This window comes from Nyctereutes procyonoides, unplaced genomic scaffold, assembly GCF_905146905.1.
Source record: "Nyctereutes procyonoides isolate TBG_1078 unplaced genomic scaffold, NYPRO_anot_genome, whole genome shotgun sequence".
NCBI classification, from domain to species: domain Eukaryota; kingdom Metazoa; phylum Chordata; class Mammalia; order Carnivora; family Canidae; genus Nyctereutes; species Nyctereutes procyonoides.
In genome coordinates, this window is record NW_026575052.1 from 45,301,735 (window position 1) to 45,445,913 (window position 144,179).

The 144,179-nt window shown below is 40.6% G+C and overlaps 1 protein-coding gene across 6 annotated transcripts; it reads left to right on the forward strand.

Annotated features, from left to right (window-relative positions):
• The first annotated feature begins 14,248 nt into the window (after window positions 1–14,248).
• Window positions 14,249–81,968, forward strand: PRELID2 (PRELI domain containing 2). 6 transcript variants are annotated; one of them, XM_055332750.1, is made up of 9 exons: window positions 14,250–14,432; window positions 18,019–18,157; window positions 19,444–19,532; window positions 26,683–26,740; window positions 29,071–29,144; window positions 30,665–30,825; window positions 47,948–48,053; window positions 73,666–73,735; window positions 77,728–81,968. In XM_055332750.1, exons 4-8 carry the CDS (start codon window positions 26,695–26,697, stop codon window positions 73,723–73,725), a joined length of 447 nt encoding a protein of 148 aa, XP_055188725.1. In that variant the 5' UTR covers window positions 14,250–14,432; window positions 18,019–18,157; window positions 19,444–19,532; window positions 26,683–26,694; the 3' UTR covers window positions 73,726–73,735; window positions 77,728–81,968. The 6 variants fall into 6 exon arrangements, with proteins under 6 accessions (XP_055188724.1, XP_055188725.1, XP_055188726.1 ...); XM_055332751.1 differs by having other exon boundaries at window positions 19,447–19,532; XM_055332752.1 differs by having other exon boundaries at window positions 18,019–18,088.
• Window positions 81,969–144,179: the final 62,211 nt, after the last annotated feature.

Genomic DNA, 144,179 nt, shown 5'->3' on the forward strand with positions numbered 1-144,179 from the left:
GCCTGTTCTCTTGCCCATCCCTGGCAATGGAGATCAGTCCTAGAGTAATAAGGTCCACTTCTGGAACTGGGAGTGGGATGAAAACTTGATGGAAAACGGAGTTCTATTTTGAAGATAGAAGAGTAGAATGAATGAGGAGGAAACAATCAACAATTCCCAGTCCCCCCTTTGAAGGGAGAACCATATCTTACTTCTCTTTATGTTCTAATATGAGAACATAAATACTAGTACTAGTTGAGAGAATGAATGAATAGACTTAGCAAAAGAATTATTTATTTGCCTTACATAAGCCTCCAAAGTTGTAGAAATACTTAACCCCAGAACTAGAATAACCAATTTTTCTCATTTAATTGCCTTCTCTCTTAACAACATGACCATGAACTCCAGCTATTCTCAGAGGAGTTCCAGAGGAGCAGTCTGGATTAGCCCTTTCTTTTGGAGTCCCCTCATTGATTAATTATGAACTATGATATTCATCATTCATTCTCAGGTCATGAGGCTTCTTTTGGCTGGTTGGTAACATTATATCCTGTTAGATGAGTCAATCTTTTAAGATTTGTGCCCAGAGAAATTAGCATTTAAGCTTCCTCTAAATTCCAGCTCTGAGGTTCAGGAAGCAGCTGTTGATGGACTAATTAGTATCTTAGGAGGACTAAGAACTATCTCCCCATCTTTCAACAGTTGTTTAATCATTTGTCCTAGGAAGAGTCTGAGGGCATTAGTGAAATGTTATTTTATGCAGAAACTGCAGGTTGGCCTCTCCTACTGGTCACCATATGTAACACAATTGTAATAACTATAGTAAAAAACCAAGTCTGTTGTGCCTGGTCATATGTACGATAATGTTAGGATTTATGTGAATTTGTTACATCCTGGGAATTAACTCTTTAACTTGCACTCTCTGCAGCTGTTTTATCTCATCTCTAAGGAGTGTCCATGTCTTAGGGGTAGACTTGGGGCGACCAGGTATACACAACCACTGCATAACATCATCCACAATAGTCGTTTAAGCTATTGGGCAGCTAAAATCAGGAACCCCTTTATTTACTCTGAGACACCACTACCATACTAATTAGAAATGTTCTGATTAGTGAGATCAGACTGCTCTGTGAGCAAAGATGGGCGGCACTTGCTTGATGGCTTAGGTTAATCTTGATGTAACCGTTTTAGGAAAAGAATATTCTTTTCCATTGAGGAAAGAATTATTCAAAGTCCTTACATGAATCATCTATTTCCAGGGGTAATTGCTTCAATATCTATGTTTACCTCTCGGATTTTATTTCCTCACGCTTTCATAAGCCACCGTACCCTTTTGAGATCAGATGCGTTCAGGGTGGTGTGGCCCTAGGCACCAATACCTCTTTTGGTTGGCTTATTCATTCTTTGGAAACATCACTGCCTTTAATGTGGACACTCTTGTGTGTTCTGCCTTCATTTCATTCTTCAGTGACTTTGCATCTTTTAGTTTATACCTTTGCAGACAAAAATTTAGGGGGGGTTGGATTTTTACTCCCTTTGACATGAGATCATAGTGGTAATTGACATGGTAGTACTGCTCCACCAATTTCCCCTCTTCAGAGTTTTTCCCTCCCACCCCCAACCCAAAGCTGTGCTCCTTACTGGAAATTGTCCTCCACAACAAGGAAATTGGCTTTCCCAGCCCCCTTACCTCAGTGGAGGGCCACCCAACTCCAGAGCTTCCTATAGGATTGGCTGAGGCCTCAGTTGGAACCAGATTTTGGAGCACTGCCTTTTTCACTTCAGATGCATCCCCAATCTTCTTGTATTTAAGTTCTTGCCTCAAAGTGTGTTTCCAAGGAACCCAGTCTAAGCCAAATGCCACTTCTTCAAATTGTTGCAAGATTGATTGTATAAAACCCTTTGGGAAGCAATCCCTTTGGAGTGAGGAATGGATTTAGTATTTGAGAGCTGTCATTATTCTGTGTGGTATGCCATTGACTGACGCTGTTCGCATTTCTTTCTGATCAATCAGATCGTACTTTGAGAAAAATAATGTAATAACTAGCTCAAGGCAAAGTGACATAGTGTTAGGTTTGTTATTTGTCCCTCAACTTCTTCCTTTGCCTTGCCTGGGGTGCTTCCTGGTTGCCTCCTTCTCCACAACTTCTCTTCTCCCTGCTTCCTCTCATTAAAACAAAATTCAGTCAAGTAAATCTGAAGATGTAATTGGCTTTATTAAGTGATTCATGAATCAGACGACATCTCATCTAGCAAGCAAAGGGAAAGTCTGAGGAATTGTACAAAATAGAAGGGTTTTATAGGAAGGAAGGTGAGGTAAGGAAGTTATAACAAACAAACAAACAAACAAACATTGTTCCAGGACAGAAGAAGAGTAGTAGCTGGCCTTTCTTTCTTCTTTCTTTTTTTTTACCCGTTAACAATAAGGGTTTATTTTACATTTTTTTAAAATTATTTTTTATTTTTTAATTGAAATCCAATTAATTAACATATAGTATATTATTAGTTGCAAAGGTAAAGTTCCGTGATTCATCAGTCTTCTATAACAGCCAGTGCCCATTTCATCAGATGCCCTCCTTAATGCTCATCACCCAGTTTCCCCATCCCCCCACCCTCTCCCTTTCAGCGACCCTCAGTTTGTTTCCTATGATTAAGTCTCATATGGTTTATCTCACTCTCTGATTTCATCTTATTTTACCCTCCCTTCCTCTATGATCCTGTGTTTTGTTTCCTAAATTGCACATGAGTGAGATCATATGATAATTATCTTTTTGATTGACTTATTTCGCTTAGCATAATACCCTCTAGTTCCATCGGTCATTGCAAATGGCAAGACTTCACTTTTCTGATGACTGAATAATATTCCATTGTGTGTGTGTGTGTATATATACACACACACACACAATGGAATATTATATATATATATATATATATATATATATATATATATATATATATGGTCATTTGGGCTCTTTCCACAGTTTGACTATTGTGGACATTGCTGCTACAAACATTGGGGTGCAGTTGCCCTTTCGGATTATTACATTAGTATCTTTGGGGTAGGTCCTTAGTAGTACAATTGCGGACTTGTAGGGTAGCTCTATTATCAACTTTTTGAAGAACCTCCACACTGTTTTCCAGAGTGGCTGCACCAGTTTGCATTCCCACCAGTGGTGTAAGAAGGTTCCCCTTTCTCCACATCCTCACCAACATCTGTCATTTCCTGACTTGTTAATTTTAGCCATTCTGATGGGTGTGGGGTGGCATATCATTGTGGTTTTGATTTGTATTTCCCTAATGCCAGTGAGGTTGAGCATTTTTTCATGTGTCTATTGGCCCTTTGTATGTCTTCACAGTTAGTCTTACTATGTAAATCACCTTATCTTCCTTTGGGGCTAGCAGAGGGCCCATGTGATGGATTACCTCACTGTGCTTCTCAGAAAGTTTCTGACTGACCCTTTAAAATTTACATTTTGGGGGGAAGTTGAAAGGCAATCAGGTTAGGTATTGAGCCTTGGTTTGGTGACTTGGCTTAAGCGATGCCATTTTTGGCTTGTGTTTTTTCTTTTTATAACCCTCTACCCATTCCAATCCTTCTGTACCTTACTGTGCACACCTCCTTCTTCCTCTGGAAAATTTGCAGGAAGGGAAAAGATTTGGTAAACTTATTCACACTGAGGTATATAATATGTTACCCCTTAGCTGTCTAAGTTTTACTTCATTTGAAATTCTTTCTGGGTACCTTTGGTTTTATTATTATCATTCTCTGTATTATGACTATAACTGTCCTTGGTAATTTCCGGTCTTTAGTCTGGTGAGAGATCAGTCTTTCAAAGTTGGTCTTCCCAGACAGGAAATATCTTAAATAGACTCTTTTGAAATTCATGCCATTAATTGCTACTGCTATTACAAAGAAGATTTCCCCTTTTGTACTAACATCGTAAGGTGAATTGCCCTTAAAGGATGCAATTTTGCCAAACAAACAAAATGAACAAAATTCATATTGGATTTCTAAACAATGAAGAGGAAAAGAGTCAAAATAGAGAATCGAAATTATAAATGTGTTAGGCAGCTCACCTTTCAGAGGTATCAGGAGCTGGGTTGATTTGGAGATGGAAAAAGACATGAGAGTGAAGAGTTTCATTTTTCTTTCCCTTTCTTGTTTTCTTTCTCTTTCTCTTTTTCTCTTTTTCTTTTTCTTTTTCCCTCTTCTCTTTTTCTTTCTGATTTTCCTTTCCTTTCCTTTCTTTTCCTTCCCTTTTCATTCCTTTTCTTTCTTTTCTTTTCTTTTTCTTCTGACACATGAACTCATAATGGCTAAATTTGTCTTCCACATCAGATTAGTCAGAAGTCTGTGTTGAAAGTGATAGAAAGCTCAACTCAAATTAGTTTAGGCACAAAAGGAGATTGACTGGAAGGATCTTAGAAAAGCTCAGAAAATTCAAGAAGAAGCTGCAGGAACCAGGTATCTGGTGGTGCTCCCAGGCCAGAACTGGAGGTCTGGTGCCACCAGCCTTTGTCTTCATCTTTCACCTCTGCTTGTATTGTGTCTCGTGCTGTGGGGTGACGTATGTCCTCCAGAAGATGTCCAAGTCCTGACCTCCTAGGACCTGGGAATGTGACCTCATTTGGAAAGAGTATTTTAGCAGATGATTAAATTGAGATGATGTATTAGTTCATTAGGGTTGCCATAACAAAGTACCACAGGCTGGGTGGTGTACACAACCAAATTTATTTCCAAATCATTCTGGTGGCTAGAAGTCTAAGATCAAGGTGTTGACAGGGTTGAAATGGTCCTTCAAAATGATCCTCTCTTTTTACCTAGGAACGACCCTTCTAGGACTCTATTTTTAAAAAAGCAATAAAATAAAATATGGTGATAAAAATTTGCCTACAAGGATTTTTGTGAACAGTAGTTAAAAAATAATATAAAAAACATAATTTAGGGGATCCCTGGGTGGCTCAGCGGTTTGGTGCCTGCCTTCGGCCCAGGGTGTGATCCTGGAGTCCAGGGATTGAGTTCCACATCCAGCTCCCTGAGTGGAGCCTGCTTCTCCCTCTGTGTGTCTCTGCCTCTCTCACTTTCTCTCTCTGTGTCTCTCATGAATAAATAAATAAAATCTTTAAAAAAATGTAATTTAAAATGATGGTTCATTCATACCATGGAATATGACTATCATTAAAATCATATTTTTGAAGCTAATGCTCTCAGTTTGTTAGAAAACATGACAAAGGATACATACTACATCTCCCAAGGTTAAAAAAAAAGGGAGAAAGTGTGTGTTTTCTGAGGCCTCTCTGTTTGGCTTATAGACAGGTGATTTTTCCCTCTGTTTTTGCATGGTCTTCCCTCTGTTCAGGTCTATGTCCTCATCCCCTCTTTTTTTTTAAGATTTTATTTATTTTTCATATTTATTTTTTCATTTATTTATTATTTTCAAATTTATTTATTTATTTATTTATTTATTTATTTATTTATTTATTTATTTATTTCTCTGTCTCATGAGAGACAGAGAGGGGTTAGGACATAGACAGAGGGAGAAGCAGGCTCCATGCAGGGAGCCTGACATGGGACTCGATCCCTGGACCCAGGATCACACCCTGAGCTGAAGGCAGACACTGAACTGCTGAGCTACCCAGGTGTCCCATCATCTCCTCTTCTTATAGGGACCCTAGTCATACTGGATGAAGGCCCACCCGTTTGACCTCATTTTACCTTGGTTAATCTCTTTAAACGCTTTATCTTCAAATATAATCACATTCTGAAATATGGGGGTTAGGGGTTAACATATAAATTTTGAGGGGGGGGATCCCTGGGTGGCTCAGCGGTTTAGCGCCTGCTTTTGGCTCAGGGCGCGATCCTGGAGACCCGGGATCGAATCCCACATCGGGCTCCCTGCATGGAGCCTGCTTCTCCCTCTGCCTGTGTCTCTGCCTCTCTCTCTCTCTCTCTCTCTCTCTCTCTCTCTCTCACATCTCTCTCTGTGTGACTATCATGAATAAATAAATAAAATCTTTAAAAAATATATAAAAAAATAAATTTTGAGGGGGGCATAATTCAGCTCCTAACAGATGAGGTCATTAGGGTGGGTCTTAATCCAGTGATTGGTATCCTTACACCAGTTTGCACCCAGAGGAAACAGATGAGCATAGAGTGTGGATGATGTGAAAACACGGGCAGTACACCATCTACAAGCAAAGGAATGCAGGAGGCTGTCAGAAGCCAGGAGAGAGGTCTGGAGCAGATACCCCCTCAGCCCTCAGAAAGAACCAACTCTGCCTACACCTTGATTTCAGGCTTCCAGCCTCCGGAACCAGGAGACAATAAATTTCTGTGTAAGTTTCCTAGTGCACTTTGTTTGGGCAGCCCTGGGAAGCGAGTCTATATTTCTCTATTTCCTATTACAGCCTGGTGTGCTTTCTCCATGGTGGTGTTCTGTATGGCCTTGTAACATCCTTGGCTCCTCTGTCACACTCTACTTCGCTGTCTTTCAGCATGCTTTGCCATCTCTACCTTAACAAATGATCTAGAATCTAACCATGGCTCCCTTAGCACCTCCATGATCACTTGTCACCTCTTATCCACATTATTGCACTGGCCTCCTAATTGATTCCTTTCTTCCCTTGCCTCCCTAAGGTCACTTCTCCACCATTACCAGCCAGAATGGTTCTGTGAAAACAGAGTTCTGATCATGTCTCTGCCCAGTTCAAAGTTCTCAATATCTCATAACAGAGATAAAGCTAATGTCTTCGTGGGGGCCTAGAAGACTCTGTGTGACCTAGATTCTTATTGCTTTTCTGACCTTATCTCCCAGGACTCTGCTCCAGCTGCACTGGCCTCCTCCCATTTCTCAAACACACCAGGCAAAGAATTGCTGTCTCAGGGCCTTGTAGCTGGCCACTCCCTCTGCCTGGAATGATGGTTCCCCAAACATGAGCATGACTTGCTCCCTCTCTTCTTAAACTCTTCTTCTTAAATGTCAGTTTTATCAGGAAGGCCTTCCCCTCTGTGCCACCACCACTTATCATCCTTCTTCCCTACTTCATTTTTTTTTCTGTTTGGTATCCATTCTTGTGTAATAGTAGATGTTTTAGATATTTCTCTCACTAGTCACTGGAATGTGATAGACCTTCTAAGTCCTCTGTAGCCCACGGGATGGTATAATGACCTAGGAGGAGCTCCTTGCCATAAAATATTTCCTTTCTGGCTGAATAAAGTTCTTAAATTTCTTAAAACTGTCTGATCACTCTCATCTTTAACTGAGGGATGAAAAGTCTGGCTCAGTGATGCCACAGGGGTTACTCACCTTGATCCTGTGAACTTGTTCTGAGATTTTGCCTTGTTCTCCCAACAAATTCATTCTTGGTACCCTGGTTATAGTAACTATATCCATGTTGCCTGCCCTGAAATGTTGGGGAGCTATATGGAAATTTACAAATAGTCTTGGCCCTCTTGGTCACTTTGTTGAGGTGCAGGTGCAGGAAAGAACTTGCTCAAGGTCATATTCTCTGTTAAGTATATTCATGAATTTATTCAACATATACTATGTGCCAGACATTTTGCTGAGTGCTTGTGAGATAATAGAAAATTTTGGTCTCTGCTTCCTCTCCCCCTCTACCCGATCTCTACTCTCCCCTTCACTCCTTTCCAGTCATAGAGTTTCTAAAACCCTTGAAGTATCAATAAATAGCAATAAATAAATAAAAGCATCTTTTGTTCTAATATTTGAGTTTTGACCTGGGCTCCTGAGCTTTTGAAATTTCCTGGGTAATAGGAGTGTCTTTTGTTCTAATGAAGTGACTCTGGGGGGCTCCTGCATGAATGTTGGTCGCAAGAAAGACCAAGCCATGATTAAAAGCTTGGAATGTTCAGCCCCATACTCCATTCTCCAGAGAGTGGAGAAGGCCTAGAAATGGGTTAATGATCAATCACATATATATTATTTCTCCATAAAAACCTCAAAAGTATGGGTTTGGGAGAGCTTCCAGGTTGGTGAATACATGTAGCTGTAGAGAGTGGTATACCTGGAGGGGGCCTGGAAATTCTATATTCTTTCCCACCTACTTACCTTGTCCTATGCATCTCTCCCATCTGCACATTCATCTGTATGCTTTATCATATCTTCTTATAATAAACTGGTAAACAGTAGGTAAATGGTTTCCCTGAGTTCTGTGAGCTGCTCTAGCAAGTAAATCAAACTGAGGAGGAGGTCATGGGAACATTTGATTTATAGCCCATCAGTCAGAAGCACAGGTAGCAATCTGGACTTATGATTGGTACCTGAAGTGGTGTGGGAGGGGGCAGTTTTGTAGGACTGAGCCCTTAATATATGAGATCCGGCACTATCTCTAGATAGTTAGTATCAGAATTAAGTTAAATTAGAGGACACCCAGCTGGTTCACAGAATTGCGTGGTGTGGGGAAAACCCCCACAGCTGGTGTCAAAAGTATTTTAAGTGTGGTAGCAGCAATAGAATAAAGGAGGCACCCAGGAGGAGGACTGGGGGTTTCCTCCTCAGCACTGGGTAGGGAAGAGTGAATAGCACGCAATTCTTTCCAGTCTGGAAACTCTGGTAGTTCAGTGGGGGGAGTTTCCATAAACAAACAACCATAAGACTGGGTAAAAAAGATCACTGATGGAGAGATGGTCAGGATAGTCAGAAGAGGGTAGTAAACCAGCCTGAAGAGGGTGAGAAAAGCGAAGAGGGGAGAGAGTGAGAGAGAGGGCCAGGGCTATAGCCCCTGTCCACTTCAGCCTCATGGCCATTATAAAGAACCAGTCATCCATCCATTCCCTCACCCATCCATTCCCTCAAAGCCAGTCATCCATCCATTCCCTCAAAGTATTGGGTTTCTACTATGTTCAAGCCACTGTGTCTTGCCTTCAAGATACAAAGATGAGTGTGGTATCTTAAAGACCAAACGAGGAACTTGTGTGAATTTTGCTCGTTTCCAAACTCGAGTTCCTGACTAGTTAACCTACACAGTTTCGAAGCAATGGGAATTGTTTCTAGTACTTTCTCTCTTCCTTGAGGACATAGCAAGTAAGACTACTGTTGTGCAAACTGGCTGGGATTTTGAGCCACATGATTCTTTGGCAGTAGCTTCCCTTGTCAAGCCTGGCACACGTTTCCACCTTCAGAGTACCCCAATGTCCTTGGAGTAGGCAGGTGGCCTATGTTCTTACAGCCAACCAGCCCAGCTAAAGCCAACAGATTCTGGGTCCTTTAATCTTTCAGGACACAACCTTTTGCTGGCCTTTTGTGGGCAGCTAATCTGGAGTTGGCAAGTAGCTGCCCAAGGATACATTCTAGAAGAAAGTAGTTGTCAGAGTAGTGCGGGGGTGCAGGACCCAATGTGGCAGAGGTCTTCTGTTTCACACCCAGTCTCCAGCTGCTCTCTGGTAGCAGAGGTAGGTAAGGGTCACCATCAACTCCGCAAATGAGTTATCTCTCCTTTGTGGGTCTCTGTGGTCCCCCAGGGAGACTGCTGCTTGTTTGTTTTTCTGTAAGGAGGGGTGGTAATATAGTAGAGTTGCTTTGTACATATAGTCAAAGGCTTTGACATCTAACCCTCCATTTCTCTCCTTATAAGTATTTCAAAGAAGCGCTGCTTTTAGGTTTAGTAAGGTGAGGATTGAGAATTAACTGGTGAATTTAGCAATTTCGTCATTGGTGACCTTGACAATAGCAGTTTCAGTGAACTGGCAGAGGCCCAAATTGATTGGAATAGGTTCAAGAGATTATAGGCAACTCCTGAGGAGCAAAAATGGAACAGAGGATAAGAGTAGAGCTGGAAAATGGTATGGGGTTAAGAGTGGAATTTTTTTAAGATGGAAGAAATCACAGTGTACATGTGTGTCCTGGTTGGAATGATCCGCAAGAGCCAAAACTGATGATAGAATAAAGGGGAACTATGGATAAAGAGATGTCCTTGAACAAGAAAGAGGGCAAGGAAATTTTCAGTGATGCAGTATAGCTCTATAGGGCAGGAAAAAGTTTTCCTTGACCTTTCCTCTTAGGGTCCCTGGCAGGGTCTGAAAAATTCAACTGACAAAGCCAGATTAATCGGAGAGAAGTATAGACATTTACTTACTCAAAGTTTTATGGAACATGGATGGGCTCCTTCATACGGAAATAAGGACTTGAAGAAATGGCTGTACCTGAAGGTTTTTATACAAGGTGTGATGAAGAGCGGGCAGTAATGTAGAAATATAATAGGACAAAGAGTTTAAGGTAAGTGTAATACTGGGAAACTTGGCAAGGCCTGTTTGTTTGGATTCTTCTGGGAAACAATCTCATCCTGGAGTTAAGGATGCTACTTTCTTTCTGGTATACAGAGAACACTTCTCAGAAGAAGGTCTTATGACCTGCTTCAGGCAAGAAGGAGAGGGGAAGGTCAGAGAACTTCCTGCTTCTGCTATTTTCTTAAACTCCTTCAGCTTAAAATATTCAAAATGCCATGCTGTCATATTTTGGACTGCTGTGTTCTGAACCCTGTTAGCTGGTTGTTGAACAGACAATATTAAATTATATAAATTTGCAGTTAAGTAAACTATATTTAAGAAGGTAATAGGTATTCAAAACTCATCCCTTCTTAATTGTATTACTACATTTGCCATTAACTGTGTTCTATTTTTTTTTAAAGATTTACTTATTTATTTTAGAGAAAGAGATTGCGAACAATTTGGGAGAGGGGCAGAGGAGAGACTCTTCAAACAGACTCCCCAGTGACTGCAGAGCCCTATGCAGGGCTTGATCTCATGACCCATGAGATCATGACCTGAACCAAAACCAAGAGTCACTTGCTTAACCAACTGCATCACCCAGGTGGCCCTGTGTTCCTTTAAAGAATTTTTTTGAGTCTACTTGATCCACAGAGATACATTAGTTTCATGTGTACAACATCTTGATTCAACTTTTTCATATGTTATGCTACGCTCCTCACAAGTGTAGCTATCCTCTGCCACCATACATCACTGTTACAATATCATTGACTATATTCCCTGTGCTGTATCTTTTATTACTGTGACTTATTCATTCTGTAACTGGAAGCCCATTATCTCCCATTCCTCATCATCCATTTTGCCCATCCAAGCACACCCCTTTGCTCTGGCAACTATCAGTTGGTTCTCTGTATTTATAGGTCGACTTCTGCTTTTTTTTAATTCATATATATTTTTTTACATTCCACATATGAGTGAAATCATATGGTATTTGTCTTTCTCAGTCTGACCTACTTCACTTAGCATTGTACTCTCTAGTTCCATCCATGTTGTCTCAAATGCCACAATCTCATCTTCTTTTATGGCTGTGGAATATTCCATTATATATATGTTGCAGGATTTCTTTTCCTTCAGTGCCCGTGGTTCTTGGTCATGCCACTTCGAAGAATGAAGAGGTAGACCAGACAAAGAGTGGTGGCAGCAAAGTAAAGTTTATTGAGTGAAAGTACAATGCTCTCTAAGAGGGAGGGGACCCAAGAGGGTTGCAAGTTTGATGTTTAAATCTATGGGATTTTATGGGCTCTATAATGTGGGCTGTTTTAATATGATTAACCCTCCATGCACCTGTCACCCAATCAGGTTTCTGTCCACATTCTCATCTACCAATCAGGTAGTTGTTCATGTGGGAAAGGGTGGAGGGCTCCTTCCAGGGTGGTGTCTTGTAGCCTCTCCCATTGGAGAGGGTGGTGGCCCCACCACTTCCATGAATCATGTTGGACAGCGGCAGGCAGGCCACCAGATCAAGCTCTTTGTTTAAATACCATGTTGGCTGGGGTGCCTGGGGGGCTCAGTGGGTTAAGCGTCTCCCTTTAGCTCCGGTCATGATCCTGGGGTCCTGGGATGGAGCCCTGCATTGGGGTTCCCGCTTTCATCCCCCCTCAAATAAATAAATAAAATCTTTAAAAAACATTTTATTTATTTATTCATGAGAGACACACAGAGAGAGGAACAGACATAGGCAGAGGGAGAAGCAGTCTCCATGCAGGGAGCCCGACGCGGGACTCGATCCTGGGTCTCCAGGATCACACCCTGGTCTAAAGGCGGTGCCAAACTGCTGAGCCACCTGGGCTGCCCAAATAAATAAAATCTTAAAAGAAAAAAATCCCACTAGGTGTTGAGCTGGCCCCCAGGCCTGGGTTAGGACACCCAAGGCCATTCCCTTCCTGTCTGTCACAGACAAGTTGTTAAGTCCTCCCAGTAGGAAGACTTAAATCTGGGGCATTTAGTAAAGCCTAGAATAATAATATGGGGCCTTTTTCCTTCTAAGGGTAGCTTCCTCTTAGGATGGGGGCCCCTTGTTCCTGCTTGCTTTTCTTCAGGCTATCCTTCGTTATATATGTATGTATATATATGTGTGTGTGTGTGCGTGCATGTGTGTATACACACAGTATCTTCCTTACCCATTTGTCTATTGAACACTTAGGTTGCTTCCATATATTGGTTATTATAAATAATGCTGCAATAAACATAGGGGTGCATATATCTTTTTGAGTTAGTGTTTTCATTTTCTTTGGGTAAATAATAGTGGAGTGATTGAATCTTAGGGTAGTTCTATTTTTAACTTTTTGAGGACCCTCCATACTGTTTTCCACAGTGGCCATAGCAATTTACACTCCCACCAACAGTGTATGTACCATACTGTTTTACTGTATTTTGTAGTATATTTGGAAATCTAGAATTTGTGATACCTCCAGTTTTGTTCTTTGTTCTGCATTGGCTCCGTTAGCTATGTCCTAGCTGTTATGTCTACTACATGTGGATGGTGGAAATGCCACACAGTGGTGCATGCCTGCGCTTGTCTTCCCAACTCCACATTTAGCGACATCACTTTGGTAGTTTGAAATTGGCCACAGTGGGAGTATTTATGCAACAGAAACTGCAACCACTAGACATCCGGACCTTGTTTTGATTGTTTTTTTAAAAGGAGAGCTGTTTGTTAACCATTTGCGAGCCCACTGCTGGATTCAGTGGACCAGTGGAGGGACTGGCCTTAAATTAAGCGCTGACAGTTCACTCACAGGAACAGGACAGAGGGCAGAGCATTTGGAGAAGTGGGTAGACAGACATGGTAGAGATAGGTTTCCTATTTAAGTAAGTGAAAAAGGAAGCAAGGTAGTCACCTGAGAATAAGGCTGGGAAGGAAGCGTTGAGGGTTTGAGGTAAGATGGCTATGGGACAGTGAATTACAGACATGTAGTTTGTGGGGTTTTTGGTTGTTGTTTGTTTTTGTTTTTTGTCCAGTGCCATTAAAAGGCCCGCTGAAGTTAGTGGTTATGAATTTAAAAGGAGGCCTGTTACAATGGGCGTATATTTGTCTCCAGTCTCTTGCAGTGGTGGGAGTGAAGCACGGAGTAAGGAAGAGCTGGATTTATCCTGGCCTATGGTTTTGCAGCACCAGTATGATTTTGTGTGTCTGTAGCAATCGAGATCATAAAATTATAAAGGTTAAAGTCACCACCTCAGTCACCTTCCTCATTCATCCCAGCTAAAATCGGGCCCCACGCCCATAACTTTATAACCTGTTAGCCTGTTTGTTTCCCTACTTTGTTTATTGGATGTCCAACCACCGGGCTCACCCCTGTACCTGGCCGCAAGGACCATGCGTTATTTACTACTGAGTGTGCAGTGCCTGCCGCAGTGCTTGGCCCAGAGCAGATGCTCAGTGAGCAATGTGTTGAATGACTTATTGAATACACGGATTCCCGTGCTCCTCCTTGCAAAATTCGTACGGTCCAGGGAAAAGTACCCACATTCCCCTTTTCTCCCTGGCCCCGTGGTATTTCCACTTTGAGGAGCACAGAAACTTCCTTCACACGGCCGGCTACGCTAAGCCATGGCTCTTTACTTCCTGAACACTCCCAGCGCCTGTGGGCAATTTTTACTGCACTCGAGAGGCAGCTTCAAGCCTTTGAGACAGCTGCCCGGGTCGTGTGGGTCACGCAGTTGCCGACCTTCGTCACCCGGGCTCCGCAACGCGGAGGAGGGTTCTGTTACAACTCAGGTTGCAGGCCGGGTGGTTTCGGTGCTTAGGATCGGTCGTCCGAGGGCCGCCGAGCCCGGGCTTAGGCCGGGCGACCACGGAGAAGCACCGCCGCCGAGGTCCGGCTGCGGCGGCGGCCCCGCCCCCTGCCCCCGCGGGCCCCGCCCCCTGCCCCGCGGGCCCCGCCCCTGCCCCGCGGCCCGCCCCCGCCTCCACTCCGCGGGCCTGGCTGGCCTGGCCGGGCCGGGCGGGGGCGGGGCCGGGCGCCTGTCCGCGCCGCCGGGAGGACAATAAAGTTTCCGAAGTTTGAAAAGGGAGGGAAAACAACCCCCCACCCCCGTTTGGCGGGTGTGGACGCTGCGGCCCGGGCACAGCCCGGCGCCCGGCGCGACGATGGGGGTCACGGTGGACGTGCACCAGGTGTACAAGTACCCCTTCGAGCAGGTGGTCGCCAGCTTCCTCCGCAAGGTACCCGCCGGCCCCGCGCGGCCCCGAACCCCGCCCCCCGGCCCCCCGGCCCCGGGCCCCGACCCCCCCCGCCCCCGGCCCACTCCCCCCCATCCCCTCCCTCCGCCCCCGGCTCCCCCAAGGAGCCCGCGCCCAGTCGCTAGCGCTGCGGGCTCCGCGTCGGGATGTGCGGGAGGGGGGCGGGGCGGGCGGGGCGGGCGGATTTCCTCGAAGGCGGCCCAGGCCTCCCCGGGACGCGGTGCGGGGAAGGGCCCGTGCGCAGCACCACGTTCACACGCTGCCGCGCGGTCGCCGGCAATGTTCAGCTCCGGAGCTGGCTGGGGATGCTCCTGACTCGTCGATCTTGCTAGCACCTCGTGGACCCCCGCTCCCCCCGCCCGTGAAACCAGTGGGAGCCGCGGAAGCCGCCGCCCCTTGCCGTGCTACCTGCCACCTCGCTACTTTCTCTTTTATGAAAGGCTGTGGGACTTGGGGCAGGTGGCTTACCCCCTCTGTGCCCCAGTTTTGTGATGTGTGAAATGGGGGAAATGATGGTGCTAACGCAAAGGTTGGTTGTGAGGAATCCAGTGAGATCATTCGTGTGAGGTGCTGTTGTGCTGATGTTAGGCCTCCGAAACGTTCCTACAGTAGTTGGTGCTGCCACAACCGCACCCTAGGCCCAGCGTTCCGTGGCCCTCCCGACCCCAGGGCGCCGGCTAGGCCTGTGCTCCTGGTAGTAGAACAGGAAGTCTGAGACCTGGAGACTCCTGGACTGTACTGCCTCTGCCTTTAGGTACTTCATTTGGTCAAGGGTCGTCTCTTCAGGCCTCGGTTTCTGCATCTAAGATAAGAGTATTGTATCAGATGCTTTTTCAAAGCTGGTTCCCCTTCAGCTTTGACGTTTTTAAGCAGGATTTTCCAGGATTGTAGTGTTGCCTTGGGCAGCAGCCCCCACGCCATACACTCCATATGCAAAACAGAGATGCTGGGAGAGGAAGTTAATTTTTTAAATAAGACCTGACCTCCATTAGAGGAGGTGATGCAGTTGAGGACTTAGGTCACAAGGAGTGATTTAGGACGCTGGTTAACATGGTGTCACCAGAGAGGCCCCCCCCCCTTTTTTTTCTCAGGAGAATGTCAACTTGCTGATACTGTTCATGGACCTTCAGTAACTAGAATAGTGCCCACCATCTAGTAGATGCTCAGTAAAACATCTGGCAAATGATGAGTGAATAAACCAATGAAAGCATGAATTGTGATTCTGCTGGAGTCTTTGCCTTAGGCCAGACCTCTGGGCCCAGATGAGAAACAGTCAGCACTCCATTTTTTATTAGGATTGGCAGTCTGGAGTGTGGATTCTCTAATGCCACTGTTCCCTTGGAATGCCATTCTGGATTGCCCTTATCAAGAGCTGGGTGCTATTGCCCAACAGAAAGACCCTCTTCTCATGAAGCTGACGGTCTCTAGTGGGTGAGACTGATGTTAATATAGGAACAACTAATGAACGCACACTTCCCATTGATGACGTGTATTTACACAGAAAATTCATATTGCTGGGACCAAATAGAGCAGGGAAGGTCTGCTGACGTCCTGCCATGGTAGCCATTAAGAAAGGCTTTCTCAAAAAAGTGGCCTTTGTGAGATGATGGCTGAAGTGTGAATAGGAATTTCTTAGGGAGGAACCGAGGGGGAGGAACTGCTTTTGTACATTATCATGTTTATGCCTTCCAACAGGTGCAGGAAGGAATTAGGACCGATTTCCATTTCACTGCCTAGAGAAACTGAGGCTCAGAGAAGTTGAAGCAACTTTTCCAAGTTCCTGCAGTCAGCATTTGGGAGAGCCAGGATTTCAGCACATCTGAATCCAAAGTCTAAACTCCTAGTCCCCAGGCAGTGCTGCCTGCCACATTATAGGCCCTCAGAGGATTATTGAGGGGAAAAAAATGTTCCAGCATCATCTTTGCTTTGCTCTGTGTCCAGTCTCAGTTTTTTTTTCCTCTAGTGTCTAAGAGTTTATTCATCTTGGTGGACCTGTTTGCCTCATGTAAGGGCATAGTGTAGATGTGTGGTAATGTGAGAAAATCCAGTGTTTCAGTTTTCTGTTGCTATGTAACAAATCACCCCTGTGATTTAGCTGATTAAAGCAATCAGCTAAGACTTGGGAGGCTCAGGCCTCTGTGGGTTAACTGGGTTCAGCTGGGTGGTTTTTGTGTGCCATGTGTTATAGCTGAGGTCACTTATATAGCTGCGTGCAGTAACAATGTCTAAGAATTATTATAAAATACTTGGCAAAGTGCCTGGTATGTAGTAAGTACGATATTTTGGAAGGCAGGGCTAGGGAAAGAACATTTTCAGAAAAGGCTTGGCAATGGGACAATGTGAACAGTATGGATGACACTACACATCCAATTTTTTTTTTTTTTAATTCACAAAGCAATGCCTCAGAGGGACTATGTGAGTCAATAAATTATGAGATGTCAGTGAATCCACTTGCTTTGAGAATTTTCACCTTCCATTACTTAAAGCCCTGCATTGGAAGTCAGTAGATCTGGATGCCACTCATTGTGCTTTCCTCATTAAAAAGTAGTCTGTGCCCTTGTGCAAATTAGAAAGGGGCCTCATCTAGGTGGTTGACTCCACAAGCTTACAGTATATGGGGCTATTGGAAAGGAAACTGGGCTGTTCATGCAAATTAGCAAGAGGGTTGTTAGCCAATCAGGCCCTTGGGCCAAGCCATGGAAATGAAGGCTGAGCAAGAATTCCAGGCAAGGCCTCATCAGGACATAATGTTCCAGTGCAGGGGAGGCAGGCCAGAGTCTGCAGTCTGGAGTCTGGCTCCCCAAGGAGAGGTCTGGGAGGGTTTGAAGGAGGCTTAAGCTGAAAAGGGATGACATCTAAACACGTAGGCTTGGGGATTTTTTGGTGCTTGCACACTTAAAGATCACTGCTTCCTGCTTCTTGAATTGCATGTCTAATTTGGCCTGTTAAATCTCACACCTGGACGTGGTTTTTAGTATTATAATGAAGGGAAAAGCCGGTGAAAGGTCATCAATGGGGCCCATCTTGGCTCAAATTGATCCAGTTTTCACAGCTGAGCAACCCTCTTAGGTGCTGTAGGGTTAGCACAGTGTCTGAAGTGGATCAGATCGTTTGAAAACTGGGGGGTGGGGGAGTTTGTTTGGAGCTTGTGGCTCTGACATCTGGCCTTAGTTTCTGATGGCAAGCAGCACCTGCTGGAAGGACTTGAAAACTGGGTTATTGTGATTTGTTAGCCTGGGTGTGGGGACCAAAGTCCCATCCCCGCTCTGTCTCAGCACTCCTTCCGCTACGTGGTTGTAGCCATGTGTCCCCAGGTCTGCTTGACTGGAAGACCTTATGCAGTGAGCAACAACCATAACTGTGTATGACAACCCTACTGTCTTAATTTTGTATCTGTGAAATAATAGCACCGTGTACCTCACCTGTCTCCCCGGATTGTTGTGAGGATCAAATGTGTAATAGTTTGACAAGCATAAGCTTTTTTGTAAGTGTAAGGTAGTAAGAACGATCTTTGTGGCTAAATATACTTTTATTTTTCTCTTAGTCTTTATGTATTTTTTTTTCAAAGGAAGGCACTTGGCAGAAGGGACAATCATTTGAGGATCTCTGGGAAGCATTTAATCTGATTTTGCACAATGGTATGTTTGAAGCTGCTTCGCACTGAGGATGTTCTATTTTAAATAGCGTCTACTGATCTCCGCCTTTTGGTATGTTAGGACTTGCCTTCCAAGTTATTATATACTACTATTTTTAAAACCTGAGGAATGTTTGCTCTTCTTACACCTGCCTGTTGGATACCACAGGCAAAATATTAGCTACATGCTTTCAAAGCTAAGTGGCACCTTGAAAACAAACACCACAGAACTCTTTGTTCATGGAATATAGTGTTTCTCAATGAACCCTTCATGGAGGAATGCTCTGAAACCCAAAATGGCTTATTCATCAGATGTTAAACTGTAGTTTCCATGCACTATATTGTGAGTGCACCTGACAGTGCATTTAGGTTTCTTTCTTTGTGTGACTCGTAGCTTTCCAGTTCTTAACACAGCTGTTTCCTTCCTTTTACTTCAAACCACCTACAAAGAGCACACAAAGTTGCATGGATGAAGGTAGCAGTCTAGAAGCTCCCTCGGGCTCTAGAAACTCAAGCTCACGTGGATCTGTTTACTGGGCTTGCATTCATGAGCTAGATTCAAACACTGCTCCAGTTTTGTCTACCTAAAACTGAAAAGTCATGAAAACGGAACCCAGAGGGCCATTGTGTTGACTGGATGTCTGTTTCTTCTCAAATGAGGCCAGAGAAATTAAGAGCTTTTCAGTGTTACTACAGAGTTGTTCAGATTGATTTTCTTTCTGTGCCATAGGCAAGAGTCATTGTGAATAAAATGTAAGCTTCATGGGCAGAGATCTTTGATTTGTTCCTGATGCATCCCAAGCACCCAAAGAGATCCTGGAGCATAGTAGGTGCTCAGCAAATCCTTACAGCGTGAATGAATGAAATATACTGCTCTGGAGTATAGCCCTGTGTAATTTCAGATTGAAGTTCGTGTGGGGTGCAGTTGTATGTCCTTACTTGTACTATAGTAAAATGGACAGATTAAAATAATTTCTTTGCTTCAACACAGTGGCCTCGGGTTTCTATTTATTCTACCAGGAGCCTGATGTACCGAACAAAATGGTTGGAGTGTTGACCCTTAAACTCATAAAGGCGATTTATGAATGGCTATTTCCATTTAGAGTAGCAAGTTGATTGGGTAATTAATAATGTTTCTGTTTCTGATCCTCTCTTTTTTTTTTTTCCCCTTGCGAATCTGCCCCTTATTTGTGGAGAACATCTCTTACTGAAAAGCTCCTGCATATGGGGGTGAACCCATATTTCCCAAATAAATGATCTGACAAATGATAATAGGGCTAGTTTAACATAATGGTTATTTATCTTTTTCCTTACACTGTAATAGTCTTTCTTTTATCTTCCTATCTTCAATCCTACTAGAAGATTAGGTTCGACATGAAGCAGAATGGTGCAAGCGGGAAGAGCACGGGCTCTGACATCAGACGGGGGGCCGGAGCGCTTCTAGCTGTGTGAGTTTGGGCAAGTCAGTTCTTTTTCTATGCCTTAGGCTCCTCATCTGCAGAGTAATATAGTAGTGACTGTCTTCTGGAATTGTTGGGGGGAAATTAAGTGGATAACCCACAGAATTGCATGTCGGCACACAGTAGGTGCTTTAAAGTACTTGTTAAAAATCTTGAGAGTCATCCTAACAATAATAATTTCTCACATTTATTTTATGAACCTGAAAATAAAAAGCTGAGAGAAGTAGTCTGCACACATCTTTACCAACTTGGAGTAATAAACAGAAGAAAGAGCATGAATAACGGTGCACATTTGAATTATGACTTATTTTTTAAATGTCATTTAAATGATGTTAAAGGGTACTTGGACACTTATCTAATGGTGGTTGTGGCTTAATCAGTTTATGAAAGGTAGGGCCAGTTTTTTTTTAAATATATATATATTTTAATTTATTCATAAAAGATACACAGAGGCAGAGGGAGAAGCAGGTTCCCTGCAGGGAGCCTGATGCGGGACTCAATCCCAGGACTCTGGGATCACACCCTAATCCAAAGGCAGACGCTCAATCACTGAGCCACCCAGGCATCCTGGTAGGGCAAGGTTTTTAACTACCAAAGTACTAACAGGAAAATTTTCATAAGTCTACTAATGGACATTTGTAATAAGTCTGTTTATCATTTTGCTCCTGGAAGAAGGAAGAGGTAAATAAAACATGGCCCAGCCTTCAGGGAGCTCACTGTCAAGGGGACAGAGGGAAATATGTTAATTTTTATGATAAATGCTTTCTCAGGGGCATGTTATAGACATAGAGTGTGGGGCAAGGTTCATATTTTTTTTTTTTATAAGGTTTTAAGTAATCTCTACCCCATGGTGGAGCTCAAATTCACGACCATGAGATCTAGAGTCACTTGCTTCAATGACTCAGCCAGGCACCCCATATTTTAATTACAAATATATGAGAGCTTTTAGAGTATTTAGAAAGGGTTTATTGCCTTCTTAAAAAAGTAAATATTCTTTCTAGTACTCCTCCTTCTCTGACGCGATGCCTTCCCTAATGCTAGTAGAGAGGGATGTGTCAGGAGCTCTTGTCACACAGACTCTGAATTGGTAAAGCATGAGCGTGTGGAGTTTTACTATTCTGGAAAAAAATGTCTTCTAATAATTTTTAGATTTATAAATTAAGTATATTTGGTTTGCAGGAGGATACTAGGAGTATACTTAATGCTACACCACAGTAAATTGCAAGATAAAAGCTGAAGTTCTGAAACTAAGTCTTTAAAAATGTTGATTTCATTCTTCAGAGGCAAAAAACCGCTACTATTTATTGAGAATTTGCAAGGTGCTAAGGTGTTAAGGTGTTACACTTTACATAAAATTATTCCTTTTAATTTCTATAATAGCTCTTTGAGAGGAGTTTTTTTCCCCTATAATTTTATAGATGAAGAAACTAAGGCAGGCTGAAATTGAAATAATTGAGGGGCACCTGGGTGGCTCAGTTGCTGAGATTCTGCCTTTGGCTCAGATCGTGATCCTGGGGTCCTGGAATTGAGTCCTACACCAGGCTTTCCACAGGGACCCTGCTTCTCCCTCTGTGTCTCTCTGTGTCTCTCATAAATAAATAAATAAAAAATTTAAAAATAAAATAATTTGCCGAAGACTCCCACAGATGGACTTCAGACTGAGGGCTCTGGGATTCTAAAACTCATTCTGTTTTCAGCACTCTTTATTGTCATTTTCATTTTGTTTTTCAGTTCTTAACTTTCAGAAATGCAGTTGACCCTAAACAGCATGACATTTGTGTCCTTTTGACCCCCTGAAGACTTAACAATGAGTAGCCTGCTATTGGCTGAAGCCTTGCTGATGACATGAATAGTTGATTAACACATATCTTATATATATTGTGTAATGTATTTTGATGGTAGGAAAGCTAGAGGGAAAAATATTAAGAAAATCATAAGGAAGAGAAAATGCATTACAATACTGTACTGTATTGGAAAAAAATCCACATGGAAGAGGACCCACGCAGTTCAAACCTATGTTGTTCAAGGGTCAACAGTAATCTGACTTATAAAATCTTGCAAAACAGACAAAGAATTCGAGAATATCCTTTACCCAACTTTCCTGAACCACTGTATAATTTTAAAAACCAGGGAATTAGCATTGATACAATGCGAATTTGTCATTGGCCTTATTCAAATTTGGCAGTAGTCCACTAATACCATTTTTCTAGTCTAGGAGTCAGTCCAGGATCCCACACTGCATTTAGTTGTCATGTCTTTTTGTCTTTGTCTCTTCCAATGTGGGACAGTTCCTTTCTCCTTTTTTTTTTTTTTTGGTCTTTCTGGACCACGGTACTTTTGAAGGGAACTGGTCAGTTATTCTGTAGACTTTGTGTCTTTAAATGCATTTGGTTTATGCTCGCATTTAACATTGAGCTTGTAGGTTTTCCTTTGTGTCATAATTATGACAGGAGCTGCCTCCTTTAAAAAACATTATGTCATTGCCAATTATTAGGACTTTTTTTTTTTTTAAGATTTTATTTATTTATTCATGAGAGACACAGGCAGAGGGAGAAGCAGGCTTCCTGTTGGAAGCCTGACGTGGGATTCCATCCTAGGACCCCGGGATTACGCCCTAAACCGAAGGCAGATGCTCAACCACTGAGCCACCTAGGGGCCCCTATTAGTACATTTTTGAATGAATAAGGGTGATGTGACATTGTTGGCCTTGTCCCAGCCAGAAGGGCTTTGAATATCCTCTGATGGTCCACCTCCCTGGCTTCATAGATGCAGCATCATCTGTATGTCTTGGCTCCTTGTCCTTTGTTCTTTCTACTTCATCCTCCTACTGGTCTGAAAGGCTAGGGAACAAGTATTCAAAATTTATTGACTTATATATGTTTTGTCCTGGGTCATTGAAATTTTGATTAATCGAGGATTCATTTGATCTTGGTATAAAATCAACTTTGCTTTCCTCTAAGGTATGCTATTGCATGTAGCTCATAAATTTGGCACAATCCATAGTGATTTCTTGGTGTAGCTAAGGCCACATCTCTTTTCAGCAGCTCCACCCATGCACATGCATGTTTAAAAATAGCCTGAGGAACAAAGATTCTCGTAGTGCTTATAAAACAGAAATATTAACTTACAGATTTATTTTAGGTCCTTTGGCCTTTGTAGGACTAATTGTACAGATTTGTCAGCTCAGGTGCTTCCTTGTGCGCTCTTTGATAATGCCATTTGGAAGTTGGTAAACACGGGCTCCTTTGGAAGCCATTGACTCTTTTTTGGGGGATGGGTATTATAAAAGGCAGACATTGACTTCTGAGCTTTTGACAAGTTGATATTTTAAAAACTCTTCACTCTTAAGAGTAGGCCTTGTGAAAGCTTGATACCTTTCCCTTGTAAATAAGGAAGGTAACTATCTTCATAAAGCTCCTCCCACAAATATATTGACTATTATTTCTGTAATTAGATGGACTCAATTTCTTGGCCTCTCACTTGTCCTAGCTCTCTGTTTGTCTTAATGTATATTTTCCTTTTTATCTGGTATTTTGTAATTTGGGGCCTCTTACCTTTCGTTTATTTCTTTAGGTCTCTTTTAATATGTAAAATGTAAATGAAAGCAGGGTAACGTCATCATTGTAGAGGAGTCTACATTTTACCCTTGTTAGATATTTGCAACAGATTTATATCTTGGGGAACGAAAAATGAGTTCATTTATACATTCTGTAAGGAAGTAAAATAATCAGTAAGTTCAAAATGAAGTCGAATATACCTTGGAAAATCCCGCAAGTCCCTCAGAATATATGGCACACGTTGTGAATATACATGGCTCTATGTAGTGATTCTTATGCTGCTACAGTTTGTGATTCACTGAGCCAGGTCCAGGGACAGCAAGCATTTTGACAGATAATCTGGGTATTTAGACCACTTTGTTTCTGTGAGAGTTCCTAGTGTGGAGGGGGATTGAAAATCTGTGTGACCCTGCTTGTGTGCAGTCTTGACACCATTTCTGTTTTTAGCTTAGCGCAGACACCTTATCTTAATAGTTAGTAGTTAATAGGTTTACTCCTTTAGTGGAGTACTAAATGAGAGTACTAAATGCATGTGAGGGCCTCTAATACCTGGTGCAGGAGATCAGTGGATATAAGTCTTTGATGGTCTGATCCTGACCTAGCTTGGTCTTTCCATTGTCACACTATGTTTGAAAAGGTGTCCAGAGAAACCTGTCCACTGCTTCTTGTCTTCTCAGATCCACATTCCTGGTGATCACCCTCCCTGAGAGCCTTCCCTCTCTCAATCCCTCATTTTCTGACTTTAGAAAAAGGTTTCTGAATTAAATCATGAATATTGAAGTTACCACAAGATGGCATCAGATCATTTCAAGTAATATCAGGTAGGGGGAGCCTCTGCACAATAAATCTTTAATTTAAAAAATTAGAATGTATGCCTTTCATGTCATGTTATTTAGCTATTATAAACAGACCTCTTATTTCTTTTCTCATTCTCATGTGGAAACATGAGGCTTGTGTCTATTCAACTCCCAAAAGTAGTTGGGTAGGAAAATGATTTGAATCATGCAGATGATTTGACTATAGTGAATGGTTCAGGATCTCTTGTGTTGAGCTAAAACCTTCATTTTTCTTATTATTTACAAGCATTGGCTAGTCGGAGACCCTTAGGTATTTTACAGTGATCCCTCTCCACAATTTCCCGTCTCCCTATTATCCTTTAGTCGGACTTATTTTCTCCTGACATGTTTATTTTTTTGTTTGTTTCCCCAACTAACATGTAAACTCTGTAAGAGGCTACAGTTTGGTTCGTCTCATTACTATATCCTCAGTGCCTTGAACAGTGCCTGGCATGGTAGGTACTCAAAACCTCTTAAGCGAAGAATGAATACAAAAGTTTCAGTATTGTTTCAATCAATGCCCTTTGGCTTAATAAGCAAATCTTAAAATTATGTAAAAGTGTGAAGTTTCTGAGTTTATATTCTTCAGGAATTTCACTGATAACTTAGTGAAGTAATCAGAACTTGAAAGCTTTTATCACTATCCTTCTCTGGTGATTACATTTCAGATCTCTTCCATAATTTAGTTCAGTAATCTAACTACAACTTACAGTATATTTGTAATATTCAGTCAGGAAATATTGATGAATATGAAATGAGCAACCTAAGACTAGTAAAGGAAATAGTTCATTTTACCATAGAATGAAAGTTTTTATTCTCTCTCTCTCTCTCTCTCTCTCTCACACACACACACACACACACACACACACACGCACACTTCGGGGGATCTGTGTGAGGCTGGGAAATCTTCCTTGCTTCTATTGAGGCCCCTTGCCAAGTAGCAGAGTAGCTAAACCTGGCCCTCCCTAGCGGACATTATCTGAAGGGTAAACTTCAAGAAAGCAGTCATCATAATTTTGAGCATTTTTTTTTCTGGAGCAAAAATGAATGAATGAATGAATGAACGAATACCTGAAAATCCATTTTGTGATTAGTTCTCAAGATTGCAATCGCCAGAATGGAAGTGTGAATGACAGAGTTTCTGGCCTGGGGCATGATGAAGTGTCAAGACTTCTTGAGGACTGACCATCTGTGCTCTCTTCACAGATGGGTCCCCAAGCACAGTGAATTTTATTTTCCAGATCAACCCCTGAGGTCAGCGAGGTTCATCTTCCTAATCATTCGTTCAGCAAAAATTAACTGAGTGCTTACTATGTGCCACCCACTGTGCTATGGTAGAGATATGGGAGTCACTGAAATAGATCATATTCCTATTCTAACAGAACCTGTGCTCTAATCCAGTGTCCTTTGGGGCCCTAGATATTTTTAATATGTGTGAAAGTAGTGGACCCTTTTCTCTGAAGATCAACTGGTTAGCCAACCTCTCTCTCACATACGCACACACACATGCATGCATACTGGTAGCTGAGCTGGGGGAGACCCACACTCCCTGAATCGCATTTACCACTTCCTTGGGTTCCAAAGACTTGAAGCTCAAGTTCACCAAGTGGAGAGTCCCTCCTCTCCTGCTCCTTAGCCTGTTGACTGCTTTTACTCCCCCTTAACACTTCCTGATGTCTTGGACAAGACTTTCCTGTCATTTTCTTCTCAGGTTTGGTCACATGATGTAGCAGTGTAAACTTCTGGACAAAGAGCCCAAGGGGTGCTCAGCAGGCTTGGATCAGGAGCCTCCTTGTCCTATGGCTTTCAGGAAGTCACTTCCATGCAAGAGAAAGGATTGGATTTGAGTAATTCTGAGGTGATTTAAGGGTAGGTTAGGTAGACAGGCTTAGAATGCAATAGAAAACATCTATGGGTAAGTTACAGTCTCAGTGGTCTTTAGCTGGGTGATTTTGCACAAATTACTTAGCTTATCTGGGCCTTGTTTTTCCCGTGTGAAACAGAAAAAGTAGCATATACCTCATGGTATTAATTTGAGAATTAAACTGAAATAACATATGTAAACTGCCTAAGACAAAAATGGTAGCTTTTTTTCAGCCTTGTTCTATCCAAATCGTCTTTCAGGGGAATTAGTAGATAAACGATTTATTGAGCACCTGGAGTAGACTGCTTCTGTAATTGTTCTCCTGTGATGCCAACCCAGCTGCCAGGAGATGGTATACAATCATAGCGAAAGGTTCACTTTGTTTTAGGCCTGGTTTAATTTCACGGCTCTGCCACTGACTAGCTGGGTGATCCTAGACTCTGTGATCTTTATTCAGTTTCCATTTCTGACAGATGAGACAATGATAACACGTGACCCAGTCACAGCAGAGAGGCTGTTTGGGGAGTTAAACAGGAGTGTGTAAGTAAATAAAGCATGTAGCACAGTGTGTGGCATAAAGGACACTCTTCATTTATGTAAGGCTGGTTCCAAAATTAACCTAGTTTAACCTCACCCTCCCTCCTCTGGCCAGGGTTAGGTTGGATCTCAAGAAGGTTTTCCCTGGATTTATACAGGTCCAGTTGATGATAGCTTCCTGCTTATCTAGGCCTAAGTAGTAAAGTGAAGAGCCTTGATTAAAAACTGGCCTTAGAGGTTGCTTGGAAAATATGTACTGTTCCTGCAAATTACTCTGGTTTCTGGGAAATAATTCACTTTGGTAAAAGATGAATGGTAATTCTTCTTTATGTGTTTTCATTTAGTATCCCAACCCCATGGATAAAAATGTCATCTCTGTAAAAATTGTGGAGGAGAAAAGAGGTAAGTTCTCTAAATATACCTCACTTCAGTGATGATCATTAAGTGATACTGATTTTTGTACAGGTGTTTGTGTGTGTAATCTGTTCCTTTTTTTAAAAAAAAGATTTTATTTATTTATTCGTGAGAGACACAGAGAGAGGCAGCGACACAGGCAGAGGGAGAAGCAGGCTCCCTGTAGGGAGCCCGATGTGGGACTCGATTCCAGGACCCCGGGGTCACGACCTGAGCCGGAGGCAGATGCTCAACCACTGAGCCACTCAGGTGCCCCTGGCCTGTTACTTTCTAGACAGGCATATGAACAGGTGTATTTCTGTATTTGAAGTAAGAAAAGAGTACCCAGCATTTACAGCAGCAGAGGGCTTGCTTAATATGGTCATGTTGTTCTCTCAATTAATAACTGATGATAAGAGTAACAGCTAACATTTCTGAGCAGTTAATAGGTGCTAGGCATTCTCATTCTTATTAACTCATTTAATTCAGACTAATGTATGGTTTGTGTATTATTGTTATTACTCCCATTTAATGTTTGAAGAAACCAAGAAACAGAGAGGTTAAATAAATTGCCCAAGATCACATGGCTGTGTCCTTATAATATATTCATATATTATTTTATAGATGGCAAAATAGTTGTGATTAGTAGCATGTCTATAAAATGCGACCATAAAGTAATTTGATTATGGAATCGTAACTGTACTTGATATTATGGTTCCATATTGACCAGAGCAGAGGCTGACAAACTATACTTGTCCTGTTTGATGTTGTGAATAAAATTTTATTGGCATACAACCATGCCCCCTTGTTTATATATTATCTATGGCTTCTTCCTTGCAACAATAGTGGAGTTGAGTTGTTGTGACAAAACTGTATGGCCCATAGGACCTAAAATATGTACCATATGGCCTTTACAGGAAATGTTTACTCATTCCTGAACTAGAATATAGGAGTCCTCCCTGCTCACTGTCATTTGTGTCTCACTGGTTACATTTTCACTGGTCTTGCTTGGACTTGAGAACTGGGCCTTCTTGCAGGAGCTCTAGTGATGCACAGAATCAGTGTATGAACCTTTGGAGACATGCAAACCCACTTTTGACATGCTCTTCAGCCTCCTGAGAAAACATATGAGTGCCACTGTTCATTATGTGATTATAAAGTCTTGTCTGTCCTTGGTGAACACAAAACTGTCTTTTGCTTGTGAGGGTCTTTTCTTCATGCCCATAATTCTATAAAATATATTTTAAAAAACATTTTTTTTTCATGTATTTGCTCTCTGTGGGAGAAATGTGTTATTTGACATCAGAGAAATCTTGTTTTAAGCCCTGATTTTGTTACTACCTGCATGACCTGACTTCTTGAAGGCTCAGGTTTTTCATTTATTAAATGGGAAAATAAGAATAATCCTGCTCTAGGTTGTTGTGAAGATCACATGAACAATGTGCACATTCCACAGTGGTGTAGAAACATTAATTATGATTTCTGCCATTGGTAGGGGCATCTTTCTCTGTAGGAGTGGCTAATCCATTTTAAGTATGTGTGCCACAAACATTGGATGGGATGGCTAAAGAATGCCTGTGAGCAAGGAGATGAACCCGCTTCTACCCTGTCAGTGGCTTCTGGGCAGTCTGGGTGTTTGTACCAACATTCAATGCTACTCTAGCCAGAGCTTTGAGAAGCCCTATAGGAGCTTGGCTGAGTCACAGCAATTTACAGGGCAAAAGATAAAACTTGAAAGGCTTTTTTTTTTTTTTTCCTCTGAACTGACCTCCCTTTTTCTTAATTCTTATTTATTTATATGTATATCATGGATGCTATTCTGGAAACTTTGTTCCAAAACAGAGTAGTGCCAGTCACAGGGAATCTGCTTCCCTTTAAGTAAAGAGTGTGACTAGTATAATTCATTATAGATTAAAATTTTGTAGCCAGAAGCCTGTGCTTGAAAAAATGGTTGGTGCAGAAAGTAGCAGAATCAGATTCTCCAGTTTTTTGTTAAAACGTTCTGTTTGTTGGAATTGAGCAGAAGGCTCACTGGCTCTTGTCATTGGGGTATCGACATTGATAGACCAGAGGAGTGAACGGTTTGTGATTCTCTGTCCTTGACGTTAGACAATGCAATGCTAGGAGCTGTCTTACCCTTATTCCTTGATCACAGATGAGTGTATTTGGAATGATTTGGCCCAGAAAAGTGGTCAGGGACATGGAGTTGTGAGTCAAACATTTTTCTCTAGGAATTCTACAAACAGAAAATTGACATCAATGTGAAAAGTTTTATTGACATGAGGACAAGAATACATTTCCTTAAAATTTTTTTGAGTGTAAAAATTTTCTGTTTCTAGATGTGTCAACAGGGATCATCTATAGAAAGAGGATTGCAGTCTGTCAGAATGTGGTTCCAGAAATTTTAAGGAAGGTAAATTCATTTTAAAATTTAATCAGATTTTGTGTAACATGGGGTGATTTTCACGTTGTCCTGGAAAGAGAGCATTTTCTGATGTGCAGGAGTATTAGAATTTTCCCATTTGTACCTCGTGGGAGGTACTCTGATATCTAATCTCAGTTTTGGCAGATGCCACCAGAGATAGTTTTTTTTCCATCTATTTCTGCTTCTCTTTTGTGGAAGGAAGGCTCTTAGTGGACATGGAGATGGCCTATAATTATTGTAAAGATACGTTGGACATTTTGTGTGAAGTGACCAGCTTTCCTCATCTGTCCATGGTTAGATATGACTCTTAGATAAGAATGATGAGAAGTGGGCAGATGGTAAATATTTAGTCTCATCTTCAGCAAGGAAGATAAAAACTTCAGTTTTTATTTCATTGTCAGAGAGTATAGTTATTTCAGGGAGTATAATGTTCTAGTGCTCTCTGTAATTCCTTTTGTGTGTGTTTCTGTAAAGTAATGGTGGTGATGATGAAATCTTCATGATAGCAAATTGTTTTCTCTCTTTGAAATTCTTAAGCATTCTGGTGGTTGTTGGAAAAGGTAAGTGGGAATTTTTAAAAACATTTCTTGAATCATAAAGGGATTATTGACAAGAGTCCTTTTAGAATCATTAGGAAATAAGAGGAGAGCATTTTGATGTGCACTTCTTAGTGATGTCTCAGATGGTTGTTTCAACTCGGAAGTGATTCTTTTTGTGATGGAGAAGCCAATTAGTTTGCAGATTTTACTGCTGTGCTGTTTGCAGGACAAGCGGTGGCTTCTATCACTTCCTGTTCATGCATGAAGACTGTGTCACATTCTTTGGAGGAAAGAAAGCTGATATGACAATGAAAAAGAACCTTATTTTATTTTCCACATGGTAAACTGTGTTACACTGTGTGCAGCAAATTATCACTGGCTTTTTCCACAGGGTGTGTACCCTGCCTTTGCCCTATATACACGCTTTGAATCTATTATTTAAAAAGGTGTTCAACTTTGTCTTGTATCTCAATTCTTAAATAATTTAAAGACACCTCTGACTTGTACCATGCTGCCTTTGTAGTTTCCCATGTCTCCTCCACCTTGGAAAACATACATTTTGAGGTATTGGACAGAGTTTACAATGAAGAAAATATTTTATCTGATATTGTCCTGCATGCGAGCCCATAAGTGGGCCCAATTAGAATACATCAATTTAAGAAGGCCATAACCAGCCCTAGAGGAGACATGAAGGAGGTTGGTAATTTGCTTAGTGTTTAGCAGTTAGGAAAATCAGGCCAGGGACTGTACAGCCTGCATAAATCCTGGGCCATTTGCATGTCCTCAGCAGCATTTAGGAAGGTCATAGTGTGTTTGATTATCAAGGACTCACAGCCATTGGTGAGCCATCATTGATATATCAGCATCACTTGTCCTCTTAATTATCCAAGACTAAAAGCAATTCTGGACTCAGTATTAATGTAGCTTGTCTTCCTAAATTGAGAAAGCCGTCCGCTCTCTGTTGGACAGGTGAGCATTTTAAAGGTACCTAGTATCCAGTTGGAAGAAGAATCATGGCTCAATCCTCAGGAAAGAAACATGGCTATACGGAGTCACTGCCTTACATGGACACAATATGCATCCATGAAGGAAGAGTCTGTCTTCCGGGAAAGTATGGAAAATCCAAATTGGTAAGATCACCTGTGTGTGTGTGTGTGTGTGTGTGTGTGTGTGTGTGTAGGTTGGGTGCAGGGATGCACAAATGACTGCATATATTAAAAAAGCTGTGATTCCATACTCATAACCTCTGTTTACAACTCACATAAGGTATGCATTATTAATTATTATTATTTTTTTTTAGAGAGTGCATGTATGGGCAAGTGAGGGGAGGGGCAGAGGGCAAGAAAGAGAATCTCAAGCAGGTTCTATGCCTGGTGCATGGGCTCGATCTCATGACCCTGAGATCATGACCTGAGCTAAAATCAAGAATTGGACGCTTAACCAACTGAGCCACCCAGGTGTCCCGCATTAGTAATTTTTAATCCTACATGTAGTTAATGAATAGATTTCCCTTTGGGGGAAAAATAACAGAGCTTGACTCTGTCCAGTCCTGGTGCCTCTTTGTCCTCTCCAGAGGCAGTGAGTGTGCTGAGGATTCTTCCAGACCTTCTAGAGATACTCTTACGTATTTACATGTGTACTCATAGAGCCTGTATAGCAAGGTTTTATATATATGTTTTTACATATATGCTTTCATTCTGTATCAGTCATTGTGCACTTAGGTTTTTTGCTTAATAGAACTTTATCCGTTTTGTTTATATAAAACCTAGCTTATTCCTTTGTACTGTTGCATAGTAGTCAATCCTATGATTATACTACATCTGTTTAGTTTTTTTTTTTTTTTTTTTAGATTTTACTTATTTATTTGATAGAGTGCACGTGCACAAGTTGGGGGAGGGACAGAGGGAGAAGCAGAGTCCTCATGAGCAGGGAGCCCAATGCGATGCAAGGCTTGATCACAGGACCCTGGGATCATCATGATGGGAGCCGAAGACAGATGCTTAACTGACTGAGCCCCTGTGTAGCCTTTTTTTTTTTTTTTTTTTGCTAAAGGTTCGGATGGTTTTCAGTTTATTACAAACAGTAGTATAGTGTTTGTGAAGCATGTGATCCTCACATATACTATATGAGAATGTTTCTCTAAAGGAGTTTTATTTTTTAAAAAATTTTAAAATATTTTATTTATTTATTTATGAGAGACACAGAGAAGCAGAGACACAGGCAGAGGGAGAAGCAGACTCCATGCAGGGATCCCCATGTGGGACTTGATCCCTGGACCTTGGGATCACGCCCTGAGCCAGTGGCAGACGTTTAACCGCTGAGCCACCCTGTTGTATGTATTATTACATACAACAAAGTTTATTCTTAGTGTACAGTTCTATGAGTTTTGGCTTAGTTGTGTAAACACTGTCACTATCAAGCTTTAGAACATTAAAGGAAGATTTTAAAAAGCTATATGCCAAGGTTATTTAATGAGAAAGAATATCCTTTTAATAAATGGTGGATATCTACAAACAAAAGAATGAAGTTGGACCTCTACCTCATACGGAATAAAAAATTAATTAAAAATGGGAGCAGTTCATATTAACATACTTAAAATTTTCTGCCAATGTAATGGGTGAGAAATGATGATTCCTTCTGAGATAGGCTTAAAAACAAAAGCAAAATATAACAAGCGCCAAGTGTTAGTAGTGATTATTGCTGTGAGCTCTAATTTCAGAGGATAATGTACTGTTTTTTGTTTCTCTGTATAATTTGAATTTTTTATTCACTTGTCATTTTAATGGAAATAGTAAGACTCTCAAGCTCAAATAACTAAAACCCCCAAATTTAAAATCCATTCTGGAGCCCCATCACTTGTACAAATCATGACTGCTCCCCACAATTGGGTCTTGAAGTGGCAATTCCCAGATGCTCCAGCAGCACACTGAAGGAGTGTGAAAGCCACGTCTTACTAGCCTCTGAGGCTGGTTTGCCTGGAACCACCTACTAGTGGCTTTTCCTTAGCCTCTCCCGTGGCAGGAGCTTCACACAGGACACGGGTGTTTGGCATTAAGTATTGAGACTATGGCCAGAGAATAGGGGAATCTTTTGTTTTTTGGGTTTTTTTTGTACATAGAAGTAGTAAAAGGACAGAATTGTCTGTATAAAATCTGATTTTTTGTGAAACACAAAAGTCTTTCATATGCGTGGTTTTAGCCTCAGTTTTCTCAGAGATCCTGGCTATTGGCTAGTCTGAACTGGACCTTCACCAGTGAAATGTTAAGTGATAATTGGCCCTGAGAATCCAAGGAAAATATCCTTCAGGACCTTTTTCCTTTGTGTCATTTTTAGAAGATTATTTTTCCAATATTCTGATTCTGGAAAATACGGTACATATGTCTTGTATTATATATATTAAACACATATTATAATCTTAAGCAGTTCTGGCGGGGGAACCCCAGTTTTCATTACCTAGCAATAGTGTCTATTCACATAATTTTCTTAGTTCATTCCTAATTGGTATTTAGATTGTTTTTGCATTTTTTTGCTATTACAAGTAACACTGTAATGAAATCCCTATTATTATGTATTTCTGTAGTTCTTCAATAACCTTTTAAGGTAGATTTCTGGGTCAAAGGTTATGTGTATTTTATAGTTTGATTTTATTAGATTGTTCTTTAAAAAGGTTTGGCCAATTATATTTTTTCTTTCTTTTTTTTTTTTAAGATTTTATTCATTCATGGGGGGGGGGGCAGAGGGAGAAGCAGGCTCCATGCAGGGAGCCCCATGTGGAACTTGATCCCAGGACTCCAGGATCACGCCCTGAGCCAAAGGCAGGTGCTCAACCGCTGACCACCCAGGTGTCCCATACTTTGTTTGTTTCTTTGATTTGTTATGTTTCTCCCAAACATTCTTTTAGATTTTTGACACAACAGGCCAATATTTATTGACACCTACTGTATCAAGGTCAAAGCTAGATCCTTCCCCTGCAGAGTTTTTTGTTTTGTTTTCAAAGATTTTATTTATTTATTCATGAGAGATGTATAGAAAGAGGCAGAGATATAGGCAGAGGGAGAAACAGGTTCCCTGTGGGAAGCCCGATGCAGGACTCGATCCCAGGACCCCGGGATCACAACCTGAGCTAGAGGCAGATGCTCAACCACTGAGCCACCCAGGCACCCCTAGGCAGACATTCTAAATGAGTGGGTAATCGTGGGGGAACATCAAGGAAAGGACATTATTTCTTTCCCCTCCTTTGCCAGGGAATATGAGGATGATGACTACCTATACACCCAGAAGATGAAATATGGACTGATTATTTTTTTTTTTTTAAAGAGAAAAAGCTGTCACAGCTGTTGAATCTAAAATTAGACTCTCAAGCTGTGCTCTGGTTAGCAGGTGTGGGTATGTGTTGGGAAAGCAGATGTCATTCTGTCCCTATGCATGGCCTGTTGGCTCAACTCAGAGATGGACTCTGAAAGAGTTCCCTTCGAATCAGACTAAGCCTTGATCTGTGCTTTTTTACGTGGATCCAGTTTTGGCTTCCTGCTGATGTTTCTGTACTTGTTATGGCACCTTCTTGGGCAAGAGCTACATTGTAAGTTCAAGTTCCGTCAAGCGCACCAGCTCTGGGGCTGTAAGCTCCTCGGTTGGACAGTCATGGTTTTCTTGCTTGCCAACATCTTACATTCCAAGATAAATTTATTAATTTCTTACTATTTTGTGTTTGGTCCTATTTTTAAAAATGTATTTATTTGTTAGTTTCTGGTTCTTTTCCTTAAAATGGATTTTTACTGTACTGTGTGGGCATGCAATTGATACAAATTTGATTTGGCTTTCGTGATGGTTATTTACTTTAAGCAATTCAAAAAAGATAATCATCTTGTAAAAGTATTTTCATGGGCTTTTTTCTCTCACCACACCTGTATGGGTTTTGTGGTCGGCAGTAACTACTCTGTTATCTTAAAGCAAGGTTTTATTTATTACTGTTAGTGGAGACCTTAGTGCAGACTCACTGTTCATGCTGTTGCCCAGCTGGCTTTCTTTGGCTTTAGGTTAACAGGATCATTCCCCGATGCTCAGTGGTGAGATTCTTAGTGGCCTGTGTCTTTACCCATCCCTGTGGAACAGCTCTTCCTTATTCATCAATGCTTATAAACCTTATTTCTGAGATTTAAAATGTGCAGCCTAGTAGAGTGTGGGCTAATAATGTTGGATATAGTGACCTAACATTTATAGAATATCAAATTCCTTCGGAAATGTAGGAAAAGAAACAGAAAAGCCAAAATCAAACCTTACACCCATATTAAATTAACGGGTTGAACAACCGTTTTTAGTTCAATAAATATTCATTATAATTGAAGTTACATGTATGAATATTTTTGATCCTAATAAGATGTACATTTTTTATTATTTTTCAATTTCTGGATTAAAACATCCCAAGTCTTGACTATTCATCTGGTGAATCACAAATAGTAAAAATTGCATGTTTTAAGGGGCTGATGGTTGGGCATTTTTTTTTTTTTTTTGAGTGTGTGTCCATGTTTTCCTTGTTTTGAAACCTTTATCCCTCTAGTAGCAAATTTGACAGTTTGGTGACTTCCATGTGTTGGGCACTAGCCTTTTTGGTTGACCTTCACATTTGCTTTCACTGAAATATTAGAATATTCTGGCTGTGTTAACTTTACTCAGGAATTACTTCTGAGCCCTATTCCTGACAGTAAAGGGCTTAAAAGGTGTATTATCAACTAGCCCAGATAAATTCCAAGGTATTCATCCCCAAACACGACACCCTGTTACTTATGTTGATCTTAATTTCCAGGGCACCAGTGGGGTAGTTAGACAATTAGCAGAATGCATTCCTGATTATAGGAAACTGAGCAACAATGCCTTTTCTGTGTAAATATGACATTTCGCCAGGAGTCTTATTTTTGACTCAATAAGATGACCCTCAAAAAGATATTCATAAAAAAGATATTCATTTGCTTTTTATGTTTGTGTTCATATAATCAGTGTCTGTTTTCCTATCCTCCTGTATCCTCAGGATGTAGCACAGTGCTCAGATGCCTGCAGAGGATGCTCTGTGCTATTTGTTGACTGAATGGCAGTTTGTGCTTCTTACAGGTGAAATGGGGATAAGGGAAGTGAAAAGGAATGGAATTAACAGGAGGGGCAAGTGCAAACTGGGAAAGTCCCAGATGATTTGGTAGGAACTTCAACATTGAGGAAATCTTGAAATCACCAGTAATACGGAGACCTTGTTTCTGGTTTTTGCTGCTTGGTTACTTACATACAGTTGGACTCTGAGAAAAGACACAAAGCTGGCCTGAACTCCCTCATAAAGTAGTGTGAAGATTTAATAAGATAATAGGTGGGAATGCTCTGTACTTGGAGAGTATAAGGCACCAGACATGTGGAAGCTGTTGTTGGAACTAATAGTGAATAAATGCTGTTTTCAAAGGGAGGTGGCTCTTTAAAGGTACTAACTTTGAAAAGTGGAGTAAGCTGTTTTATTGAAAATAGCAGTGATAATTGAACTGGAAACAAGGATGTTTAGCTAGGGGAGCATTCTGTGTCATTTGCAAGGAAGGACTTGTGAAATACCTTAGGTAATGCCTGTTGACTTTGTGTTTTCATCCTTCTTGCCCTTTGGTTTGGGTTGTGTATTAGTGTAGGATTCAGGGCGATGGTTAAACATGTAGATTCCTTGTGTTGGCTCTAGTTTTATAGGCCTGGGCTGGCTCTTGATAATCAACGTTTCTTAAGATCTTAAGGTGAATCTGTTGTGCACACAGATTTGGGAGCCGGATACCTAGCCGGATACCTAGTCCATATCCTGTGGTCCCAGTGGTGCACAAACATGCTGCTGGCACCTCTTTGGAACTCCATTTTTTGCAAAATTCCCATTAATCTTATAAAGCATCACCAGTTGATAATCTGGTTCTTCAGCAAATAGTAAACACTTTTTGTCAGAAACACCCTCCTGAAAACTTTAACAATTCAGTTGAGGGCCCTCTTGATTTTATGTAGGAAAGGAATTTTCAGTGGAAGTGAAGGAGGAAGAAGGGAGACTTGAGTGGTCTGATATGTGTCAAAATTCTGTTGTCGCTGCTTTTATGGAACAGAGATGCTGGTTAAATTTTCTTTTCTTTTTTTTTTTTAATTTTGTGTTAGCTTCTTACGTATCTGTAGGAAGTAAATACGTTGTGTATTAAAAATTATGATATTTTATCACCATGCATTGATATGCAGAGCAATCTAAAGATGATAAGACAACAGAGCAGGAATCTGATGCCCATTTACCTAGTCTAAGGATCTGCCTTCTACAGCAGGTTGAGAATTGACACCTGGGTGCTTGGTTGTCATCTTTCCAATCAAGGATACTATTGGTAGCTCAGTAGAGATGGAAAATAAAAAATCCAAGGGGAGTTCAGTTTCCTGGTCTGCACTTAGAGCTTCCTTTTGAGACATTTCCTGTACTTGTAGGTGGAGGCAGCTCCATTTCATATATGTCTGACCTCAAGAGGGTTGGAGGATTGAGAGAAATTGAGGTGGTAATTTCGAGCTTGTTCTTGATTCTCTGCTCTGCTCTGAGATGACTCAACAGCCCTTTGACCGAAGATGGGAAAACCCTGCCCTTACGTAGGTCTAGTTTGGACAAGTCTTAACTCCAATACCCTTTGTTATCATATGCTAAAATAATCTTTCCTCTTTTTTTTTGTCAAGTATTGCATATGCATCATAGGACAGTTACAATATACATAAACCCAGAGTATGTTCATGCCCTCTTCAGGTATTTTGTGTTCTTTCTAGTCAGTGGCCCCGTAGGGAACCAATATTCTGATCTCCATCCTTATAGATTAATATTACCTACAGTTGATCTTTGTGTGGAATGGAATCAGTGTATGTGCCCAGCTGTATCAGTTTTCTTTTGCTAAATATTGTGTCTGGGAGCCTCATCCTATCCGTACTACTTGTTCCAATGCTGTGTAGCATTTCATCCTAGGAGCATACTGCACTTGCTACAATATATTTAATCATTCTGCAGAAAAATCATTTTTATAAACATGGAATCATACTGTACATGATGTCCTGACTTTTACATTAATTTAACATTACATTTGGGACTGTCTTTCCTTATTAAATGTGTCATTTAAAAATGATTTTCTATGGCTGTTTAGATGTATTCGTTGGATAAAAATTATTCTAGTGTGTTTTATTAAATGTCCGTATTGGGCATTTGCATTATTTCTCATTATCTGCTCTTCTAAATAATGGTGTGATGAATATCTTTATAGGCTATTCTAAGCCCTCAACTAAGATTATTTGCTTAGGACACATTTTTAGAAGTAGATATATGAGTCTAAGGGTTTGCATGTGTTTGAGGCTTTTATTAGGTTAGGTATAGCTAAACTGAAGCACGCATTTCAACGCATCTCAGAAAACTCCCCAGGGCATGAGAGTTGGCAATGTTGTATAGATCTCCATTAGAAAGTGGGATCAGAAACAGCTACAGAATTTGCAGGACCCAGTGCAAAATGAAAATATAGAGCCCCTTGTTCAGAGTGGTTGAGAATTTCAGAAACAGTGACATCAGATCATTTAATCAAGTGTGTAGCCCTTCTGAGAGCAGAGTCCTATACAGCTGTGCAGCAGCATACGTGGCATGTCCTTGAAGCCAGCACCAAATGGGGTGTGTGGGACGGGAGGCTGATATCCCAAGGCAAGACTCTGAGTGGACCAGTTCACAAACTTGTAGATTTTGAGACTTTGCCCACCATTCAGGATGCCAATAAGTTTGCACTGAATAGACATTTTTTTCTAGGTCATAGGATTCAGGTAAGGGATATGGGACCTGAGGTTAACTGTGTGGATTTATTTATTTATTTTTAAAATAAATTTATTTTTTTATTGGTGTTCAATTTGTCAACATACAGAATAACACCCAGTGCTCATCCCGTCAAGTGCCTACCTCAGTGCCCGCCACCCAGTCACCCCCACCCCCCGCCCACCTCCCTACTGTGTGGATTTAAATAGTAGCCTTGCCACTTATTTTTGTGAGGCCTTAGCAAATTTGCCTCATTGAACCTGTTTTTTTTTAATCGGTAAAATGGCATTAATATTACCTCGTAAGACTGTTGTGAGAATTAACTGAAATAGTGTATACAACGGACTTAATACTTTACCACAGTAGGCTATTAACAAGTGTTATCTGGGGTACCTGGGTGGCTCAGTGGGTTAAGCATCCGACTCTTAATCTTAGCTCAGGTCTTAATCTCAGGGTCCTGAATTCAAGTCTTGCTTTGGGCTCCACACTGGGTGTGGAGCCTACTTAAAACAAGTTTTATCTATTATAATTGATTATCAGTTCTTAAATACCATGTTTTAAGAGACTAAGCCGCCTTTCCCTATAATATATACCTGTGCTAGGCTGTTTGGCTCCTGAGATTCTACTACCACTTGATAATTCCTTAGCATTGGGATATTCCCTGCTGCAGCTCACTATTAATAATTTAGGGCTATTGTTAACAACCCATTCCTGGGACTTGTTAGAGCAGAGCAACTCAGAAGGGGAGGGCCTCAGGAGCGAGGGCTAGAGAGGCCAGAGGAGTGTTTGGTTTCACATGGCTATCGTGCAGAGCCTGTGAGTGTGATGTGTGATAGCAAGGTGAGGAGGATGCTGGTAAGATGGGAGGGCTCTGGAGTTCCAAGGGCTTTGAATGCCAGAACAGGTAGGGAGGGTTTCATTGCCTCCCTAAGTGGTTTAGGATGATCGAATGTCACCTGGAATTTAATGAGGTATAAAGGTTCGGGAGTTGATCAGAGTTAGATTTGTGCTATGAGCGTTTAACTTCTCAGATACAGTGTTTGTGTAAATGGGAATCCTAATGGTGGTGTAATAAATAGCATTATTATTAGTAGTAGTAATTGTAGTAGGTTAGTATTATCAACTAACATTTATTGAATGTTTACCCATATTACCTTGAGTGCTTTACACATATTACCTTATTCGCCTTTGGAACAACCATGTAATAGGTATTATTAATCCCATTTTACTGAGGTGTCTGAACCTCACACAGCATTAGGTACTTGCCTATGTTGGTAGATCTCCATTCTGTGTTAGGAGTTGTGAATCCAAGGAATCTGACTCCATAAACTACACCCTTAATCTATGTTCTCTTTCTCTCTCCCTTTGTGTGTGTGTGTGTGTGTGTGTGTGTGTAGGCTGAAGACTGTCTAGTACTTATTGGGAACTCTGTAAATTGAGTTGGTTCTCTGAGAAAGCACTGTGACATAAATGGGTTTGTAAGATGGGGTAGGAGAGACCACATATTCTGGCTTGGTAGAGTTCACATATGAGCCAAGCAGTCTGCAGCGCTGTCAGACCTAAGGAGCACGAGAGGCCGTCCTTGTGCGTGGTTACAGGGGAATGGCAGGAGCACCATGATTAGAACTGAGATGTCATCATAACAGGAATATCTGTGGAAACTTTTTTCCCCCTCAAAGACACTTTAATTAAATTCCCATCATGAAAACAATTAGGCAAGATTTGCCATACCTAACCAGTCAATAATGCAAGGACAGGATCTCATTAAGAGCTTTTGCTTTCCCGGAAACTGCCGTTTTGAGGATTCAGAGCTAGTGGCTGCGTGCTCTGGGAATTAATTTATCCATGTTTCCTCTGAACTTTTTTATTTTCCCAAATCCAGAAGGAAACACGTTTTTCAATGATCTAAAAGTAGGAGACTGATTGGATAAGCTGGCATTCACTTTCACAAAGGGGTTCCTAGGTTTGAGGTGAACTTTGTCATGATTCCATTGCGTTCTGTGTTGAATTATGCCTGCCTGTGGGCAGAGCAGTAGATGTGACTCTGATACAGGCACAACCAGTGAATGAGGCTCCTCTTCCAACATTATTTTCCAGACGCTGTTGGTGCCTCATCTTTGAGCCAGGTGAAGGCTGCCCCCTACTGACGTTATTAGCAGGGGGAATTTTTTTTTTTTTTTTTTTTTTTTTTAGCAGGGAGAAATCTTGAGATATTTAGTTCAATTGTTCTGACAAATGTATTGAGATGTATTATAAATTCTCTCATTCTTTTGCTTCCTTCTCTACCCTCTCCCTTCTCTCCATCCTTTTTTTCCTAATACATTATTGATTTTTCTACCATGTGCTGCCATTTTCCTACCACGTTGCATTTGGCACTGAAGCTATAAAACAACAACAAAACCCTACAAGTAAAACCATTTAGGAAAAACATTTGATGTCATCTACTAAAGGTGAAACCTCACATGTCCTGTGACCCAGACATTCAACTTTTTGATATTTTAGAGACACTTGGGGACCTATGTATGTGGATGCATTGTAATATGTTCATCTTCAGTAGAATGGATAAATAATTTGGGGTATTTTCTTTTTTTTTTAAGATTTTATTTATTTATTCATGAGAGTCACAGAGAGAGAGGCAGAGACATAGGCTTCCCCCTCTGCCTATGCCTCTGCCTCTCTCTAGAAGCAGGCTCCTCGCAGGGAACCCGATGCGGGACTCAATCCCAGGACCCTGGGATCACTCCCTGAGCCAAAGGCAGATGCTCAACCGCTGAGCCACCCAGACGTCCCAGCTTGGGGTATTTTCAAACAACGGAACCCTGTCCGCCAACGAAAACGAACGGACAATAGCTACATGTAGTGATACGGATGGATCTCAACCGAGCATGCAGGGTATATTCTCTGCGACTTTGTAAGCAGTCCATGACAAGATCAGCATGTGTTTTGGAAGCTGACTTTGGGCAGCGTGGATTATAGAGAGTGCCCGCTGGAGAACAGGAGCCCACTGAGAGGCAGTTGTGGTTCTGGAAAGAGAAAATTGCTAAGCTAACTCCAGGCAGTGGCAGGGAAGAGTGACATGGCCTTTGAGGGGGCATTAGAAGTAAAATAAACACTATCTTCTGACTGATGGAATGTTTGGTTTGATTAGAAAGGGAATAATTACGGAACATGTTGCTGAGGTCTCCGGTATCATAGACTAGGAGGGTGGCTGTGTCATTAGTTGACATAGGAGCAGGACTGAGGTTTTGAAGCAGTCAATGATGAATCTACATCCACCAAACTATATGACTCTGGGCAAATTATTTAACTTCTTTTTGCCACAGGTTCCTCTGTGTGTAAAAGAGGGAAAATGTTTTAAGAGTAACAACCTCAGAAGATAACACCATGTCTGATACATTATACAATGTTACTGTAGAGTTTTTGAAGAGTAAAAGTGACCCTGGGTATATAACCTCATAAATGTGATGCAGTCCTTCCTTTAGGCTTTGCAGAGATAAAAGATACATGTAGGAAAACTTGAATCATTTCTATGTCTCTTGAGTGAAACATCAAACACTTGGTTACATAGGGTAGGAAAAGGAAAGCCAAGATGTGATTTAATGAGACTTTAAGTAAATGATAAGTCAGAAGTTAGCATGTACCTTTGCTGAGAATGGTTTTTGGGAGTGCAGAGCCTTTTAAAGAATACCTTTATTTATATAGAAATGATCCTTGGAAAAGATTCATGGAAACTAATGAGAATGAAGATACAACCATTCAAAATCTTTGGGATGCAGCAAAAGCAGTCCTAAGGGGGAAATACATCGCAATACAAGCATCCATTCAAAAACTGGAAAGAACACAAATACAAAAGCTAACCTTACACATACAGGAGCTAGAGAAAAAACAGCAAATAGATCCTACAGCCAGGAGAAGAAGAGAGTTAATAAAGATTCGAGCAGAACTCAACGATATCCAGACCAGAAGAACTGTGGAACAGGTCAACAGAACCAGGAGCTGGTTCTTTGAAAGAATTAATAAGATAGATAAACCATTAGCCAGCCTTATTAAAAAGAAGAGAGAGAAGACTCAAATTAATAAAATCATGAATGAGAAAGGAGAGATCACTACCAACACCAAGGAAATACAAACGATTTTAAAAACATATTATGAACAGCTATACGCCAATAAATTAGGCAATCTAGAAGAAATGGACGCATTCCTGGAAAGCCACCAACTACCAAAACTGGAACAGGAAGAAATAGAAAACCTGAACAGGCCAATAACCAGGGAGGAAATTGAAGCAGTCATCAAAAACCTCCCAAGACACAAAAGTCCAGGGCCAGATGGCTTCCCAGGGGAATTCTATCAAACATTTAAAGAAGAAACCATACCTATTCTACTAAAGCTGTTTGGAAAGATAGAAAGAGATGGAGTACTTCCAAATTCGTTCTATGAGGCCAGCATCACCTTAATTCCAAAACCAGACAAAGACCCCACCAAAAAGGAGAATTACAGACCAATATCCCTGATGAACATGGATGCAAAAATTCTCAACAGGATACTAGCCAATCGGATCCAACAATACATTAAGAAGATTATTCACCATGACCAAGTAGGATTTATCCCCGGGACACAAGGCTGGTTCAACACTTGTAAAACAATCAGTGTGATTCATCATATCAACAAGAGAAAAACCAAGAACCATATGATCCTCTCATTAGATGCAGAGAAAGCATTTGACAAAATACAGCATCCATTCCTGATCAAAACTCTTCAGAGTGTAGGGATAGAGGGAACATTCCTCGACATCTTAAAAGCCATCTACGAAAAGCCCACAGCAAATATCATTCTCAATGGGGAAGCACTGGGAGCCTTTCCCCTAAGGTCAGGAAAAAGACAGGGATGTCCACTCTCACCACTGCTATTCAACATAGTACTGGAAGTCCTAGCCTCAGCAATCAGACAACAAAAAGACATTAAAGGCATTCAAATTGGCAAAGAAGAAGTCAAACTCTCCCTCTTTGCCGATGACATGATACTCTACATAGAAAACCCAAAAGCCTCCATCCCAAGATTGCTAGAACTCATACAGCAATTTGGTAGCATGGCGGGATACAAAATCAATGCCCAGAAATCAATGGCATTTCTATACACTAACAATGAGACTGAAGAAAGAGAAATTAAGGAGTCAATCCCATTTACAATTGCACCCAAAAGCATAAGATACCTAGGAATAAACCTAACCAAAGAGGTAAAGGATCTATACCCTAAAAACTATAGAACACTTCTGAAAGAAATTGAGGAAGACACAAAGAGATGGAAAAATATTCCATGCTCATGGATTGGCAGAATTAATATTGTGAAAATGTCAATGTTACCCAGGGCAATTTACACGTTTAATGCAATCCCTATCAAAATACCATGGGCTTTCTTCAGAGAGAACAAATTATTTTAAGATTTGTGTGGAATCAGAAAAGACCCCGAATAGCCAGGGGAATTTTAAAAAAGAAAACCATATCTGGGGGCATCACAATGCCAGATTTCAGGCTGTACTACAAAGCTGTGGTCATCAAGACAGTGTGGTACTGGCACAAAAACAGACACATAGATCAATGGAACAGAATAGAGAACCCAGAAGTGGACCCTGAACTTTATGGTCAACTAATACTCGATAAAGGAGGAAAGACTATCCACTGGAAGAAAGACAGTCTCTTCAATAAATGGTGCTGGGAAAATTGGACATCCACATGCAGAAGAATGAAACTAGACCACTCTCTTGCACCATACACAAAGATAAACTCAAAATGGATGAAAGATCTAAATGTGAGACAAGATTCCATCAAAATCCTAGAGGAGAACACAGGCAACACCCTTTTTGAACTTGGCCACAGTAACTTCTTGCAAGATACATCCACGAAGGCAAAAGAAACAAAAGCAAAAATGAACTATTGGGACTTCATCAAGATAAGAAGCTTTTGCACAGCAAAGGATACAGTCAACAAAACTAAAAGACAACCTACAGAATGGGAGAAGATATTTGCAAATGACGTATCAGATAAAGGGCTAGTTTCCAAAATCTATAAAGAACTCATTAAACTCAACACCAAAGAAACAATCCAATCATGAAATGGGCAAAAGACATGGAGAGAAATCTCACAGAGGAAGACCTAGACATGGCCAACATGCACATGAGAAAATGCTCTGCATCACTTGCTATCAGGGAAATACAAATCAAAACCACAATGAGATACCACCTCACACCAGTGAGAATGGGGAAAATTAACAAGGCAGGAAACCACAAATGTTGGAGAGGATGCGGAGAAAAGGGAACCCTCTTGCACTGCTGGTGGAAATGTGAACTGTTGCAGCCACTCTGGAAAACTGTGTGGAGGTTCCTCAAAGAATTAAAAATAGACCTGCCCTACGACCCAGCAATTGCACTGTTGGGGATTTACCCCAAAGATACAGATGCAGTGAAACACCGGGACACCTGTACCCCAATGTTTCTAGCAGCAATGTCCACAATAGCCAAACTGTGGAAGGAGCCCCGGTGTCCATTGAAAGATGAATGGATACAGAAGATGTGGTTTATGTATACAATGGAATATTACTCAGCCATTAGAAACGACAAATACCCACCATTTGCTTCAACGTGGATGGAACTGGTGGAGGGTATTATGCTGAGTGAAGTAATTCAATCGGAGAAGGACAAACATTATATGTTCTCATTCATTTGGGGAATATAAATAATAGTGAAAGGGAATATAAGGGAAGGGAGAAGAAATGTGTGGGGAAAAAAAAAGAAATGTGTGGGAAATATCAGAAAGGGAGACAGAACATAAAGACTCCTAACTCTGGGAAATGAACTAGGGGTGGTGGAAGGGGAGGAGGGCGGGGGTGGGGGTGAATGGGTGACGGGCACTGAGGGGGACACTTGACGGGATGAGAACTGGGTGTTATTCTGTATGTTGGTAAATTGAACACCAATAAAAAATAAAGTTATTTAAAAAAATGATCCTTGGGTCCTTATTATTATTACTTTTGGTGATTACCAAGTAGTATATATTATAGAAAATTAGTAAAAGGAAGAAGATTAAAAAAATATCACCTATAATTCTAATGTCCAGAGATTCTTTTCATATTTCACCTCTGTTCGTTTCTTTCTTTCTTTCTTTCTTTCTTTCTTTCTTTCTTTCTTTCTTTCTTTCTTTCTTTCTTTCTCTCTCTCTCTCTCTCTCTCTCTCTCTCTCTCTCTCTCTCTCTCTCTCTTTCTCTCTCTCTCAGAGCTGAAATTAAACTGTATATTGTTTTGTAACCTGCTATGTTTTGCCAGGGAACTTAAAAGAACGCTTATCTAGGATGCGGGATTTAGGTTGCCTATGTATAGTAAGAAGAAAATGATGTGCTTTGTCAATGAATTATTGAGGGAAAGTGCAGCATTTCCTTCTCTAGCAGTCTTAAAATATACTAGGATAAACTCATTTCAATGATGGTAAGGGCATGACCCTGCTTTACTGCCTTGTTATTCTCTGATATGTGGGCAAACCATGAGAATGCTTTTCTGAGCACTTACATCTCCCAAAAGTAGCAGAAAGAAATATTGGTTAGAATATGATGTTAGAGAGACTTTTATTAATCCCTCACCTACACTTGCCTTGAGGACTGAAGAGTTTATCTCTCCCAGGAGTGTAAGACTGCTCAACTTTTCATTTTTAAATATTAAAATCACTGTAAAATTCTACTCTGACTAATCTGGAATAAAGACAGGAAAGATTAGTGTCACTAGGATATAGTTTTACATGAACAAATCATTTTAAATAGGCTTAAATCTAAGAGGTGGAAGCTGCTTTGCCTAGACTGACTATTTGCTTAGACTATTTATGTCAGATTGGCTAGGATAACTGTGTGTGTGTGTGTGTATGTGTGTGTATGTGTAAGAGAGCTGAAGGCTTCCTTTTACAGAATGCACAATCTGAATGTGGAGGCTACTGCTATTAGAGAATCAGAAATTATCATATCAGTCTAATAAGAGTTATAAGTATTTTTTTACCAAAATCACAGCTTTTTGGATCCATAATTTTCTCAAAATATCTTTCTTACTGTGAGGAAATGTACTTATATATTGTATATCTATATATCTATATAGATATATCTATATATGCACACACAAACCCCCAAATACACATACAGGAGACATGGCTCCTGTCTCTTTTCCATAGAGATAGAAGAAAATAGAGGAAATATTTTCTTTGTTGAACACTTTTGGTTGTAAAGAAATGTAATATTAATGAATTTATTCACATAGCAAATGCTTGCTGAACTCATTGAGTGAGTTTGTTGCAAATGGGGAATAGGAGATTGTCTAAAAGCATTAAAGGGTGGCAAGCTATTTAGTCAGTGGTGTGCATGTAACTGTTTGTACCTGTGACTTGGTGGCCTCAGACGGGGAGTCCTCATTGCCTGCAGGATCAAGTCTTAGCTTCTCAGCATGAGAAGACAATTTGCAATCTGGTCTCCATTTGTTCTTTAGTCTCTTCCTCTCCTAATATCTCTCATGCCCACCTTATGCCCTGGTCATTCTGATGAACAGAATTTATTAAGCTCCTTAGTCAGTTTTGGGCTTTTTCAGATAATTTGTGGCTTCTCAGACATTCTCTGTTTCTTCATGTTCTCTTGCCTGAGTCCTTGTGGTCTTCCTGATTGGAATGGTTTTGCCTTTCTTTGCTGGTGTGACACTCAGCCACTTGCCTATTTGTCTTTCCCATGAGTCAGTGGGATCTTGGAAGGCAGAGACTTTTCTCCTCTGTGAGTCTCTAGCACTAGGTGAGGTGATTAGTGTACAGTAGCCAGTCAGTGTGTGGAACTTTTTCCTCCTGAGCTTTATTGAGATATAACTGACATGTAACATACTGTAAGTTTAAGGTATACAACATGGTTTTATATATGTAGGTATTATGAAATGATTACCATAATAAGGTTAGCTAACACACCCATCACCTCTCATAGTTACAATTATTTCTGTGTGTGATCAGAACTTTAGCAACATGAAACAAATATTCTTTGAGTAAAATAATTGCTTATCTTAACTCTTTTTTTTAAAAAAAAGATTTTATTTATTCATAAGAGACACACACGGGGGGGTGGGGTGGCAGAGATACAGGCAGAGGGAGAAGCAGGCCCCATACGGGGAGCCTGGTGTGGGACTGGATCCTGGGACTCCAGGATCATGCCCTGGTCCCAACACAGGTGCTAAAGCACTGAGCCACCCAGGGTTCCACTATATAAACTCTTTTTAACAAAACTTTTGTTATAATAGGCAATTATTGAATTGTTACAGATATTGTTCTGTGTTGATTGTAAGTGGTAATTATGCTGTTGGAAATTTCTGTAGTTTAAATATCCAAAACGTAGAATGACATCAAAGATTTTTAAAAATCTTTTAATTTTTAAATTTTTTACAGGACAGAGTTCATTCAGAGAGGGAGGATTTCAATCACAGGGGCTGGCTTTCTCAACTGCATTTTGGAAACTTTTGCCAGCACATTCTTAAGACAAGGAGCCCAGAAGGTAAGCTTGCTTCTGCTTTGAACCAACGTTCATTTTAAGAAACCATGGAGATTCCCATTGGGTTATTGAATAAGGCTCATGAGCAGACATCATGAAAAAAAAATGCCTTAATAAACAAACAAAAATAAGCAAATAGATGCAAAAATAATTATGTTTACTAATTACTACATAAATCCGATTCAAAGTAAAACTTAAGTGCCATATGTGACCCATTAAATTAAAAAATATGCCAGTGAAGAATATGTAATAATATGGAAAATACTTAGTCTAATTAAGAGATATAATTAGAATGAATAATTATATTTTCAATATATACAGTATGAAGACAACTTTTTCATAAAAAAGGTAATAACTGATATTTATTGAGCATTTACTAAGTATCATTCACTGTAAAAAACACTTTTTATTTATTTCATTTTATCCTCACAAACCTAAGTGACTATTTATATGAGCTCCTGGTTGTCAATTCTTGTGGTTTTCAAACGCTGTTCTTGTGGGAGCTTAGGCTTCCATGAAGGTGATTCAGAGGCCGCCGAATAGTTTTAAGGTCTATACCCTGTTTTAAGTAGTGCTAGTCTACTTTTACATCTGTCTTAACATCTGTCTAATGTAGAGCTGCAGATTTACTATTTTCTTGCCTTCACAGCATTATTTTCAAAGCTTCTTTAGGATAAAGTCTGTTCCTTTTGCCTGAGTATATATCTGTTTCAGGCGTTTTGAATTAGTGACAAATTCATTTTCAATACCTTGTTTTATTTATAATATTGTACTTTTCAATTGTTATTAATTGTGATGAGCATAATCACTTACTTCCAAGATTTACTCAGGACGAATGCTATGCATGTGTTACCTCGTTTTGTTTTGGGTAATAATAGGTTTAATGGCAGTAGGTTTAATGGCTGTTATTTGTGGAACAGTAGTTTTAATAGTAGGTTTAATGGCTGGTCTGAAGGAATATTGTAATGGACTCAGATTTTCTGGGTAATGAACTTTGTTCTCCCTTTGCAAGTCTAGGTTCAAGAATGAACCTGGACCGTGGGTAGTTGGGGAGGCTGAGGGTGACCATGAGTAAGTGATCCTGTATTGTACCCCCTAAACATACCGTCAAGATTAATGATGTGTTCCTGGCCTAGAGGTGCATAGACTGGCCTGGCCTGTTTAAGCTGGCTGTGAAGTAGCCAAGCCTCTGGAAGGTCTGATGTGACCTTTACTCACTCAGACGTGACTGCAGGTTTTTCTGCTATATTGCAAAGTATGCATGTTTCTGCAAATGGGGCTAAAATTAATGGGGCTGATGAGAAGAATAATTTCATTGTTATATCCCTGAGTCAGTTTTCTTGTACATTGTTTTGATCAAAATTGACAAACTTTTTCTGTAAAGAACCAGATAGTAAATATGTTAGGAATTGTGGGCCAAAAGGCAAACTGCCTTTTGTATGGTATGTATGATAGTATGTTGGTACTTTATAACAAGAGAGAAACAAATTTCCACAGATTTCTCATTGAGAAAATTAAAAATATGATAATTGAATTTTATTTATAATGCAGTTCTTCAAAGGAGAAAAATGGTGTTCTATTTTGTGGGGGAACATAACATTTAGCTAAATTGTGACTCAAAGTTAGTGCTTCCTACCATCAAATTGCAGTGTTCATTTGTAAAAACCGTTCTTATCTTGTGGACCATACAAACACAAGTGGTGGGCTGGGTTTAGCCTGTGGGCTATTCAGTTTTCCAACCCTTGCTTTAGATACATAAATATTCTTTGATTAGTTCAGGCAGGTCTATATTTGGCTCGTCCATCAGTCTGAACCTATTAATGACTTTTAACCATACACTGGTTGTATATATTCTGATCCTGTGAGATGCGTAGACACTGTTAGTCCCCTTATATTGATGAGAAATGTCTTGAAGGGATAAGTGCACCTAATATGTGGTTGGCTGTTTATCTGCCTTCCTTTTTCTTACACATATATGCTGAGTACCTTCTTTGTGCTAGGCACTGTGTTAAGCTTGGGCTAGATGGATTTACTCAAGGTCATGGGAGTGGCAGAGGGTAGAGTCTGGACTCACATCGCCATCTTTTACAACAAGTCTTTGCCCCTTTACTGTGCAAGATGTGTTCAGATAAATGACTCAGAATGTTTGCCTCCTTAGCGCTGTGCTGTGTATCAGATACACTTATGGTGGTCTTACTCCCTCTGTAGTTAATTAGGACTCTTTGGTTGCAAGTAACAGAAACTACTTTAGCTCACTGTAAAGGTACAAGGGTGATGAAGCAGGTGGGCTTCAGAATGGTCTGCCCTGGGACAGGAGGTGCCAGAAACCCATAATATTCCTTTTTCAGCACTATATAAGAATATAAGAATATGCATCTGTTTTATTTTCTTTCTCTCCTCCACAGACTGTAGAGCATGTCCAGGTGTGTGTGTTACATAGAGTTCTGGCCAACAAAGAGACTGTCTGCTTATTTCCTTCATTTCCAAAATCTTCAGAACGGACTCTTGTCCTTTCATGGACAGAAGTCGAGTTTTACGAATAGGGCTCAACTTGGGCTGTGACTATGTGGGTCAGGGTTGGGATGGGTCACTTCCCAGGGAAAAGGGTGGTGGGATGTGTCCATACCCCAAGGTTTCTGGTATAGTCTCACAATAGATTCTGTGTTCTTGATGGCAGAGAGAGGGTGTATACATCTTAATCCCAGTTCCCCTCAGCCTGTAGTAGCTTGTGTAGTGCTCCTACATTTATGTGGAAATGAGCAGAAAGAAGATAGAATGCACAGCTACATTTCAGTTGGTTTCTGATGAATATTATCTGGAAATCGCCAAGTGACTTTAAATTTTTAAAGTGAGGAACCCAACTAATTTCTCCTTTATCTTACTTCTGCTTAGAAGTAAGAATATATTTTTCCTACTAGGTTTTGCCTTTTCTGACTTTCCTCTTTTTTTTTTTTTTCTCTTTTAAGAGGCTTAATGAGTTAGGTTTTCAATTTTAGGAGCCACTTGTGCTAGATTGTCTTTTACCTTTTATCCAAGTAGTGATGTTTTCTGGTATCAGCCTAACTTTGTGATAAACCTTCACAGCTGAGCCTGCATAAATGGCTTTTGTGGAAGTTACCATGAGAGTGTTTTAGGTGATTTAATTTTCACTTTAGGACTTTATCCTTAAGGCTGTGTAGTAGAGGTAAAGGTGGATCTGATATCTATTTTTATCCAGAAAAAGCACAATGAGGCACTTACAAAGTTTATATCTCTGTGTTTGTAAATTAGAAGCTGGCCCTAGATATGGATCCCCAAGGTGAGGTCACTTGTGTTCCTCCAGAGCCTTCCACAATTTGTTTTCCTCTCCTCCCTTCACCACTCTGAGGTGACTTGCAGTTCAGGGGCTTTTTTGACACAGTTGCTGACTTTTCATATATTACTCAGAAAGGACCTCACTTTCCTCTTAGAATGAAAGTATGTGGGCAGGAGAATGGGGATTGCCCCCTGGTAGCCAAGTCAACCACTATGTTTTTGAAATGGAAGCTGTTCTAATTTCTAGTCCACTAAAGCCCCTTGTCATTATACTGTGGCACAAAATCACTTTATCCCTCAGACCCTAAATTTTTTTTAAGATTTTTTAAAAAATTTATTCATGAGACACACACACACACACACAGAGGCAGAGACAGGCAGAGGGAAAAGCAGGCTCCCTGTAAGGGAGCCCAATGTGGGACTCATCCCAGGACCCCAGGATCACACCCTGAGCCAAAGGCAGACGCCCAACTGCTGAGCCACCCAGGCGTCCCAATCCTAAGTTTTATTGTCAACAAGGTGGGAATTTTAATGCATCCCCACAAGTAGGTATGAAAACTATGCTTGAAAGTTTTCAGTAAATTGAAAAAACACAGGTCAAATATACATAAGGTGTTCTTTTTGTTTTTAAGAATTAAAAAAAATCCAACTCACATCCAACTTTCATACTTTTGTGGTTATGTTTGTTTTTGTTTCTTTTCAAAGTCATATGAACACACACTGGATCTTAAACTCAGAAGTGTAGTTCCACAAATACTTTGGGAATCAACAATGTGTCAGGCATTGGGTAGGATTCTGGAGACACAGTTAGGAAAGAGACAGAATTTACAAGAGTGGAGTAAAGCTTATACAGCTTTACTTCACAGGTATCTAACTCAGGGTAGAAAGCCTGACAGGCAATGAATAAACACTGTCGATGGTGAGAATTACTGAGCCCCACTTGGTGTTCGGTGCTTAGCACTATGATCAGTGCTGGGAAGGATATTGAAATAACAACTGTACTTAGAAGGGGTTCCTAGATGCGAAGCACTACGTATGGTATACATTACCCAAATTACCTCTTATCTTTTAAAGATTTATTTACTTGTTTGTGAGAGAGACCGAGGGGGGGGGGGAGAGGAGGGGGGAGAGAGAATCCAAGGAGACTCCCTGCTGAGCACAATGACTGTAGTTAATGAATGCCGTATCACATATTTGAAAGTTGCTAAGATAGTAAATCTTAAAAGCTCTCATCACAAGAAAAATGAATTCTGTAATTCTGTATGGTGATGAACGCTAACTGAACCACAGTATATACAAATATCAAATTATTCTGTTGTACACCTGAGACTAATATAAAGTTGTATGCCAGTTGCGCCTCAGTAAAAAGAAAACATACACGTGAAGGTGATGTTGGGAATGGTGTGGTTGGTAACATACAAAAGATGAGAGGAAAAATGTTATCCATAAGTTGGAAAGTTCAGGGAATTATGGATTCTCAATGGGAGGACCTTCACTTCTTGAGCCTCTGATCAAATCCAGATTCAAGCACGACACACACACAGACTCTCCGGCTCTGACTCTTAGGGGCACAATGGGGGATCAGCTCTTGAGTCCCTGTGTTGATCTGTAAGTTTGGGAAGCAGAATGTTCGAGAAGAGGAAGCATGAGTGTTCCATATGTTATTTGACTTGCCAAAATTGTAAATCAAGACGTAGAGGTAAACCTACAGTGAAGATCTCCTGATTCCCCCCCCACTCCAAATATTAAAAACTATATTAAAGATTTTTTATTGTGATAGAATATGTGTTACATAAAATTTACCAGTTTAATTATTTTTAATTGCACAGTCTACTGCCATTAAGTACATTCAGTATTGTGCAGCTGTCAGCACCACCCAAATCCAGAACTTTTTCATCTTCCTAATAATAACTTGGTAGCCATTAAATAAATGATAATTCCCCATTCCTCACTCCTCCCAGCTCCTGGCAACCACCATTTTATTTTATTGTCTCTGTGAATTTGACTACTTTAGGTACTCTGTATCAGTGGTATCATACAATATTTGTGCTTTTGTTTCTGGCTTATTTCACTTTGCATATTGTTTTCTTTTTTTCTTTTTTTTTAGATTTTATTTATTTATTCATGAGAGAGAGAGAGAGAGAGAGAAGAGAGGAGAGAGGCAGAGACACAGGCAGAGGGAGAAGCAGGCCCCATGCAGGGAGCCTGATGTGGGACTCGATTCCCCGGGACTCCAGGATCACGCCCTGGGCCAAAGGCAGGTGCTAAACCGCTGAGCCACCCAGGGATCCCCTGCATATTGTTTTCAAGGTTTATCAATGTCAGAGTATGGTCAGTATTTCTTTTTAAGGCTGAATGGTATTCCATTATTTGTATATACCATATCTTATTTATTTATTTATCCATCAGTGGATATTGGGTTTCTTCCACCTTTTGGCTATTGTGAATAATGGCTGCCATGAATATCTGTCTGTAAATATCTGTTCAGGTCTTTGCTCTCAATTCTTTTTCTTCATTATAAGGTAATTCTGTTTAAATTTTTGAGTAGCTGCTTAAAAGTCTGAGATAGCAGTCTGTCTTTGTCCATGGCAGCAATGGACTGTACCATTACTACATATTTTTCTCAAGTCTGTCCAGAAGAATGGTGCTATATATACTATACTCTTGGCTGGTGACACTAGTGAGCGTGCCATATGCTGCCTTCCTGAGTCTGAGAAGCATGCAGTTGTCTCTTGATGCTACCGTAGTCTTTGTCTCTCTATCATAATTTCATGTCCTGGTGGACAGTTTTGATCCATGATGGATTGGAAGTGTTGAAAAGTACCGTAGACGAGTAGCACACTGCATGCTAAGTACATATTTTAACTTGCCTTGAGGTAAGTAAGCACGTTCAAAAAACAAATCAGGAAAACAGATCTGAAGGAAAACAGGAATTGAAGGAAGTCTGAGACACATGAAAAGCTTCATACACATTTCTGCAGTCTAGGGGAATGGCCAACAGCTGTGAAGCAGAGGTGGGTGGAGCCCAGGCCACTCAAGTCCTACCTCAGGGATCCTAGGAGAAGGACACCACAGAGAGATCAGGATAGTCTCCGGGGCATGTGTGGCTCTGCAGGTGCTTCCCAGCTTGGGGAAGGTAGCCTTTGGGTCTTGGTTTTCAACCTTTTCTCCATTATCACCCACCCATACCCAGTGAGCCTTTTTAGAATTTTTTTTTTTTCTATTTTTACCCCTTCCAATGAAATACCAATACCACAGATATACTGACTATCTGCTTATGTACCATATTATACCTTTGCTTTTATGTATGCAAAGTGTAAGGTATTTTTCACTCCCCAAAACAAATTGTCACCTTGTGTTGATACGGTTCCCACTGAGAAAGTATGCTTCATACCACACTGGTTGTAACTGTCTCCATCTCTCCACCTCCAAACAATCCCCAGTCAATCCCCCTGGCCCTCAACCCCCAATATTCCAAACCAAAATGGTAAGAACCTTTTGGTGAACTCCCACATGGTTCTTGCAGATTTCCTGTTTTATTCTTCTGGGAGAGGCTTAGGAGATAACGTGGATGATAACACTCTTGTCATGCAAGTGTTCTTTTTTAGCCCACTTGTCTCTGTGCTTGGAGACACTGCAAATGCTGTGGAAATGCAGAGCTCTCATTATGCATTTGCTTAGAGGATTTTCTTTTCTTTTCTTTTTTTTTTAAGTTTGTGAAATATATTTTCAATGTGTAATAAAATAATTTGTTATCTTAGCCACTCTCCTGGCAAGGCCCCATTATTAGTCCCATCATTATTCTTGTGTTGATCCGGAGGCTGAAGTGGAGAGAGGCTGAATTCAACAGCATGTGAAATACTTGTCACTGAAACAATGTGGGCAAGTCACACAGTTTGAACATCACTTTAGAGAAGGTCTGGCCTACACACGCTACAGCTAAAGATATCTGAACATGCTGTTTCCTTAGGGTGTTTATAAAAATACATTTTAATAGTGGAATATAATTCTCTGAGACAGAAGATACTATTCTTGTGTATATACTAGTATATATAAATGTGTGTGTATGTATATATGTGTACACACACAGTTTACACAACACACACACACACACACACACACACACTATATGTAGTAGTCCAAAAGGACATTTGAAAAACCTGGCTACTATTTGCATCATTTTTGCAAACTATCTTGGTTATCTATGGCTGTGTAACACATTATCCCACACTCTACTGTGTACAACAACACATATTTATTGTCTCGCATTTTCTGTGGATCTGGAGTCTGGCCATGGCGAGTTGGGTCCCCTGCTTCGGGGTCATACAAAGATAGAATCAAGGGGTTCACTGGGGCTGTGATATCCGTGGAAGGCTCTTATGGGGAAGACTCAGTTCTAAATGTGTTCATATGGTTCCTGATAGGATTTTAACAACTTCCCTTTGTTCCTTGCCATATGGGGTTCTCACAACATGGCAGCAAGCAAGAAAGGGCAGGAGACTGCCCTGCTCACAAGGCAGAAGCCATAGTTCTTGTTACCTGATCATAGGAGTGACATTCATTTCATTTTTTGTATTGTGTTCATTAGATGTAGCCCGCACTCAAGGGAAGGGGATTGAACAAGGCAGGCCTGGCTCACTAGGAGCAGCATCAGCGCTGCCTACGGTACTGACCTCAGCTGAATGGAATGCCAAGTCGCCAATTCTTTATGGTACATATTGGGAATTAATGATAATTAGAAGTTGGTAAGAGGGGACGCCTGGGTGGCTCAGCAGTTGAGTGTCTGCCTTTGGCTCAGGGTGTGATCCTGGGGTCCTGGGATGAGTCCCACATCGGACTCCGTGCATGGAGCCTGCTTCTCCCTCTGCCTGTGTCTCTGTCTCTCTCTGTGTGTCTCTCATGAATAAATAAATGAAATCTTAAAAAAAAAAAAGTTGGTAAGGGTTGCACCCTCACAACCTTACTGCCAGCTTATAAAAAAGTTCTGCAACACAAACACAAATTTTGTTAACCATTTGTTTCTAAGTAGGTACAAAATAGTTTACCTGTTTTATAAATCTGATTAAGTCTCTGTCCTTTTGGATGTTCTGACCATGAACTACATAAACAGCTAGCTCACAGAGAGCAGAGCTGACACTATTCCCAAGGAAGGATTCAACTGTTTTAAGGATAGCATCAGGCAGCCAAATCTTCTGATGCAGTGGGTGGTCAGAGTACCATCTAGGCATGAACTTCGGTGCCATCCCTAAAGTTGGTTGGGGCTTGGTGGTAGACTCTTAGACCTTCATTGTGCAAGGACAGGTATATCTCGAAATTGGAGCTGATCCCTGAACTTAGGTTCAAGTCTATTGAGAGTCCATCTCTCACATTCACTAGGATGTCGCTAATATTACCAGTGAAAAGTCACAATTTTAACATTCCTTATTCCAGTTAACAAAGCCCCTGCTGTTTTCAATCATAAAGGTAACTGAAGTTTCTGGGGAGTGAATTTTCTGATTAAAATGCTCATAGCCCAACCCGAAAGGTGCTTTGGGACAACCTACTGTCCCTGGTGTATGATGTGAACTAACACATGTACCATAATATTATAGTGTATGTGTGCTGCAGTATTTTGAAGCAAATTATAGATATCCTGGGGATCCCTGGGTGGCTCAGCGGTTTTGCGCTGCCTTCGGCCCAGGGCGTGATCCTGGAGACCCGGGATTGTGTCCCGCATTGGGCTCCCTGCATGGAGCCTGCTTCTCCCTCTGCCTGTGTCTCTGCCCCTCTCTCTCTCTCTCTCTCTCTCTCTCTGTGTGTGTGTGTGTGTGTGTCTCTCATGAATGGATAAGTAAAATCTTTAAAAAAAATTATAGATATCCTGATGATCATGAACCAGACATCAGTTCCTGAACCTAGTATATTCTGCCTTTAGAAAGATTATGTTGTGCCCAAGATTGCAAATCCGAGAAACCACCAAGGAGCCGACACCGATGCAAGTACATGAGGGTTTATTTACAAGCTCGAGCTTGGGTCCAAGTATACTGCACACAGCAGAGCAGGGACTGGGACCCTGAGGCTAAGAGGCGTAGCAGCTTTATAGGGGCCAGTGGCTAATGAGATTGTAACACACATAGAAAGTTGCACAGTCATGTCGGTCCACATGCAGGTGGCCAATTGAATCACAATTTACCCTATAGTGATCATTTGAACTAGCCTATCACTCTGGTCAGAATTGGGCAAAAGGCAGGGTTACATTGTTATAAGGGTGTGCTCAGCGGCTAGACTAGGGTGGGGGAGTGCCTTAAGCAATAAGCAGGTCATGTGAGGGTTATACATGAGATGGCGGGTGTAGCACAAAATGGAGTTAGTCCTGCTCTGCTTGTCCAGGGGTAGGGGATTTTTGTTAAATTTCCTGGGTCCCATAATTATTCAGTACGAAACGTGTTTAACATAAGGATTAAATGTGAAGCTTTAGAGAAGTGCTCTTTGGTTCATGATCTGGTTTTTTTTATTTCCTAGATGTCACGTATCACGTCCTGGACCCTCATTTTTCTCATCTCTAAAATGGAGTGATAGTGGCCATACTTCATACGGTTATTTTAAAGATTAAATGAGGGCACGTATATGAAATATAGCTGGCACATAGAGAAACTTCAAGAATTACTAGTCTAATGGAAGTTCTCTGATAAGATCATTTTTATAATATGCCCTCTTAGGTACTTACCTGAACAAAAATTTCAGATTGTAGCAGTTTATGGTGCTTTAAATATGACTTGTTATGTTTTTTTTAAAGATCTGTCATTTTATTACTCAGTGTATCCACATTTAACATTTTAATTTAGTTCCTTCTGTGTGTCTTTGTGTATGTTGGCATATGTACGCATGTACCTTTGGTAGTTTTTGAAAGACAAAGTTGGGATTATTCTGTTTATTTAGCCCATCTTTTTCATTTATGGACATATCATTAACATTTGCCTTGAAGACATGAGTTTTGATGCCTTCATAATTCTTTTGGCATAATTGCTTATTGTTGGTTTCTATTTTTTTTTCACCATTATAGATAATGTTGTGGTAATTCCATGAGTATAAATACTTGTGTGTATTTCTCATCACTTCCTCAGTTAAAGAGTGTGCACATTTTTAAAACCTTTGATGCAAATGGCTAAATTTCCTTACAAAAGAATTTTTACTAATTTGTAGCTTTCACTGCAGGCCGACCGGATATTTCTGGTTTTCTTGCTGTGTGACTTGAATGAAGGACCTAACCTCTTAGAACTTACATTTGTCATTAGGAAAGCAGCGTTCGTTATTCTACCCCCATAGGATTATTGTGAAGAGGAAATGAAATTGTTAGCTCTCTAGTCTGCTGATTCTTCCTCTGAAGACACTGAAAGTTAATGCTTCTGTCATTAACTAGCTGTTTGACTTCAGTCCTCCCCCAAGCTAATGTGTTACCTCGGACTGGTTGTCTGAGCTGCTCAGTTCCTCATCTGTGAAATGAATGTCTAGTAGACACCCATGTATGGTAGTCACAACCCTAAAATAGAGTGGACATTTCAAAACCCAATAATTCTGAGATGGAGACAGCAGATAAAACTGTCATTCAAAATTCTAAATAAAAGTCACAAGTATGACATAGGCACATCAGTATAATATTCTGCTGACTGTATGTTGGAGACTTGTATTTCCTTCTTGGTTATGTGAATCTTTTCAAGATTTTTTCCATTACTTGAACCATTTGAAAGAATTGATGAACTATGTTCTGTCCTTGGTTCCAGAGAGTTTATTTCCTACCTCTCAATTTACTTCTGTTGATAATACTTTTTAATCCTACTCTTGAGTACTCAGATAGGTTAATTTACACCGTATTTATTCATTAGATACTGTGAGGATATTACCAGGAATTCTGATTTTTAACAACTTCTTTCAAAATGATAATAGTAGTTAAATGATAATAGTAACTGCCCTCTTCTTACATATCTATCCCCTCCCCATCAGCTCAGCTTGTCTTGCTATTTCTAGAGTTTTAGTCCTGAGCAATGTAGCCTTTGTAGTGAAAACCACTCAGTGAAAATGAGTATTCTGTGAGTGAGAACAGTCTTTGGTCCTTTCCCTGAGGTTAAGTCAATGCCTTTACCTCAACCATGAGATTTAGGAATCCAGAATCCCTTGATGGCTCATTGGAATTCAACAGGGTTGTGATAGACTGCTCAGTGGTAAAACTTTGGGGAATCCCTGAAATGGGCCAGCTGCAACTGTGGGGCATTGCCTTCTGTAAAACTAGATGAACCTGAGAAGTTAGGCTTTAGCTGAAATGGCAGAAGGTGGTTTCTTTTCTTTTCTTTTTTTTAATAGAGATTTTATTTATTTATTCACGAGAAACACAGAGAAAGAGAGGCAGAGACACAGGCAGAGGGAGAAGCAGGCTCCATGCAGGGAGCCTGACGTGGGACTCAATCCTGGGTCTCCAGGATCACGCCCTGGGCTGAAGGCGGCGCTAAACCACTGAGCCACCTGGGCTGCCCCAGAAGGTGGTTTCTTGACCCCGAGATGCGTCACTGGTGTTATTTGCGTAGTGATCAGGAATCATGTCTCCGCACATCATCTAAAGCAGGGGCCAAGATTCAGGAAACCTGGGTGGTGACCCTGCTTTGGCTGCTCTCAGTGGCCACATTGCTTGGACTGACTGCTCTGAACTTCAGTATCATTTTTTATAAATTGGGGATTGGACTAGACTAGGAGGGTTGTTTTCAATTCTGACATGTTGTGGGGTTTTTTTGGAGCTGTCCCTCCTTTCCCTCAGTGTGTAAATACCAAGACTTAATTTTTATTTTTTTCTGATAGTCTTTAAGCCAGCATAAAAATTCAGGAGTTTAAGCTAAATGGGGGTCTAGCAACATCAGAGATGATTCATATAATAGGTAGATGGTCAAGGGTTGAGGTGGTAGCCGTAAAATATTTTAAAATAATAGACATGCTTTCAAAAAACACTAGTTAGCAAGGGAGTGGATGGTAAACATGTGGTAGGGGTGTTGCAATTTCATTTTATAGTCCTGTTCAGGCGAACTAAATAAACTGTGTATTACAAAGATTTATAGGTGTTGTAGAGGTCTTTGAGGTATTGGTGACTGATAATAGATAGGTTGGCTTATTTTTAATCCATGCCTTCTGAAAACTCAGACTGTTCTGGAAATTTGGAGAAAATCAGATACTATATTAATATTAACTATAATCTATTGAGTGTTTACCTTGAGCCAAGCACTGCACTATTTTATGAGCAGTGAGTTCTCCTCGTGACTCCGCGTGAGAGAGTTCTCCCAGTGACTCTCCACCTCCCTCCCCGGTTTACAGATGAGGGAGTGGAGGCACAGAGGTTTACTTGCCCAGGGTCATCAGCTGCAGGTGGCAGACCTAGAATTCCAGGTGTTGACTTCAGAGCCCATCCTCTTAACTGAGGTACTCTTTGACTCCCTGACTTGCAGGACAGAATCATTTCCCCCTAAAAGCTTGGGTGAGGTGACAGGACAGCAGGGGGTATGACCTTGAAGTCAGATGACCTTGAAGTCAATACTTGTCAGAACATGGAGAAAATGTCGTTGTCTCCCTAACACTGTGATGCTTGCTTTCCTGATGCTCCTTTACTCTCACACCGACCCAGGAATCTTTGGGGATTTGGGAGCCATGTTCTCCCCACTGTTCTCGATAGAATTTCCGACCAAACCTATTGCTTTTCTGAGCTCGCATTCCCACTCAGTTGCGCTAAATTCAAAAACAAAGACAATGAGAAAAATAGGTATTTGTGGCCACCATAAATCTTCACATACCTCATAAAAACCTAAGGCAGACACAGAATTGAAAACTGAAACAGCTCTGGCCAGGTGGCATTGAAATACTGGGAAAATTGGAGCTGTGTCTGCAGATTGTGTGGATTAAGTGCATTTGAGGCACAAATCTTTTGTGGATCTAATCTATTATAGGACTGGACTTGAATTCAGCAGGGTTCTTTGTGCTAAATTAAGATTTTTAGTTTGACCAACAAGGCCAGGAAAATGTCATTGAGGCTTCTCAGATCAAGAATTAATACAGAATTCTGGGTCGAGCAACTTGAATTGCAAAGGTAATTTAATTCCTTAAAGGTACATCCAATAGTTAAACTCGGTTGTGAGCTTAAGCCCTGCAGCATACTAATTAAATGCTCTCTGAGTTCTCTGAGGTGTCCAACTGTTTCCCTTGATCATTCTTCCTCCTCTGTCAGTGGGGATTTCTTTTTCTGTCTCCCCACTCTGTGGGAGAATTTCATCTCTTGCTGAATGACGGTGGTGCCCACCCTTTGTGGGACTTGTGGTACCAGGCAAAGCCCCAGCAGGAGAAGGGGAGAAGGCTGGAGTATCTGCCTGGTAAGGAAGAAAGAAGCCTGTGGCTTGTGAACCCAGGTTTGTTAGGATGATATTTCTTTGTCACCTTCCATTTCTTTGGAATCCTACTTGCTGCCTGGGATATGACCCCTTTCTCCCTCCCTTTCTTCTTCCCTTCCTTGAGAGAGAAGGGGGAGGGAGAGGCAGAATGGGAACGAGAGAGAGAGAGAGAGAGAGAGAGAGAGAGAGAGAGAGAGAGAGAATATGAATCATAAGCAGGCTCCAGGCTCAGTGCCGAGCCCAACAGGAGGGTTGATCTCACTACCCTGAGAGGCAAAATCAAGACTCAGGCGCTTAACCTACTGAGTCACCCAGGTACCTCTTGACCCATTGTTTGTTGTCTAGCTTTCTTCCTTAGATTCTAGCTAAACTATTTTTCTCTGAATTTGCTTAGTAAAGGAAAATGGTGGGTTTTTGAGAGTTAATTTATTCCTTTCAAATTGGCACCAGTTTAAGAAGAATTTAAAGGCTATTAATTAAAATTGTTCTCAATCAGTGGTCTCTGGTGGGGATGTAGCTTTGTTACTTTATAAGATACTAAACTTTTTTTAAAGCTTACTAGTTTTTCTATTCCCTTTTCTTCTTGATATGTTCTAGTATTTCATAATTTAAAAAATGGCTGCACTCCTCCCCAAAAGACACTTTCAATCTGTAATCAAACAAAAAAATATTAAGGTTTTATTTAAAATGTTTTTGAATACGTGCTGCCTGCACATAAATGTTTTAAATTATATATTTTCAGCAGAGCCATATATGTTCTTTTGCCCTAGCTCTCTTTGAAAACTAGCAGAATGCCCCGTGCTGATCAGCTATGTGACCTTGAGTAAGCCACTTAATTTTCTGAGTTTCATTTTCCTTGTCTGTAAAGTGAGGATAATACTGGAACCTACTACATTAGGTTACTTGTAAGAGGTAAATGAGTTACATTCATGAAATGCTCAGGATAGGACTTGGCACACTGCAAATAATTAGTTATTATTTAAAAAGAAAAGTGCAAGGAAGTTATAAGCAAAAGTTAGTTTTCCTATTAAGGCTGCAGATGTTTAGTGGTTATGATAAGTCTGGCTTTGGAGTCACTGGAACCTGAATTTAATTTTCAGGGCCCATTCTCATAGGGTGTGTACAGATCGAGCCTCTGGGTGAAATGCCAATGTTAGTACCTACCTTCGGAGCAGGAGAATAAAAGGGAATAGTATAAAGAAGTGCTTAAAATATCTTGGCACATGTTAAATACTCTAGAAATGATAACTCTCTTGCCACTCACTATAGCTCAAATTGGCATGTTCTTTTCAGTCTTTTATATGCAGATTTAAAAAAGTCATAATTACAGTATAAGTACAATTTCATGTCTTGCTCTTTTCAAGAAATATTATAGCACAAATGCCTACCACAGCAACTATAGAAACCGCTAAGCCAACATTTTAATGACTACATATATTTCATTAAGTTGTTCTATAATAATTGATTTCCCTGTTTCTTGAGGATTGAGCACTGAAGTTATATCCAGGTGTCCCATTGGAATCGAGACCAAGTGAAACATCTTTATATGTAGACTCTTTTATATTTTGTATCATTACCTTAGAAACGATTCCCTGAGGATGTCTGGGTGGCTCAGTGGTTGACGCCTTCAGCTCAGGTCGTGATCCTGGAGTCCTGGGATCAAGTCCCGCATCAGGCTCCCTAAAGGGAGCCTGCTTCTCCCTCTGCCTGTGTCTCTGCCTCTCTCTCTCTGTCTCTCATGAATAAATAAATAAAATCTAAAGAACCACCCCCCCAAAACAAAAAACAATTCCCTGAAGTGACTGTTGCCATGATTCTGTGTGTTCCTGAGTGAACAGAAGGCATCAGTGTGGGTTCACCGCTTTAGCTTTAGTACCTAGCACATAGCCAGCGCTCAGCAAATATCTACTGAATTAGTGAACAGATGTGCATATTGTTGTATGATTTTCTGAATCTGCTAGAACTTTGTGTCTATCCTTTTTTTTTTTTTTTTAAGATTTTTATCTTATTTATTAGAGCAAGCACAATCTGGCAGGGAGTGGCTGGGAGAGAGAGAGGGAGAAGCAGAGACGTGGGACTCAATCCTACAACCCTGGGATCATGACCTGAGCCGGAGGCAGATGCTTAACTGACTGAGCCACCCAGGTGTTCCTGTTTCTGTCCTATTTTATTTTTTAAAATAGCCTTAAAAGCAGCCAAACTTTTTAGCCTCTGGGGTAATAGGAAAGGTAGTAATAGGTCATCTTTATTGAGCACTTTCTGTGCCCCAGGCATCATACTCAGGACCTTATGTGCCTTACACCTCCTTCAATTTGCTGAACACTGCTCTGTAGTAAGTACTGTTATGACCATTTTTATAGATGAGGAGACAGAAGGGTAAGTCAACTGGCCCAAAATCCCACAAGTGGTGAGCAGTAAACCCATATTCCCATGAGGCAGTCAGACCCTTAGTCTCTGTACTTGATGAACTAGACTCCATATCCCTCCTAATTCACTCTCGAGCAGCTCGCCCCTTTCCACTTGAGCCAGTCTAACAAATGATTTCCCAGGGAACCTGAATTTCTTGGCCAAATTCCAAACAGTGTGAATCAGGTGTGCCTGAGCCTAGAGGGTTTTGCTTCAGTCTCAGAATGAGAGAGCCAGCATCGTTTACAAGTGATTATTACTTAAAAGGAGTCCCACCTTTGCAGTTCACCAAGTGAGGGATGTATGAATGTATTTTTTTTATAAACCTTAGCTTTTTTTATCCAAGGGAAGAATTTTATTACAGTGTTAAACATTCAAGGCAGCTGGTAGATTTAGAACATCGCCCATGTGGGAGTTATTAATTCATGAAGGAATATCTGGGACCAAACAATAGAAAGGATAAGATCCTAGGGATTAACCAATAATGCTTCCATTTAGTTAGCAATTGAAATAGAGCAATTTTTGAAGAGTATCAACTGTGTTATTACAACCATTTCTTCACTCTTTCTCTTTATCAGTCTATTATTTGATAATAATGGGGGATAATGGGGATAATGGCTGGGGATTTTCAAGAATATTTGCATCTGTGAGCACTACGTGGTATTTTTTCTCCCCTTTGCAGATAATTGACTCTTCAAAACAGCAGGTAGTTTATCTTTAGAATGTTATTTGCATCTAGTGATTTTATGATGTAGTTCTTTTTTGTAGCTTTTGTTCTGAGTGTTCGTGTTAATTTGTCACATTAAATGCTTGAAATTTTTTAAAAGGCTTCACTTTGTTATACTTGGTGTGGACTTCATGGTTCTGTCATCACACTGGTGATGTGAAGGATGGGGAGTGAGGGTGAGCCCTCATCTTTCTGTAACTAATGTTTGTTACAGCCCCTCGACTCAAAGCTGTGACCTTATGTCTCATTCATCCTCGCCAGGTTGTATCCCCAAGAAATGATGAAAAGCTTTTTGTGGGAAGTAACTGCCTCACTAGTTGGCATTCGGTAAAACCAAGGAATTCCAATTGGCAGATACCGTGTCGAACTAGAAATGTTTCCTGTGCACACGCCTGTCCTCCAGCTGCTTCCTAGTTCACGAGAGGGCGTCAACAGAAGATGAAGGGCATTTGGAGGTGTGGTGAGGTGCTTTTATCCTTTGGGCAGTTTCAGGAATTGCATGTGATCTTGTCTCCCCTAAATAGATAAAATGGAAATTACCCAGCTGTAGCTGGAAATAACTTTGGGATGGCAGGAAGGACTGTGCCTAAGGCAACATGTCACTTGGTGATTTGAGAAGAGAACCCTGCAACTCTCCCTTTTTAAGGTGGGAGTGTATTGTGAGCTCAGTCATGAAAACCTGGGTATGAATCTGGATTCTACCCTTATGTAGCCAGGTGCCGTTGGTCAAGTTTCTGAGCCTCTCTGAGTCTCATTTTCTTCTTGTCACTGAAGTACATTGAATGTGAGGATTAAATGAGACCAGGCCTATAATGTGCTTGGCATAGCCTAGTAGGGCAGTAGCCTGCCTTCCTTCCTTCCTTCCTTCCTTCCTTCCTTCCTTCCTTCCTTCCTTCCTTCCTTCCTATTTAAATCCACTTAATTAAAATGTCGTCTATTATTGGTTTCAGAGGCAGAGGTTATTGATTCATCAGTCTTATATAACACCCAGTGCTCAGGGTGCCTGGGTGGCTCAGTGGTTGAGCATCTGCCTTCAGCTCAGGGCGTGATCCAGGGGTCCCAGGATCGAGTCCCACATCGAACTCCTTGCGGGGAGCCTGCATCCCCTCTGTGTCTCTGTGTCTCTCATGAATAAATAAATAAAATCTTTAAAAAAAAACAAACACCCAGTGCTCATCATATCACATGCCCTCCTTAATGCCCAACACCCAGTTACCCCATCCCTCTACTCTGCCCTGTCTAGCGACCCTCGGCTTATTTCCTGTGGTTAGGAATCTCTTATGGTTTGTCTCCCTCTCTGATTTCATCTTGTTTTACTTTTTCCTCTCTCCTCCTATGATCCTGTTTTGTTTCTTATATTCTACATATGAGTGAAATCATAATAGTCTTTCTCTGATTGAGTTATTTCACTTAGCATAATACTCTCTAGTTCCATCCACATCATTGCAAATGGTAAGATTTCTTTTTTGATGGCTGAGTAATATTTCATTGTGTATGTATATATATGTATACACATACATACCATATCATCTTTATCCGTTCATCTGTCGATGGACATCTAGGCTCTTTACACAGTTTGGGCCATTGTCTTTCTATATACAGTTCTTTCCTGTGACTTGGATTCTAGTTCTTTTCCTTTTGCTGAAGATTCTTTGACCTGGAGAAGGCTGGTTTACCATGCTGGACCCAGTGTCATCGAACAGAAATTTTGGTAACTCTTAGAAGAGTGAAGATGAAGTAGAATGTGCTTGGTGAGGTCTGATCCAGGCATGAGGTGAGCCCTCGCTGACATTTCCTCTGGGTCACTGACAATCCACTGGACTGGGGGTACCTGGTTGTGGGAGTCCCATGGTGAGGGGCTCCTAGTCACAATTGGGTCCACAAAGAAATCAGTAGCTGCTTTTCAAAAGGCCCCAGGGTGAATGGGCGGGAATGCCTGACAAAAGTGTCATGTGTCTATAGCTTTATATGTTGCCTCAGTGACTTTTCCCAGCAGTCCTGCAAGGGAGCATGTGTGCTTTCTTCCTCCTACACATTGTACAGGCCCAGAAACAAACTCATTGAGGAAAACACTCATTGTGGCAAGAGTTGGAGAAAATCAGGTTTAAATTCCTGGATGGTCACGTACTCTCTCTGTGACCTGAGCAAGTTACTTTTCTCCCTGAGGCCCGGTTTCCTTACCTGGAAATGGGGAGAGTGAACTTGTCTTACCTTGGGGGACTGTTGAGAGGATTAATTGAGGTCATGTAGCTCAAGCCCATTATCCTCAGTGTTGGTGAGATTTGATGTAATGGGTTTTTGACTAAAATATGGCTTTGGAAAATTATATTTTCTTGAGAGGACACATGAGATTTGAAGACGTGTAGGCTGGCGTCACATGTAAGGAAAATTGTTGATGTGGATATGGGTGAAGAGAAGGGGAGAGATCAAAGATAAAAGAATTTTTTGGGCATAGTAGATTCATTGATTCTGTTGGAGACAACAAGTATGCTGGCAATCATTTTATCTTTCAGAACAGGGAAGAAACAAGGCGAAATTATGACTGAGCTTAAATTTGATAAAAATGCCAATAAAAGGAATTGATAGGAACTTTGTTGTGTTTTAGTTTGTTAAGAGGAAGAGTTGGTGCTGGACTCTGTAGTGTGCCAGGCACTTAGGCAGTGTTGCCTTAGTGTTGGGAAGACTGTCTTATAATGAGTGACAGATGGAGTAGAGGTAGAAAGCCTCCCATCAATGGAGATTTTTTTCTTTTTTTAAGATTTTATTTATTTATTCATGAGAGACACAGGGAGGCACAGACATAGGCAGAGGGAGAAGCAGGCTTCCTACAAGCTTCCTGATGTGGGATTCGATCCCAGGACACCGGATCAGGACCTGAGCTAAAGGCAGAATCTCATCCACTGAGCCACCCAGGTGTCCCTCAATGGAGGTTTCTAAGCAGGTTACAGAAGATCATTTGTCAGAAATGTCATGGATGGCACTAGGTAGGAGGCTGGTCTCTTGAACAGTTAGTAGTGAAAAAGCCATAATCTACATGAAGTCTAAGGGAGTAAAAATAAAATTACATATAGGTCATTTAAAAAAAAAAAACCTGAAAATGAAAATAGACCTAATGGGGTTTCATTGGAATGTTGGGGAAGGAACTTCATAAAATAGGAAAACACCAATGCCTAAGTGCCTTTTAGTTACTAGAATATTCATGCCAGGTCAGAATTTATTTGAGAACTGGCAGTATGGAGATGATTTGGTAATCTTTCATCCTGATACTTGATCCTGGGACACCTCTCTTAAGTCAGAGGGCCCCCTTCCCTTCACTTCTTTGTAGAGTTTCTCTCTCGACTAGACATTATAATGTCCTTTCCCGTTTTTAGATTTTATCATTTGGGAATGTATTCTTTTCCATTACTAATTGTGAGATTAAATATTCTCTTTAAGGAGAGAAGGAGTTTTGTAAAGGGAAACACGGACATCTGAATTATTATATCAGTTAATGTTCTCCAGTTATACCTAAAGATTTTGGGTTACTTATCAAAATAAAAATGAATCTTATTCAAGAGTTCATTAGGTACTATGGGAAAATTACATTGAAGTCATACATTCTATCAGATATTCCTACTTGAAAAACATTGTGTTTAAAATAATTTGTAGAGGTGATTAAATATTGATTCCAATATTAAAAATCATGCCATTTAATTTGGGAGTACGGGCTTTTTGAACATAGTAAATAGGGAAGGAAAGAACAAGCTCCTGCTGTGTACCCAACATTATAAAAGATATTTTCTTTTTTCTTTTTCTTTTTTTAAGACATTTTCACATATGTAGTCTCATTTATGCCTTCAGCCCCCCCACCCCCCATGCTGAAACATCATGAATCCTGGACTCCCAATCCTGATTGTTTTGGGTCAAATCACAACTCTTTCCTTTATTGTGGATTTTGGTCTGGATGCTTAATTTTTCTGAACCTTAGATCTCCTCTAAAAAAAAAAGAGAGAGAGAAAGACAGAGAGAGAGAGAGAGAATAATCCCCTAAAGCAGATAGAATAAGCTAATTGCAAGTAGGGCACTAAGCACAGTGCTTGGCATGCAGTATGTGCCAATAATTTTGATTATTATTGTGTGGTGTTATCTCAGTTTTATGGATGAGGAAGTCCTAAATGTAAAAGAATTAACCTACATTAGATTAAAAGATGCTTTATTGGGCAAAAGATATCTTCCTGGAGAAGCTTTGAGGAGTATTTCTCTTACCTTTTGATGAGAAAACTGGATGCAGATTCCTCCCTTTTTCCCCACAGATAAAGTGCACTGGCCACATGTTTCTCCCATCTCCTGGAATTTTTTTCCTATCGGGGAGAGGGGATGGCTGACAGTCCAAAATGTTTTAAAAAGCATGATAATTTTTTTTAGTGATGAATGCTATAAAGACAGTAGGACAAGCTGTGTGATCCAGGCTGTCTAGGGCAGTCAGGAATCCTTGAGGAGGTGCTGGGTGAGTTGACATTTCAGTATTGCAAGGAGGTAGCCAGTTGGATGTTCCTGCTGGAGGGAACAGTGAATGAAAGGGGAAGGGAACTGAGCATGTTGCATGAATGGAGAGCAGGCCTGTGTATCTGCAGGACACTGAGCTGCGTAGGAAAGCCCTGGAGCCATAATGATGAGTGTGCATTTATACTAAGAGCAATGGGACACCCTAGGAGGGTTGAAGCAGGGAGAGACATACTCTTATCTTTCCTTTTATTCATACTGTTAGGATTCTACACAGAGTAAATGAAAAGATTTGAAGAAAGTTTTATGTAAACCAACTGAATGAAAAAAAAATTAGAAAAAGAAGTGAGGTATAAACTTGATGGAAATGTTTTTATCAAAGGGTGAGTGGTTTCATAATGTGAACTTCAGCATTTGACATTATTGTACTTTCTAAACTCTTGACTAATCCAGATTCTTCGGGACCCATTTTAAGTCCAGCCTTTGCTGGCAAATTCTTTTCACATCATTCTTTCCCACTTTTTTTTTTTTAAACTTTCATTCTTTATTCTTTCCTTGTTTTGTTCTTTCATCTCCCGTGGCAGCCCTTGTTATCTTGGCCTTTTCCATTGCACTTTGAAGAATACTAACTACTGGACAGAAAGCTGCGGTAATGCTAAAATTCAGACTCATCAGCCTGGCATTCGAAAGTGATCAGTTTATCAGTCTTGTAATCCATCAACATCAAGTACCTTTTGTGTGCCAGATTCTGCACCCATTTTATCATTGTGATAATTAGGTGAACAGTTCTTGTTTAGTTAAGAGCACCCCATAGACTCGTCTTTTGAGAACTGCTTTAGAACTTTGCCATTTTTATAAAGTCTAATATCTCTCTCTTTGGGACCTCCTCGGTGAATCAGGGCTTCTTAAGAAGGCATCGGTTGGAGAACAAAATAAATATACTGTCTGGATCTTGCCACCTTTAGTTCCAATTTGTTTCAGTTCCACTTCAAACAAGCTTTTCTGTTTCCCAAAATAATCAGCTATTTCTCAGAGACTCAGGGTGGGGGCTAGGTGAAGTGTTTTTGAATCCTTGAGACTCTGGGACATCTTTGTGGGGATATGCTTGGCCAGCAGTGTTGGTATTAGGGAAATGAGACTGTGAGAGGGCTCACTTATCTGTACATTGGCAAATAGAGAAAGATAGCCTTGTAATAGAAAAAAAATCTCAGAGGGGAAAGGAATAATAAAATCAAGCTGGTTTATGGTTTGTCAGCCCAAAAAGCTTTTAAGCCATATCTATAAAGGTGGATTCACTTAATGTTTGCTCTGCATTTCAGGCATCATTGTGTGATAAGTGGTGTAAATTTAGCCTCTTTAAGCCTGATCTCCTAGGGGTTGAGTTTTAAGCATTGGAACTTTATTTGAAAGGACTCTATCGATTGGGCTTTTACTTGGTACCTCCATACTAAAGAGAGGTACTAAATAATGGTTTGGCCTCCCTGTTAGGTTTTTTTTTTTCTCCTAAATTCACTTTATAGGTTGCTCTCTCTCCTCTCTGTCTCTCTGTCTCTCTCTCTCTCTCTCTGCCCCCATTCCCCACCTTCTATTTCTAACTGTTCTCCTTAAAAAGACTAAAGTGGTATGAGAGGGGGGAAAAAGGGAAAGAAAAATCAACTCTCACATTGTGAACATAATTGATTCAATAAATAACGTCTTTCAATTCCCAAGGCAAACCTCAAAGTCTTCACTTATGTCAATTAGTGTTCAGCTGGGTAAGTGGTGGCATTCTTAATTTAGACAGATGGGGAGAGTTTGGCAGTGCTCACTTCCTAAGGAGGGAGTGTGCTTTCCTGGTTATAAAGACATACCACCGGATTTAGGGGCCCACTCTGCAAAAAGAAGGTTGCATTGGAATTAATGCAGCCGTTTTTATTCTTCCTGAAAATAGAAGGAAGGTGTTTGATTGTTGTTCAGGGTTTTGTTGAAACAAACAAATGGAAACAAGGGGCATGAAAATGATCGACTGGATTGTGAGCTCCATGAGGGCACAGGCTTTGTCTTGTTTGTTCACCATTTAATCTCCAGTGCATACAGGAGGTGCGTAATATTTGTTGAGTGGATCTCTTGATGATGGAATGAGAGCAGAAATGAGCATAGTCAGACCTTAGATTAAGAATTAGGTTAAATTTCATTGCATTGGTTGTTTCATCCCCACCTGCCTCCTTACCTAATTCTTTGCAAGGCAGGTAGCTCGAAGTAGGAGTACAGTATGTACTGTATCTTCCAAAATCATGAGGGAGGACTATTCCATGCAGTCTCAGACTGGTAGAGCTAGAGGGGATCTTGGAGGTGGTGTCAGGCTGCCATTTACAAATTCTAGTAAATGAACCAGTTGTGCTTCAGAACCACATGAGGTATATTATAAATCTACAGGTTACAGACCCCAGCCCCAGAAATTCTGATGGTGTGGGTCTCAGTAAGGCTTGGGAATCCCCTTTGTGCTCCCATGGGATCCCCTCCCAGTTAAGCATGCAGCTGCCCTATCCCTTTGGCCTTGCTGTTCCCTGAGCTCTCCAGGCTCAGTTATTCCTTGGTAAAAAGGAACTCAACTTAAGTAACCCCACAGTGGGAGTGGCCGTGCTGTGACCAGAAGCTGGGTCTCTCCTGACTCTGACAGCAGTGCTCCTGGGCTTAGTGTTTGCTGCTTATTTCACCCCTGCTCTGCGCTTCTCAGCCTTCTGTCGGGATCCTTTAATTGATACTCCTTCTAGCAGGACAGTGGCAGTGTTGGTGGCGATGGCTCGCCACAATCTGAAGCAGCATCTGAAACCTCAAGGAAATGTCACGTTTTGTTCGGTGTCCTTTGGCACCGAGTATATTTTAAGGTCTTTCCTAGAGGCTCACCCCCTTGCTGTGGCACAGAATAAACCCCTTATAGGAAGCCCTGGTCTTTCTCTTGTAGCTCCTTCATTGTTTTCCAGACCTGCCAGATCATAGGAATCACCTGGGTGCTTGGGTGCAGAACCCTGGGGCCTGCTTGAGTCCTATTAAGTCAATGTCTTCCTGTGAGGGGTCTAGGGACCTGTGTTTTAAGTTCCCTTAGATCATTACTGTTCCCTGTAAACTGCTCTCTAGTCTCTGCAGACAGTGTCTCCCATTCCCCCTAGATCCAACTCTGATTTCCTTAAAACTCCAGTTCATAATTACATCATCATCCTCTTCCCATGTGGAGGCTTATCCTCTGGTCTGCAGAACTTGTTCTTGAAGGAGGCAAAGAGGGCATATCTGCTTCCCTCTAACCTCCAGGCAGATTTTGGCAAGGTGGGTGTGTGGGCAGGGGGAATGTGCAGTCGTGAGTGAGCCTGCAGCAGGGTCAGGGGGGCCCTCTGATGCCAGAATAGAATGGCTCTCTGTTCTCTCAACAGATGCAGGATTTTGGTAAAATTGCTTAAACCTCTTGGAGTTACTGTTTCCTCCCCCTCATGTAGAATGGGAGTAAGAATAGTACTTGTTCAGGGGCTTGTATCTATTCCTAGGCTGGCTCTTGGGACACAGACTCAGAGACAGAGGTCCCTGCCAACTCCTCTCTCGTGAGGGAGTGGGGGAAACAGGGTCAGGCAGGAGGGGACTGAACTGTAGTAATGTTGCTGTGCAGGTCTCAGTCGATCCCAGGGGGATGCCTAGACATGGGGTGCCCTTCACAGTTGTCTGGAGTTGAGGGAAGGGGACTGGGCTTTTAGATTCTTATATCCATGGGCTCTTGGATGTGGGCCACCCCTGGAGAGGGGACATGACCTCAGGTAAGGCAGCCCCTTTTGGCTGAGGGTGGCTGTGTGCTATCGGCAGTGTATAGTGCTGGCCAGCGGGGAAGGGGCGCCCAGCTGCTGGAGGGCTCTCCGTGGTACACTCTGCACCCACTGCCCAGGACCATGTTCAAGAAAATGTAAGCAACCAGTGTGATGCATTTGTTAAGTGCTCAATAAATGCTAATTATCACCATTATTATTCTAGCCCTGGCGATGCCACTTAGCAGGTGGGCTACTTGCAAGAAGTGACTTAATTTCTCTTGGACTGTTTTCTTATGTTTAAAATGGAGATTCTAAACACTCCTGTGCTCACTTCCCTTGACAAATTCTGAGCACATGTAGAAAAAAATGTGAAATTGGTGAGAAAATTACTATAAAATGTAAGGTAGGACCACGAGCTTACTTTCCTGAAATGAGTATAGGGCCATGACTTGGATTCCTTGAAGGGAAAGCGTCATGATAATGGAAAAGTGCTTGTCCAGGAAATATGGCATTTTGACTTTTCTTTCTTCTCTCTCTAGGGAATTAGAATAATGGAGATGCTGCTGAAGGAACAGTGTGGTGCCCCCTTAGCCGAATAAAGAATCATCAGTGAGTACCAAAAACAAAATCAGAATTATTTACTCCAGCCATGTTTTCATGCTTTTAAGCTCTGTGTCACGCATCAGCCTCCCTGGGCTATTCATGCTGTACATCTCCCGGTTACGGACAGAGGATACTGTCTCACAGGTCTTTTGTTTTCTGTTCAGTACCTTCATTTACTTAGTTCTTTGATTTTCAGAGCAGTTTGCTACCACGTGCTGGGTTGCAACTGCATCCAAATTATTTAAACTGCTCAGCACAATCCAGCATGATTGTGACCCTCCAGGTGTCACACATTGGTAGACCATGGTTCAGGATTAACTGAAGCTGAGTTTTATTGTTCTGGGAACAATGAAAGGAGGGGTTTATAAACTGTATTTGAAGCAGGAAGAGAAACAAGAATGGAGCATGCTTTGACCAGTGAAATAAATATATTTTATTAGTTGTATATACTTCCACTGGTTGGGAGTGGCTGCCTGAGATGCTACTGAGAAGAATTCTGACATTTTGCACATAGTATTGGGCTCTGGGTAAAGGTGCCCAGAGTGATTAGCAAAGTTTGCTGTATGCAGAGGATGGTAGAAAGACCGCTCTCATGCTGGGGCACATTGCACCTCTAGTTGAGGACAAATGCTATAGGGTTCACAGATAGCAGGGGGTTTTTAGAATTACTTAATTTTTTCCCTTAAGTTTTCATTGTCTACATGAAGAAGAAGGGTCCCCATAGTGGAGAGGACAGAACAAAGTTATTTAAGAGCGAACCAAAGCTTAATAAACAAGTGTAATGGATTTGCACCTTATCAGATTTTTGGACTTGGATTTTTAGCATGTGAGAGAAGAGAAGGTAAGACCTTTGAGTAAGGCAAACATTTTTTGTCTTGGGTAAATTCACCATTACTTAAAATTTCCTTACATTGGCTTAGAACTATAGTACACAGGGTATTGTATTACCAACCTTGGACTCTCTTTGTGATATACAATAAAGTTTGAGAACAATTAACCAAAGGAGAAGCAAAATGAACATTTATCTACAAGTTCTTTGGCACTGAACACGTTAGCCAGGCCTGTGAATAGATTTATTCATAACCGGGGAGGCTAAGATAATTTCATTTAGCACCAGCACGGCACATGGCAGGTGCTCAAAAATGTTGAAATGGAATCTAAATATGGTGTGTTTGTTCCTACATCCACTCTGTTCTTTGAAAAAAATTTTTGAGGCATTTTTGTGAGGTTCACCGAGTACCTCTAGAGCTCACACACTTGAGTGTGGCTCGCATCTCACTCCTAAGGGTGAGGTCTATCGTCAGCTCCATGTTAAATGAGAGAATGTGAGGGGACTCTATTTACAAGTATACGTTGGTTTTCAAACTTGAGATTAATGTTTTGGAACGCCCTTGAATATCACAATCATCTGAAGGATGTGTTAAACATAGATTGGTGGGTCCCACTCTCAGAGTTTGAGTCAATAGGTCTGGGGTGCCGTCCAAGGACTTGTGTTTCTAACAGGCTCCCTGGTGATGCTGCTGGTCTGGGGCCTGCACTTTGAGAACAATTGCTTCAAGTGAGGTCAGGTCTCTGAGTAAAGACAGATTAAATATGAGGGCACCGAGGAAGCTAGTAGCTGGGACTTCCAGATTGTTGTCATGTATTTTGTTGCCTTTAGATTAATCAGAGGAATGATTTTCCTGTGTGTTTTTTCCCTGATTTTAGCATCTCACCCACTTCATATTTAACTTTTTTTTTCTCTGCTTAAATGATGACATACTCCACACTGGAGGAAAGACAACTGAAAATAATGAGAGGACACTCACACCAACTTGTAGTTTTGATTTTAAGTGAAACAAGGAAATTAAACCTTGCCTGTTGTCATAAATTACCCACATGTTCTTGTTTTTTTGTTTTGTTTTGACTAAGCCGTGAACTAAGGCTTTGTATTGTTCCTAAAAGCAACTTACTCTCCTCTTTCAGGCGAAGTGGTTGAGGTCTGGATACTACCAGTTTAGTGTGGGACAGTTGTATTCAGGTCATTTAATGCAATAGAGTTTTTGAAGGATTTGCATAATTCAAGCTCTCTTAATTCATGACTCAGGGGTGCACATGGAGAGGAAGGGATATATACTCTTACCTCATGAATGCAGTTACTGCAAATTAGAGCCCGTTGCCAAGGCTTGAAGCTGTTTTTCAGTATCCACTTTATTGAAGTATTATTTATGTACAATTCATCTGATCAATTTTAAATGTACAGTTTGGTGAGTTTTGACAATTATTTAGAATTATGGAAGCATTGCAAAAAATGATCTAGAACATTTTAAGGCTTTGATGTTGCTGCCATGTTTTTGCCAGCTTATTGTTTCCCTTTTTTTTTCTTGACTATTACAAAGTTTTGGCAAGCTTGAAATGTGCCTGTTTTAATGGAATTTCTTTTCTCAAACTTGGCTCTACAGAAAATGGAAGAATGGTTGTGTAGGGTAGTGTAGGGTAGCTATTGTTTTTATGAGCAATAAAATGTCACATTAAAAGCGGGGGGTGGGGGATCCCTGGGTGGCGCAGCGGTTTGGCACCTGCCTTTGGCCCAGGGCGCGATCCTGGAGACCCAGGATCGAATCCCACATCGGGCTCCCGGTGCATGGAGCCTGCTTCTCCCTCTGCCTATGTCTCTGCGCCTCTCTCTCTCTCTCTCCCTCTGTGACTATCATAAATAAATAAAAATTAAAAAAAAATTAAAAGCGGGGGGTGGGCATCAGGACTAAGGTTGTAGAGGAAGGGTCAGTCATTTACTGCCCTCAGGTCAAATCCAACCTGCTCTCTACTTTTGTAAATAAAGTTTTATTGGAACACAGCTGTGTTGCTGGCTTTGTCATGGGTACAACACCAGAGTGAATAGCTGTGACAAAGAGCTCACCTCCTGCAAGGCTTAAAATATTTACTGTCTGGTCCTTTAAGAAAGGATTGCCTTTTAAGAAAAAGCTTTCTGTCCTGTGGTTTCAGTCATGTCCCTCCTAAGTTATGATCAAGGAGCCTTGTGGTGGTTGTTTAGCCCTTTCCATATAGCATTTGACCTCTTACCTGTATTCCAAAGTTAATAGTGTGACAGTTTGTCTTCTTTGCATTAGCTGTAACCTCACCACTCAGATGATTTTAAGGCCTAAAAAAGCATTGAAATTATGACAATGAAGTTAAAATAGCAACAGTGATGATTACAGTTGCTTATGGAGTTCAGTGCCTGTGCATACATCCTGTACAGCAGATAAAGTAGCATGTGATGTGGTAATCTAGGTGCTGTTTACAGTGGACTCAGTTTGCCAGTTGGGGAATTTGGCAGTTCTTAATTAAAAAAACATTCTGTGGGATTTGGATGAATGTGCATAGGGAGACGTGTTACGTACTATTTTTATATCATACCACATTTCAAATTTGTATAATTTAAATTCACGTGGAACATGACCACTTCCATGCCCAGACCTCAAGATGCTCCCCAGAATGCTTTGGCCTGTGTATCTATGTGGGCATTTGAAAATTAGAAAGCTTAGAAGGTGATTTTGTCATGAGCCAAAATGGAGGTGCATAAATCTCACTAACCAATATGCTTGTGGTGTTGCTTCTGACACGTCCATCTGATAGATTTTTGATTTCCTGTCATTTTTGAATAAAACAAATAGCCCTGACATCTGTTTGCTCTTGCCGTTGGCAGTTGGGAGGCTGGGCTTGGTGTGGTTTGATAACATAGCAGAGTCTTTTCACACTGGAATGATTAAGCCCTCAGTTTTAGCTATATCTTAACTCCCCTTTGAACCAGCTCCTCTGGGTCACTGGAGTTAATAAAATAAGGTGCTAGCTTCGTTCGAAGATCATTAGGAGGCTGAAATGCAGTTTCTTTAAGAATTATCCATAGTGATAGAATTCAAGTCATTTTTAAGAGTTGCTTTGGAAAAGACGCAAATAAGTATTGATTGGTGAGACATGTTTATTAGGTGATAAAGCCTGTTTGCTTTCTCTTGCAGGGGAATTATGTTGTGCTACTTCTGTTCAAGAATCACTTCATGGCCATAACACATCGCTGATGCAGTTTTCCAAATGCAAGATTAAGAATACAGTGTTGGCAGCTTAAAGAAGAGGAGACCTTTCTGCCAGGACATGACACAATATACTCTCCTAGGAGCCTGCCTCAGAGAGTGGCACTCTGGGACATGAGACCTTCTAGATAGATTTTTATGGTACAGTGTCTTTATGATTTGCAAATAAAGGAAAAAAACCCTAGAAGGCGACGTCTCCCCTTCTTCAGGATGTCCTGCTGCCTGCCTGGTGATGGTGTCAGGGAAGCCAAGGACAGGCTAGAGGCCTGGCGAGTGGCACTTGTGCCCGTATGTTATCAGCATCTTTGCTCATGGGATTCATGAGAAGATCGTGGGACAGATGGAGTTGAGCCTGATACCTGATGCATAGGTGGCCTAAAACAGAATGTACCAGGCCTGTGTTGAAGACAAGCCATATTTAGAGTAATGTCTGATTCTCAGCAATTGGGTGCATTTGCTGTCTACCCATAAGCACTACCTAAGGGCTATCAGTATATTTGATGACCTGACCTTTCAGCTGTGTGATTTGGTCTTCTGAAGAGTACGCGTGGGGAGTGGGGAAACAGGGTGTAGCTTTGGCATAGTGAGATGTGGAGCAGATCATTAGCCTCTCTGTGTTTCATTGGCAAGTGGGGAGAACTGGGCACAGAGGTCTCTGTCTCATCATGATTAAACAAAGGGGTTTAGTGCAAAGAACACAGGTTTGGGGTAGCCTCAGTGGCCCAGCGGTTTAGCGCCGCCTTCAGCCTGGGGTGTGATCCTGGAGACCCGGGATCGAGTCCCACGTTGGGCTCCCTGCATGGAGCCTGCTTCTCCCTCTTCCTGTGTCTCTGCCTCTCTCGCGGTCATAAATAAATAAATAAAATCTTAAAAAAAAAAAAAAGCACAGGTTTGGGAATTTGATAGACCTGTGTTTGAGTGCAGTGGTCTCTACCCACTAGCTCACTGACCCATCATGTATGTAATTTTCAGTCTTTTTGAAGCTCCTTCTTGTAACTGTGCAGTGGGCTTAGAGAATTAACTTTGTGAGGTTGTTGGACCGATTGGAGATCACCGTGTATCAAGTGCCTAGTATGCCACCTGTTGCAGAGTGGAAGTCTCATAAACAGAAGGCATTATTATGCGAAACCATTTTGAAAATGTGCTTTTCAGATGTAATGTAAAGTAGTATTCTTGTTTGAAAATTAGGTGACAGTAGTTTGCATTTCCCATGATTGGAAGCCAAAATATAAATGCACACTACCTAACAGAAAGCTTGAAGAGAGGCAATAATTTGGGGTTTATCTGCTTAAGATAAAAATTGGGCCATTACTGCAAAGTCTTGGGGAAATTGTTCTTTTTTTTTAATATTTGAAAATTTTTCCACTTAGCGCAGTGATGAATTTCAAAGCAATTTTATTTTTTCATACAATCCTGCCAGTGTGTGCTGCTTCTTACTGTGTTTGAGCTGCTTGTGCTGCTTGAGTTTTGTCCTTTAGGATGACTTCATTTTCTTAGTGTTTCATCCTTGAGGTGTATTGGAGGGAAAAGGAATGGTAGAAACCAGAACACGCTTTGATTTCCTTTTCCAGTTTGTAAACGGTATTTGGTAGGCTTTTGGAATGGTAGCCCATTTCACAAAATAACAGGTGATGTAAATTATCTCAGAGGTGAGAGGTTAGAAATCCGTATTTGGAGGCTGACATTGGAATAAACTTAATGCTTCATACTCAACAACATGCATCCTCTCCAGGTGGGAGTTCTCAGCCCTGGGTGTTCTTTAGAACCTCCAGGGAGCTCTACACACTGCCTGTTGCTGACCTGGTCACATCCCAGAGCAGTACAGTGGAATCTCTGGGGTGGAACCCGGTGTCCAGATTTTTTAAAGCTCCCTAGGTGGTTCCAATAGGCAGCTAGGGATGAGGGCATTATAGTGAATTCTAGATGATTTTCAGACATTATCTGATTTCTTTCTTAACACTTCTGAAGCAGGAAAGGAGCTTTGTAGCAATAACTTTTGTGAGAACTAGAAAGAGTGAAGCACAGAGAAGATGAATTTTTGCCTTAAGTGCCTGAAGCCGGGGTGGCCAGTGCTAATGGCTTTGGGCATCTGGCAGGTGGCCGCTTGCTGGGGAGACTGTGGGGGCACACACCTGTGTCGCTGCTGCCTGCCCCCCCCATCCCCTATCCCCCGCCATGCCATGTGGCTGGCACTCTTTAGTTATTTGAATTTCCAGTTTGATAAGAAAAGACAGCTTTTTTAAATAAAAGAATTCTCCCAATTTTTACAAGTTGACAATAATTCAGAATTTTATAAAACATTGTGCTGGCCAAACCAAACATGTTTGCCAGTAGCTTCCAGCCTCTACCTCAAGAGTTGGTAAGGCTCAGCCTAAATATCCCAGCCCATTTTTAATAGATTTGCTTATCCCCGTTCTGGACGTAAACTGCATTCTGCCTCTTATGCAAGACTGTTCTGAGATGTATTTTCTTCCCATTCCCAAGAAATCCTCTGGTCACTCAGTATTTTTCCTTTTACCACTCTGCAGGCACCCATTGCGTTGAGCTTCACATATATGGCTTAGGAATCTTATGCTCTTTTTGAAGTTAATTAGAGCTTGTTAGAGTTTATTTTTATTATAGGTCAGAATCCTTTTCCTGTGATAAGACTAATTAGAAATATCAAAACCTGGAGTTTCGCCTTACTGAGCATATTAGGAACAAAGGTGGGAAGGGGTTAATTCACAGGCCCTGCCAGTTGCCTCCTGACTGGGTGGTTCCTTTTTATTTATTTTTTTTAAAGTAGCCTCCACACCAGTGTGGAACCCAGTGTGAGGCTTGAACTCACAACCCTGAGATCAAGACCTGAGCGGAGGTCAGGAATCAGATGCCTAACTAACAGCCACCCAGCACCCCGGAGCCCACACTTCAAGGTGATGATTTTGTAGAGTGATTTCCATACTTCTACTTGTATGAGGAATCGCTGGAGGAAGTGTGCTCAACTGTAGGCTCCCAGGTCCTCCCCCAGAGGAGATGATTCATGAAACTTCATTTGGGACTCGGGGGTCTGATTTTAAAGCAAATTTATCAGGAGAGTCAGTCGTGCTCTTCCACAGACCATATTTTGAGAAACACTGATTTCGGGGGCAGCGTTTTTGCCTGCTGTGTCTCCTATTGTGTTAAAAGGTTTTGCAGTCATTTGAGCCCACTGATGAACACAATTGACCACTCAGGACACACTATAAAGTTCTTAATACAGAGATAAGCTGACTGAGGCTATCCCTGTGTGATTGAGGTGCTTTTACGAGGGGCTTTTGTGGTTTCAATCGTAGGTGGGTTAAAAAAGGTGCTGTATTCTTTGTATATAAATTGCTTTTTGTATTTTATAAGCAGTATATGTGTGGTAATATCCCATTTGTCAGACATTGTAGGGGATATGGTGCAGACAAGTCAGGATTGTTCTTTTAAGTTACACAACTTTTTTGCTTTAATGTAACTCTTCGTACACATTTTCCTGCTTTTGCAGAACCTACTAAGAGTAATGGGAAAATTTTAAGGTCATCCTTTATGTTTTTCATTCTTACAGGAGGTCTTTGGGTTTGTTAAAGTCCCTCTACCGAATGGCTCTGCTGAGTTGTGCAGTGGTTTTTGTGGTGTTTCTTTTATCTCACCGGTACCTGTTGTTGTTTCTCTCATTCTCACCTGCCTCAAGGAAACTTCCTCTCACTCTGTCTGGGGCTGAGAAATCATGGCCCTGCCCTATATGTCTCAAGTAACAATAAGCCGGATCTGAGTGAGGCTTTGAGGGACTTTTCTGAGAACAGTAAAATGAACGAAGGTTGCTGCGTTGACTTGGTGATGTTATTTTACTATTTTCCTATCACTTCCTGATTTCTCAGCTACACTTGTTGAATCTTTGACCTCAAGGTAAGTGAGATATTGCTACAAATGATGTCTTTTGAATTAGAAGCCGTTGTCTCCCCCAATTGTGCTCATGTTTTTATATGTATAGTTGTATAATATGAAACGTAAGTAAATTAAATTCAAACGAACATTTCTCAGGCCACATTTTTGTGCACGGTAAAGTATTTTTGATTGCAGTGTTATTGTGATTTGGATCTATAGATTAGTTGTATAGCTGTAAAATTCAAGCCTGTAGACATTCTGAAATAAAGGTGTTATGACTAATAGTTATGCCTGAATTTTAGTTTCTTGGGGGTATCACATCACTCAGCAGAGCTTGGGTTTATCATTGGTAGTGATGATCCTAGTCCTTTGCAAGAGCCCCAGATGCAGGTGTTATACCAACCACATGATGTTAGCTCCCTGCTTCACCCAAGGTGAGCCATTAAACTTTCTCCCAGAAATAAGCAGAGGCTCCTCTTACTGGGTGATCAGAGTGGCCATGTGCTAATGGAGCAAAGGTCCAGGGTCGGCCGAGAGAGAAGAAACGAAGCACAGCACAGAACAGCAATGTGAAGTCATGTGATCCTCCAGAGGGAGGGAGACACAGCAGCTGCTTGTTGTGAGGCTCAGTTCTGCCTTCTGTACTTTGTTTCTGTGAGATTTCCATGAGATCTTTTCATTTGCTCTTCACTTGGATGAATTTGGCTTTATGTGCCTTGTTTCCAAAATGCCTTGTCCAAGCCCCATCGATGCCTTTCTTTTATTAGAGCCCAGGTGCCTTTAGGGGTATGGCCTCAGTTCAGCCAGCATTTATGGAGCACCTATTGTGTTCAAGAAAAAAGGCATACTTTATCTTCTGTTTTGACTTGACCCAAGGGTTTCTAGAAGGCTTGGGGTAACATTATACGGACAGATGGCAGCAGTAGTCACTAGTTGATCATAAGACCAAATGCACATACCTCCTGAGTAAATCAAACAGTAGTTGCTTATTTAAAGGATGCAGAAAAAAAAAAAAAAAAGCAGCCCAGGACACACAGTGGAGAGATCAGCACATAAACATGTAGCTTTGGCAGCCCTGAAGCCTCACCAGCAGATTGCATGGTTGTGGATGACCCTGTCCGAATTAGGAACACACCATACCTTTCGGGAGATAACCAGTTCTCTCTAGGATCAACCTTATATATAGAAGGGTGGAGCTGCCCTGCATGAGACCACTGCCTCATTTGAGCCACAAAGGAACTTCGCATTGCATAATGGTTGCCAGGTACAGAATATTTAGGTGCAAACTTCTCTTACTTTCAGATTGTTCTATTACACCTGGTCTGAGAGCATTCCTGAATTCAGGGCTGCAGCATCGTGTTTCCCTGATGTCTGGGCAGGGCATGCTAACAAGTGCGGCCTAATTCTGCCTAATTCTGCAAACCGCAGAACCTTCACACAAGCATTGGGGAGATCGAGGCAGGTAGAGGTGAAATCCTAAGAATGACAAACCCAATGTGATGCTGGCTCAGAATAGATATTATGCTAAGTTATTGCAACAATTTATAGAAATTTAGAACGCAATATTAAAAATTTTAAGTGCAATATTTCTTGCATATTTGATAGCCAATGGGAACCCCCTGGGTAGCTTTAAAACCTACTGATGCTGGTGTGCCAGCCCCAGAGATTCTAGGTTGCAGCCCTGACATCAGGACTGTGTAAAGCTCCCCAGCTGATCCTGAAGCCATGGGTGGAGATTCCTACCACCTTCAGAAATAATGTCTGTTCTTCCCTAAGTGGGAACCCTTAAGTAGCTAGCTGGGGGTGGGAGTTGGCAATATGAGACCTCTCCCTTTTGGTGAATTTTGCCTCTAGGCCTTCAGAAAAATGTAATTTACTGTCCAAGAAAAAAGTCCTCCAGTGTCTCTTAAATGCCAGTAGAAGAAAAGGGATCCTAAAAATACACTACAATGTGCAGTTGGCTTTGTTACGATCAAAAGTTTGAGTTGCATTTGTTGGGGGAGAGTCCAGGGCAGAACGAGGATGCCATAATAACTCAAGACCCTTACTTGTCTCGAAGGGTTAACCTGAGTAGCTGTCCCGCTTGACCTTGAGATGGAGCTCTCCAAGCTGTGGCCAGGCCTGCTATACACGAGGCGCGTCAGGCAGAAAATAGCAGCCCCCAACCCGGTAAATTAAACTCCATGGAGCTATTCGCCAGCATTGTCAGAGAAGGTTACAGCCATTTCGTGCCTGCCATCTGTTAGGCTGCTGATGGAATCATTCCTTCTTTGTGTTGGTGCCAGAGTGAACTTTTAGATCTGATGACGAAGGAGAAAATGTGAACTGTTCAGTTGTATGTTTTTGTTTTCTAACTGTGAGTTTAGATGTCCCCCTAAATTCAGAAGTCCATCAATTGTGCCAACTTGGAAATTACTGCACTGTCATTTTTTTTTTTTTTTTAGAGTTTAGGGAGAAAATTACTTTCCCAACTGAAGCTCCTCTGTTTAGGGATGTAGTCATTAATCTCGTCAAAACCAAAGTCATTCTAGTCAATTTGCCAAAAAAATTTTTTTTCTCCCTGGTCTCCAGGACAGGAGGCTTACATAAAGCACCCAGCAAGAATTTACTGAATGATTTACCCCAGAGTGTAGTCCTCGCTGGAAACAGGACATGATGGGGCAAGGGAGAGAGAAAGGGGAAAAACCTATCAAGGTTGTACCTGTCACTGAGTAGGTTAGGGTGACCCTGAGGAAATCTTGGTTGCCTGGTACTTTCTTGCGCAAATGACATTTCAGAGAATTGGAGGGTAGAGCATGGAGGTTTAGAGCCTCAGTTCATGTCTATCTCTGTATATTTATAGACACAGAAGGAAAAAAAAAAAGTTTAATGCAGTTTTCTCCTGGTATCTTGGTGATTGGATTTTTTTTTTTAAGATTTTATTTATTCATGAGAGAGAGAGGCAGAGACACAGGCAGAGGGAGAAGCAGGCTCCACGCAGGGAGCCCGACGTGGGACTTGATCCTGGGACTCCAGGATCATGCCCTGGATCGAAGGCAGGCGCTCAACCGCTGAGCCACCCAGGCCGCCCTTGGTGATTGGTTCTAAAGACTTTGGAAAACTAGGAGTCACATCTGAGGCACTACATGGCTACAGTTTTTAATTACAGTTTTAAATTGGATTAAATGATGCATCAGATTACAATTGGAACTATTCCAGTGTAGAAAGTAGTCTTTTTGTATGTGTGAAGTCAGAAGCTAGCATTATAACTTTGTTTCCTTAGGTGTTAATTGTCCTGTCAAGTGCTATGAGAACTTTTCTCCTGGAAAAATAAGTGCCAGCAATGCTTTTGGGCCTGAATAAGGCAAGGATCTTGCAGAGAAGAACTGGGGAAGAGTAGAGTGTCAGCGAGGCATTTATTCCCACCCCCCGCCTTGGAAACCTCTTCCTGGGGAGAGTTGCCTGCAATTTTCAAAACAGGGTATTTGTATCCTTGGGAAAATATAGTCACCTCTGTGACCAATGTATGAAGCCATCCACCATCAGGGTAGATGGACAGAATGGTCCACTTAGAGCATCGCTTTTTCGCAAAGATTTGTGGGAAGCATTTTTGTATTGAACATATAGCTTTGTAGAATGTAAAATTGGAATGGATCCTTAATTTAGAAGAAAGCAGAAGCCTTGAAGTCCTTTTGCTTGGAGCACTGCTTAGCATGCTGCCTAGAGCATAGCAGGGGTTATATGAGATTAAATCTAATGGAAATGCCAAAGAGTGGCAGTTGCACGTGCTTCAGCCTACTCCGAACACTCGGCAATCATATCCCAAGTGCTCCAGGGCTCTCTTCTGCTAGTGGGAGTCACGTTCCTTTCTGGAAAAGTTGGAGAAGCCCTGACATAGGCCATGCCAATCCCTGGAACTCCCCGAAGTTCCATGTCCCTCAGAGGCGGCCTCACATCCCAACAGCACGGCCCTCGCCTTCCAGTATCTTGTGATACAAAATGGGACAAGTATCCTGCAAACTTGCCATCAGGGGCATCACGGATTATTTTGAGGGCTGAGTTAATGTACGACTCTTCGTTGTTGTAGAAGAAGGTACATAAGCACAAGTTGTATTTATTAAAGTATTAAAGGTTAAATTATTTTTCTCTCATTTGTTGGGAGGTAGTCATGTTTCCTCTTTAGTTAAGGGAAAACACCAGTCGCACATATTTTGTCAGTCGAATGTTTTTGACACATCGTGTTTTCCCTAAATGGAGAAGTTCAGATACACCTATACTATAGCTTTTCTGTCCACTCTATCGTGCTTGTTAGCATCCATGAGAAGGGCTATAATTAGTCTTGATGGGGTATAATAACAAACACAAGGAAAAATTAATGAAGCAGTGTTTTGATTCTTGATTCTTATAATTGCAGTGGTGTGGCTGGTTTTCCTATAGTGAAGCTTTTACCATTTCCAATGATAAACCTCTTTTCTCATTGTGTTCTTTCAGATAAGTTTTAACGGTCATCTAGATGGAAAATGTATGGCAGTTGCCAGCAGGAATAACCTCTACTTTTATTTAGAAAACATATATTTCTATCGAGAATGCCAACTACGGTAGTATCCCAGGTTCCTTGTTGAAAGAACAAGTCCTGGTTAGATCTGCACTTCCCTTTGCAAAAGTGAAATTTGACTATATATTGGGTGATAGATTATAATACAAGAAATCTGAGTGTTGTTTGTTCAGATATATCCCAGAAACCTAAATTGGAGTCCTGGTTATGTTATGTCCTAGATGTGCACGTAAATTCTCAGGACTCTGTTTTATTCATATGGGAGAGAATAACAGGGCCAAGGATTAAATGACTCAAGACGTGTAAGAACTGTTGGAACAGTGCCTGGCATGTAGTAAGCACTCCACAGTCTCTGGAAGAGATTGTGTTGAGTTGGTTTTCTTTAAATATTTGGTATAATACTCCAGTGAAACCATCTAGAGCTTAAGATTTCAGTTTGAGGGAGAATTTTAATTACAAATGTGACTTTTTTTTTTAATAGTTGGAGGGCATTCAAATGTTCTATTTCATTTTGGATGAGTTGTGGTAGTTTGTGTTTTTGAGGAACTGGTCCACTTTCTCTAAATTGTCAAATTTACATGTGTAGTATTGTTCATAGCATTTTCATATTAACCTTTGATATTTACTTGGTCTTTAATGATATGCTCTGTTTAATTCCTGATACTAGTAATTTGTGTCTTCTCTTTCTTTGTCCGCTGCTAGGTGTTTGTCAGTTTTGTTGATTTTTCAAAGAAAACCAGTTCTTCATTTCATTGATTTTCTCTGTTGTTTTACTGGTGTGTTTTATGGATTTCTGCTTTTTATCATTTCTGTCTTCTGCTGGATTTGGGTTTATTTTTCTGTTCTTTTTCTAGGTCTTCAGGTGAGGCCATAGATTATTGTTTTGAGACTTTTTCACCTTTCCAATATATATATATTTAGTGTTATAAATTTCCCTCCTAGCAGTGCTTTAACTGTGTTCCGCAAAATTTGATATGGTGGATTTTCATTTTTATTCCATTCAGTGTATTTTTTAAATATTCCCTAGGACTTTATCTTTTACCCATGGATGATTCAGGAGTGTGTTGTTTAGTTTCCAATTGTTTGGAGATTTTCCAGCTTTTGTTTCAGTTTGATTCCACTCTGGTTGGAGAGCATACCTGTATAATTTCATTTCTTTAAATATGGAGAGGTTTGTTTTCTGGCCCAGGATATATGAACTATATTGGTATATGTTTCCTGGGCACTTGAGAAAAAGAATGGATATTCTGCTTTTGGGTATAGCATTCTACAAATGTTGATTGGATCCTCTTTGTTGATGGTGGTGTCAAATTCTTCTATATACTATCTGATGCTCTCAGTCTTGTGTTATAAATTGTTGAGAAAAGGATGCTGAGGTTTCCAACTATAATTGTAGATTTGTGTATGTCTCCTTTTATTTCTGTAGATTTTTGCTTCACATATATTGCAACTCTCTTGTTTAGTATGTAAACATTTAGGTTTCAGATCTCTTCATTTTGGCTTATGCCTTTTATCATTATATAATATTATTCTCCATCCCTGCTAGTTTTCATTGCCTCAAAGTCTCCTTTAGCTGAAGTGCCTTAAATAGGAATCCCCAAATTTTTTTTTATTGATATTTGTATAATAGATCTTTTTCAATTTTTCTCTTAATTTGCCTGTATGGTTACATTTGAAGTGAGTTTCTTGCATATAGTTTAGTCATGTTTTTTGAAGCACCATGCCAATCTCTGACTTTTAATTAGTGATTTAGACTATTTACATTTAATGTAATTATTGATATATTAGGGCTTAAGTCTTCCATTTTTTAATTTGTTTTCCCTTCCTTGTACAAGTGTGTATATATCTTATCACAATCTACTGGTGTCATCATTTTACCAGTTTGAGTGAAGTGTAGAAAACTTACTACCTCCCTTACAATCCTGCCTCCTCTTCATGTTTATAATTAATTGCCTTAAATATTTCTTCTACATGTAGTGAGAACCATATCAGTGTTATAATTGTTTAACCATAAAATATAATTTAAAAGTCTCAATAGGAGAATGAAAGTTTACCGTATTTGCCCATATTTTGTTTACTGCATTCTTTTTTCCTTCCTTTTCAGAATACTCTGAAAATTCTTATCACCGTTTTTCTGTTTAGAGAACTACTTTAGCTATTCTTTTAGGATAGAATTGCTGAAAATGAAGTTTTTCAGGTTTTCATCATCTGAAAATGTCTTGATTTCCCCTTAATTCCTTAAGGATATTTTCATAGGCTAGATAGGATTCAGGATTGACAGTTCTCTTCTCCTAGCATTTGAAAAATGTGCCACTTCCTGTAGCCTCCATAGCTTTTGATGGGAGAAATCCACTACTTTTTCCCCTTTAGGTAGGTTGTCATTTCCCTCTTACTGCTCCCAATTTTTTTTCTTTTTGTCTTTAATTTTCTGAAGTTTAGCTACATTGTGTTTTGATGTGGATTTTTGATGTGGATTTCTTTGAGCTTAACCTGTTTGGTGTTTTCTCAACTCCTTCAATTTGTTGATTTATGTCTTTTGTCAAATTTGGAAAGTTTTCAGTCATTTCTTTAAGTACTCTTTTTAGTATTTCCTAGCCTCTTTATCCTCCCCTCTGGAGCTATGATGACATGAATGTTAGATGTTTTGTTACTGCCGCATAGGTCCCTGAAGCTCTGTTTATTTTTGTTTCTTCACTATTTTTTTCTGTTGTTCAGAAGGAGTAATTTCTATTACTGTGTCTTTTGGTTTACAAACTCTTTTTTTTGTCCCTTCCATTCTCTTTTTGACCTCATCCATGGAGCTTTTTTACTTTATTATGTTTTATAGTTCTAAAATTTCTAATTGGCTTTTTTTAAAAAATTTTATTTATTCATGGGAGACACAGATTGAGAGAGAGGGGCAGAGACATAGGCAGAAGAGAAGCAGGCTCCATGCAGGGATCCCAATGCGAGACTCTATCCCAGGACTCCAGGATCATGTCCTGGGCCAAAGGCATGAGCTAAACTGCTGAGCCACCCAGGGATCCCTAGCCTTTCTTTTCTTGTACTATATATTTTGTTATTTGTGTCATACATGTTTGTAGCTGTTCACTGAAGTATTTTGATTACTTAAAAATATTTGCCAGATAATTCTAATGTTTCTTTCATGTTGGTGTTGGCATCTATTGATTATCTTTTGTGTTTATTTTGAAGTCTTTCTGGTTTGTGATATGAGGATTGATTGAAATGTGAGTATTTAGGGTATTATGAGATGCTGGAGCTTGTTTACACAGTCCATTTTAACTGGCTTATTGGGATACCACTCCAGCAGAGGAGAGGGTGTGTACTGCCTTATTAATTGCTGCATAGGGATTAAAGTTCCCCACCTGGTCTCCATAGACGTCTGAAGGAGGGGAGACCTTCTCTGTTACAATGTGGCAGTTTTGGATATTCTGGCTCTTAGTCCCCACTGATATCTCCCTGGCTAGGAGGGGTCAGAGTACCTCATTATGCTCCCCACCTGGTATCCACTGATACTATGGTATTGATGAATATCCTGACTCTTCACTGGGTCTCCCCTGGCACAAAGAGGGAGGGGAGTACCTCCTTCTTGTCAGGTGGAGATAGAAGTCCAAGGCTTCTCCGCCGAGGGGATGAGGGGTGGTATGTGTTACCACTCAGTGGGGATGAAAGTCCCAGCTCCCTGCTCAGTCTTCTCTGACACCATTCTGGCAGGGGAATTGGGAACCTCTCTTAAAGTCCAGTGAGCATGGAAGTCTGGGCTCCTCACTTGGCCTTTGCTGGCATGGGTTGGGGTAGCAGACATAGTATTTTTTATGGCATGAAATATAGTGACTATCTTCTTTTTTTTTTAATAATAAATTTATTTTTTATTGGTGTTCAATTTGCCGGCATACAGAAAAACACCCAGTGCTCATCCCGTCAAGTGCCCCCCCTCAGTGCCCGTCACCCGTTCACCCTCACCCCCTGCCCTCCTCCCCCCCTTCCACCATCCCCAGTTCGTTTCCCAGAGTTAGGAGTCTTTGTGTTCTGTCTCCCTTTCTGATATAGTGACTATCTTCTAAATGTTTTCTGTCTTCCTGAGTGGCCCTTTTCCTGGTCCTCTGCCTAGAGGGGAAGATATTGTTGCTGTTGCTATTTTTCAAAAAAGAGGCAGTTCTAGGTTGCTGGCTTCTCCAGCATAGCACTTTGCATTTCTCCTTGCAATAACTTTGTTCACTATCTCCTCTGTTTGACTGTAAGTTTCTTGAGGGCAGGAATTGGTCCCATCTTGAATAAATGACATTGTCATTTACAAAATGAGGCAGCTAAAATAGATGAACTTAAAGACTCTCAATCTCTACCTTCTTTTCCTTCTTTCTCCTTCAGTTATTCTCTTTTCTCTTTCCCCATCTCCCAAATAATTTCCAAAATAGGATGAGACTGAAATTTTCTCTTTCTGGGCCCTGTCAACATAGGGTTTCATCATGAAAGACAAAAATAGGGCAGTCCCAGTGGCCCAGTGGTTTAGCATCGCCTTCAGCCTGGGGTGTGATCCTGGAGACCTGGAATCAAGTCCCACATCAGGCTCCATGCAGGGAGCAAAACGATGTCTCTACCTGTCTCTGTGTCTCTCATGAATAAATAAATCTTAAAAAAAAAAAAGGAATGAATCTTTCTTTGGAAATATTTTAAATAAGTACATACATAAATTTTGGTTATCTGTTAGATAAATGTTGACAACTTATTACAGTTTAATTTTGTACTTATTTGAATACTAGGAAAGTTCATTTATCCTGTCAATAAATATTGAGTTATCCACTATGTTCCAACCTCTGTGGGAGGCTGTGAAGATAGAACCATCCACCAAAGTTCAAGTTCTCATGGAGCTTACAGTTTAGTTTCTTTAAAAAATATTGATCATTTACATATATTTTATGAATTGCCTCTCTGCATCAGCTGTTCATTCACCTGCCACCCTCTCCTTTCTAGTGCTTGTTCAACAAATATTTTGCTTAGGAGTATGAGAGATGTAAAATTAAGATAATCCTTTTCACAGTTTACTTAGCATCTATTCTGACTCATCAGTTCATACAAACAAAAACACTGTTCTCAAAAAAGAGGTCTGGGCAGCCCAGTCATCACTATTATAGTTTGTATTTTAAAGGACTTGAGTAAAACTTAAGTAAAGGCTGAAGTGTTGTGGTTTTGGCATATTAATTTTATAATGCATGTGTGGCCTGACTGTATATCAACAGTTAAACACCATACATTACAAAAGGGAATTGAACAGTTGGATTTAATGAAACCATTATAACAAGAACCAGTTGCAGTGTTAGGTTATAATTGCAAAGGAACCTGCCTGGACTTTAATTTGTCATCTTGTTTTATTTTAAAATGATACTTAATTTGCATTTCCCAGACATCAGAGGCAGTGATGAGAGGTCCTGGGTGACAAGCCTGTAACATCAGCAAGGTTTTAAACAATACCCAGCATTTTTCTGATGAGCTAAAATTCTACTCACTTCAGAGGGAGCCCAAAATAGATTGCTTTCATCTCATGACATAGTTGGTTATGTTGATCTTCATCTCTCTTATCTGTAGGGGACATTTTGGCTTATTTACTAAGTACTTCCATATCCATCATCTCATTTAATCCTTGAAGCAACCCTGTGAAGATGGTAGGAGGCAATTTATAGAGGAGGAATCAAAGGCTCACTATGGGTTAAGTGACATGGGGCATAATTGGTTGAACTGTAGTCCTTATAAAACCTCAAGTGAAATTTCATAGTAATGCTGTGTAATGCTAGATACATTGAAGAAAATGGTCTTATATAGCTCTTGATTTATATTTCCTGATTACAAACCATATTACTTAAACTATGTCAAGTCCTTGTCCATGTGGGTTAGATAGCTCTAACATTTTGGCAAAATTGTGAAAGTCAAGGATTTACAATTAGATTGTTTCAGAAGTGTCTTTATGTTCTTGCTCCACTTAGAGAAACTCACTGGAAATCAGAAAATGCTTTATGGATGGAAATATAATGTAGAAATCTAGTCATTGCACTCATTCCCCCCCCCCAAAAAAAAAAGTCCTTGGCTCCACACTAGAAGACTGGTAAAGGCAAATACATGTATTTTCATTTATTGTAAATTGAAATAAAATAATGTAGATGTATGAGCACTATTTTTTATGCCTTCTCACGTTAAGATAAAATTTCTCACTTTCTTGGTTAACTAGCCAACTGCCAAACCCAACTGTGTCAGATAAAAATTGTCTATTATATTATTTAACCAACCCACATTCTATTTTTCATCCTTCTGTTCTGAAGCTTTTCACCCCTGGCTGAGAGATTCTTGACATCTTGGTGGAATCTTACACCTCTTTGAGAATTCGAAGAAAGCTGTCTGACCTGGAAAATACCCGTACAGATAATTTTTTCTTTCTTTTTTGTATTTTGGGTACAAAGAGTTATTAAACTCTTCAGTTCTTGGTCCATTACAATTTTTAGTTTGTGCAGATCCGTGCTCTTATTTTTAATTTAATTTTATTTCATTTTATGTTATTTTATTTTCACCTTCGCCTCTCATCCCCAACCCTGTAGGTACTCACCCTAATTTCTCTAATATTTACTCTTCGGTAGCTATGTATTATTGGAAGATAAACAGTATTGTTTTTGCATACTTGATATTTCATATGCAATTTTAGGTCAATTTGTGTGTCTTCTGAAAGCTATTCTTGGACACTAGGAGTCTGTAGGTCAGGAACCTTCTCTGTAATTTGCACTATATAACACGGTAGCCACTAGCCTCGTGTGACTAAGTTCAAATTTAAATTAAGATTATATGAAATTGAAAAGTAGATTTCTCAGTCACACTAGCCACATTTCAAGTTCTCAATAGCCATCTGTGGCTATTGGTTGTTGACTGAGTAGCACAGCACAGATATAGGTCATGCCTATCATCACAGAAAGTTCTATTGGAGGGGCACCTAGGTGGCTCAGTGGCTAAGTGTCTGCCTTCAGTTCAGGTCATGATCCCAGGGTCCTGGGGTTGAGTCCCACATTGGGCTCCCTGCATGGAGCCTGATTTTCCCTCTGCCTAGATCTCTGCCTCTGTGTCTCTCATGAATAAAAAAATAAAATCTTTAAAAAAATTCCATTGGACAACACTTTCCCAAGTGATCCATAAGAATTCTCCCAGCTCTAAGGATTATTTTAGTTGGAAACATTTTCTCCAACTGGCATGCCTTTCTGCTTGTGTGGAATAACTCATTCCTCAAAACTGAGAGAGTCCCTGATAAAGCAGATGGGGAGGGGGTCAGGGCATGAAAACTGTAAGTAATGATTCTCAATCCAGCAAATTAAAGGACTTCAAATCTACCCCTACCCAGGTGCTCTCTACGGAATTCTACACCTGACATACACTCTAATCCTTGAGGTGATAACTATAATCCCTCAATTTATAAATAACATTTTATAATTTGAAAACCTGTTGATTTCAGTTGCCTTTGGTGATAGTGTTATTATTGTAACCATTGGTTGTTCATGAAATGTCCAGACTGGCATTCAGGTATGAAAATACGGAGGGCGATGTAGGAGAGCTTTTTACTTTCCTCATTGAACCCGCTTTCAGTCCACATTAAGAGATCATTCAGAGGCTTCTAGTTTCTTTGATTTCCTTCTCTCTTTGCTGTTTCTTAAGGTTCTGTTTCCTTTCTAGAATCAGGGCATGGAGTCCTCTCTTCTGGTTCCTGATGAAAGGTGATGAACTATCCTTTTATAGGATAGTTGGGTGTTTAGGTATTCTTCCGAATGGAGACAAAGAAACTTCTCTTTCCTAATGTGACAGTTTCTCATAGTATGATTTTAATAGGAATGAGGAGTACAAGGAACAAAATGAGGTAAGAAAGAGGGAAATGATCCACTGGAGTATATAGCCTCATTTTCTGATAAAGACATTGAGGCTAAGAATGGGTCAGTGTCATGCCTAAGATTATTCAGCTAGTGAGTCTGTGCTCTGAATTTGGAGCACTTTAGCATGTCACACTAAGAACTTGGGCTAAAGAAGTCCACAGTTCCCAGACCACTTTGATGTATGACTGTGTCTGATACATTGGAGTCCTTGAATTCCAGTCAGGAAACATCTTAGTCATGCTAAGTCTTATAAATTGAGAGGCTTTGTGACTCAGAATAGTCGTTGATATGAATATTTGCTATGATCAATCGATGAATCAATGAATGGACCCTGGTGTTCAAAACTCAATGTCCCAAGAACTCTGATAGCCCTCAAATTTATTGGCAGATCATTTCTACTATGGAACTTAAGTTTACTTTATAAGCATGAGTGCATTTGTGACAATAGAATAATGAAGTTGCAATGTGATAGGATAAGATGTGGATGTTGGGCAGTTAACTTGGTTCCTTCTTAGATAAGAAACTCCCTTTGGCTCTTTCTCCAACCATTTTCATTAACATGCAGGATTCAAATTCATGCCTCTGTAAGATCACAAAGGATTCCTTGCCATGGATCTTTAGGTCTCTCATGAATACTCAAAGCCACCTTTAAGTCTGGCATTTTGATAGCATGCTAGAATTAATGCAGCTCATTAAATATTACATGTACCTTTGTGCATATGGTAGGAGTGAATTTTCCTATCATTCGTTGCTTTTGGGCATGACCAAGTGAATTAGTTTGGTCAGTGGAATGCTACTAGAAGAGACAGGAGCCACTTGCCAACAGAAGCCATAAGAGCCAGTATACAATATGTGTGGGCGGAGCAAGTTCCCATTGTTTGGGACAAAGCCTAAATTTGAAAAGTTGATAGACATGTAGTAGGGTAGGAAGCTGTCAGGAAGAAAGGCTACAGCTGATACAAAAATCAGGCTGAAGGGATATGGTGAAGAATAACTGATGCATCATCTGCACAATGTGTACCCACCATATTTGACCTAGCCATTCTTGGGCAACATGGAGGGCTCCAACTGGTCCTGAATACATTCTGCAGTGGACGTACTAGTACATATCTACTTGCCTGTCCCTCTCTCTCTCTCTCTCTCTCATCTTTTCATGTTTCCATCATCGGGAGTGGAGCTGCCGGTGGATGTTGACCAAGACTGCCTGAACATCCCCCTCAGGTTTATAAAATTTGGAGAAGTTTCTACCTGATTATAGGCCCCTGACTTTTCTCAGTATACTTACTTCAGAAAGCTTGCAGTTGTAATGTAAATATTCTATAACCCAGAAATGTACTTAAGAAACTTTGAAATGTCATCAAGGAAGGAGAGAGTTTCTATAACCCAGTCTCTGTGGGGAGGGTAGGAGCCTAACTCTGAAAAGTGACAGATATCGTACACAGACGTCCTGATCACATGAACCTCCTGTAAATGTCCTCCAGTAGTTTTCTGTTAGCTCGTCTCAGCATTTAAACATTCTCCTGCCTTTTTGTTTCAGCAGAGCTGAATTCAGTCTCTCTCCCCTACTGCAATAGTTTTAAAGCCTTCCTTAACATTTTTAAGGAGTGTCCAGTGAAGTTTTTAACAGTGTACATATATTTGATTAAGGAGTGCCAGATTGTTATATGGAATGGCTATACTGGTTTATATTTCCACATATATATCTGTTAGCAAGGCATCGGAATGCCTATATCCCCATATTTCTACCAACCATTAGGCTTACTTGGAATTCTAATATTGGAATGCCTGGGTGGCTCAGCAGTTAAGTGCATCTGCCTTCAGCTCAGGGTGTGATCCTGGAGTTCTTGGATCGAGTCGCACATCCAGCTCCCTGCATGGAGCCTGCTTCTCCCTCTATGTCTCGGCCTCTCTCTTATATAAATAAAATCTTAAAAATAATTACTCAGAAATAGATAGTATAGGTTAAGATTTTATTTATTTCAGAGAGATAGAACAAGCACAAGCATGGGGAGGGGCAGAGGGAGAAGATGACTCTTCACTGACCAGGGTGCCCAATGGGAGGCTCCATCTCAGGACTCTGGGTTTATGACCTGAACCCAAGGCAGACACTTAACTGACTGAGCCACCCAGATGCCCAATAAAATAGGTTTAAAGTACCTAAGCCAAGTGGAGAAAAATGCAGATATAAAAATAAAAACATGAAAGAGATAGAATACTTATTTTAAAGTCACACATGGCTAAGGAAGACCACATAGTGTTTAACTCCATTCACACAAAATGACGTAAACTATTAGTGATTGTCAGAGAGGAGGAAGGAGAAATGAAGAGGGACCACTACAGATATGGGTGTTCTTTTGAGAGTGATAAAAATGTTCTAGAAGTAGACACTGGTGAGGATTGTAAATTTATGAACACCCTTAAAATGACTGAATTTTACACTTGAAAACAGTGGGGATTTCTTGCTATAGGAGTTGTATTACAATGAAGAACATATTTAAAAAGTAACTGAATGAAGAAGTGGAATATATATGCATACATAATTTAAAAATCAAGAAAAGGGATAAAAGGATGCACAGAACATGGTTCACGGTTGAGGAAGGAACTAGGGGCAAGGACAGGAAGAATTTCTTCCCCTCTAGTTCTAGGTCATTTGAATCATCAGATGGGAATAATTCACAAATGTTTTAATTAGTTTTTTAATTTAATATACCCACTGTGTAATAAAAAGTAAAAGTTTTAAAATTCAAATCAAGTAACTAAAACAAACATTATTTTCCTTAGTTAGCTCACTAAGGTATTAGGATCAACAGAAATTATACAAATAAGAGGATTTCAGGGTCATGTTTCTCCTCCTTACATCACTTGGCTTCAGAGGCTGAGTATTTTCTCTATGGCTTTAACATAATTACTACATTAGGGATGCCTGGGTGGCTCAGGGCATGATCCCGGGTTCTGGGATCGAGTCCCACATCGGGCTCCCAGCATGGAGTCTGCTTCTCCCTCTGCCTAGGTCTCTGCCTCTCTCTGTTGCTCATGAATAAAAATCTTAAAAAAAAACAAAACAAAACCTTGCTACAATAAAAACATACACACATATAGGAACTGCCAGCTGTCTAATAATCACACTGAACAGTAAGTGTAAGGAATATTGAAGTTCATGGACAGCCAAGAACAAATCTAACACTGGTGTATTTTCCTCCTTTCATCTCACCCAAAAATTAAAATACTCAAAATCCATGAGTGAGAAAGTGGACAAAAGCTTTCTGTGTAAATTATCTATGATCAGCTACTTAGAAAAACCAACATAATCTAGAGACAAACTATTAGAATAAGTGAGGTAGCTTAGCAGCACTGCTGATAGATGACGGACCTATAAAGATCCATCATATTTACTCAATATCAGCAATAACCAATTAGAAAATATGAGAACAAAAATAGAAGATATTTAGGAATTAGGTTGAGCAGTAAAACACAGTATCTCTTTAAAAAGTAATTTTAAAATCTAATGAAAGACAAAGATGGTCAGACTAGACAGAAATTAACAATTTTTTACATGTAAACTTTGCCATCACTAACTTGTAGAGTCCAAATCTCAACTTGAACACTTGTAGTTCAGTCCACGTGTAGTTCAGTCAGCTTTAAAATAGAAAGCTAAAAAGCTGGCAACCAGATGCGAAGACACACCAGAAAGCCATAATAATAAAATAAACCAATAGAGCAGAATAAATACCTTAGAAACCCTTGTGTGTATATGAATACCTCCTATGTGACAAAATGCAAGTAAATGAGAGAAGGGTTGTTTAAGAGAAGGTATTGGGAAAATTTGTTCACTAGATGGAGAAAAATCAAACTATAAAAACATCATAACAATATATAAATAGGGAGTCTCTGGCTAGGCTTGAGATACAAAAGCAACAGAAGTATAGTGTTAGCTGAAAAAAAATGTGAGCTTCTTAGAATAAATAAAAATATACACAAGGAGTCAGGGTGGCTCAGTCGGTGGAGCAGGGGACACTGGATCTTGGGGTCACGAGTTTGAGCCATAAGTTATGTGTAGAGATAAACTTAAAAAAAAAAAAAAAAAACAACAAACCAACTACCATGAGGGAAAGGAGAGATAAGGCGATTGATTCGGTTGTAACCCCTCTCGGGGAGGCTGAGAACAAAGATTGCACCTAAATCAGATTCAACACCACAATTTTACCAAAGTACACAGATAACTGGAAGAACAAACAAAACCACAGACGACTCCAGGCTTCGGCTGTACTACTAGGTCAACAACACTAGCTCTCCCAGCAAGCAACTGTGGAAAGTGACAGAAACCCAGGAAAACCGGGGGAGAAGAGGGAAGGGAGTACTAGCCCTCTACACGAGGGCAGGCAGACTGAAAGGCAGGCACAGGCCCCTCTGCACAAGCAGGGGACACGTCTAACACACAGGAAAACTTACCTCGGAAGCTCCTCTTGGATGCTGCAAAACTAAAGACCTCTATGCCAACCTGCCCCAATTGAAGAGTTTATTATAAAGAGGCCCTCACCGGGTTCAGCTGTGGACATGCAACAGATGTTCTCAGTAGCACATAGCTCTCTCAAGCTGCATGCTTAAAAACGGCTTCAGCTGTGGAAAGGGTGGGAGGGAGGGAGGAACTCTGACTGCCTGGGTTCTAGCCCCAGGGTCAACCAAAGGTCATGTCTGGATGCCCTTCTCCAACAGGGTGTAGTTGCCTACTATTGAATCAAAAGCACCCCCGGAAAGTGAAAGTGCATACTAACTGTGACAAAATTTAATAAGGAAAACTCTAGAAAAGAGAGTTAAAGGTATGCATGACCCAAGGTGGCAGCCTCCGAAAGGTAAACATTTGAAGGGAGAAGAAACACTTAATAGAGTCTGGGTTGGTGAAGAAAAAAAGGAAGCATCTGAAGGAAATTTGATATCCTACAAGACAAATACACAATGTTTTTTAAAGATTTTATTTATTTATTCATTAGAGATACACACACACACAGAGAGAGAGAGAGAGAGAGAGAGAGAGAGAGGCAGAGACACAGGCAGAGGGAGAAGCAGGCAGGCTCCATGCAGGGAGCCTGATGTGGGACTTGATCCCGGGACTCCAGGATCATTCCCTGGGCTGAAGGCAGGCACTAAACCGCTGAGCCACCTAGGGATCCCCTAAAGACACATTTTTAATTGAGGAGTATCTGGCAACTTTCCTGCTAGGACAGAGAGACGCTAGATAGATCAACAGACAGATGATAAATAGATAAATAGATACGTAGATAGATACCCTTTACAGACACTGCATCTCCCTTCACAGACATAAGAGGAACTTTCTGAAATAAACACTTGCAGTCTTCCCAAACCTGATCCACAAAACAGACTCCAAGACAGTCTACCTCTATATGAACTTGGAAGTATAAAACTGAAACTTGAAATTGAAACATTTAAACTGGTGAAAATTCTCCCAAACCACCCCTAAAACAACAACAAAACAGAAGAAACTATATGGCACAGTCCTCTAAACCAAATCCAGTTTTTTCGAGCAAGCATGTGGGACTATGAAAAACACCTGAATCAGATTATCAACATCTAAGGAATCAGAATGAACATAAAACAGGAAGAAACACAGAAAAAGTAGATGAAACAAACTGGAAGAAAAAGAAAAAAGTCATCTTGGAAATGAAAAATTAAGTAGCAGTTTGCCCTACAAAGTTTAGAATCAAATGAACATTTGATAAGAGGAAAGAAAATAGAAAACCAACCAAGATAATAAATAAAAGATAAAAACATGAGAAAAGGTAAAAAAAGAAAGTAGTTTAAATGGGAGATAAGCAAAGGATATCCAACTACACATAAAAACAAAATAATGGAGGGACATCTGGCTAGCTCAGTCAGAAGAGTGTGCAACTCTTGATTTTAGGATTGTGATTGGGAGCCCCATGTTTGGTGTAGAAATTACTTAAAAATAAAATCTAAAAAAAAGGCAAAAAAACACCCCAAAACAAAACCAACAACAGTAGGGGCACCTAAGTGGCTCAATCAGTTAAGTGTCTGACTCTTGATTTGGGCTCAGGTCATGAGTTAGGAGATTTAGCACGGCATTGGGCTCCCTGAACCAAATCTGCTGTATGACATCCAAGGCTAAGTTATAAGAAACAAGTGTAGTTTCCACCTTGTTCTCTCTTCTGGATCATTTGTCAGGTGAAAGCCACCTGCCATGTTTTGAGGGCACTTAAGCAGCCCCATGGAGAGGACCACATAGTGAAAAACTGTGGCCTCCCAACAGCTAGCACCAACTTGCCAGCCACACAAGTGAAACCGTCTTAGAAGCAGCAGCTTTGTCTCAGCCAGCCACAGCCCCAGCCACCCCCAGCCTGACTAACCCACTCCACGAGACACCGGGAAGCCAGAATCACACAGCTAGGACGCTCCCGAGATCCTGACCCATAGAAACTGTGTGAGGTAACAAATAGTTATTATCGCTTTAAGCCACCATGTTTAGAGGTAATTTGATGTTTAGAGGTAATTTGTTATGCAGCAAGAGATAACTAGTGCAACCTATACAAGAAAAACCTTAGAAACACTACTGAAAGACAAAATCAGATGTGAACAAATGGAAAGGCAGCCCTTGTTCTTGGACGGGACAGCTCAGCATCATAAAAAGATGACTCCTCCCTATGTTAATTTATACTTAAGGCAATAACCATAAAAATACCAGTAAGGTTTTTTCGTTTTTTTTACAAAGCTAGGTAAATTGCAACAAAAGTTCATAAGTAATATTAACCGGCATAAATAGCTACTTATTTCACAGCTATGAAAAGGGACGAGCCTGGTCAGATATTAAAACAATCTATAGGGCAGCCTGGGTGGCTCAGCGGTTTGGTGCTGCCTTCAGCCCAGGGCGTGATCCTGGAGACCCGGTATCAAGTCCCACGTTAGGGCTCCCTGGATGGAGCCTGCTTCTCCCTCTGCCTGTGTCTCTGCCTCTCTCTCTCTCTGTGTGTGTCTCTCATGAATAAATAAATAAAATCTTTAAAAATAATAAAAAATAAAAGTCTATAAATGCTTTATAATTAAAACAGTGTATTAGTACTGGCACATGAAAAAGCAGGCAGACTGTTGCAAAAGAATAGAGTAGAATGCCCAGATAAGGACCCAGGCACCTATAGAACTTTTACATATGATAAAGGTGTCTCTGAAACCCCTGGGCAAAGATGAACTTTTTTAGAAAATGGTACTTGGGGTGCGTGGGTGGCTCAGTCAGTTGGGCATCTGCCTTCAGCTCAAGTCATGATCCCAGTGTCCTAGGATCTACTTTGCTTCTCCCCCACCCTCAGGTCTCCCTATTTGTGCTCTCTCTCTCTCTCTGTTAAATATATAAATAAAATCTCAAAAAAAAAAAAGAAATGAATAAAAAGAAAGTGGTACTGACACAATTGGAGAGTCTTTTGGAAAAGATGCAATTAAATGCATTCCTCACATCATACGTAAAAATAAACTCCACATGGATCTAGAGATATAAAAGGTAAAATTTACTTATGCAAATGTACAGGTAAAAAAACAAAACCATACAAGTTCTAGAAGACAACATGGTTGAATTTATCTATTACATAAATATAAGAAAAGTTTCTAACTAAGATTTTAAATCCATTTAAAAGACTTCTTAAAAGATAAATCCGACTATATAAAAATCAAAAATTTTTCTCATGGAAAAAAACCACAGTTGAAGTAACATGACAAATGACAAGCTAGAGAAGAATATTTGCATCACAATACATCACAGATAAAAAGGTATTATCTTTAATATACTTGAAAATTCATAAAGGGGAAAAATGACCAAAGCCTCAATAGAAACGATGAATTAAAGGCACAAACAAGTCATAAAAAAATGTACAATGGTCCTTAGTCACATGAAACTATTTTGATTTTACTCATAATAAGAGAAAAGAAAATACAATTACACTAAGATGCCATTTCTCTTCTCTCGGGTTGGCAAAAACTTTAAAAGCTTGGCACTACATTGTACGGGTGAGACTGTGAGGCATTATCATTGCTGGTGGGAGTGCAGATGATAGAACCCTTACACTGGGAATTTGGCAATCTCTAACAAAGTTAGATATACCTTCCTTTTTCATTTAGAAATCCCAGTTCTAGGAATTTACCCTGAAGATACACCTCTAACAGTAAGAAAAGGCATATGCATTTGGTTCCCCACTGGAACATTATTTGTAAGTCCAAATTAATGGCCATGACCTAAATGTCTCTACATAGGGGATTGGTAAAATTAATTATGATGTATATACACAATGGGGTGCTTTATAATAAAGAATAAAAAAGATCTCTATGAGCTAACATGAAGTGAGTTCAGCATATATTGATGTGACTAATGCAAAATGGAGGTATGTTTATATTCCCTTATTTTCCCATAGACACAGAGTGTCAATATAAAAGTACTAGTTACAAAGGAAAAAAATGGTCATTGGCAGACCCATTTTAATTAAGTGACCAAGGTTAACACTGTCAGTAATGTTATAAATTGATATCATGTGCCTCCTGCCATGATGCCCTCCTGAGAATACAACATTGGCTTTGAAGTATTTCTGCAAAACAAAAAACAGAAAAACATAATCATTAAAAAAAATCACACAAACACATACTTAGGAACAATCTACAGAATAAGATGGTAAGCGTATGAAAAATAAAGAATCTGGAGAGACAGACAGAAAGAAAGGAAATAAATGGACATGACAGGTAGAATCTTGAATGGGAGGGAGAAAATAACTATAAAACTCAGTATCAAGACAATTGGCAAAATTTAAACTTGCATAGTATAGTGGATAAGATAATAAAATTGAATCAATGATAAATTCCCTGATTCCATGCTTGTACTCTGGTTATAGCTTGTTCCTATTCTTAGGAAACAAACACTGAAATAATGAGGAACAAAGAAATACGATGTTTGCAATTTACTAGTGAATGGCTCTTTAAAAATATATATACAGACATATAGCAGAGGTAGAAAGAGAGGATGGTAAGTATAAGGGATAAAATATTGAAATTAGTGAGCCTGAATAAATAATATATTAGAATTCTTATGTATTAGTTTTGCAGCTCTTCTGCAAGTGTGAAGTTCAAAATCGTTTTTAAACGGGCATTTCTGTTTAATAAGTCACAATATGGACAAAGTTCACAAGTGGTTGAAAGCATTGGAGAAGATGTTTGGAATGTCTAAAATTCACAAGGACTTGACTGAATGTAAGAGGAATTCATGCAAAAGAACAAAAAACCCCCCAGTGATCTCAACAGAATAAAAGACAAAGGCTATGAACAATTTACAGTGGAAACCCCAAAAGCTACCAAACATATTTTTTTTAAAAAGTGCTCAGAATCATTGGTAGTTTGAGAAATGCAAATTGAAAAAAACGAGATATCACTTAACTCTATTTTATAAATATTAGAATTCTTTTGTTGTTTTTAAAAATATTATTTATTTATTTATTCAGGAGAGACACAGAAAGAGAGAGGCAGAGAGATAGGCAGAGGGAGAAGCAGGCTCCACGCAGGGAGGCCAATGTGGGACTCAATCCTGGAACTTCAGGATCATGCCCTGGGCTGAAGGCAGATGCTTAACCGCTGAGCCACCCAGGTGTCCCTCTGAGTAATTATTTTTAAAGGCAGTATAATATGTACAGACCAGATGCATCATTATTGATTCATGCATTCCATTGATGGATATGTCTTAGCCAGTTATTCTTTACAAGAATCTCCTACTGAGATCGGTTGGTAAGTACAGCGTGCATGTGTAAGGGCCTTATGTAGAAGGGGAATCTATAAAATGGAAATAATGCCACCTGCTTTTGAGTTATTGTGTAGATAAAACACGATAATACCAGGGCTTTGAACAATGCCTGGCAAATAAACTATGAAATGTTAGCTATCATTAATATTATAAAAAACTCAGTAGCCTAGAAAATGTTTATAACAGTAAGTATAAAAAGTAATGCAGTAAAATAGTGTACATTCCTTGGCTATAATTTTGTGAAAACTGTATCTGCTTATGAATAAAAACTGAAAGGAAATAATATATGTGTGAACAGAAGTGCTTTGCTACGATGATGGTATGATGGGTTGCCTTTTAATGTTTTCAAAATATCTTTAATGTTACAGCAGTATAATATAACATTAAAAAGAAATGTAGAGAAAGATGAAGTAGTCCTGACTTGCCCTTGAAGATGAGAAAGATTCCTAAGCATCCTGAGACTGGGGCCCCCAACATGGCTTTGCAAAGAGTGAGTCAAGACCATCCATTCCTTCAGTACCTATTGATTGAGAGCTCACTGTATGTGAGGTAGTATTCGATGTAAACAATGGGGGAAGTTTTTGAATTTTACATCATTCTGAGACTTAAAGCAACAAATAAATAAGAAAGAAAAACTCAAGGACAAATGCTATGCAGATAATTAAAGTGCAATGCTTGTATGGCCGGACTTGGTGCTGGTACCCGATTGGTGTCTACTTTAGATTGGTGGTCAGGACTAGCCATCGGTCCAAGCAGCACTAACCACTCGAACTCATGACGGGTGGGTTGGGGGTGGGAAAGGCATTCATTGGTGGGGCCAAGAAAAGACACAAAAATGGCTAGAGAGGTCTAATATCAGACCTCTCTTACACAAGGTTTGCTCTGTATGATCATGGAATCAGCTCAAAAAGTGTCACCCATGTTTACTCCATGGGATCAAGGGATAGAGCAGCTTTTCTTTCACCGCAGCAGGACTCATGGCATCTCACAACTCGTGTATGATTTTCTGGCCATACATGGAGGCAGCTGTAGACCGTGTCCTTGATGCCAGTTTGGGGAATTTTCCACAAAAGCACACAAGGATTTGTCCCACCCGACCGAGAACACTGTTTTTCTGGATGGATCTCTATTTATGCATGAGGAAACTTGGCACTGGTGAAGCGGTAGCTTATTTCTCTTTTTTGTTTGGTTTTATTTTGTGCTTCAGGAATAGAACAGATTAAGCATTACTTGCTTTTGAAGGCTCCAGCTCTCCCTACAGCTTGACTTTAAATTCTGTTCTCCCCAGGCGAGAACGTGGAAAACATCACTGCTAGCTTTTGTTAAAAGCAATGCAAATTCAGGGAATGCTTGGGAGGGCTTTTTTAGTTTAATTTAATTTATATGTCTTTGAAAATAAGTCTTCCTGCAAAAAAATAAAAGCTTGTTGTAAAGAAAATAAAGCAAAAGAGAAAAGAAGAAAGAAAAAATGAAATTGGATGGTAATTAAAATGATGAACAAAAACTACATTAAAACTGGAAGGACCTCGAAAATAACGTTACCAAACTCCAAATACCTTATGAAGGAAGAAGCTGGAGCCCAGGGGAATGAAGCCACTTGTTCAGTGTTCTACAGCTAATAGAGTTAGGATCCTTTTCTTTCTTGATTCATCTTGTTTTCTTGTACCGGGATTTCCAACATTTTATTTACTTTGTACTGAGGAGACTTTTCAAGGTATCTCTTAATTAGGAGTCAGGTATATAGAACAGGTGTCATTCAAGTGGATGGAAGCCTGTGGGGAGGACCTGCTGCCCGCCTTTTTTACCCACCTAGGATCCCCAGCATGAGAGGACCGCCCTGTGGAGCACCCCGCATTTCCTAGGGTGATGTTGGATGTATTAGGTAATCCATGCCTGATACTACTTACTCATTTACTTGTCAACAAGGAACTGAATGTTTACGATGTACCAGGCATATTTTTGAGGTGAAAGGACAAAAGCCTTGAAGAGAACAAAGGTGTGCAGTGTACAAGCAGTCTGTCTTCTGCTTGCCTGTAATAGCTTTTTCTATTCCTTCCGTGCAGTTTGTGATGCCCCTTATGACTTGAGTCAGGGACAACACATGATATAAACCATCCTGCAAGTCTTTTATTTATTTATTTTTCTTGATGTGATTTGAAGAAGTTCGGTCTTGTTTTGAAAAGATCCAACATTTCTCAGTGGTCATTCAGAGTGATTTCTCTTTAGCTGACCAAGGAAGGGTTTAACGGTTGCCCTGAGACTAATTTCTGTTTCCACTTTTATTACTGACGAGGAACTTGTCCATTCCAAAGGCTGCCATTTCAGCATCTTTTGAACAAACCTCCTAAGGATACTATGCATCCTTAATTAAAAGAGATTAAAAAAATTTCTGATGGACAAATTCAGTAAACTATACCTCTTGCGCTCTAATGTTGCCTATTAAAAATGTGAATGTATAAAATAGAAATGACTCTCCAACATGAATTATAAACTCAACTCCCAAGATCACCTGAGCCATCTTCCAAGTTGGCTGTGTTATTCACCTCACTTGAGCCCCCGACATGAAAGCTGGAAGGGTAGATGGAGAGGTGTTGGGGTCAAATCCTGGCCCTGCTCCTCACAGGCTCCTCACATGGGTAAGGTACTTCCTTGAGCCTCTGCTTCTTCACCTATATATTAACATAATAGGTATGAAATTGGGGTCTTTTTGTCAAAAAGAAAAATCTATCCAAGTAGTACAATGCTTCGCCCACAGGCACTTAGTATAGCCTATTTCTTTCCTTGTAATCTGAAGAATATTTTTTAGGGCAGTGACTTTACTAGGCACATAAAACCTAGGGACTGTCAAAATGCAGATTCAGAATCAGGTCTGAGCATGGGGCTTGGAATTCTGCATTTGTCATAGGCCCCAGGACATGGATGGTTAATGACTTGAAGATCTGTGTTTGAATCCTGACCTGACCATGTGCTGGGGGCGGGGGCGTTGGGGGTAAATCACTTTGCCTTTCTGAGCCTCTTCTTCCCAACTGGGGTGAAGATGTTCAAGTACAAGACAAGACTGTATGTACCCGACACATCTTTGTTCTGTTCAAGGTTTTATTTCTTTCACCTCAATACATTAAAGGTAAAGTGAAGGCTTAAAATGAGAACCTGGGTTCCAAGAGTATTGCACCATTATTGTTAGTGCAATTTTTACCTTCATGTATATTAAACTGAACCCCAACAAGAGGGATGTGGAGAACATGATGTGCTGCTATAGTTAGAGGGAGCACATTTTTTGAATAGCCCCTAGCATAGTGCCTGGCACACAGGAGGTAAACACGGATGTTGTCTCGGAGTGCACACCAGTTCATACTGGTCCTGGCTGGTGGAGAATTGGGAACCGTTACTATGGGGAGGCCTTCTGGTCCTGGTTAGTTTGGGTGGATCCTCCCTTGAACCACCTTCTAAAAAGAAAAGCAGCTACTCCCTGTTCATCTGAATACAAAACAATTGGAAACAGTAGGATTCTAGGCTGTGGGTTTTTTAATAGGACTTCTGGAACTGGAGGGTAGGATAGTTGAAGTTGTACACTTGGTAAGGTATCTTTGTGTTGATGTAGGAACCTCATTTCAGACCGATTTCCTGCATTCCCAAGTGGTATAGTCCTGCTTTTCAGTGACTTTTTTTTTTTAAGGATTTTATTTATTCATGAGAGACACAAAGAAAGAGGCAGAGGGAGAAGCAGGCTCCATGAAGGGAGCCCGATGTGGGACTTGATCCCAGGACCCCAGGATCACACCCTGAGCTGAAGGCAAACACTCAACTGCTGAGCCACCCAGGCGTCCCTTCAGTGACTCTTAAATCTGGCCTAACGCCCAGAAAGGTGCTAGCACATTCCAATGTTTACTCCATGGGATCAAGGGCTTGCACATTCCAATCCTGACATTTTCCTTCCTCCTCATCTTTGAATAGCATTTCATGACTTCACTTTCATTTTTTTTAATGTAACTACAACTAATTTAAGTAATACATGCCTATGCTAGAAAAATAGAAAATATAAGTATTCCTGAAAACTAACACTTTAAACTAACATTGTGAAGTGGTGTTTTTATTGTTTTTGTTTTTGCTTTTGTTTAAAGAGCAATAGAGGGATGCCTGGGTGGCTCAGTGGTTGACCATCTGCCTTCAGCTCAGGGCGTTATCCCAGGTTTCTGGGATTGAGTCCCCCTGCATGGAGCCTGCTTCTCCCTCTGCCTGTGTCTCTGCCTCTCTCTCAATCTCTCTCTCTCTCTCTCTCTCTCTCACACACACACACACACACACACAAATAGATAAAATCTTAAAGCAATAACGGGAGTGTGTGTACATGCACACACACACGTGTGCAAGTAGGAGGAGAGGAGGGGGAAGGAAGGGAGAGAGAGAATGAATTTCAAGCAGGCTCCACACCCAGCTCTTGATTTCACAACCCTAAGACTGAAATCAACAGTTGGATACTTACTACCTGAGCCACCCAGGTGCCCTGTGAAGTAGTATTTTCAAAGATGTATATATTAGTATGTGTGTACAGCTCACAGGCAAGAATATATTTTTATATTTTTTAACGGCTGGAAAAAAGTCAGGAGAATACAATTTTGTGACCTGTAAGATTTATATAAAATTCACATTTTGTTGTCCATAAATAGTGTTTCTGGAATATACCACATCTATTTGTTGGCATATTACCTACAGCTGCTTTCTTGATTCAACAGAGTAGGTAGGACAGAGATCATGTGGCCCAATAAGCTTCAAATATTCATTCATTATTTAGCACTTTACAGAAAAAGTTTTACTTCTGGTACAAAATTCTACTTTTGGTAACTTGATGATCAGCTTAATGACAAGTCTTTTTTTTTTTTAAGATTGATTTATTTATTCATGAAAGAGAGAGAGAGAGAGAGAGAGGCAGAGACACAAGCAGAGGGAGAAGCAGGCTCCTTGCAGGAAGTCAGTGCTGGACCCGATCCCAGATCCCAGGATCACGCTCTGAGCTGCAGGCAGATGCTCAACCACTGAGCCACCCAGACATCCCTTAATGACAAGTCTTAAACATCTTTACATGTTAACAAATTCCTTTTTGCCAAATAATTTTTCATTAAACTACATTTTTGTCAGATACTTTGTTTTTGTCAGTCATGAAATAGATCATCCTTACCAATTTTTATAGTAGTTTGCATATTAGAAAGCATTATTATCTCACTTAATTCTCAGAGCTGCCTAGTGAGTGAGACACAAGGTAATCTTAAAAATCCTCTGCTTGAAAGTAGCAGAAACCAACTTAAATGTCTTAAACAAGAGCAGAGAATTGAGGAGGATTGATAAAAGATTAAGGGATTTGCCATGGAACACTTTGGCAGGGCTACAGCTGGGCTTTTGCAAAGGCCTGGAAAGCATAAGGGAATCTCATGATTCCCTTTCAGCTAGCTCTTCAGCGTGTCTTTTAAAATCTTTTTGCATAGATTGTCTTTCTCTGTTGGTTAGTACAAGTGGTGAACATGATGACAGCATGAAATTCTGTGTTCCTGGTCCCACCACTCTCAAGGAGCCTAATTGTTCCCTTTCAGGCCTAATTCTAAATACTATGTGGGAGAGAAATATAATTGGCCCAGAATTAGCCAGATTTTACTCCTGATCCAATCATCTGCAGTGATTATGAAACAATATGGCTCCTCTATACACGTGGGATAATTAAGAGGGTAATTGTGAATTACACAGGTGCTTTAAAAGTAACCTATTTCGTTATTGCTCCCATTTCACAGAGGAGGAAATGGAGTCTTATAGATACCAAATGAATTACCCAAGTAGGTGAGTAATTTGCCAAATAAGTCGTTAGACTCCAATTCCATGTGTGTTTAGAGTGCAACCTGCTACTGCTTGTTGACTGTTGTGCGCTGGAGATGTTGAAATTGTAGCCTTAACCTCCTGTTTGGGCTGCAGGTCATGGTTGGCTCATTTTTCATCTCCTTGCTTGATAGATCCTGGGAAGCTGAAAATTCCCTCTGTGTTTCTTGCTTTGTGTCTAGGCTGCAGCTGGGATCTGGATGGATAGAATCAGGTTTTGGAATCCTCTCCTGGTTGACCACAGTGCTCAGAGTGCTAGGTGTGACAGTGATCCGTGTGCTGATCTGGGCTGGCCTGTCATCCCTTAGCCCAATTGGGGTTTCACGTCTTTGTCTAATGCCAGCGCCTCATTTTCCAACTTTGATTAGGGATGGTTACATTCACAGGAAGCTTGAATCCAGAAACCACTTTGAAATGATGTTTTGTCTGTGACAGCTGTAGCCACAAAACGTCAAGAACCATCCAAGGAAGATACCTCCAGTATCTTGACTTTGATTCTGGGGTACTTGTTGAATAAAACACGGCATGATTTTATGAATGATTTTTGTCTAAGTTTGAGTAAATTAAATGAGTCATGTGGTTGATACAGTGTAGCTCTGATATTGTCCTAGGAATTGGAGGCTTGCTGGGAAAATTTCTTGAAGGAGATAGGAATTCAGATGTGAAGAGAAGGTGCAGCAGGACTTTGTTGGATCAGTAACTATGGCTTTCTTCTCCCTCTCTCCCTTGGACTGTGTTCTGAACAGACCCACTTAATGTGTGGTAGAGAAGAAGTTATTCTATGACTAACCCAAATTGCTCCCCCTGGTTGCAGTTACTAATTTAAGTTTAGCCAAATAAGTCAGTTCTGGACAATGCACAGTCCCAAGCCCTGGGTATGTGATAGGAACTGATGTTCTGTTTTCCAAAGATCACTTACGATAAGAATGGGGCACCTAAGTCTGAGGCAGCCATTTTGTCAGAAGAGTTAAGTTTGAGCTGTTGCATATGTGGAGGACCTGTGTACCCTCTGGCACCTGCCGATGAAGCTCTCCTCATTGGAGGAAAAGCCAAGAAAAGGTGTGATGCGAAGAGTCCTTGGTGCAGATGAATCTGCAAGTTTCCTTAAATGCCCACCCTGCATGGATGGTTGAAGTCATTTAGCCTGTATTGTAACAATCTGCATTTTAAAAATGCTTCATCAGTTGCAGGTCGTATCTGTAATTATTTACTCTGAATAGATTGTTTGCTTGATGATCTGACGTCTTCCAGAGGCTTAACACATTCGGCCAAAAGGTACTGCATGGAAAGTAAAGGAAGGATAATAAATCTTGTCCACAATTTGGACACCACTTCACGTTTGCACAGTTAGTATACATTTTTGTCAGGGTTGAAAGGTGAGTGGTTAGTTTATTTTACAGTATTTTCTGTCTTTTGATAGAAACAAATACATATTAATCTATGAAATGATTTGCATTCTTAAGCTCTACCTCAATGAATTTGTATAATGAAGGTGGAATTCCGTTTGAGAAGGCTTCTTTGATTTTTTTTTTTTTCCTAAAGTTGCCTTAGAGGTGCTCTGGAATGTGAGGAATATCCTGAATGGCATCACTGAGACCCTCTCTTCCCTCTTGTGAGAGTGTGGCTTAGTAGAGGTCTGTAGCTCAGTTCTGGCCAACGAGACATGAGTGGAAACTTGCTGGAGGAGGGATTGACATGGAAGGGTTTCTTAGGTCTTTCAAGAATGGGATACCTTGATGGTATTGAACTATTTTCCCTTTTGGCTTCTTAGAATGTGAGGCTCATATTTCCAAATTCTCACTGTTGTACTAGGTATGGGGCTTCTTTTAAAAATTTTTTCATTTTTTTATGCTGTTTAACTCAGGCCACAGGCCACAGAAAGCATCATGAAGTAAGGGAGAGTTGATCTCCCAGAGGAGGGATGGTGGGAGTATCCCCCTCTCATACCCCAAATGACAAAAAACCAAAACAAAAATAAAAAAAAACTGGGTTAGTCATAGCATATCTTCTTCTCTGCTGCACATTAAGTGGGTCTGTTCCTTGACCATTATCTGGATGTCCTGATTGGGCCCAGCTCTACCCTCAACCATAGACAAGGAGTGGTCTGTGGGACTACCAGATTTGGAGGCCTGAAGTGTGCAAAGTGGTGGTGCTTGAGTAACTACTCAGATGATGATAATTTTGCTAGCTCACTCACCTACACACTTTTTTTGTAAGTAAATGTAATGGTGGTATGTAAAAATACTTATGAAGCATTACAGTAAGAGGAGTTAATGTATAAATCATGGTATATGTAAAAAAAATTAACTGTATTCTTTTTAAATTCCTGAACTCAAAGAACTTCTTATCAAGAAAGAAATTGTACCGCACATAGTCCATTAAAATAAAAATTTGCTGATCTTGTGATTTTTAATTTCTTAGGCATTGGTGTGCTCTTTCTGTTGGCATGGTGGTCACCTACTAAATGACACCCTGTGGTTTGACAGGGTATTACATCCAAGTCTTGTATCCACCATTTTGTTCAACTGATAGTCTTTAGGGGAGTTGCAGTCTTCAACTACAGAATTTCTTCTAAAATCACTAATACTGCTTAAGGTCTTCTTTGGGTTTCTGCTGAACTAAGCAATTACACTAAAATTATTTTCTAGATTTTAAAGTGTTTCCTAAGATTTTTTTATATGGCCAAATTCTTCCTGTTAACTAAGCCATGAAAATCGTTTACTGGAATGTCATGTTTAATTCAATTGAAAATATACTTAAGGCCAAATGAAAGGTGGTGCAGTGTGAAGGTTAAGCATTCTCTGCCTCTGTCATTGAGTAACCAGGTTTATATTTGGACTTTGCTATCCTCTCTGGGGAGTGTCAGCCATAGATTGGAACTTCTTGCCATTGATCTGAGCCTGCAGTGACTCCTAACTCCTGGCCTGAGGATCTGTTATAACAAACTTTTTCTGGTTTTCTCAGAACCTGACAGTGGTTAAAATTTCGACAAGTGGCCATGCAGATAACATCCCAAAGTGGAGAGTGAAAGCCTTTGGGGACCAGATGGGCATGGAGGGCTTGCTTACCTGGCTGTTAGCAGTGCCTCCAAAGGCATACCCACCTCACCGTGCCAATCAGAACACATTCTGGCAGTGGAACAAATAATGGCCAATGGGAGCAGAGTGGTTTGGTTGCTCCCATATGTGTGTGTCAGGATGGTCAGGGATCCCCAGGACCTGGAGGAGTGCATAGGTGAAGCATTGTTAGCCTTTGAGTATCCCTGGGAGCAAGTACAGTCACTTTGGGGCACTTTGAATGTCTTGGGCATCCTTGAATCAGAAGGGATACCAGCTGTGAGATCTTAGAAGTCTCAGATGTGTGAGTTACCCTTTTGTTGCTAGATTATGAAGAAATTCTGGGGATACTGGGAGGGATGTTCCTTGGAAAGCTCAAGGCAGTTGCTCTTGACTAAAATGACAGATAAATTTAACATTTTTAAATCCCTATTGCCCTGCTTATGAAAGCCAGAATATCAATCAAAGGGGTTACAGGAAAGTAAATTAATATTTTTTGAGCATGTAGTATACATAAACTGAGGCTCAGCTGTGTCACTTCAGTTGCCCAAGGTCACACAGTCAATGTGTGCAAGACTGGGGATTTAAATCTAGCTCTGTTGGTTCCAGAATCATTATAGATTAATGTTCAGGAAAGAGGGAAATCTGGTGATAGCTAGAAAACCCTCTAGATTACCACTGATGCTTAGGAAACCACCTTTAACTAACCATTAGAGTTGGGGAGTTCACATCACTCCTCTCTAATCATTTTTTTCCCTCCACTGTCAAGTGGGAATTAAATGACCACAAATAGATGTGTGGCTATGTCTGTCCACATATGTGTTTGCTCTAAAGTGAAAATGGCTTTCTACTTGGGTAGAAAACCTACAGCTTGTGAGTTGCAGAGGTTGTATATCCTACACTCTGCTTCCTGAGCTCCATATTGCATCTCCAGCAAGTGAGAAACCACGTCAGGACCAATAAAGCAGGTAAAGGGGAGATAGCACTTTATAAAGCACCAATGTCTGCTTTCAGAATGTCTCAAGAGTCCAAAGAATTGATGGCTAGGTTTCCTTTGCAGAAAAGAAATTCATGAAGTGGCTGTGTTAATGAGGGTGGGGCGAGGGGGCTGCCAGAGTTGTGGACAATATGGGGCTGAGCTTAAATGACAGCTTTTGACATTTCCTGTCTTTGCATTTGGAAATCTTATAGTAAAATCCTATGGCTCTGAAATTGGTTTCTCCTTAGAAACAGTCCAGTGTCCTATGGACTGAAATGGGAGCTAAGAAGTATTTCCAAGGCTGGCCAGTTTCTTTAGGGTTGAGGAGCTGGGAACGAGTGTGCATGATGGGGCAATGAAAAGCTTTGGTCATTGAGCAAAGCTACGTTTCGTTTAGGATTTGCTATTTCTTGGGCCACTGGATGTGTTGGCTGTTCTTTCAGTCTCAGTTGAGCTATTGGTAAGTTCATGACTGTATGTAGAAGGGTAATAATATAATACCCAACTTGAGTATGTTAAATATTCTGTCGTGCTCCCCATTTAGCCAAATCCCTAGTATTTCAGAGTGTAAATACTGGAACAAGGGACAAGGATGCTGTTCCCCCATATAATTTACTTGGCTTGGCCCTGCTCCTCTTGTTCCCAACACAGATGCCACTTCCTCTAAGAAGTGTTCTCAGTTTTCAGGTAGTATTGAGAATTCCTATTATTCTCTAAAAACCTTCTTCACACATTCTGTACAATTTTAGTGAAAGAATTATTTATATCTGTTTTAAATCCCTATTATTCAGTGCACTGTGAGACTCCCAGGAAAGAGGGACATACTTGTTTCATCTCACTTAGAAGTGAAAGTATCAGGGTGCCTGGCTCGCTCACTCGGAGACTATGTGACTCTTCATCTTAAGGTTGTGAGTTCAAGCTCCATGTTGGATCTAGAGATTACTGAAAAATAAAAATAGGGTTTTTTTAAAGGTGAAAATAGCATTAGTGAGGGGTATGTAATACTAAATAGACTCCTGATGCCAGTAGTGTAACTGTTCTGAAAGCAGTGGCAATCCTGGGCACCTAGTAGGTTTGGAGTAAAAGACTTTGAATGAGTGAATACTTGAGATTTCGTGGAATGTAATGGAAACCTAAATTTCGTTCAGACTTAAAATGGAGATTTCGGTGTTTGAGCTTGCAAAGGGGGCATGGATGCTATTTTTAGTTAATAATACCAAAGTCCTGAATTTAGAGTTTTCCATTGCCTTGTAAACCACAACATCTCCATAAAGGATCTTTGCATCAGGAGAATCATGGGTCTCATATGTGAACTTAGAAGTAAAGTAAGGCTACAGATTTTTAGTGATTTTTTTTTTTTTAATTTTGGAGTGTCAGATAACTGGCAGCTGAAATCGAAAAAGCTTCAAATGTCACAAAATGTCTTCTTGTAATTCCTCTCAAGCATTAAATGTATTAAACCTTAAAGGCACAGTCTGTATTTCCCAACTCACTGTGACCGCTCTTATTCAAACGGCCTGCCATTAGGATGATTTTCCTCAAACCCTCAAATTAGTTTTTTAGATTAGACAATGGCTAAGAGCAGAGAGTCAAGAACATTCTGTAAGGGGTCAGCTGGTACCGTGACCATAAGATTTTTAGACATTGTTGAGACCGGCAGGCCCACGACTGCTTGGACACTATGGTATCCTTTGCCTCTGGCCCAGGGCCTGGCATATACTCCGTGCTCAGTAACTCTTGGTGGAGTGATGGAATGAGTATCTGTGCTCACCAGGAATGTTTTAATCAGTTCTGGTGTATACCAAATTCTTGGTGAGGCTTTAGTAAGTCCCCCCTTTTAAAAACTGTTGCTCTCTCCCTGGTTCCTTCCACTTGGCTCTAGCCTTGAAGCTCTGCTTCCTTGTTTGCAGACTCAATTATCCTCTACTAACCTGCTGCAAATTTTACTTTGGTACTTTGTTTTGTTCCCTCCTTCTCCCCATCACAAGAACATAAAATACATGAAGGCAAAGGGTTTTTATGTGTTCTATTCACAGCATAGCTACTTAAAATATTTAAGTGAATAAATGAGTGACATTTCTGAATGCCACAGAGGGATAATTGATGCCAGGGTATAAGACCTTAAATAAAACCACAGTTTATACGACTCCAAATTCTTTAACTTGTACAATGGATTTGTGCTATATTTCAAGTAAAATGTATTACATTGTAATATGCTAGTTTTGAAAACAGCATCTTGTTAATAGCAAAAGCATAGATGGAAAGGTGATTTTAATTAAAAATGAAAAACGTTTAAAGTAAAAAGAATGGGATGTCTTTATTCTAGAAGAGTGAAAAAAAAAAACAACCTAATAATTGCCCTTACCACCGTTGACTGAATCGTTGCTAATATTTGGGGACATACTCGGTCAAGTTTTTCTCTTGTGTGTAATATTTTCATTGTATTTAAAAACAAACCTACTTTAAACGTTAGGAAGAGCCAGTGTCAATGTTGCCCTTACTAGGTTAAAAGCTCTGTACTAAATGCCTTATTTATTCTTATTTATATTGTACAACACCTGATGATGTAAGTGCTAGTATTACCTCATTTTACAGAGGAGGAAACTGAGGCACGGGGAAATTAAATAACTTGGCTGAAGCCCTACAGCTTGTGAGTCTAGAACTGGGCCTTGAGCCAAGGCAATCGGGCTCCAGAATCCATGCTTTTAATCACAATTTTCACTGCCTCTGTATACTGCTTATGACGGGATTTTTTTTTTCTTCTCTCCTATCCCTGTATCAAGAACATCTTCCTAATAGTTCTGTATTCTCTTGCAATGCTACTTGTAAAGGCTAAATAGTGTTTGAGTACTTGAATTCTCCAGTTCTTCTATGTAAAAAAAAAAAAAAAAGTTAGGAATTGTTTGGTTCTTTTTCTTTTTTTTTTTTCTGCTACTATGAATAATGTTACAAAACAACTTGAAGGTAAATGCACACCTGTATGATGGCTTACTTAGGTTTAATTTCTCCAACTGGTATACAAAGCTCAACATGAGTACATACAGTAATTTAAGGGATTTATAGGGAACAATTTTGAAAAGTATGCTTTTTTTTTTTTAAAATACATCTGGAGTATTAGGCAGCTGCCTCATGGGTCTCTTCAAGTGATGTGCACCTGCATTTCCTCTTACCAAATGGTTGCTTCTCCTGAAAATGGTGTTGGTAACCAACCATGTACAAGTGAAAAGGTATTCCTTTTTTTAAAAAAAAAAAGATTTTATTTATTCATGAGAGACACAGAGAGAGAGGCAGAGACAGAGGCAGAGGGAGAAGCAGGCTCCATGCAGGGAGCCCGATGTGGGACTCAATTCCAGATCCCAGGATCATGCTCTAGGCCAAAGGCAGACACTCAACCGCAGCCACCCAGGTTTCCCTGAAAAGGTGTTCCTTAATGGAGGTATTATGTGACTGTGAGAAGAGCTCTGAGTGATAGTGGAGAATTCAGAATGAAAATTGGTAATTCAGGTAAAGACTGAATGAGTAAAGTAAACCATATTTGTATACTTAATGCTCCATGCAGACTAGAGTGTTATTTCAAGCCAAATGGGAAGAATTTGCTTTATGGAGACACAGAGCTAATTAATCTATGTCAAATTATTTTTTAAATACTTGTCTTCTGGATAATTCAAACTCACTGTTGCAGGAATTAATCTATCTCTCCTTATCCATTTGTAACTGTTGACCTGACAAGCGTTTCCTTTTTTTCCCCTTGGTAGTATAAAGTGTTTATGGTGCAAAATTAACATCATTAGACAAAATGTCATGCTTTGGGTGAAAACACTGAACATTTTTACCTCCTACAGTGTCAACCCAAACTCCTGTGATTGATGCATGGTGCAGTTCGGGGTAGGTCTCCAGCTGGTCTAGCACTCCCTTTGCTGATAAACACATAGAGCATGGTTACACCTGAGGCCTGGGGGTCTGTGCACATATGTCCCTGTCTGTGTGTATGTGTATATACAAACTTGTAGAATTGGCTGGACAAGAGTGTGCATAAACATTTTTACCTCAACAGCTAGAACTTTCAAAAACATTTTCAATCACTGTAAAATTTATTTGCTACTTAAGCATTTATTGAGCACACCGTGTGTCCATACTACAATAAATGCTGGAATACAAGGATAAAAGACAAAGTCAGAGTTCATGGTATTCTGGAAACATTAGCCAGGTAAAGAAGGAATTGGAGACCATGTTACGTTGTCACGAATAATAATAATATAGCATTATCATGCATCTGGGAAGGAGAGATTTAGAGCAAATAGCACAGAGCAGGCCTCACTGGTATCAGGCCTTAATGAATGCTCATCAGGTAGCCAGGGTGGGAAAGGGTATTTTGGACAGAGAAGAAAATATTTAAAGACACAGTTACAAAATAGCATGAGGTACCAGGAAATTTCAGTCCCTGAGAACTCTTGCAGTCCCAGGAACCTGAGCTCCTGTAGCAGCCGTCCATATTCTGCTTATCCTTGGTCTCCAGAAAGGGACCACTGAATATGTGCAGCCATTGGTCACCTTTGTGTTAAGTTTTTAGTACAATGGGAGAAAACTCTGAGTCGGAGATCAATTCTGAGGCTACTTGGAATTCTATTAGGATTGCTTCATTTGGGGTTAGTCTTGGCTCTGTTTCCCACTTTTCTGAGTGCAGATATTCCCAGAAAGACCTTTATATAGCCTCTGAATCCATTACCAACTGTGCCTGGATCTGTGCCAGCTACTGTGCGGTTTGCACTACATAGTAGTTATGTGCTATATGTTTGTTGCTTGGAGTACTGGATGGTTATAAACAGGAGAGCTAGTACTTGAAGGAACTTTCAAGTCTTCTTGGAGAAATGAGTTAGGAACATGCAAAGGACTCTACTTACAATAAAGAATATGAGTAACTGTTACATGTAAAAGAGATTTAACAAGGTTAGTATAAATTCCAAAAGAAAAGTTAACCCATGCTTCATTAGGATAGACAGGAATACCATGGAGCATCCTTAAATGGGTAGGAATGCTGGATTCTATATGTAGGAAATGGTATACAGTTTAAGTAGTAAGTCTTCAGAGGAGGGGCAAGACGGCAGAAGAGCAGGGTCCCCAAGTCACCTGTCCCCACCAAATTGCCTAGATAACCTTCAAATCATCCTGAAAATCTACGAATTCGACCTGAGATTTAAAGAGAGAACAGCTGGAACGCTCCAGTGAGAAGAGTTCGCACTTCTATCAAGGTAGGAAGACGGGGAAAAAGAAATAAAGAAACAAAAGGCATCCGAGGGGGAGGGGACCCGCGAGGAGCCGGGCTGAGGCCGGGGCGAGTGTCCCCAGGACAGGAGAGCCCCGTCCCGGAGAAGCAGGAGCTGCACCAACCTTCCGGGGTGGAAAGGGGCCCGCAGGGAGTTGGAGCAGGGCCCAGGAGGGCGGGGATGCCCTCGGGCTCCCTGGGACACTAACAGACACCTGCGCCCCGGGAGAGTGCGCCGAGCTCCCTAAGGGCTGCAGCGCGCACGGCGGGACCGCCGGAGCAGCTCGGAGGGGCTCGGGCGGCGGCTCCAGGGAGGGAGCTGCAGGGCGGGAGCGCGAATCCAACAGCGCAGGCCCTGGAGCACTGGGTGCCCGGACACAGCCCAGGATCCGGCCTCCCCCCAGGACAGGCAGAGGCCGGGAGGGCCCAGGACAGCAAGGACGCTCCTGCCCCCAAGCTGAGCAGATCAGCGGCCCCGCCCCGGAGCCTCCAGGCCCTGCAGATCCAGAGCCCCGTAGTTACTGCGGGAGCTGACTCCAGGGCTGCAGAGCTGGCCCCGCCACTGGGGCTGTTCCTCCTGGGGCCCCACGGGGTAAACAACCCCCACTGAGCCCTGCACCAGGCAGGGGCAGAGCAGCTCCCCCAAGTGCTAACACCTGAAAATCAGCAAAACAGGCCCCTCCCCCAGAAGACCAGCTAGACAGACAAGTTCCAGGGGAAGTCAAGGGACTTAAAGTATACAGAATCAGAAGATACTCCCCCGTGTTTTTTTTTATTTTTTTATTTTTTATTTGTTTCCTTCCCCCACCCTTTTTTTCCTTTCTTTCTTTTTCTTTCTCTTTTTCTTCTCTTTTTTCCTTTTTTTCTTTTTTCTTTTTCTCTTTTCTTTCCTTCCTTCTCTCCTCTCTTTTTCTCCTTTTCCCAATACAACTTGTTTTTGGCCACTCTGCACTGAGCAAAATGACTAGAAGGAAAACCTCACCTCAAAAGAAAGAATCAGAAACAGTCCTCTCTCCCACAGAGTTACAAAATCTGGATTACACTTCAATGTCAGAAAGCCAATTCAGAAGCACTATTATACAGCTACTGGTGGCTCTAGAAAAAAGCATTAAGGACTCACGAGACTTCATGACTGCAGAATTTAGATCCAATCAGGCAGAAATTAAAAATCAATTGAATGAGATGCAATCCAAACTAGAAGTCCTAACGACGAGGGTTAACGAGGTGGAAGAACGAGTGAGTGACATAGAAGACAAGTTGATGGCAAAGAGGGAAACTGAGGAAAAAAGAGGCAATTAAAAGACCATTAAGATAGATGAAGGGAAATAAACGACAGCCTGAAGGAAGAAAAACCTACGTTTAATTGGTGTTCCTGAGGGCGCCGAAAGAGCCAGAGGGCCAGAATACGTATTTGAACAAATCCTAGCTGAAACCTTTCCTAATCTGGGAAGGGAAACAGGCATTCAGATCCAGGAAATAGAGAGATCCCCCCCTAAAATCAATAAAAACCTATCAACACCTCGACATCAAATAGTTAAGCTTGCAAATTCCAAAGATAAAGAGAAGATCCTTAAAGCAGCAAGAGACAAGAAATCCCTGACTTTTATGGGGAGGAGTATTAGGGTAACAGCAGACCTCTCCACAGAGACGTGGCAGGCCAGAAAGGGCTGGCAGGATATATTCAGGGTCCTAAATGAGAAGAACATGCAACCAAGAATACTTTATCCAGCAAGGCTCTCATTCAAAATGGAAGGAGAGATAAAGAGCTTCCAAGACAGGCAGGAACTGAAAGAATATGTGACCTCCAAACCAGCTCTGCAAGAAATTTTAAGGGGGACTCTTAAAATTCCCCTTTAAGAAGAAGTTCAGTGGAACAATCCACAAAAACAAGGACTGAATAGATATCATGATGACACTAAACTCATACCTTTCAATAGTAACTCTGAACGTGAACGGGCTTAATGACCCCATCAAAAGGCGCAGGGTTTCAGACTGGATAAAAAAGCAGGACCCATCTATTTGCTGTCTACAAGAGACTCATTTTAGACAGAAGGACACCTACAGCCTGAAAATAAAAGGTTGGAGAACCATTTACCATTCAAATGGTCCTCAAAAGAAAGCAGGGGTAGCCATCCTTATAGCAGATAAACTAAACTTTACCCCAAAGACTATAGTGAGAGATGAAGAGGGACACTATATCATATTAAGTATCAGGTCCTCATACTCCTACTCCTTATTAAAGAGATCCTTTAAGAGGATCTATCCAACAAGAGGACTTAACAATCCTCAATATATATGCCCCGAATGTGGGGGCTGCCAAATATATCAATCAATTAATAACCAAAGTGAAAAAATACTTAGATAATAATACACTTATACTTGGTGACTTCAATCTAGCTCTTTCTATACTCGATAGGTCTTCTAAGCACAAGATCTCCAAAGAAACGAGAGCTTTAAATGATACACTGGACCAGACAGATTTCACAGATATCTACAGAACTTTACATCCAAACTCAACTGAATACACATTCTTCTCAAGTGCACATGGAACTATCTCCAGAATAGACCACATACTGGGTCACAAATCGGGTCTGATCCGATACCAAAAGATTGGGATCGTCCCCTGCATATTCTCAGACCATAATGCCTTGAAATTAGAACTAAATCACAACAAGAAGTTTGGAAGGACCTGAAACACGTGGAGGTTAAGGACCATCCTGCTAAAAGATGAAAGGATCAACCAGGAAATTAAGGAAGAATTAAAAAGATTCATGGAAACTAATGAGAATGAAGATACAAGCATTCAAAATCTTTGGGATGCAGCAAAAGCAGTCCTGAGGGGGAAATACATCGCAATACAAGCATCCATTCAAAAACTGGAAAGAACTCAAATACAAAAGCTAACCTTACACATTGCAGAAGCTAGAGAAAAAACAGCAAATAGATCCTACACCCAGGAGACGAAGAGAGTTAATAAAGATTAGAGCAGAACTCAACGAAATAGAGACCAGAGGAACTGTGGAACAGATCAACAGAACCAGGAGCTGGTTCTTTGAAAGAATTAATAAGATAGATAAACCATTAGCCAACCTTATTAAAAAGAAGAGACGGAAGACTCAAATTAATAAAATCATGAATGAGAAAGGAGAGATCACTACCAACACCAAGGAAATACAAACGATTTTAAAAACATATTATGAACAGCTCTATGCCAATAAATTAGGCAATCTAGAAGAAATGGACGCATTCCTGGAAAGCCACCAACTACCAAAACTGGAACAGGAAGAAATAGAAAACCTGAACAGGCCAATAACCAGGGAGGAAATTGAAGCAGTCATCAAAAACCTCCCAAGACACAAAAGTCCAGGGCCAGATGGCTTCCCAGGGGAATTCTATCAAACGTTTAAAGAAGAAATCATACCTATTCTACTAAAGCTGTTTGGAAAGATAGAAAGAGATGGAGTACTTCCAAATTCGTTCTATGAGGCCAGCATCACCTTAATTCCAAAACCAGACAAAGACCCCACCAAAAAGGAGAATTGCAGACCAATATCCCTGATGAACATGGATGCAAAAATTCTCAACAGGATACTAGCCAATCGGATCCAACAATACATTAAGAAGATTATTCACCTTGACCAAGTAGGATTTATCCCCGGGACGCAAGGCTGGTTCAACACTTGTAAAACAATCAGTGTGATTCATCATATCAACAAGAGAAAAACCAAGAACCATATGATCCTCTCATTAGATGCAGAGAAAGCATTTGACAAAATACAGCATCCATTCCTGATCAAAACTCTTCAGAGTGTAGGGATAGAGGGAACATTCCTCGACATCTTAAAAGCCATCTACGAAAAGCCCACAGCAAATACCATTCTCAATGGGGAAGCACTGGGAGCCTTTCCCCTAAGGTCAGGAAAAAGACAGGGATGTCCACTCTCACCACTGCTATTCAACATAGTACTGGAAGTCCTAGCCTCAGCAATCAGACAACAAAAAGACATTAAAGGCATTCAAATTGGCAAAGAAGAAGTCAAACTCTCCCTCTTTGCCGATGACATGATACTCTACATAGAAAACCCAAAAGCCTCCATCCCAAGATTGCTAGAACTCATACAGCAATTTGGTAGCATGGCGGGATACAAAATCAATGCCCAGAAATCAATGGCATTTCTATACACTAACAATGAGACTGAAGAAAGAGAAATTAAGGAGTCAATCCCATTTACAATTGCACCCAAAAGCATAAGATACCAAGGAATACACCTAACCAAAGAGGTAAAGGATCTATACCCTAAAAACTATAGAACACTTCTGAAAGAAATTGAGGAAGACACAAAGAGATGGAAAAATATTCCATGCTCATGGATTGGCAGAATTAATATTGTGAAAATGTCAATGTTACCCAGGGCAATTTACACGTTTAATGCAATCCCTATCAAAATACCATGGGCTTTCTTCAGAGAGTTAGAACAAATTATTTTAAGATTTGTGTGGAATCAGAAAAGACCCTGAATAGCCAGAGGAATTTTAAAAAAGAAAACCATGTCTGGGGGCATCACAATGCCAGATTTCAGGTTGTACTACAAAGCTGTGGTCATCAAGACAGTGTGGTACTGGCACAAAAACAGACACATAGATCAATGGAACAGGATAGAGAACCCAGAAGTGGACCCTGAACTTTATGGTCAACTAATATTCGATAAAGGAGGAAAGACTAACCACTGGAAGAAAGACAGTCTCTTCAATAAATGGTGCTGGGAAAGTTGGACATCCACATGCAGAAGAATGAAACTAGACCACTCTCTTGCACCATACACAAAGTTAAACTCAAAATGGATGAAAGATCTAAATGTGAGACAAGATTCCATCAAAATCCTAGAGGAGAACACAGGCAACACCCTTTTTGAACTCAGCCACTGTAACTTCTTGCAAGATACATCCATGAAGGCAAAAGAAACAAAAGCAAAAATGAACTATTGTGACTTCTACAAGATAAGAAGCTTTTGCACAGCAAAGGATACATTCAACAAAACTAAAAGACAACCTACAGAGTGGGAGAAGATATTTGCAAATGACGTATCAGATAAAGGGCTAGTTTCCAAGATCTATAAAGAACTCATTAAAGTCAACACCAAAGAAACAAACAATCCAATCATGAAATGGGCAAAAGACATGGAGAGAAATCTCACAGAGGAATACATAGACATGGCCAACATGCACATGAGAAAATGCTCTGCATCACTTGCCATCAGGGAAATACAAATCAAAACCACAATGAGATACCACCTCACACCAGTGAGAATGGGGGAAATAAAAGGCAGGAAACCACAAATTTTGGAGAGGATGCGGAGAAAAGGGAACCCTCTTGCACTGTTGGTGGGAATGTGAACTGGTGCAGCCACTCTGGAAAACTGTGTGGAGGTTCCTCAAAGAATTAAAAATAGACCTGCCCTATGACCCAGCAATTGCACTGTTGGGGATTTACCCCAAAGATTCAGATGCAATGAAACGCTGGGACACCTGCACCCCGATGTTTCTAGCAGCCATGTCCACAATAGCCAAACTGTGGAAGGAGCCTCGGTGTCCATCGAAAGATGAATGGATAAAGAAGATGTGGTTTATGTATACAATGGAATATTACTCAGCCATTAGAAACGACAAATACCCACCATTTGCTTCAATGTGGATGGAACTGGAGGGTATTATGCTGAGTGAAGTAAGTCAATCGGAGAAGGACAAACAGTGTATGTTCTCATTCATTTGGGGTATATAAATAATAGTGAAAGGGAATATAAGGGAAGGGAGAAGAAATGTGTGGGAAATATCAGAAAGGGAGACAGAACATAAAGACTCCTAACTCTGGGAAATGAACTAGGGGTGGTGGAAGGAGAGGAGGGCGGGGGGTGGGGTTGAATGGGTGACGGGCACTGAGGGGGGCACTTGACGGGATGAGCACTGGGTGTTATTGTGTATGTTGGTAAATTGAACACCAATAAAAAATAAATTTATTAAAAAAAGTAGTAAGTCTTCAAATAGGACATTGATGAACTACAATTATGTCAGGAGGGTCAAGCCAGATAGAGCACTGTCTCTTCGACTACTTTCTTAGGATAAATGTATGAGCATCTGATTACTGTGGCAAAGATACTGAGCCCTTTTAGACCATTAATACATACTGGAATGTGCTTTCCAAATAGGTATGCCAATATACTCAGGTGCAGTACATCAATGCATGTGCTTTATCATAATTTTGCTAGAGTTGTTACCATCATTTTTAAAGGCTTTTTTTTTTTTTAGAAATTTTTTTTTAATTTTTTTAATTTTTATTTATTTATGATAGGCACACAGTGAGAGAGAGAGAGGCAGAGACACAGGCAGAGGGAGAAGCAGGCTCCATGCACCGGGAGCCTGACGTGGGATTCGATCCCGGGTCTCCAGGATCGCGCCCTGGGCCAAAGGCAGGCGCTAAACCGCTGCGCCACCCAGGGATCCCTTAAAGGCTTTTTTTTTAAGATTATTTATTTATTTGAGAGAGAGAGGGAGAGAAGCAGACTGACCACTGAGCAGGGAGCCCAATGCACAGCCCCATCCTAGGACCCTGGGATCCTGAGCTGAGCCAAAGACAACTGACCGAGCCACCCAGGTGCCCCAAAAGTTGTTTTTTATGGGGGCAATTTAAGAAGGTCTCATTATCCTTGTAATTTGTGTTTCTTTGTTTACTAGTGAAGTTAAACAATTCTCACTTTTTTTGATAGTATTGTTTTGTATTGTGTGAAGACTTTTTCCTGCTGGTACTGTGATCCAGAAGAAGGACAGGAAAATATTATTTTGCAAATGGAGAAAGAGTGGAGAGACAGATGGAAGACACTGGTGTTACATTAGTTATGTTGCGTTTTATTTTATTTTTGGTAGCAAGTGAGAGGAAACCTCACTTGAAAAGGCTTAAATAAAAAAAGGACATTTAGTGGTTTACCTAATTGAAAATTCCAGACAGTAGATTTGGCTTCAGTTGTAGCTCAGGACTCCATTAAGGTCACCAGGATCCATTTCTGGGTTCTGGGCTTTGCGTTTTGATGTTGTAGTCCCATATTCAAATAGGCTTTCCACCAGTGGTGGTTATGTGGCTGGCAGCAGATCCCAGCTTCAGATGGCAGGGTGTATTTCTCCATTTCCCTGAGCTAGACTGGATCCCCTGAACCTCCTGAAGCACTCACACCAGGAGAATGTGGTATTCTGATGGGCTCAGGCCTGTGGCAAGTGCTCCTCTGTTAGGCTGAATTGGTATTTCATGCTAAGTGATGTCAGAGAAGACGTGGATTCCCAGAGGTGAATGGAAGTTAAAGGATTCCACCTGTATGACAGAGCCATTGTTGGGGAAAGATGGAGTTTCAGGAGAGCATCTGCAGTGGGGGTTACAGGTGAAATTCAAGGGCCCCAGGATAAACTTCTGTGGCAGTGTGTGGCCTCCAGCTGAGCCTGATGAACCTGAACCCTTCCAGTGCGTGAGAGTAGGGCCGCCATGATTCTCCCAATGCCCAGACTCTTCCCTCGTATTTTAGCTCTCCAGGATATGTTTAATTTCCTTCTTTTGCTCCCCTTTCCTTGGAAACAGAAGCCTACAGAACTTGGAGGTGGCAGTCTATAAGCTATGGTCCCTTAGCAGTGGGTGTGCCTATGTTCTCAGCTTGGTGATAGTGGGGCTGGGACTCTATTGACCACATTTCTCACATGGCTACTTGGGAGACTCCTCTAGTGGGGGAGAGGGGCCAAGAAGGTATGAAGCTGGAGGGAGAGGAAGACCCTTGCTCTTACCTATTGGTGTAGCACAGCAGCGTTTCTTCACTTTGCCAGTAACAGTTCTAGGGAGCAGCAGTTGTTCCAGTCTGTTGGCCTAACACTGCCTCTGCCTGTGTCATGGTGGCCTCTTGGAAACCTCTTCTCCTGTCAGCCAGCTTTTCTTTGGAAGTCTAAATAAATCCCTCATCTGCTGAATCTTCTCACCTTGTGACTTCGCAGCATCCTCTCCTCAGAGAGTTGGATTGGAACTCTACAGTGCCCCTCCACTCAGCTTACACATTTTGGTAGTGCCAACTTCCCTTTGCTTCTGTGCCCTTGAAATGGTAACTGCTTCTGGCAGTTACTACATTGATAGCTCCATGTCTCCTTTTGGTCTTTGTTTTTCCAACATTTTACTAATAATTGTTTCATGAAGGTATCTTCATGGAAAGATGTCAAAATAACTGGTGCTGTTTGTTTCCTGAGTAGACCCTGGACAGAAGTAGTCCCAGTCTACCTGCATCGTCTAACCATCATTCACAGTAAGCCTGAAGAAAATCATGCTGATGGAGAATTAATATTGGCTTCCCATTGCTCTTAAGATAACGTCTGAGTGCTCAGGCCCTGCCTGAATTTATAGATGCTTCTCTTGCTGTGCCTGGCTTGCCCCTTCAGTTCTTGGCGCATAGAACTCTTTTAGGTTCTTCTGGTGTTCCCTTGCCTATCACCTTCAGACCATTGAATGGACCATTCCTTCTGCTAAGGACACTGAGAACTTCCTTCTTTCTTCTGGATAACTCTCTCCTGTATTTCAGATGCCAGCGGAGGTGTCATTTTCCTTGCAAAGGCTTTTTATTGACTTCTCCCCCATTTCCATATATCCTGTACTTTGTCCCTGCAGGCATTCCTTTAACTGTTAAATTGCCCATCTTCCCCACTGGGTTGTAGGCTTCTTATAAGCGGTACCTGGAATTTCATATGTAGCATAATGAATATTTGTCCAGGACTTCCTTAGAAAAATCTCAGTGCTTGCTTTTTACTTTCTTGGAGCAAGGACAAAAATACAGCTACCATTGCTGCTGACGCAAGTCGCGCCCTACGTGATTACCAAGGGTTTCATCTCCTAGCCAAAGGACAAGCTAATGTTGTGAAAATTGCCAAAGTGGGACTCAAGGGCAACAAACAAGATGCCTTAAAGACCCGAGATGTCTCTGAGGCTGCCATGTGTCACTCTAGTGATGGAGGTGAACAGGGATCAGCTATTGATTCACCAGGTTAAAAGCCTTCCCATCACCCTCAGCCGCTGCAGGCGTTGTGTCAAAGATAAGCAGCAGAGGAAAATGAAGCCTTGTCAAGTCTTCACACATACGGTTTCCGGATGCTGCTGAGAGGCACTGGATCAGAGGGGAAGACTGAACGTGCCTGCTTTCCTGGGGCTGCGCCATGTGATGAAGAAACAGAACCTGTGGAGCTGAAACTTTGTTCTAATCTCAGTTTTGTCAGTGGCATTAGGGACCTGCGTGAGATGGGGTGATGATTAATTTGTAAAATGGAGCCGATAGCCTCTCTTTGACTTGATTTATTGCATTGAGGAGAACTAAAAGAAATAACTGATTGCAAAGTCCTGTGCACAGAATCAGGAAATCTTGGTAGTATGTGGGAAATGGTTGGATTGGCAGAGCTGATCCCATTCATTCATCTGTTCAAAGACATCACTGAAGGTTTCTTGAATGCTAGTGATACATAAGCAGATACATTTAATGGTCTTTATTTCCTGGAGTTTTCACTAGGAGGAAAAAATGTAAAAAGATAACAAATGAACAGAAGAAATGACATTATTGTCAGTTGCCTTGACATTGTTCTTTATAGCGTTTTTTTTTCCCCCCGATCGAGGATTCTAGTCCAGAATCACGCTTTGAGTTTGGTTGTCATGTCTCTTTAGTTGTCTTTTCTTTAGAATAGTTTCTTGGCCTTTCCTTGACTTACATGGCATTGACATTTTGAAGAGTCTGGGCCAATTGTTTTGTAGGAGGTCTCCCAGTTCAGGTTTGTCTGATTATTTTCTGACAATGTGCTTTTTAGGACCATGCAGCCAGCAAATGGCACAGTTAAGATTGACCTCATGTCTTGTACACTTGCCTTTTAAATCTGCTGGGAGGCCCAGAGATCACAGGACCTTGTGGCCCCAACCCCAGAAGAGCCGTCCTGGTGACACAGCCAGCTTATGAAATAACAGCAGCTCTGAAATGGTAATAACCAGGGAGGATACCATCTTCCCAGTTAAACCTGGCTATTTGCTTGGTTGTCATTTAGTACCTCCAGGTCTGAGTGACAATTTCAAAAAAAAAAAATCCAGTTATTTTATTACTTCATTTTGTCTTCATCTCAAGGTGATAATTTGTCCTGTTTTAATAGAGCAGACAGGAAAAACATTAGGAAAATTAGACCAAATGTGGTTAAAATGCCATGAGACAATTTCAGTTCTATTATGATGTTTTTCAAAACTGTAGGACATTGAACAAAATGCACTAAAATTAAAAAAAAACTTTTTATTTGGAAAATTCTTTTTAAAAGCTGAACAATTGATGCAGCTAATCTATAATTTACCCAAATATTGGGTACTTTATTATATTGGCATGCTAGGAGTTAGCTCACTAAATTTTCTCAAAGAAATGAGGGAGACAAAGAAGCAAGTAATTGGTGTTCTGAGCCCATGTTCTACTTTCCATTTCATGAATTGGACCTCAAGTACATTTAAAATTTTGTCTAGATGTTATTTAAAAAAATGTCCAAACCAGCCCTAAATGAACTCTGCCATTTCTCAGCCTTTTCACTTCTAGTTGAGCCTTATTTTTTTTTCTTTTGTCCTTAGAGCAGATGAAGAGGATATCTCTAGGCATGTCTGGAGGAAGACCCTCCCCACATTTAGCTCTTGTTGCCACAGCATCAGCATGTGGTAAGGAGTGAGCCATGAGGGAAAATATTCCAGGTATTTCTGTCCCACTGGTGAACAGTGATGAGGATGTGTGGGCTGTTTATACCATAAACATTTATTCAAAACCACCTATGGAACACACCATTAAATGCAGGCGCCATGCTGGGTACTGGATTTAACAAATGAATAACTCAGTCATGGCGCCCACCCTCAGAGAAATTAGTCCTAACTAGGTATGTGGGGCATTCGTGATGTGACTGTGTAGGCTAACCACAGGATGCTAGAGGGTGCAAAATCAGGCTTGGAGGGAGGTAGACTGGGCAGGCTTAAATGTGTATTTGGCTCGTTGACTGCTATGTTTATCTCATGGAAAAAAACAAAGGCAGATAAGAGTTAGTTTGGCTTGCTCAAAAGTTAGGTGTCTTCATGCTGTCTATTCGCTTTGAACTTGGAAAATTAATGACCAAGGTCATTAATTCAAAGAATGGTGGTAACAGGGACACGGGTGAGGAGAGAAATCAAATAGTTTTTCTGGATTCTTCCTCAGAAAATACAGAGGAGATTGCTCAGAATTCTGAGACAGAAGTTGTTGGGGAGAGGGGTGTGGGTGTGCAGGACTCCTTCCCCTTATGAGCCTCTTTCCATCTTTCTCCATATGCTGAGCCTCTTGCCTTTTCTAGTGATGATTATGTGTATTTATTATAGATAATTGTTGTCTGGTCTCTGTCTTTCTTTATTGTTTGGTTAATATATATAACTTCCATCTGTACGCTCAGTTTTTCACAACTTGTGAAATGGATGTGAGATCGTAAGGATTGTAGTTGCTTTGTAGTAACTGATGATGGTAGAAAGAAATGGTGAGGCAGCTTCCAGTGTGATGTTTATCTTCCCAATTCTTACTGTTGCTGAGAAGGCTTCTGAGAAGTGCTGTCCAAGCGGAGACTTGAGGCACAATGACAGGAAATGTGTTCTAGATAGCAGGCAGAACTTGGAAAGACCTGGAGACCAGAGAGCACATTCTGGATGACTTCAGAGACACTGAGGGAACAGGGCACAAGTGAGAGATGGGGTTGGAAAGGGCTGTAAAGCTTTGGAAGCATTCCATCTAACACTTCCATCTCTTAGGGACCATGGGGAGCTATGGAAGGCGTATGGGGATGTAAAGTGCTAGAATCAGATTTACATGACAGAAAGAACACTCTGGCAGCTGGAGGGTGAAAGTACTAGTGGGGCAAAACTGGGAACAGAGAGACCAATTGGAACACCTGGACGAGGCGGCCAAAGGATGACAACTATGTGGGAAGGGAGACCAATATTTTGGGATGAATTGGATGTGGAGAATGAGGAGGAGGAGGAATCAAAGATGAACAGCCCAACCTTGTACCTCAGCCTTGCTCTTAGACTTTGAAGCTTCCCTGTGTCCTCAGTTCTTGCTAATATGATGACCTCAAAGATTGGCACTGACCTCAGGCCCCATGAGTACCTGTTTGTGCCCTGGTGGCACCGACCGTCCTCATGGCTACAGTCTGTCCTCTACATGTTGTTGATGCTTACCACCTGGCCCCAGGCTTGGTCCTCCAGCACTTGCTCTGTCCTGGGTGTACAGTCACCGGGTATCACGGTGCTTCAGAGCACAGGCTCTGTGATCTGGTTTCACATCCTGGCTCTGCAGTTACTTTTTTAGTGTGACCTTTGGTTACTCGCTGAATCCTACTTGTTAAAATAGCAGAGCTCTTGAGGCCAGGAGGATGAGCTGAAGGCTTACACAAGAGACACAATATGGCGCACAGACAGCACAGAATAAAGGCTGACCAAGGAGAAGGAGACAAGTAAGAAGCTATTACTAAGGAAGGTGATGTGGTTTATTTAGTTCTACAGTCTTCACTCTGACACCACACAGTTGGAAAGCAAAATGGCCATTTGGGTTCAGAGGAAAAGGAAGAATGTGAATGAGGCATGCTGGGAGTCCTCCTTGACCACATGAAAGTTCTGACTCTAGAACCCTGGACTGGAACCAGAGCCAGACATGGGCCTCCTGCAGGGAGGCTTAGCCCTTTTCACAGTGGTTTCCTTCTCTCTGCTTAATTTTCTTCTTCTTGTCTGTGTCTTCCAATACCAATCTTGTTAGCTCTCCTTCTCCCTCCCATGCAACTGTTGTCTCTCTGCCTCTTTTCACTAGGTAGCTTCTCAAAGCTTTAGAAGCCTTCAAAAGGCTCACTAGAAGTTTCTAAAAGCTTCTAAAGAGCAGAAGAATCTTCTACAGGCTGGCTGTAGAAGTTGACATTGGCTGAGGAGTGTTTTGCTTCTGGGAATGAAACCTCTAAGAAACGTTGGATCATTCTGCCTGAAAAGCTGGCATATCCCTGAGTAAAATTCACCCATCATTGTAATCATAACAGTAACAATACCTGTTGGGATCAGTTCTCTCTATTGGTTCTATACAGTCAGCATTTATTGTGACCGCTAGTGGCTAAGCAGCATCTTTTCTGATCCATTAGCTTCCATGGTTAGCCGGTGATTACGAGTTGACTTGTCTACCATCCAAATTAATACCTTGTAGCCCTAACCCCTAGTACCTCTGAATGTAACTGTGTTTGGAAATAGGACCTGTAAAGAGGTGATTAAGTTAAAGCAAGGCCTCTAGAATGGGCTCTAATCCAATCTGACTAGTGTCCCTCTAGGAAGAGGAAATGTGGATACAAAGACTCCAGGGATATGTGTATACACAGAAGTGACCACCATTTTCTCACTGTGGTCATCTGCAGGTCAAGGAGCAAAGCCTCGGCAGAAACCAGGCCTGCCAATGCCTTGGTGTTGGACTTTACAAGCTTCAGAGCTCTGAGGAAATAAATTTCTGGTGTTGAAGCCACCTAGTCTGTGGTATTTCCATGACAGCCTTAGCAAACTCCTATACTAGTGTGATCTATTTTAGACTTTCATGTCTGAAAATAACAATTGTACTGTAGAAGTGCTGTACACTCTAGAGGTAATGTGATAACACCGTGATATCTTTAGGTTTTATCTAGATTTCTTCTTCCCATTTTTGCAGATGAGGGAACTGAAACTTGGAGAGGGAAATGACCCTCCTAAAGTCTAAGTCACAGAACTAGAAGGGGAACAGGATTGGATTTAAATAGAAGTCTTTTGGACACCTGTGCCTGGGTTCCTAACCACTGTCCTATACTGCCAAAAAAAAAATTCTGGTCCGAAAAAAAATAATAAAAAAATAAATAAAAATGCTGGTCTTCTCTGTTCTCCTTCCCCCCAAAATAAATAATGCCCCTTATTTTTCTCTGTGGCTCTCTGTTTCTTTATTCCAGAGCACTAGCTATGGTTAGTGATTATAAATTTAATTCTCTGATCATTTTTTCAATTTCTACCTTCTCCTCTAGGCTCATAATGTAGCTCTGTTCTTATAATCACAGAATATGGCATTGGTATTGGAACGAACCTCTTGCTTTCTCTGCCAGGTGACAGGCAGCCAGCTCTTTGCATATGGTGAAATGATCAACCTCTGTGGGCATTGGCAAGTAACCGGAACTACTGCTGGGCTCTTCAATTTATACCTTAATACTGTCCACATGTGGCTTCAGGAGTGGCATGCATCCCTTAACCTTCCCACATGGTGAACACCAGTATCTACACTGCTTGCCTCTGCTATCATGAAGAGCCCTGCCTAAGCCCATGTTCTGGGACTTGTTTTTCCATTTTGTAATGTGCTTTAAGGCAGGAAGCTGTGAGCCACCTGATGCCACATGGTAGCTTTGCTTTTCCTGACTTTCCACTCTTTTAACACATTGTGGGTGAAGTGGTAGCTGCCTATTTTAGGAATAATGGAGTCTAAAAAAATGTAGCCCAGTCTATTATACCAGATTGTGGCTCTTCAATGAACAAGATCACAGCAGACACTTGTTTTAGGGGTCAGACTGTGTTAATCACCTACTTCAGCCAATGTAATGTTATGATGAGAGTCGGTGTTATTTTCACAGTGATATTTCCCATCAGAGGTGACAACACCGTGTGCGTTTTCCCATAATCCAAACTGATAGAAAAATTCTGTATACTTCCAAGGTCCGAATTTCATAAAGAGGGATTTTTTTTTCTTGATGGGGCTTTTTATTTTTAGTTTCCCTTCTCTGTCCTCTACTTGCTTTTTTTTTTTAACATCATTTAATACTTTCAAAAAGAATGAATAGTAGTCTACTTTTTTGTATTCTAAACACAACCCCTGCATAATTCTATTGAATTCTTTGTTGGTCTTTTTCCCCCCCAAGTTATGGTTTTAAAAATAATCTAGAACTAATTTGCCTAATGAATATGCAATTATTTCGAGAGTCTTTTGAAGTTTTTGAAAACCTTCAGTCAGCATCTTTCTGGGACATGGTGATGAATGTAGCATCAGGCACTTAGAAGCCGTCTCTAATTTGGCATGAGCAGGTATAATTTTTGCACATTTCAAAGCTGGGCACAACACAGTCACTTAGTCTGTACTTACTACCGTGGTTAGCTCGTATTTTCTACATAGCCTAGTTCCCTCTGCTGGTAGACTGGACGAATCCTTGCTGCTGGGGCGCTTGTGGGGTTAAAATAGAAATCAGGTGGGACAGTGATGACAATATACAGGAGGGAAGGGGGAGCCATTGGGTACAGTCACTGCTTGGGCCAGGACTCCCTAGTAATGCCTCCTATTGGTAGTGTGCTTATCTCTCGTACTGTGCCCTCCCTACATCTTAGTGGTCACTCAGCCATAATCCAAGAGCAAGGGGATCTTAGCTCTGTTACAGAGGTACGGAAAATCAAGGTTGGAGAGGTTAAGAAAACTTTCCAGGATCACGCAGGAAGTAAGTGCAGAGCCTGTGTTTTTTTTTTTTTTTAAGATTTTATTTATTTATTCATGAGAGACACAGAGAGAGGCAGAGACACAGGCAGAAGGAGAAACAGGCTCCACGCAGGGAGCCCGATATGGGACTCGATCCTGGGACTTGGGGATCACGTCCGGAGCCTAAGGCAGATGCTCAACCGCTGAGCCACGCAGGCGTCCCAGAGCCTGTGTTCTTCAACATGTTTTCTGGGTGAGGCACTATGCCATGCAATTTGGGAAATAAAGACATGAGCTTGATCCAGATCCAACTCAATGTTTATTATCTTCTGGTAGAAAGGACAAAACAGCATGATAGGTAGCCAAGAAGATTCAGAAAAGAGACAAGATAGAGGGCTGTGTCATGGAAGCAGGAGCAAAGGAAAGGGAGAAAAATTTTAGATCAGTAGAGATAAAATCTGTCCTCTGAGGGGGACTCATGTGCAGAAGTGTTTGCTCATACCTCCCTCTTTGCTGCCTACCGTGCGCATTGTGTTTTGGAAAATGGCTCCTGGACAGAATTTTTCAGTAATTGTTTTTGACCTGGGAAACCAGTTTCCTCCTGTGTACTTTCTTTTTTTCAGTACCTCAGTAAAGAAGCCAGCTGGGCTTTCTCCAGTGCTGAAGGAGGCAAAAGCTTCCCAACCCCAACTGTGGGATTCATTAGCCTCTGCTGTCAAATTGCTGTGATCATGAGCGTGTGAAAGACACAGTGCCTTCCCAGTCCTAGCCAGGGCACAGGCCGTCCTAGTCCCCCACAAAAGTGCACAGGCCTTACTGTTGAGTGCCAGAACATGACATCTTGTGAACTGTTGCCTTCCGATGGAATTGCTTTTGTTTGCTTCATCAAATGGAACAAAGTGATTTCTCCCATGTTCAGTCTGTGTTACACACTTTTTTTTCTTGCCCCCTGTGAATATCAGTGGTTTTCCTGTTGCAGGTAACAGAAACGGTCTAACTAGCTTAAGCAGACCAATGAAAATTTATATTAAGAATCTAAGAGACTAGACCCAGGAACAGGAAAATCAACAGAAGCCAAGGCAGTTACCCTCTTGGTAATTCTGTCTCTTGTAGGTTACATGGATTTGTGTTTCTGGTTGTTTCTTCATATATGTTTACCTTTCCCCCCTCCCAGCCAGTTGGTTGTTATCATCTATTCGTGGCGGAAGAAGGCATTTCATAATTCCCAAGTCTCCATCTTCTCAGTTTGAGATACCAAAAGAAGCTACCAGGTTGGGTCTTATCACCCGTGGTGGTGGGGTCATGTGATATGGACATGATTTCAGGCTTTCACTTTCCCCAGCCCCAATGGGTGGGGTGGATTTGGCAGAAAAAGAATTAGTCAAGGAACAGTCACAAGGTAATTGCATATTTATATGTAAGTAATGTTACCTAATTTTATATTTGCTGAGGAGTCAATATGGCATAAAAACTGTCCGTAGTAGGGCAATGCCTATGTATGTTCGTTACTTCCTTTTTGGGGGAACAGTGGAGTTCCCTTGAGCTGTACAAAGACTAGAATTGATGAAGATATTCCTAGAAATCAGGCAGAAATGTGCGGCTGAGAGCGAAGGCGGAGATGTTTTGAATTAATTAGGTTAGTTTACAATATTCATATGTACAAGATAATTGCTTAGGCATTCCCATCAAAGTTTGAAGATTTGAGTAGTTCTAACTGGCATTGGGGACCTAAAATTACTTTTTTGTCTCATGCCTCTTCTGCAGGGAATTCTCTGTGATGTCCCAAGGCAAAGGTGATCTTTCCTTCCTCCAAATTTCTGAGAGACTTTGTCTTTCTTGATTCCCTGTACTTTCCTTAGGAAAGGTCTTAATGTGAGTCTCAGGGGCTCATCCTCTAACTGGGGGTAAGAGGAGAGGAGTAATGACACTTTGCTTGTGGGATGACTATCAAGGCAGGAAATATACTTAGGATTCACCAAGCACACAGTAATCTTGTTTTGTGGTGAGTTTAATTGTAGTTACTACTTACTGTGGTTGGTATGAATTGTCTTGCATAATTCTCAAGTGCCAGAAAAGTCACCTTTTATTATTTCTCTGAGTGATACTGCTTTTTCTGATCTATGCATTTTTCTAGGGAGATCATCCATTTCAGTTGTATTCTAGAGGGTTCTTACCCTTCTAAGGGTGTGAAAAAGTCTCTGTAGATTCTCTGCATTTGGGAAAAGCTCTCTAGACCTCTGCCTATTTTGCTCACCACTGATGAACTTGCTCAAGCCCTTCTTGGTCCACGAAGGTGAGAACTTCTGCATCTTTTTGGCTTATTTTAGGTTTGAAGATGTCTGGCCATGGTTCCCAGGGCTACAACTTAGGTTCTCTATTTCCCTTGGCTGAGAAGTCTTCCAGTTTGTTGGTTTGACCATTCTCCCTGCCCATCCCCAAGTATAAAAGCCTAAGGCAAGGCAGGAAAGTGTTTTTGAGGAATTTGGCAACTTTTGCTTTAGTTTCTGAAAGAGAAAAATTGTAGTCATCCTTTAATGCAAAAAAAAAAAAATCTAAGCTCTTTCCTTCTTGATGTTTGTGAGAGAAAATGGCATTCACTCTTCACATCTTCCTACAGCAATCAAATAAAAATTAATGCCTCAAAAGATTATCCAGTGCCATTCTTCCCAATTCTCATCATGCTGAAGTCTGACCAGTCATCCTTTTATTCTTGAATATAGAACTTGCCTCAGAATGTTGTGTCTGCAGTTTCCTTTACTTGGAACATTGTCTCCACTGGTTCATAATTGAGTTCTTTCTCATTATGTAGAATCTTAGATGAAATGTTAATATCTTCACAGGAAACTTCCAGAATACCCTTTCTGAAGTAGAGATCACTGCAAATAACAGCCAATTACATCACTGTATCATATTATCTTCAAAGAAGTCATCGTCACTTTGACTTATGTTACTAGCTGTCTCTTTTGTGCTAGGATGTAGTTTCTCCAAGGGCAAGGAGAATGTACCATGTCTTATGTACCATGGTTTCTTCAGCACAATGCCTGGCCAATATCAGGTACTTAGGAAATAGTTGTTGAATGAAAGAATTATCCTCCCAATGGTGAAGCTAATGGCAGTGAAGAAGTTGATGAAAGAGACATGACATAGTTTATTTTTTATTTTTTATTTTTTAAATTTTTATTTATTTATGATAGTCACAGAGAGAGAGAGAGAGGCAGAGACACAGGCAGAGGGAGAAGCAGGCTCCATGCACCGGGAGCCCGACGTGGGATTCGATCCTGGGTCTCCAGGATCGCGCCCTGGGCCAAAGGCAGGCGCCAAACCGCTGCGCCACCCAGGGATCCCACATGACATAGTTTAAATCATCTACAAACTACTATCTTAATATTGAAGAAATAATTTGAGGATCAACCCAAGGGTTGAGAGGAGAATCTTGGAGAGGTGGGGTGGCATGTATGTACACACACACACATCACATATACACCTAAATAAAAGTTCTTAAGTTCTCTAAGTTTTCATGCTTGTATTAATAACATTAAAGGTAGATATAAGATCTTCATGTTTATCAAAAGGGGATATGGATGTTAAAAACTTGGAATATTGGTTTAAATTTTAGTGCCAGAGTAAGTTTTGTGCTAACTCCATGAGAATTACTGGCAACTTGTTAAAAATAGAGGTTGAAGAACACCACCCACAGAGTTTCTGATTCAGTAGAGCTTCCGGGATGGGGCTCCAAAATCTGTATTTTGGAGGAAAAAAAAAAAGACCACTTAGGTGATTTTGCTTCTTAACCAAATCTGTGGGATGTAAGGCATAGTGACTTTAGAAAGGGGGATCTTTGTGGATGATGTCAAACTTGAACTCCAAGAACAGAATTTTCAGAGGACTTCTCATGCTTGGTGCTTAACTGTTAATGAAACCACAGGTGGTTACCAATTTGAAAATTCATGATTCACACTTCATCCCCAGTGTCTGAAGGGAGTGGCCGTGATGCTCCAGTTTTTCCTTTTTTTCTGGTTTCATTTTTCTATGAAAAAATTTGATTTTAAATAGAAAGGGATTCATCATGCTATTTTATATGTATTTATTATCCAGACTCAAGAGTGATCAATTCACGGTTATTTTATTTCATCTATACCTTGACTCACTACTACCCAACATGTGAATTGTTTTGAAGAAAATGAAATACAAGACTTCATTTCTGCCATAAATATTTCAATCTGTAAAAAAGAACACTTTAAAAAACATACTTTCACTACCATCATCACATCATGATACTAACACAATTTCTTAATTTGTTTTTTGGGGGTTAGAAAATAACATTTTTAATCAAAAATTAATTAAAAACATTTTAAACTATTAGCAAAAAATTAAACATTTTTAATCAAAAGTACTAAGCAATAGCTAATAGTTTCTTTATTTGGTGATTGATCATTTACATACAACACCTAGTGCTCCTCCTACCAAGTGACCTCCTTAATATCCATCACTCGTCAAGTGCATCCTCCTGCCTACCTCCCTCTGTCAACCCTCTGTCCTTAAGAGTGTCTTATGGTTTCTCTCTCTCTCTCTCTCTTCTCCCTCTCCCTTTTTTCCTTCACATAGGTTCATCTGTTTTGTTTCTTAAATTCCATATCTGAGTAAAATCATGTATTATTTGTCTTTCTCTGACTTGTTTTGGTTAACATAATACTCTAGCTCCATCCATGATGTTGCAAATGGCAAAATTTTATTCTTTTTGATGGCCAAGTAATATTCCACCATGTATATATGCATATACCATATTTTCTTTATCCATTCATTAAGTTGGTGGGCATTTGGGCTCTTTCCATAGTTTTGCTATTGTTGGTGATGCTGCTGTAAACATTGGCATGCATGTATCCCCTTGAAATCATACTTTTGTAGCCTTTCAGTAAATGCCTCGTAGTACAATTGCTGGATGGTAGGGTAGTTCTATTTTTAACTTCTTGAGGAACCCCCATACTGTTTTCCAGCTTGTATTTGCACCAGCAGTGCAAGAGTGTTCACCTACCTCTGCTTTCTCACCAACACCTGTTGTTTCCTTTGTTGTTAGTTTTAGCCATTCTGATAGGTGTGAGTTGGTATCTCATTGTGTTTTTTTGATTTCATAATCTAAAATGTTAAGTTTCCTCTGTTGCTTCAGATATGGTTTTCACAATTGGATTGATTTCAGATCTAGATAAGGCCCATGTCTTTTCATTGATTGAGAAGACTTTTAAGTCCGTTTTGATCTATAGGTTTTCTCTGCATCTCCTTTGCAGTTCATTTGTTGAAAAATCTGGTCACTATATTTAGTAGAATTTCCCATGGTCTGAGTTTTGCTGAGTTTTTTCTGTAGTGTGATTAAAAGCATTTTTCTGTCCCCTGTACTTTCTACAAATTGACAACCACATTTAAAGGCTTAATCAGAGTAAGACTTTTTAAAAGAGATTATCTCATAAATGATGATTTTTTTAAAAATCTGGAGGCATATGATGTCTTGTCCTGCTTTGCAATGGTAGCAGCCACTAATGTTAATGGCCTAGAGACAGCATTTTATTAGGGATGACAGAAATGGTGATACTCAATTTTATCATCTTCATTTACTAGTTGGGATGTTTCTATAACAAATTATTTGATTACTCAAGAAAATCAGGTTAAATGTTTTGATTTTTTTTTCCTTTAATTTTTCTGTTAGAAAATAAGTTGGATCTTTGGCATCAATATTAGTCCTCCTGGGCTGCTGTAGCACAATACCATAAACTGGGTGGTTTAAATAACAGAAACTATTTTCTCAGAGTTGTTGAGGTCAAGATTCATTCCAAGATAAAGTTCCAGCAGGGTTCAGATTTTGGTGAGTCGATCCTGTTCTGCTGTATGCAGATGGTGCCTTTGGGCAGTGTACTCGCACAGCCTTTCCTTGATATTTGGAAAAGGGGTGGGGAGAGACAGAGAAAGAGAGGCAGAGAGAGAGAGCTCTCTGCTGTCTCTTCTTAGAAAAACATTGATCTTATCAGATCAGGACTATACCTTTATGACCTCACGTACCCTAAAAATTCTTCCCCAAAGACCCCATTTCCAAATACAGTAACACTGAAGGCTAGGATTTCAACGTATGAATCTTGGGGAGACACAAATGGTATCCTCAAGAAGAGACTGATGCATTGTTTTCTTTTTTGGTTTCCTTAATATTATTATCATCCTATGTATTGAAATAGATTCTTTATGTTTTAATCTATTGCAGTTATTGCATTTAGTCCTCATTGTTCTTTTTGAGTGCAGAACTTCACTGTGTGGATGTACCATGTTGATTCATCTGCTCAGGGTTTCAGCAAAGTTTTTCTGTAAGGACAAGATAGAAATTTACTTGTCTGTTGGTTCCCTTGTCCCCCACCCCACCCCCCCAGCCCCAAACCCTTCAAAAATATAAAACCACTCTTAACTTACAGGCTGTACAAAAACAGACTCGTGGATTTGACCTGATGGCTGTAGTTTGCTCACCCCTAAGTCGTTTACTGATCGATAGCTATTTGGTCTGTTTGTAGACTTACACTGTAATAAATGATGCTGCAATATAATTGTGTACATCTTTGCTATTTTTGTAATTGGGATAGAGTTCTAAAGTGGTTGAAGGGTAAAGGCATATGAATTTTGCTAGATATTGCCAATTTCTTCTCCATGAATTCATTCTACTTTAGCAATGCATGAGAATTCCTGTTTCTGGGCAACCTGGGTGGCTCAGCGGTTTAGCGCTGCCTTCAGCTCAGGTTGTGATCCTGGAGTCCTGGGATCGAGTCCCATGTCGGGCTCCCTGCATGGAGCCTGCTTCTGCCTCTGTCTCTCATGAATAAATAAATAAAATAAAATCTTTAAAAGAAAAGAGAATGCCTGTTTCTTGCAGGAATAGATTGTTGAACTTTTAAATTTTTGTCACTTTGCATGAGTGATTAAAAATAGTTTAATTTGCTTTACTCTTATTATGAGCAAAATTGAGCTTCTTTACTTTACTTTGTGAGCTGTCCATATATCTTGTTAATTTTTCTATAATTTATTGATATATTTCTTCTTTATTTTTAAAATGTCGAGCCGTTATCCTGGCAGAAAGTGACAAATATTTTCTCCAGGTTGCCATTTTTTATTTTTAATTATGGAGTTCATGCTATACAGTTTTTTTTAAAGATAATGTTTTTTATATGCTATAAAGTTTTTATTTTTAAAATTTTTTGGGTCCAATTTATCTAACTTTATCATTATTATATCTGGATTTTAAATCCTATGAAAGTGTTTTCTGCTTCCAGGTTTAGAGGAAATTCATCTCTATTTTTTCTTTTATTACTTAAATTGTATTCTTACCTTTAAATCTCTGACTCATTGTAACTTGTATTGGCATAGGGAGTGAAGAATGGATCCAGTTTCACCTTTTTCCATATCATTCACAAGTTGTCCTGGGAACACTTACTAAGACATTTGTACCTTGCCAGCTCATTTGATATGCTGAATTAATTCAAATAAAAAGTTCAATTATATAAATTAAGATATTAAATGCTAAATTTCCATATGTGATTAGGTCTATCTCTGAATTTTTTATTTGTCCCATTTGTCTTTTTGTCTATTCATAAACCAATAAAACATCCAACTTTCTTTTGCAGGTTATATAAATGTTGTATCAAACTCATCCCTCCTTATTCTCCTATTTCTCATGTTTTTCATAGTTTTCCCAAATGAGCTTTATAATCAACTTTACCTCCAGGAAAATAAAAACCTGATGGCATTTAATTTGAGCTCATTAAGTATAAAAATTAAATTTAGGAGGATTGACAACTTTATGATGTTGACTCTCCCTAGCCAAGAATATGGAAAGTCTTCCTATTTGCTTAACTCGACTTCTGTGTCTTTCAGAAATATTTAAATTTTTCTCCTGTGGATTTTGCTGAAGTATTATTGTTACCATGGTGATGATATTGTTATTGCTCTTAAAATGAGCTTTTCCCTTCCATTGTGTCTTCTAATAGGAATTTCGCTTATATGTCCATCATTTTACTTATAACATTTCCTAATATGTTTCCTTTGAGTATGTCTCAGAGATATGTTGAATTTGCTTTGTTAGCCCACCTGAAAATACTGTATGTGTATGGTAAGCCCATTTACATTCACTGATGTGCTTCCCCTCAGTGTCACAATTTATATGATGTGATATGATGTGATGTGTGGATACATATATACAGTATTGAACAGTGGACCTGGATTGCTTTTTCTCATTCTGTTCTTTCTTTGTTCCCCACCCCCTATCTTTTGGCATTTAGGAAGGCCTAGAATTCTGGTTTAATGGCTATTCTCAGGTGAACGCCTTTATATAATACACTTAAAGTCTTCTGTTCTGGGTAGTGTCTAATGCTTCCCTTTAGGAACACTAATGAAATTAGCTACAGGCAGTCTTTTCCTCCCCTTCCCATCCTTTTGCCATAGGAACTATTATAATTTGATGCTCAAATGATGTCATTTTCCTTCAGCTCATATCTAGAGGGCAGTTGCATAACTTCATTTCCTTTATATTATGCTCTTTCTTTCTCTTTACATGTTGATTGGATTTTCCTGAAAATGCAGACAGGGAAAATGACAGCATCTTTACTCCTACCTCATTCTACCTCTTCTCCCCCAGAGCCTGGAGAACTGGGTAGGTTGGGAAATGAAACTATATTTTGATAGATGAAAGGGAACCATTTTGGTCATCTTTTTAGTAACTTCTTTACCTTTATAGCAATGGAATATTCTGAAGGCATTTTCGACACTTTGAGTGTTTTAAAGCTGGAGAGATAATTAACCACTGTGGAGAGCAGTAGCCTGCTGTCGCTCCCTAGGGGAAAACAGAGAGGAGACTGTTTTTAGTTTACCCGTGGGTCTGATCACTAGGACCCTGGGGTCCATCTCTTCAGAAACATCCTGTACTCAAGTTTTGCAGCAGAGTTGCCCTGACATCTACACTCAAGAGATCCTGAAAATACACCTAATGGGATTAATATTGCAAATTAGTGCAGACTTGAAGAGTCCTTCTCCAAAGAGAGCCCTTCCCCAAATAATTCTGAACTGCCTGTGTCATCAAGCATATGAGAGAGGGAAGGGACTCCCTTAAGCTTTACTAAATAGAATTTCCCATTACTAACATAGCCACCTGATAAAGAGCTATAAAAAATGGACTTTGGTTGTGGAGTAAAATTTGTACCTCGTCTCATGGAGTAAGCTTAAATCACATGAGATAATGGGATAGAAACTTAAGTTAGCAAAACAGGAAGCTGGCTCAGGATGGAGGATACAGGAGAAATGAGAGCTATCCTCTGAAGTGCTGGAGTGCACCCACTAGTCTTTTCTTGCACGCCTACAACTTTGGGTGGGGAGACATCTTTTGAGCACATTGTTGATTTGAATGTCTCCTCTTTCCAACTAAGTCTTCAGACTTCAGAATCTCTGCACATTCTTCCCAACTCAAAGGTGTCTGGCCTTGTGTGAGTTTTTCTGGTACCACACTTATTCTAGATTTTTGTCTTACTCTTTGCTCATAGAATCAGAGTATGGTGCT

What these genes read in the sequence shown, in the direction of transcription:
- PRELID2 (XM_055332749.1), top strand. Translation starts at nt 14,358, where the DNA reads ATGGGGGTCACGGTGGACGTGCACCAGGTGTACAAGTACCCCTTCGAG. An exon ending in TCGCCAGCTTCCTCCGCAAG is followed by an intron (nt 14,433 to 26,682) that starts GTACCCGCCGGC and finishes GTTTTCATTTAG; the next exon opens with TATCCCAACCCCATGGATAA. An exon ending in TAAGACAAGGAGCCCAGAAG is followed by an intron (nt 48,054 to 73,665) that starts GTAAGCTTGCTT and finishes TTCTCTCTCTAG; the next exon opens with GGAATTAGAATAATGGAGAT.